Source organism: Balaenoptera ricei, chromosome 14 (assembly GCF_028023285.1).
Source record: "Balaenoptera ricei isolate mBalRic1 chromosome 14, mBalRic1.hap2, whole genome shotgun sequence".
NCBI lineage: Eukaryota > Metazoa > Chordata > Mammalia > Artiodactyla > Balaenopteridae > Balaenoptera > Balaenoptera ricei.
Window position 1 is genome coordinate 83,936,179 of NC_082652.1, and position 144,179 is coordinate 84,080,357.

At 33.0% G+C, this 144,179-nt stretch overlaps 1 protein-coding gene across 1 annotated transcript; it reads right to left on the reverse strand.

The window, feature by feature from the left end:
* Nucleotides 1–6,404: 6,404 nt before the first annotated feature.
* CDH19 (cadherin 19) lies at nucleotides 6,405–93,579 on the reverse strand. Its single transcript, XM_059894226.1, has 13 exons — nucleotides 93,492–93,579; nucleotides 84,792–84,843; nucleotides 65,821–66,120; nucleotides 62,311–62,605; nucleotides 55,626–55,745; nucleotides 52,609–52,773; nucleotides 50,702–50,883; nucleotides 49,694–49,947; nucleotides 35,622–35,743; nucleotides 30,697–30,818; nucleotides 12,308–12,422; nucleotides 10,016–10,267; nucleotides 6,405–7,311 (listed from the first exon to the last, which is right to left on the reverse strand). The coding sequence occupies exons 3-13, from the start codon at nucleotides 66,013–66,015 to the stop codon at nucleotides 6,821–6,823; spliced, it is 2,313 nt and encodes a 770-aa protein (XP_059750209.1). The 5' UTR covers nucleotides 66,016–66,120; nucleotides 84,792–84,843; nucleotides 93,492–93,579; the 3' UTR covers nucleotides 6,405–6,820.
* Between the last annotated feature and the right edge of the window lie 50,600 nt (nucleotides 93,580–144,179).

The following is a 144,179-nucleotide window of genomic DNA, read 5'->3' on the forward strand; positions in this document are numbered from 1 at the left end:
CCTTTGCAAAGCACAGAGGGGAGCTGAACTCAACACCGAATCTCACCTTAGCGCCAGCTGTCACCCTGGTCACAGTCTCTCACTCCACCTCCACTTGTTCCTCACCATAATTTTTCAAGCCAGGATGCAGATAGAGCATTTGTTAGGATTCCAGTCAGGGTTCATTATGCAGTACTCAACTTGGAGATGCTCAGTAGATGATTCTAGTGGATAAAATCTTTGATGTTTGTTATTTACTTATGGAGGATGAGTGAACACAAGTGTGAGAAATATGTAGGATTTTCACAGTTCACACTTTTTGCTAGTATGTCCTTTGGTACAGATTTCATTTTCAAGCATTTATATAAAAAAATAAAGTAACATGACTGTAGACTATTTTATAAAGCGGGAGAAATTTTTGCTCTTAAAAACTATGTTATTGGGACAAATTATTTTAACAATGTGTGATAATGGTAAGGTAGTATGAATAAATATACCATATGATTTATCAACTTCTAATTTTATTTATATAATCGCTAAAACTTAAAACATTTTCAATTGATCAGATGAAATTCCATGTAAGTTGAATTTGTCATGTGCAGGTATGTTTTAAGTTTTAAAGAGAGTTAAAATTAGTTAATTAGCTCTGCAGAGGAATAATGCAGAGGTCATCTGGGATAAGAAAGGAGTTTCTGAAAACTGAGGTGGCAGTATGAGCTGGATAATTGCCTAGAAGTTGCCTGAGCCCTAAGATTGGATAGAAGAAAAGGAGATGATAAAAATGTACTCATCAGAGAACATATGGCAATGGGTCCTTAATTTTTTGTTTTTAAAATGAGAAAGGACAGGGGAATGTAGATAGAAGCCAAAGTGCAGCTTTTCATTTTGTACCTTCAGAGTTGATGAGAACAGTCTGCTTTGTAATTTAATTTTAAATTCTTAACATAAAATTAGAACTGTGGGTATCAGACCTTAGATATTACAACTGGTATGAAAGCTTTCTCTTGGAACCATTAGCATGTTTACTTCACGTTTTCCATGTAGTTCTAATAAAGCATAGAAATAACTTCATTTCTCCATTAGTTACAAAAGTGAGCAAAACCAACCCTTTCTTTTTTGATAGTTTTTGTTTCTAAAATATATATACCTAGAAAAAGTTGCCGGCAAATGTTGTTACTACTTAACTTAGCAGGTCTTTTTCCAAATAAATGTCACAGAGGAGCGACTTTCAATCAGAACACCTCATACATAATGTATAACTTGAGCAATTAATTTTTTCCTTTGGTAATAACGGCACATTACCCTGGAAGGGTGAAGGTGGGCAGGCAGGAAGTAACAGCAAGCTAATTATTGTCCTGAATTAATTCATTTTCTTCTCTCCTTTTTTTTTTTTTGTATTATTAACCATAGTCAGCATACTGTACATTACATCCCCAGGATTTATTTATTTTATAACTGGAAGTTTGTACCTTTTAGCCATCTTTGCCCATTTCCACTTCATTTTCTTTTTGGCCATAATATTTCGAGAGTAAGGAGATGAGTCTATGAGCATTCCTAAAGTTAAACTTAATATAATTATAATAATTATTATTTTAAGAAGCACAACAGGTAAAAATGTCATGTTTCCTATACATTAAGCCCAGTTAATTATTTATATGTATTATTTCAGTTAATTCCTCCAATAGTATGGTGAGTTACATATCCTTAATATCCCTATTGTACAGATGAATCCCATATATCATCTCTATTCCCTTTCCTAGGACAAAATATTCTATAGATTTGTACCTCTATGTAATCACGAATATATGGTCGTTTCCATGTCCAGCCTTATTTCCAGCTGAGATAAACCACTTAGCACTGCAGAAGCCAAAAGAACATATCACATTTTAAATATTAAAATGAATAAGCACAAAGAAATAGCATGAAATATAGTTGTGTAAACTATTTTAACAGGCTTTCAAATGTCCTAAGAAAACTATAAATTATATTTACTTTTTATGTATTTTGCTAATGTTTTCTACTAGTAAGGTGAATTTTAAATTATTCAAACTATATGAAATGCCAAATTGATTTGATATGTTAATGTATCCACTTAATCAATTAGTTTGTAACTTGAAAGAAACATCATGAAAATGTTTCATTTTATTCAGTTTTTAAGAAACATTTGCTTTGATCTTTCTTATGCCCACTTTGGCCAAGGTGGTTGTCTCTCTCCCTGTTCACTTACTCTGCTACATCTGGACCTCTGGTTTCTGGGTGGGGATGGAAAGATGAGAGATAAAGGGCATATAATCAAGGCTGGCTCTATCATAATTTCACAGCCAAAGTCCTGTGTGATGGCAGGCATCTGACTGCTGGCACTCTATTCTGGAGCTCATGCATTGGGTATTTGGAGACATTTTACGGACCAGAGGTCCCTGTTTTTCCTTAGCCTGTGTGACACAGTCTTTGGATGACTGATTTAAGCTCCCTTTCAACTTCTACATTCTGTGCAAAATTCCTACACCTGGAACCACTTAACCTATGGGAAATTCATGCAGTTTTGCCTTGCCAAAGGCTAGGAACTGCATTTTGCCCAGTTTTAGCCCTCTCTGTTTCCCTGCCATTTCATATCAGGCAGCTTCCCATCCTTAGAGCTCTCTAGGAAAAAAAGACAGCAAGAAATACTAACATGTCTCAAGGATCTAATTTGTGATTGAGATGCTAGTCTCTAATGTAATCGTGAAATTACAGTTTCCTGGAAGAGGGGATAGATAGGAGAAAGGAGATAGTTGATAGATGGATATGTGGATGGAAGGATGCTTGGAGGGGTACATAGATATATAAGATAGACGTAATTGGATACGTAAAAGCCACATAATCCTCTTCTACATTTATTTCTAGCTTTTAATGTACTTGATATCTAATGCCTATTTATATCATATAAAAGAACATGAAGCTACCTTGTAGGTTTTGTGTAGCCCTGTGAGCTTAACAATGCATTTGTTACCAAATTGTATTCTAAAATGTGAAGCATAGAATCCTCATGCATCGCAAATGTTTTCCTATTCATCACACTTCATGGGAACTTATTCATATGAGACTTCTTCAGCAATCATCAAAGGACGTGTTTAGACTAAACAGTATAACATTATTACCTTTCCCCACAACAGGAAATGATATCAATAAGTATAAACAATTTAAAATACCAAATTCATATAATTTCTAGAAAGATTTTGAAAAATCTTATTGTAACCCAGAACTACCCAGTGCTAACCTGCTTTGAAGAATACATTAATTTCACATTAATATTCAACAATGTCAATATGGCTTTCATACAGGACCAAGTAAAATAGATTGGGATTCATTATTACATTCATTTAAGAAATATTTATTGGTCACATACTATGCGCTAGAAACAATTTTAGACAAGAACAAATGAAAAAGTCAGACAACCCCTTGCCCAATTAGGGTTTACATTCTAATAAAGGATAAAGGCAATAACAAGTAACATATATATAATGTACTTGTTACAAGGTAGCTGAGTGATTTGATGCAAAGAAAGGCAGAGCAAGGGACACAGTGGCAGAGAGTGGTCCTTTAGGCCTTTCTGAGGAAGTTGCAATTGATCACTGACTTGAATGAAGTGAGGGAATGAAAAATAGAAATGTTTGGAGGAAGATTGCTTCAGGCCTAGAGCATGGCATTAGAAGAGGTCAGAGCACACAGAGATAAGCAGACACAGCATAATATATGACCTTGTATGTCAGGTCAGAAAACTGATTTATATTTCAAATGTGCTGTGAAGCCCTTGGGATCACTCAGTGCTAGAAAAGAAAGTGATCTGTGCATTCCAGCAGAATAATGTCAGCTGTTACGATGTTGGGCTGTTATTTATTGAACTCTTGCGTTTTGTCTAGTACTACGTGTGCTTCCTGTTTTACTTATTCTTCACAACAATCGTGTGAAATAGGTAGACTGGACCTCGTTTTACCGATCACAACCTCAGATACGGAAAGATTAGTTCGATAAAGTTCACACAGTTATTTAAATAAAAGTGAACTAATTCAAACTCAGATCTGATAGGCTCAAGCTATGTGCTTAGTGAACAACTATTATTGCTAACATTTTCTGATCCCTATAAAGGATTTCAATATTTTCCTGTTTCAACCACTAGTAATTTAAGACTTACACATAAACCTGTAAGTTAATGAAGGATGCTATTTAAGTAGTGCAGGTATTAATGCGAAGCTGTGCTATTTCATAAATATCCTCGCACTGATTTACCTTTATTAAAATTTAGGAAAATGAGACCTTAATGTCATGTCTTTAGCTTAGGATACAGGTGTGTTCTTGCAACAGCTGTGTGACTAGAAAAAAAGGTTAAAATAGTTATTGAAATATTACCAAGTATAATTTCTAGAAAATTGCAACTTCTCTACTAGAATCAGATAGTATTTTCTTGATATAGTTTAAAAGGACACTTTCTAGACTAGCAAATAGGTATCCAGCCCTGAATCTCCTTTCCTATGTACCCTATGATTGACAATCCTATCATTAACTAAACCAGAATTTATTTTAACACATCTGCTTAGTGCCACTAGACTCAAACACTAAACTTAGTGATGCAGATACTGCATTTTTATAAGGTGTTCATCCAAGTTGATAAGTTGTTTATAAGGCTTTCATTCATGACTGAACTAACTGCAAGCCTCAGAAGACCCTATTTCTTTTTTTCTAATCTATTTTCCATGGATTGCTTCATCTGCTGTTTATCATACATTCCAGTTCTTCAACCAAGATTATGTAGCACTATTTTCTAAATACAGGGCACAGCCATTCATGGAATAATTCAGGAAAATTTCCCTAACTATACTCTTTCAATTTTTATGTCAATATGATAGCAATATAAATGTTCTCTCAACCCATACATTTTTTTACTTGCAAGTTTTTACACTTTTTGAATTTTCTTTTGTTTACTGTTCTTACTTTTCCCTAAGTAAATAATGATATGAATATACAAGGATTTACTACAGCTTATGTCCTCTCAACTACATTTAATATCTTCCTAAATTGTTGTATTTCAAGTTTGATTTTCTCAGGCTTTTGTAAAATGGTGATATCTCTGTTGCTGACATAATGGTACCTGATTGATACTGATGAAAAAATTCTCTTCTATTACATGGTATGGATGGTATTGTCTTAAAGTACAGAGAAAAAAAATATTGTAGCCATTCAACTACTCCAACTTTAGCTCAAAATTATTTGAAATACTTGATTAGAACATATATGGTCAATTTGGTTCAGCTCAGTTTCACATGCTATTAATAAAAAATGAACACATAAAGCTATTTTGAGGACACAGTATTCATTACTTTCTTTCTGTTCAACCTGTGAATTTTGAATTCCACTTTGATTTGGATAGAATAATAAGAATCATTCTTATAAGGTTGATTAAAATTAAAGTGTTTTATTATCTTACTATCTAATGTTACCTTAAAGCTTTATGTCCAGCAGCTTAGCATACTTCCTTCATAATGTTACAATAAAAGTAACTATTGCACCTAATTTTATATTCCATAATAAAAAAAATGACACAGAAGAATCAGTTATAGTCTAATCTCTTAATAAAAAAGGAAATGCTGAGAATTTTATCATGTTTTATTTTATGCATGTTAAGAGCAGGGCAGCTGATCATAACATTTAGGATGAATATTAACTCCAGTTTGAATCCAGTACTCCTTTCATGTATTTCTATTATTTTTAGTAGCAATAAAATTAAAAATCAAAAACTAAAACTAAAATTAAAAAATTTTCACACTTTCTACCATTTTCTTAAAGTTCAAATTTAATGTTGATATGTGTTCCATCATAGTATTGTGACATGATAAAGATGTATTTTGGATACATAAGAAAATAACATATGGAAATCTCCTAAACAAAGTCTATGCCCCTTTTTTTATATAAAGCTGTAATATCAAAGAGAATACAAATTTACACTATATCTTTGAGTAATTAACAGATACCAAGCATCTGTCTAAATTTGAAATCAGTTTTAAAATGTGGTCTTGATGACATTTTTAAAATATCAAACTAGAATGAATCATAGACTCTCAGTCGGAAGCTTGCTTATTCATAGAAAAGAAATCGTTTTTAAAAGATGGATATAACCACCGAGCTTTGTGACCACCTAGAGGGGTGGGATGGGGAGGGTGGGAGGGAGGGAGATGCAAGAGGGAAGAGAAATGGGAACATATTGTATATGTATAACTGATTCACTTTGTTATAAAGCAGAAGCTAACACACTATTGTAAGGCAATTATACTTCAATAAAGATGTTTAAAAAAAAAAAAAAAAAAAAAACAATAAAAAAAAAAAAAAAAAAAAAGATGGATATAACCACCGAGAGTCTCCTAGGTGTTCATCTCTGTAGAGCATCAGGAGCTTAACACACATAAACTCTTCACTCTAACTTTGTAAGATTTAAAAAATGGATAAATGAAATAATATTAAGACATTCTAGTTCAGGGCCCTTTTCACATTAAACTTTCAAAAATTTTGAGAATTTGTATTGGGTGGTATTGAAAACATGTCAGAGGAGTATTTCAGGGGCACGCTAGAGCTGGCCTGCATTGGCACCCGAGAGCTGACTGCAAGCTTCACTTCCCATACCTGCAGTCGGTGACCATGTACGGGTAGCTTGAAATAACCATGGGATACTTACCCCAAGAATATCAGAAAACATTAGAAATTGGGTCTTTTCCTTTTTCCAGAGAACCGGAGTATACAACTCTTTACCAAGAGACTACCAGTTTGCCCAACTACACATTAGCATTTTTAAAACTGTATTCATAAAAAAGCCCTAATTATTTGACTGCATAGCAGAACCAAACATGCATGCTAATCTTTTAAAGCGAGGTCCCAATTCATTAAGGTAATCATAGTTCTCATCCTGATCAAAGACTGCTGACCCTAAGGAGCTCAGGGATCCAGCTAAGGACCCCGTCCCCTCAAAAGCATAGGTCTGGAGGGAGTCAAAAGGAGGGGCACAGGGGTCAGTGTTAGCCTCTTCGAGCTTTTCTAGAATGAACTTCTTGAATACGGCACTATCTGGGCCAACCTGCAAAGACTGCCTGTACAGGCTCCGAATCTCTACCCTGGTGGTTCTCCGAGTCTTGCGTTCCCGCATGACCGTGCCGCCCTGCAGCTCCACTATGTCAAATGCCTCTGTATCTTCCTCTCCGCCACCTTCATCATCATATCTGAATATATTCTCTCTGAAGTCTTCACCTTTCTCAGGAAATAGAGTCTGTTTCCTTCTTTGTTTCAGACCTAGGTTCAAAAAAATAAACCCTGTCAAAGAGAGCACACAAGAACATTAATTAACACAAATACAATACAATATTATATATTATAAATACATATGCTTTATATTACCCATAATATCACTATTATACTATAAATATATAATATATAATAAATAGCATACATTAGTATGTTATCATATATTTATACTAAACACATTATTAAATATTGTATGTTACAATATTTTATATTATATATTATACATAAATATATAATGTACTATTTAATAAATATTATATGCCATAATATATAAGATATTGTGAAATATTGTTATTTATAATAAACTATATAATTCTTGTTTCTGTTACAAGCTCAAGACATAAGCTTCGATTTTCTGATTATAAGACAAAAAGATATATTTGCTATTGAAAATTTACTGAAGGGACTTGGAGAATGACAAGGAAGTATAACAATCTTTCTGGCTGATGGTTTAAAGTAGAAATACATCATAAAAATATAGTGAATTGTTTATGATGATCAATTTAAGATTAAAACTTTTATATTTTTCTTATATATTGAAAATAGAACAAAGCAGAATGAAGGAACATTTTCCAATCTATATGCATCTGCCAATCTCAGTAACCAATGATCCATGTTAGTGGAAGTTAAGCACACAGAACTGATTTGATTTTCACCATTGAGACAAATTCTGTGGCATAATTATTTTCTAAGTTAATATTTATTGACTACAGAGTATGTACCAGTCATTTTTCTGAAAGCTTTACATTTATTCATTGATTTGTTATGATACCCATATTTTACATGATTCTCTATTAAAGATAAGGAAACTGAAGTGCAGAGAGATTAAATCACATACCCAGAGTCACACAGCTAGGAAACAAAAAGCTGGCATTCAAAACCAGAAAGTTGGTTCAGAATCTGTGCTTTGTTATACCATATTAATTTCAGAAATTCCAAACCTATCAGGTTTTTGAATCATAACACTGGTATGTCCACATCGATCAATTATATAAGATAATTTTGGCATTGTGTAGAAATAGAACAATTTCAGAATGCTTTTTTAGATTTTTAAATTTTCAAGAAAAGTGCGTGTGTATATGTGTGTGTTTGTGTGTGTTTCATGGATAGCCAATCCTTACACAATCTTGGATCTTATGTAGCTGTTCAGCATTTCATCTATAAGAATTGAAACAAACAGGAAGTAATGTGATTAATATTATCACAAAGAGAAATACATTAGGCAATATTTTATATAAGTCTCACATTTAAATAAATTGAAATAGTGTTCTTGAAATAAGGCCATCGTGTTTGAATCCAGGCACTGTACTTTAATACAGCAGAGATATATGGTTGAAATAGAAAGGGATCTAATAAATAATTTTTCAATCTATGAAAATTGAAGAGCGTATTCATGAAACTTTCACAGGAAACTGCTGACTGCTGGTTTACCCTGATTTCCCACCTTCTCAGTATTACTTGTGCCCTTGACTGTGAGGCTGCCCTTGGTTTTTACTTGCAGGGTTTCGGGACTAGGTTTACTTCTGTACCAGTGAATAATTTACTACTTGCATCCGGCAAAGATTGTACTGTTTTTACTACTTCTTGCTTCTGATATCTAGCTACGTAGCTCTAAATTCAGTTTTATGATCAAAGATCATTAAAAATAATTTTGAAAAACTGAAGCTAGGTAGAAATGAAGGGTAACTTTGAATGGTAAAAGAGGAAAGCTTTGAGAAAGACGAGAAGAGTGAAGGCAAAGCAAATCCTGAAACATTTTGTATGACCCTTTGAGCAGTGAGTTTGGGATTCCAGAGTCCATGGCTGATACCATTGCTGTCAACACTCAGTAAAGTTGTGTTGGCTCTGATATGAAGTTATGAGGGAAAGCAAGAGAAGGGTTTAGATTATATATACTGGTATGTTAAAGAAAGGGAAAAAGTTATGCTAGATGCATGATTTGTAGTTGAAAGCCTGGCTAAAACATCTGGGGCCTCATTTGCCTCATCTGTAAAATGAGTATAACTCATCTCCTCGTGAAAACAACAGCAGCAACAAAAACAAACAAAAACAGGTGGAGCTATTTTACTATTTCTTCTGTGTTTAGCACTTTAAGTAAGACCCTCTCTTTTACATTTTTTCATCTTAACATTTACTTCCTCAGTGCTCCTAGGCTCCAGTGAGCTGCAGTATCAGGTTGGATAGAGGTGTGTTGTGGTTATGTAATCTTAGCGCTTCATTTACTAGCTGCATGACCCTTTGTAAGCCATATAACTCTTGGAATTTCACTTTCTTCATCTATACAATGAAGGTGATAATAGTTGCCACTTCTTAAGGTTATCCTGAGGATCAAACTGCATAATTTCTGTAAAGTACTTAGGACAGCCTCCTGGAGTATAATAAGCACTCAATGGAATCTCACCATTATTATTACTAATTTTTATATTACTACATATGTTGCAATGTGTGTGTGTTCAAAACACTCTTAAAAGGATGTGCACAGGTGTACTCATATAGTCAGAATTCAAGGATCATCGATTTTCAACCTGAAGTGCATGTTCACTCTATTTTTCATTCACTCCACTTGATTTTAGAATTGCAACACATTAAGAAGGGCAATTAAATGCAGACACACACACAAGCCCACACATACCATTATAATGGAATTAACTCTTTTCTATATTTATCAGGTTACTGTCAATAAATGAAGATATGCTCAGTTCACACAACTTACCACATATTATCATAATGCATATCAGAATAGCAATTATGACTTCTGTCTTGAATCCCATGGAAAGCATAAGATCCTTATTAATGCAGGCCTGTGTGCTACCACTGTCACCACAGGCACAGACATGTATGGTAAGGGTGTTTGTGCTTGTAAGTGATGGGATTCCATTGTCAGCAATTAGGATGGATACGTAGAAGACAGGCTCTTCTTGAAGGCTGAAACCAGTTCTATTCGTCAAAATTACAGCTGTGTTATCTAAAACAAAAATCCATGTGCATGATTTTTTCAATAATACAAAGGAAATTCATACCAGTTAAATGTACTAGAGGCAGCAGTGTAGAGATCAAATAAGTTCAAATAGGGAAGAGCAAATTTCTTATGAAAAAGACAAGAGATCAACTCAAAAAGTCATTATTGATTTTGACATTGCCTAAATCCCAATTTAAAAATTAGATAAAGTATATGAATCAGTTCCAAAATGTTTTTTGATAATTATACGGAATGTACATGTGGAACACAGAAAAGAAAACAGCATTTTAATTAGATATCAATAGTAAATAGGGGGTACTAGCATTATATTTATAATGACAGTATCAGTTTCATTTGGGTTAAATACTCATGACAGTGCTTTTTCTAATAGAAGCTCATTATTTTCACAGATACTATAAATACACAAGATTTTCAAGTCATCTCCCTATCACAGCAAGTGATCTCAAATAATGTATTTGCTAATAAGACAAAAGAATTAATTTTACTTGGTGTAAAAGATTCTATTAGAATGTTTCATTTCACTTTGACATTATTAGCCCATTTTCTACTTAAATTTCAGAGAATCATTAAACCTTGGTAGTACTGATTAATTCACCTAGACAGAACATTCAAAAAATTAACAAAAATAAACAATATATACTTCAACACATTTGAAATTGCTTTTCCCTCAATCCCAAAATATTCTAAATAGTCTTTTCCAGTGCAGCTTATTGTGTCTCAGTACTAGTATTTCCCCCCGACTTGACTTTGTTTTTTGGTATTGGCATTCCCTGAAATACTTTCTGTGGCAATCAAACAAATTTTAGAAGACACAAACAAATAAATGGAAACATATAAATGGAAGCCTTTGAAATAGGCAAATGCAAATAAATGGAAGTCTTTTGAAATGTATGCCTACTTATGACTTTTCCCAAATCACCTTTTAAAAACTAATTCTCCATCATGCTCTTGAAGTCTATAAAACTCCTGTGATTTTATTCACTAGGCAGGTTGAAGAGGTGAGAGAGTTTATATATTTTTGGTATGTATTTCATTAAATTACTTGTAACCGCAAACATTAAACCAAATCAATTATTCTCTTTATGTTTCAATATATTTATTTTGTCCCACTAACTTATTTTATATTTACATAAACAAATCTAACCTACAGCTTATTTTTTATATTGATATTTGCATTTTTTAAAAATCCTAAACCTATTTGAGTTTCTTTCACTGGGGAATTTGACAAAGGCAAAAGAGAAAATGTGTCTGCATTTATTCTCCCATAACAGATCCTCCCTTATATGGAGCTTAAACTTAGTTGTAAGGAAGGACAGCTGCAGGTGTTTGGTTATAGATGCTTGAGTAATGAATCCTATGGTGTTTCATATCTTTGAGATATGAAGCAAAATTAGAATAGAAATCCATGTAATGACAAAAAAAAATATTTTACTGAAGTGAAGGAAAAAAGAACAGAGTGGCTTTGTAAAAAGTTATTCCCCTTCTATGTGGAAGGAAAAGGAATTCTGTCCGTCCGTACCAAATCCTTTAGAACATTTTGTTCTCAGGCTGATATAATCATTTCGTTTTGAAGGAAAAAGAATAGTCTTAAACCAATTCCAAATACTTATAGCTCCTAATTAATGACTCCAAATATCTTTCAATCAATCAAGCTAACATGATTATATATCATTTTCTTCCCCAGACATAGGTTGAAGTTTGAGTTATGTGAAGACATGAAAGGAACCATGGTGTCAGAACTGCAATTATATTTGCAAGGTCATTCAGACTTTACAGGGGCCTATAGCCAATGATGACTTGAAAAAGTGCTTCTAATTTAAAGAAATCCAGTGGGAAATGGGGCTGATATTTCCAGGACACTACTTTGAATTTTGTTTCCCATTTCCATTGCCACTCCTTGCTTTATTTCTCAACATTATCATATTGCAGGTATAGTATAAAAAGTAATGCTACACATTTCCTTAAAATTAAACAAGATTCTCGAAGAAGAATGGATAGAAAGTTATTATGAGTGAATAGCATTACCTTGATTATCTATGATTGTAAAACTTGAGTTATTTTCTACCACAGATACATTAAAGTAAAAGTGGTGATCTTCTATGGATTCATCTCTATCTACTGCACTGATGGTCTGAATCACCTAGAAAAAAATAGGGATAAGTTTCTTTATATTATTATTCAAAAAAATGATCATTATCATTATTATATTCTTATTATTATTTTAAATTATTATTAGCTTTTACTAAAATTGCTTTACCAAAATCTTTATGGATATTGCAGAGGATATCTCAAACTGGTGGAGAATACGAAAATATTTTTTCAGGTTAAAAATATGTTTACTTGCTCCTTTCAAAAGAACATTTTAATATTACATAATAAATAAACTCTTGTTAACAGATGAGAAGATTTCCATAAGCTAAGTTCGTTAGAAAACATCCTCCCATCCTTCCTGCCTGGATTTCTCCCTTCCTTCCTTTTTTCCTTCTCCCTTTCTTATCTGAATACCAACCATTATGATTTGCTGAAGTTATATATTTCCTGCTTATATTGACAGCATAACTGTGGTAAGCTTATTGTCTTACTAGAGTATTTGCTAAAGTAATGAGTTTTTAAATTGATTTGAGGAAGTAATGCATTTAAAGCTTAGGGGCAATGTACATGATTTCCTTGACCCACAAAGATTATAGGAAAAGTGTTCCACGTCAAATAAATCCCTCTATCTCAGATCATAAAAAAGTGAAATAATGCAACTATGAACAAATCACAATTAGTTCTTTGCTTTCAAGACATGAAAGTGTCAGTCAAGTAGTTAATTATTGTCAAAAAAGAGATGTGCTGTCAAGATCAAATAATGAGATTGTGATTAATTCTGGAAATTAAAGTAAATTGACTATAGAAGTTATTGTTTTGAATTTTCTAGAATTAAAGTGCTTTTACCAATGTGTCAAACAAAAATATCCTTAGTTACAAGATGACAGACCCATAATTTATAATGTTACACTTCAAAGGGTATCTCCCCACATGCATGAAGAACCTTGTGAAACTAATGCAATTTGTACATTATTTCTCTACATTGATTTATCTTTTCCCTCATAACACATTCCTAATTAAATCATAATCATGTAGTGTTAATTAAATAATCTAATAAAAGAAAACATTTTTATTCAATCCATGCCTACAATAATAAATGTGCATCGTATGAGGATAATGATTTTATTTTGGGTTATTATAAGATTCTGTATAGCCAGGGCGAAGGGCAAGGGCTTGGAAGTCTGATACTCTGAATTCTGTCTTTACCACTTAATTTTCTAAGCTTAAAAACTGGAGATACCTTTTTTTTTTTTAACTTTTTAATTTTTTTGGCCGCATCACACGGCTTGCATGTGGGATCTTAGTTCCCTAACCAGGGATCGAACCCGTGCCCCCTGCACTGGAAGCACGGATTCTTAACCAGTGGACCGCCAGACGATTCACTTTGCTGTACACCTGAAACTAACACAACATTGTAAATCAACTATACTCCAATAACATTTTTTTTAAAAAAATGGAGATACTAATACTTAACTTTTAGGATTCATTTTTAGGATTCAATGTCTTAGCTTGTCAAAGTGCTTGTCATATAAGCAGTACACATTTTTATGTGTTTTCTTCGGGAAAACATTGTCTTGTTGGGATTTGCATAGGATGGTGTCCTGAATACTGTGAGTAATCTCGTTATATATATATTTGCTCAATTAAGATTGATAGCAAATTGTAAAAAAAATCACATTTATCTTGTTGGCATATGCAGCCTTGATTTTTAGACAAGAAATAATTTATCTTACTACCTGACTTTCTGTTTTAGACACATGCCTCTGACTAAATGTTGAAAATGTTTTCCTTTCCTGTATGAAGACTCAAGAACACTAGAGAGATTTTGACTTTGTATATATTTTTAAATACTTTTAAAACCAAACTACCCTATACATATGTATAGGTAAATGTAATATGTACAGGTTTCTCTGGCCCTTTTCAATGAACATACCTCCACTTATAAATTGCTTTGTAAACTGGGTTTCCATATGTTTTATTGGGTTCCACCACTTTACAAAACTAGGAACCCACAGACATAATAGAATCAGTCACATAGCGGGTATCATTAATTCTATTGAACCAACCTTGAACACGTATATTTTTCTTGAAAACGCAAATCTCTAAAAAGGGGTCAACATTAATATACCCTCAAATCTTGAGTGAGGATATTGATTTTTCATTTTAATATAACAATGGAAAGTTTTTCATTTTAATTTTAAAATAAAATTCTAAGAAAAATCCCTATTTGTTGCATTGGTTAGGTTTCTAAACTATATACTTATATCTACTTACCTGGAGCCTATCTCTGGCCTTATACATTTATGAGAGAAGCAAAGAAATCAAAATGCAAAGCTCATACAAAGAACAGCTGTGTTATGACAAATTCTGAAACTGTAGCTTTTTCCTTTCTCTTTGCTCTCTGGGCAGAATTTTGTCTAATTTCCCTCTGACACAATACATGTGATTTCCTGTCTATACTACTTTGAAGTCTACAATGGGAATATACTTTGTAAGCATAGAGAACCTAACAATAACCACCTTTCACTGAGAACTTACCTATTGGTCGGGGTTTGTTTTATATATTACCATAGCTGATCTTTGCAACAATCTTGTGGAATAAACCTTATCATTGTCTCAACTTTATATTTTCTTATATTAAGCTTCAAGTCAGTTATATATCTTAGGTAGGGAAAATTGCTGGGTCAGAATTTGAATGTAAGCTGATGCAACAGCTGGTGTGAAATATGAGTAATATATGTGCCCCCCAGAGCCTTTTTTCAACTTCATTTGGATATAATTGACAAATAAAATTGTAAGATATTTAAAGATAATCAAGGAAGATATATAATCATTTTCCTTCTATTAATTACCTTTCATTATGGCTTTTTTTTTTAAAGAAGCACCCATGGACCAGCTTACTAAAATGTCATTCCCAGATTAAACAGCCTGATTTTAAAAATCAGTCCAATACTCATTTCTCCACAAACTATAGGTATGGCCTTTGTTAAACATGCAATTTTTTGAAAGCTAGTCAATAAGCAAGTGTTATATACTGTGATTTGGAGCAAACAACTCAATTGAGTCTGTTTCCTTACCTCTAATGGCAGATATCAGTGAAACCTACTTCCAAGGTTAGTTGAGGAACACATTTTTGAATTATTATGAACTATAAATTGAATTATAAACTATAAATCAATACACAGGTACTGAGCATCAATTGATGTAAATTATTAATTCCTTGAAATGTGCTTAATAAATAATTTCTCTCAATGCAAGCTATATTAAACAAAAAGTAGGAGTTGCAGTAAATGAATATGTGGAAGGATTTTTAAAAATCTTATTGAAATTGCTTGCTTATCTAGTTACTCTAGGTATTTGTTCCTTATATCAAGCTATAAATGCAAATTCTTTCTCCTGTCAAGAAATTGTTGTCAACAAATATGAACAAGACTGTCACTTCTTATAGTACTTCCAAATCAGATTCCAAATCAGATCTGTTTGACAAAATAAATCTATAGAATTCAAAAAGGTTGTTGAACACCTGTTCAAAAGGTCAAAGTGCTAATTAATAAAATAATAGAGCCACAAGAAAATTGATGCTGTAGTCTGTTTTTTCTCTTTGTTTAGAATGTTTTTAGGGGAAAAATGTTGAGATGCTCACGATATTCTAATATTTTGGTCCTAGACAGAGGCAGAGCTACTCTGTTTTAAAAAAATAAGTTTTCACAAAATTTTATTAGATGTATTTAAAAGGCATAGATACTGCAATGTTTTGCCATTAACTTGTAGAAATTTAGGAGATGGAATCAACTGAACTTAATGACTGATTGGATATAAAGAATAAAAGCCTAGAAAGAATTAACGATAATATCCATTTGTCTTTCTTGCACGACTTGGTGAATTGTAGTAATTTTGCTGGGGACACTGTAAAAAAAAGGCGGGCTTGGGAACAAATCTGGTGTAACCATAGGACACTTGAGTAGGCATTTTCTCTAATTAGTTGGACATAGAGCTTAAAATACAAGAGAAAGTACTGGCATAAAGATCTAGAAGTCACTTGAATATGAACTGTATTTACGACATATTTGTGGAGGATAGCAGGAAGAGTGAGTCTGAAAAAAATGAAAAGTACAGGACACGAGAGAGGAAGGAAGATGAGGAGAAACCAGGGAGCACACTGTGGGATCACAGAAATTTAGGCAAAAGAATACTTTTACATGGGGACAATGTAAATGTCTTTACATTAGACAGTGTATTGGTATGAAAGAATCTAAAAATCACTGCTATTACACTTTACTTCTGGAAAAGAGATTTGGTATAAGTCAAGATAATGGGAATCATTAATTTGAAAAATAACTATTTACGCCAAACAGAAAAGACAAATTGCCCTAATGTCAGCTCATTTATTATATTCATATTTTGCAAACCAATGAAAAATTTTCTCCTTCCTCTCCTCCCCATCCTGGCCATTTACACATTAAGAACAGAAATAAAACTTCTGTTTACCCACATAGGTCATTAAGGAAATGTCTGATTTTCTCCAGAATACAGTGCAGCTATTCTGGTATTTTGATTTTCTGTAATGAATATTATTATCTACCCAAAGCAGATAGATATAGGAGACCTTTTCACTTGTCATTTTGTCCAGCTGTTTGAGCCTGTGGGAAATGGGATGGGAGTGATTTTCATAGTATGAGAAAACATATAAAATATTTCCCTTTTGATTTTTAATTCATTACATGTGAAAATCACAATATTCTGTATATATTGTGTCAAATAAACATTAAAATTAATTTCATCAGTTTCTCTTTGACATACTAAAATCTTTAATTGTGATAAGAGCACTTAACATGAGATCGACCCTCTTAACACATTTTTAAGTATCGTTAACTATAGAGACAATGTCTCACGCAGATTTCTAGAGCTTATTCACCCAGCTTAACGGAAACCTTATGCCTGTTGGATAGCAACCTCTCCTCTTTTTAAAATATTTTTAAATGTGGATTTAAGAAAATTTAAAATTCTATCATATTTATCTGTCAGTATTTTACTCGATAATCTTATCTTCTCAAATAAATTTTCTTCTTTTCAGTAACTCTGTTTTGTATGTATTTTATATATTATTGTGTGGACCTAAGCTTCAGAACACTATGCATTGATAGTGTGGAAAGCAGGAATTCCTTTCTCATTACTGTTTTAAATTATGCTACCATGTGTGTTTCAGTATTAAGTGAGATTTTGACTATTGATTTGAGTACGTTATTTCATTCTTACTATTTATGTGTGCATTTTGACTCATTTTATTTGTAATCCAAAATTTAAGTTTTTGTCAAAGGACTTCTTAGCATCAAATGAAAAGTTTACACATATTTTTACACTATGTGTATATTATATCACTATATCTAAGGAAAATATTAATAGGTTTTAAAATATTGTTTTGTTATTCTCCTAAAAATACTGAATATGTTTTCTCTTATGGATTGGGCTTTTGGTGACATATTTAAGAACTCTTTGCCTAGCCATAAAAGAGAATTTTTTCTCCTCTGCCTCTAAAAGTTTTGTTGCTTTAGGTTGACATTTAAATATATGATACATTTTGAAATAATCTTTGTATAAGGTGTGAGGTTAAGGTGGAGTTTTCCATTTCCTCCCTATGAATACCCATTTGCAACAGCAAAATTTGCTGAAAAGACTTGAGAATTTAAATGTATTTGTGTATCTTCTCCCCAATACTGCTCATATCATCCAGATTTTCAAATTATTAGAACACACAAATATCATATTATAAAATAGGGATTTAATTTTTACTCCTGTTTATCTAATTATCCTTTCTTTTTCTTGATTTGCATACTCAAAGGTATCATTTCATTGTCTTTCAAACAATAGTTTTGAAATAAAATAATTTGGTAAACAAATAAACAAATATTAACTTACAGAAAGAAAAATGACAAATGCAATTTATCGAATTATTGTTCCAGAGATTTTAAAAAACTTAATCTGTTTCAAACCAATCAAAATAAATCAAGAATCTGACCACAAAAACTCCAATAAAGAAAAAACCAGGGCTTCCCTGGTGGCACAGTGGTTAAGAATCCGCCTGCAGGGGACACAGGTTTGAGCCCTGGTCCGGGAAGATCCCACATGCCGTGGAGCAACTAAGCCCGTGCACCACAACTACTGAGCCTGCGAGGCACAACTACTGAGCCCATGTGCCACAACTACTGAAGCCTGCACGCCTAGAGCCCATGCTCCGCAGCAAGAGAAGCCACCACAATGAGAAGCCCGCTCAAGGAAGAGTAGCCCTCGCTTGCCGCAGCTAGAGAAAGCCTGCACACAGCAACGAAGACCCAACGCAGCCAAAAAGAAACAAATAAATTTATTAAAAAGAAAAAAAAACAACAACATCAATAATATGTTTATATTGGTTTTTGTAACTTTCAATTTTTATTTTATAAGTAATGGTTTCTTTTTTTTTTATAGTTCTTTTTTAAAATTAATTAATTAATTAATTAATTTATTTTGGCTGTGTTGGGTCTTCGTTTCTGTGTGAGGGCTTCCTCTAGTTGCGGCAAGCGGGGGCCACTCTTCATCCCGGGGCGCGGGCCTCTCACTATTGCGGCCTCTCTTGTTGCGGAGCACAGGCTCCAGACGCGCAGGCTCAGTAATTGTGGCTCACGGGCCTAGTTGCTCCGCGGCATGTGGGATCTTCCCAAACCAGGGCTCGAACCCGTGTCCCCTGCATTGGCAGGCAGACTCTCAACCACTGCGCCACCAGGGAAGCCCAGTAATGGTTTCTTTTAAGCATTGAATGAGAGACATTAACCTGCTTCCACCCTCATCTGCAAACACAGTGACAGTGTTGTTTCTATGCACTATCCAGTGCACACAGACGACTCATAGCTCATCAGAATCTCTTTAGAAGGTATGGGCCCCATGTTAAGAACTTGTAATGTATGACACTACTCTTAACTGTTTGTTGCTGTTAGTATTTACAAAATTACTTTGAATAAAGTTCAATTTTACCAATTTTCTCATTTAATAGTATTTTTAAAGTATTTTATCTTTACTAAACCCTTTTGTAGAGCAAAACTTGTATCATTCTTTTTCATATGAGGAGACTGGTATTCAGCATGGTTACATTATCGTTTAATTCAGTTAGTGTGGATGAGTTTAGTCAAGTTCTCTTGCTATTACGCCAGGCAATCTTTCTATTATTGCTGCTTAACTGTCGTTTTTGATGTTTCATTCCCACAGGAGGGGAAACATATTTGAATTACATAACTGATTTTTAGACAATAAAAAATACCAATCAGCCCATACCATGCCCCAAATTAACACTAGAAAACAAACGTTCATTGCAATCCTCTCTAAAGGACCACTTTGTCTCTCAAAAACATGAAACAAAACAAGATAGAACAAATAAAAAACAAAGGACAACAGGTAGAGAATAAAGGGAAGAAAAATTATTTTGCTATCCTTTCCATTTTTTCTCAAATGCTAAGAGAAGCAAATCCATCAAATTTACACAAATACACACAGTTATCATTGGAAAGCTGTGTACATGTATTGCTTAAGACTAAATTAAAAGTGTAGTAGACAATGCCACTCAAAAGAAAAAAAAAAAAAAACTAGAGAAGCCTGAGTTAATAAATACTTTTTTTTTGTTTTTTTGACTCTGTGGTCACTTTGATGCCAAGAATGATAATTAGCTGGAAAGAAAATGGCTTGTTGTTTAGTTTTCTGATGTTCTAGCACAGTTAAGCAATCTTCAGTATCTCAAAATAAATTCATCATTAACAAATTACCAATGTTTGTAAAACAATCAAATTCCGATTTGAAATAATCAAGAAAATATTGTATATATAATAGAACATGGTTTTAAGATATAGATATATTTGTTGAAATTTGTTTGGAAAATTTTTAATAATTTTAAAATGGGATACTTTTGCCCTTCCTACTTATTCATAGATCTGCACTGTAAAAAATGAACCAGCAAAGCTCATGGAAAATCTCATGAATTCTTATACACATAGTCACATTATAAGCTTTAAAAAACAAGTTTCACAATTCAAAGCATTTTCCCCTAATTGTTTTTGAACCCAAGTTTTAAAAATTTGATAATCTTGATGTCAAAATAAAGGTAAGGGAAAATGTTGCTTTTATAGGGTGACACTGATTGTTCTGGAATCTAATTGTTTCAAATTGTGCTACTTCAAGACTCATTAGTCTGGTTGTTCTAATAATCTAGGAGCTAATTAGAAAGACTGCTTTTCTTTTATTGGTTTTAAGCTGATTTATTAGGTAATTGGTATTCCAAAACATCTTTCATTTTGTTTGTTTTTCCTAAATTAAGTAAAATTATCTATATGATTAAATTATATTTTATACTCATTTTTATATACTCACTTGGTATTTCTATAGTCATAAGTAATTTACAAACATGTTTTCTATAAATCAATTTATTAAAAATGTTCACTTCCTATGAATATTAGTAGTAGATTCTATTATAAAAGACTATACAGTAGAATGTGGTTTTGATAAAAATAGATTAATTTATAGTAATACATATTATAGAAAATGATTTGGATAAACTTCAATAGGACCACTATATTCTAGGGAAAACATTCACATTGACAATCATTAACATGTCATCTGTAATGGATACAAAGTACCTGGATATTTATTTATTGACAAATTTATTCATAGTATTTCCAAAAGACAGTTACTACATCAGTATCAAGGAACCAGCTTTTAATAAGATGATTTCTTATCAATCAGCATGCCCTCTTATATGTTAATAACAGAAGCACTTTTTTTTTCAGTTTTTGCAAATAATTATTTTCCCTCTATCTTTTGCCTTTATTTTTAATTAAAATTTATTGATATACCAAAAATGTATAGGATTTGTGAATATATTTACTTGTAATGGAAAACATTTACTAAATTTGACACTGTTTTCAACCATTTTATTTTTTAAATAGAATTTGCTTCTTCATCCTTTGTCTTTTAAGTTTCTGAGAGTGTGTGATATGTAAAATTGATTTTTTATCTTTTGGGTATCATCACCTTATAATAGTTTTCATATTAATTCTATTACATTTAAGAATAGAGAGTCTTGTAACTAGTCCTAGGATTCAAGTCTCTATTAGACATTTAGATGAAGTATTTTGGTCAAAAAGCCCACATTATTTGCCATAGTTGTATACGTATATATGTACACACATTTATGGCAGAACTATCCCAACTAGTGCTGAAATATAAGTGGGATTATCTTTTGCAATTTGAAAAAAAAATTTTTACCTCTAAATATTTATAAATGTTCTAATTAAAGAGGACCTCTGAAAATTATCATACCTATCTTTCTCTAAAATATATTAATTGTACATAACTGAAGAAAAAAAAGAAACTTGCAAAGAAATAACAAAATGAGATGGAGTTTTTCTTACAGTGGTCTTCAATATTATTAAAAATAAGAGAGAGAGAGAAGAAAGCTAAGATAGTAGGGTAAGAGAAAGAGAGAGCAGGGTTTTCCTTGGTTTACATGGATAGATATCCCAATTTTATTTACTGATATTGCATCTACATTTTCTATAATTCTCCACTAAAAATATCACAGAATCTTGGAAAAATAACGGATTTGAGATCTTGAACAGGAAATATAAAATGAGCCTATGTATCAGTCTGGTTCCAATTGAGAGAGACAATAATTAAAATGAAGGAAGTTTAATATAAAGAGTTATTAAGCTATAATAGGGGAGTAACTATAAAGATGTAATGAGAACTCCAAAGGGTACTCTGAGGCTCAGTGAAATCATCTAAGGACAGACAAATGTGGAAGGGAGACAAGCTTCAGTTGTCCTTGGAGGAGGTGTGGTTGCAGCATCTTGCACGCAGGGCAAAGGAATTCACTGGGCTAGAACCAGTCCACATTCTCCAGGCAAACATGGATAATCCTCCAGGGTACAAGTGGGCTGGTGGTTGGAAATGCAGAGGGAGTTGGGAGACCACTGCAGGTGCAAGGCCTGGAGCACACAGTGACGACACTGGCAGGGATGTAAGACCTCCTCTGGCCTGGGCTGGAGTCCTACAGTCACCAAGGGAGTGTACATTTAGGACTTTGGGAACTGTGCTTGTGGCTAGGCAAAGCAATACATATATTTCCACACATCCAGTTAGCTGGTCAACCATGCAGCATGAGAAAGGGAAAAGCAAAAATGCTACACACATAGAACCAGGAAGAGGAGCCCTTTCCTCCTGCAATGTGCATTCAGTGCCCTTTATTGACAAGACTCAAGCTTGCACTCTCGATAAAAGATGCTCTAATGGGCCAATCCATTATCATAGTTTCACAGTGCCAGTTCTTTTTAAGCAGGTAGTGAAGGATGAATGTGCAGCTAGGAAGCAATAAATTGGTAAGTGGCAGAGCCTAGAACATATTGCTGTACCAAAAACGATGAAAGCAATCAAAGACTAATAGGTTGTGTCTAAAGTACACAGAAATGGATACAAATTCTGAAGATCTATTTTTCTTAACATCGCCCATTTATAAATCTGTGATGTAGATTGCTTACATTCTTTTCTTTTGTTTTTACTTGAGTGTATGTATGTGTACCCACGCAAGCGCACATATATTTATTTTTTAAACTAGCATGGCTCTAGGTTTTTTGAACATCAAAGAGGACTTCTCTTTGTGTGTGTGGTGTGGGGAAGGAGAATGTGTGGGAGAAAAAAGTGAACTTCACTTTGGGATTCTTAGTATAAACAAATTCACACCAAGTCTATTGTCCTTGGCACAAAGTCTCCCCTCAGATTTTACTAATAAGAAGTTTTATGTTTCTAACTCCAATATTTTCTAAATTACATATTCTCTATATTTTATTCTTCATTCTTTTAGCAATTAACTTTGGGAAACCTCAGGCTGAGAGGTGTATCGCAAAAGGTTCCTCTTTCTCATTACATTCCCTTTCTCATCTGCAATCGAAAGGTGAGATTCTTTCCTCTCTGCTTTCACCACCCAAATTTCCTGTTTGCCATCTGGGGAAGTACATGCTGTTTCTTCATCTTCTCTTGGCTTAAGCCAGAATTTACACTATGTGACATGTATAGTTCTCATTTTGTGTTTTGATGGTGTAGCCACTTCCTTATTTTATTGATCATTTATTCTTTATTTTTAATAAAAAAAAAATTTCCTCTGAAAAATTTTAAACAGAATGCTCTTAACAATATTTCACTTATCAGCACCATTTGGTTTTGTTGTCAAGATTATGATAAACAAGTAACTTTTACTACCCTTTGTAATATTTTTATGAAACTTATTTATATAGATATAAAACTTAAAATAATTATGGTTTCTACATGAAAACCATTCAGTTACAAAAGATATGCTTTATTATCTTTTAAAGCAAATATTTTTTGAGAGCTTAATCCATTAAGTTTTAACGTTCACACATTACTATCAAACTTTTAGGAATGAGTAAGAAATTAACAGCACTTCTGAAAGTTTGTATTGGTACTCTGGGAGGTATGTATTAATATTTGGTGCTTTGTTTTAATTGTACTTGAAGGAAGCCTACCCAGTAAATTTCAGACCAGAAATCTGAGTCTAAGTTAGTCTGATTCCACATGTAACATCTGAGGAAACATGGGAGAAACCGTGACAATCCAGGAGCCATGATAGCCCTAATGCCCATATTATTTTTTTCTTTTTCCATGTTATTAAAATAAGGTCATTGCCATGTGCTAGAAAGAAAGTACGTACGGTAACGTTGCATATGTTGGCAGAACTCAAATTGTCCGTCCATTGAATTGATTTCAATTCATAAATCATAGTGTATGCAGCAGTGCCACTGGGAATTTTTGGAATCCATTTGAATTTGAGTGGAAGAAGATTATAGGTAGCCATGCTATGTACCATTCTTTCAGGTACATATAGACCTGGGGAAAACTCCTAGGTTTGATAGTGACATCTATGAGCCCTCTAAGAACTATTTGATGATTTCTGGCCTTCCTCCTTAAAGGAAACTGATTGTAATATAGGGCTGATCAATGTGACTTATTCTGAATTTGAGCAGTACACATTCCGGGAAGGAGATGAGGATCAGTTGTATTGACCTTATTTTAATTTTTGTCCTTAAAATTATAAATGTAATTACTTATGAGTACAGAAAGAGAAAAACCTTTTTCCTATTTTTCTTTGGATTGAGCAAGTAATCTAAGGATAGCTAGTCTTTATGATTAGCAGGGCATAGTTAAAATTAGCATCATACTTGGAGATAGATACAAATGATAATTCCTGCTTAATCACTTATAAGCTATATGACGTTGAAAAAGTTACCTAAACTTTTTGAAGCATAATATACACATCTGTAAAATTATAAAAATATAGAATTTCATAGATTTTCAATGTTGGTTTACATTTAAACTCTTAGCAAGTCACAAGAGAACTCTATGCCACTGCATCCAATGGACATTTTTCTTCCACAGCAGAGTTTAACTCTCAGTATAGTTTTAGAGTTCATTGCACCAAAAATTAGTATTTGAGTTACTTTTTGAGCAGTTATACTTATTTCTAAACATTGGTATTTCATTTTTTTTTAATTCTTAGAAGTGTCCAAATAATAAAGAAGTATCAATTTATCTTTAAATAAATAAATTAACCCTATCTTCAATTACTGAATGGTCACACTGGATACTTTTATAAATCTAGGATACATTATAAGAACTTAGTGATATAATTCTTTTTATGCCTATTTCATCATCCTACAAATTTCATCAGTACTCATAAAGTTTTCTCAATGTGCTTTTTAAAACTTATATAAAACTTGTATGATGAATGGTCTAGAAGGTTGATGCAGCAATAAAATAAATTTTCCCATTGCATCATTCTCTTCTTTTTAAATGTATTGCTCAAAGTATTGCATCATCTTTCAAAAAAAATATAAAAGCAATGATACACTACCTTTTTAGTCTGATATTGTTTTTCATCAAAAACAGTAGAAAATTCAAATTTAAAATTTTACATCCATAATGACAAAGAAAATAAAATGGACAGAGGAAGATATTTCACAGTTCTTAGGTGAATTAGAAGATGAATACCAAAAGCAGAAACCAGCACTATAGACTCAAGAAGATGGTGAAATTGATCATGTAAGCAAAGCTTTAGACTGTGAGTCCTCAGATGAAGATAGAACACATGAATATTCTCAAAATCAAGAATCAATGAGCGAACAATATGATTCTAAGGATAAAAAGAAAATATAGTAATCATCCTTTTAGTCATTCAATAGGAAGGACTTCCTTACAGAATATTTTTTAATGAGAATCTGGGCTGTTCTGTTTTGCTAAAAATAAATGTGACAATGTTTTTTCATCTATTATAAAATGTTGGCAGCAAAATCTATTTGGTTTATCCTGAAAATTGGTGAAGACAGAATGTATCCAAATGTAACTGGAAGGAAAAGGATGCAGTAGAATATTTCTTTTTAAGTAGATTGATTATGCTATTTGCTTTTTATAAATTTAAAGATTAAATGCTCTGCAATCATGGAACAAAGAAGATAGCCATTCTCCAACAAAAATATGAGCTGTAAAAGATTTTTTAAAACTTCTCAAAGTATTATATATTGACAAATATGTATTTGCCATGTTTGCATTTTATTAACATTTGATCAGGAGGGCCATAACATTCCCCTCAGCTTGACTCAGTTTCAGACAAATTTCTTCCTGACTAGAGACTTCTGATGTACATTTTCTTAGAACAATTACACTAGAAAATTTCTAATCACAGATTCTTTCTCTGTCCCTTTGGAATAGAGATAAATCTTCTCCTAGCCTTTTCCCATTTTATAATGCCGGATGGTCTTTCTCAAGGACCTGGAAACCATTCCTCTGAAATGTAATCATCAAGAAAGACAGGGCCCCTATCTCCCAGTCACTATGGGAGATCGGGAGCCTAACTTCTACAAGAGTCAATCAGCAAACGTAGATGGTCTAATCTCATTGACCAACCTCTCCACTGATGTGCCCTCCAGGACGTTTTCACTAGCTCACACCAGTGCTTAAAAACTCTCCTGCTTTTGGTTTCAATGGATTTAAGTTCTCTCTCCCGTATTGCAATAGTCTTGACCTTTTGTAATAATCTTGAATAACATCTTCCTTGGCATCCTTAACAAGCGTCCGGTGCAATTTTGGTTTGCCACATTTTAATAAAGTTGTTTTGCACTGTCTCTTTATATAGCTGTGAATTGTTTATAAAATACATTTTTTTTTAAAGTAAATGATCAAATGGTGAACTGTGAGAGCTGTTTTTTCCCCTGAAATAGTGGGAATGGAGGCTATTGACACTTCTTCCTTCAAAAACTATCACCTCTATGCATGTCCACGTCAAAAATCTTTTTGTTTCCTTTTTACCTCACTGGTCACACCTACTTAGTATCTTTCTCAGGCTTCTCTTCCTTTACCAAATCCTTAAATATTGCTGTTCCCAAAGGCTCTGCCCTGTGTTTCATATTCTCATATGCCCTATGTTTCATATTCTCACTTTATAGGGCATTCTCATATGCCCTATATTTCATATTCTCACTTTATATTTTCTTCCTGGGTGACATCATATACTTTCTTACCTACAAATATTCTAGTAAGTCCCAAATTGTTGAATTCGAATGGACCTTTTCTTTTCTGCTTTTACCTGACCTGTAAGCAGTAAATTAAAAAGGTAATAACTCCCTCCTCCTTGGAGCACTTTCTTTATTTGGTTTCTAGGGTCCCACACTCTCCTGGTTTGCTCCTTGCAACTCCCAATACTTACTATGGAGTATCTGGGTCTCAGTCTTTAGATTTAGTCTTTTCTCTGTCTACTCTCTCTCCTCAAGGGATCTTATCACTCTCAAGGTTTTAAATATCACATATCGGCTAATAAATTCAAATGTATATCTACAGAGAATTGTAGAGAAAAATACCCTATCATTGTTTCGAGAAACATAGTCTTCATGCTCTGTTCATTTATTCAACTAATTATTATTATCAAGAATATCAAAATAAACTTGCTCATTTATCACAAATATAATCTAGAAAACATGTAAAACTAGAGACAACTTGTTTGACAAATGTATAAGATCTATTCAAACTAGGTATAGATAGGGAGCAAAATATGATGGTAAAATGCATGGATTCTGATGCCAGCACTTGGGATAAAATATCTCTGTTTTTTCTTAGGAAGTAACTTCTCTGGGCCTCAGTTTCTTCACCTGGAAAATGAGGCATGTAATATATTTTCCTCATATATTTCTTGAGAATTAAATGGGTTAATGCTATAGTGTTTGCTAGAATCATGTGTGGGACATTGTAAACATTATTTATTTGTTTAAAATTGGTTAGATTACTTATGGTAAATTTGAGTTCAGTTTTGCAATATAGTTAAAATTTAAACAGAATTAGATAAAGACATTTCAGAAAGGAGAGTTGGTATGAACAAAACTACAAAGTAGAAAGTGTTATCTATGTTTTAAAAAACAAGCAGTTCAGAGTATGAACAAGATTTTTTTTTTTTCAAATCAAGGTAGATAAAATTGTGACCAAATCAAAGACAGTGTTAAATATGAGTCCAGGGAGTTTTGCACTTTTATGTGCTGGTTTTGGAAAAGCCATTGAAGTTTTTTTTAACATTGAAGTCAGAAAACTGTGCTGTAGGAAATTTCATCTGCTCTGCCCTCTGCTATTATTTCCTCTGTACTTAATGTCCAAAGACTCTTATGATCATGCTTTCACTGTCAGTGAGCAGTGAGTAGAAAAAACAAACACTCATTTCTCAAAAAAGGTGATTATTCCGCTATATTATAAATGTACTGACTTCTGAGTTCTTGCTTAAGAGTTAGGGTCTGTGAAAAGAATGAAAGGTCCACTGAGTCAGTAAAGACATGAATGGATTCTAATGCAATAGTGAAGGGAGCTAGCTCCTACTAGGAATGTATATCTCCATCTTGCCACACGACACAAAAGTTGCAAAAGGTTATTATAAACATTTTAAACTATGATTGTTATTATAAACAACAATTGAGGAGTTAGGATAAAAGGTCCAGTGTAGTCATTGGACATAGGTAGCATTATTCTAGAAGCACTTATCACCATGGGCTAGAGCTCTGGGCTAAGTCTTTTATTGTGTAAATCATGTTGCATTTCCAAATCTTCTGCCCGACTCAGCCTGGTCAAGACCACGGAACATGCAATTTTGTTGGGTAAGTGGACTTACCACCCAGAACATTTACAGAAAGAAATGTATAGTGTATGAAGTAAATTAAGCCTATTTTTTTTAAGTTTGAGTCTACATTGTCCCATCAATGGGGTACTCTGAATACATTCATATTTACATAAAGTATGTAAAACAACATACCACACTAGTTTTATACTTTAAATTTGACATATATAACTATAAAATATAGTACTACTTATAATAATTGTAAAAATATAATTTACCTGATATATGTAAATATGTATAGTTTAGAAAATTGTAAGATAAATTGATTATTCCCCAAATTATGTGACTTTTAAGGAAACTGATTTACTACATTTAAAGTATCATTTATTAGATTTACATTAACTATTTAAGTGATTTTTTTTAAAAGTTGCCTATTTGTTGATGTGTCCAGGTAACCAGGTATGTTTGAAATGCTTGAGAAACTTAGATATATCAAATTTTTAGGCATAGATCTATTTGTAACACCAAGTTTAAAGAGATGTTTAAGCCCAGTGTTTATAGAAGCGATGGGTCCCAGTTCACTTGCATTCTGTTTTTGAATCTTTCTATCCTATATTGTATGTTCACAAGTTTCTAAATCAGTTTGCTTTTGGATCTAGAGGACAGTGTGCTGCATTGTGGAGAGTCTCTGACAGTTTTATGTTCACCTTTCACTTTATCAAAAACCCTGGGTACAAATCCATTTAAAATAGATATTTTAAGTTTAAATTCATTTGTATATTTCTAATCATTTTTTATCATTTTCAAAAATATTTAGGAAATACTTATAGGCAAGATTTGAGAATTCTTTCCAGAATAAAATGTATTCTAGCATAAACTTAGCTGAATAAATTTCACAAGACATTTTAAGACCCATTGATGATTTCCAATATTTTACAGCTGAATAATTCATAACAATTAAGGTATATTTATTTCTTAAGATATGCCTAAATTTTTACCATATTAGGAAATTGAAAATAAAGTATAATGTTGACTACTACTGTTTATTGGTAAAAAATTATAATTTTCACTTTTGTAAAATCCAAATTGTCTCCAACTAGCTTTATTGATAAATTCAAGCCTACTTAGAATAATTGCTTTTATAGTATATATACTTATTTGGTATTTTGAAAACTAGTTTATAAGTTTTTAAAATGTTTTATGACATTTAATAGGATACTTAAAAAAATGTAAAGTTATTGTGTACCGGAACTGAGACACTCAAAGAAGAATCTAATTTAAACTCTACATTTTACAAATGAAAAAAGGTAAGCTCCACGTGAGAAAATGTGTGAAAAAAATTGTGAAGTAATGATAATTTATTTCAAAATGAGTATGCTCTCATAAGTCTTTACATACTTAGTAACTCAATTTGAAATTGAGTTTCATTTGTGTTGATGTCTGATATATTTTATATATCATTTTATCTTTATCTTCATGATGAATGGAAAAATAAAAATTAATTAAAATTATTTATTCTATGGACTCACAAAAAATTTTTCTTTATTGAACTGACAAAGTACAAAGGATTTACTCTTGAATCCTGAGTGTTAGCAGATTTTTCAAACATTTGAGGAATTTGGAAGTAGAAAATGTGAAGTTTACATATTTTTTTAAAAGAAAGAGGGCTTCCCTGGTGGCGCAGTGGTTGAGAATCTGCCTGCCAATGCAGGGGACACGGGCTCGAGCCCTGGTCTGGGACGATCCCACATGCCGCGGAGCAGCTGGGCCCGTGAGCCACAATTACTGAGCCTGCGCGTCTGGAGCCTGTGCTCCGTCCGCAACAAGAGAGGCCGCAATAGTGAGAGGCCCGCGCACCGCGATGAAGAGTAGCCCCCGCTTGCCACAACTAGAGAAAGCCCTCACACAGAAGCGAAGACCCAACACAGCCATAAATAAATAAATATATAAAAATAAAAATAAAATGTTTAAAATAAAATAAAATAAAGAAATTTAAATTATACAGAATTTACAGCATTAAAGCATGGAATTAATATAGCTAAATAACGCTTGTTTTTATCATTTTAAAGTGGGAGGAATACATAGCAAAAGTTATTCTATATAATACAAGGCAATGTTTCGACGTCGGCAATTTATTATGGATTCTTACCTGACCAGAGACTGAATTTTCACAAACGTAAGTCTCATAGTATTCGGAGAACTCAGGAGCATGATCATTGATATTGAGAACCTGCACATACACAGGGACTGCAGAAATCTGTTCTATACTGTCTGCAAATTGAATAAACAGAATGAAAATAAAGAATGCTAATGCTGTCTTTAGGGGAAAAATGGTCATGAAAATTGCATTAGAGGCTACGTGGTACATTTTTATTTTACTTGAATAAAAGCTGAGGACAGGATAGCTATATAATTCATCTATTTATCAACAATACAGCCTAGAAAAAATGTTCTCAACACACTCAGCTCAACCAATATTAATCCAGTGCCTTGTATCTGCCATGGATTGTAGGAGCTGATAAGGAAAAGTAGTAAAAGTAAAGGAGATAGTCAAGTACATGAACACTTTTGTTTTTAAATCCAGGAACTATTGAACATATTTGTATTATCCCTGGCCTCTACTAACTGAATGCCAGTAGCACCCTCCACTCTAGTTGTGATGATCTAAATTGTCTTCAGACATGGTCAAATGTACTAGAAGGCAAAAATGCCTGCAGTTGAGACGTGTTGCTCTATCATAACTTTCACAAAGGCGCTCGCTCACCAGAAATGAGGAGAATGATGATTTAGTCCATGTGTTAAATATGAAACACAGAGCCAGTGATGGTGGAAGGGTGAAAAATAGTGGGATGTTAGCCTCTTCTAGAACCTAATCTGGCAATGGATGGTAAAGGCTAAACTACACCTATCTTTGACCCAGTTATTAGTTTGGGAAACCCATGCTACAGTCCAAGGCACCAATATATAAGAGTATGTGATCCAATTTATTTATTCCAGAATTGTTTGCATCCCAACCAAACAACTGGAAATAACCCAAAAGGGATTGGGGAAATAAATTACCACCAAACTATGAAATTGTGCATGCTTATTAAAAATGAATGCATCAATGTAACACATGTAGTAATATCATGAGTTTTAAAAATGTATTTTAATCTTGGTTCTCAATTTGACAAAAATGCTTACCACTGTTTGTCTCAGTTGGTTTTCTGTAAAATGGAAATGATACTAGTAACTAGCTTACAGAGCTGTTATAAAGATTAAATGAATTAATACATATGAAACATTTAGAAGATCACTTAACATATAAATAAGCAATAAACATTAAATACTATTATTTTATTTATCTACTAACCAGAAGTGATATACATGATGTTTTGTGAAGTGCTAAAAAACAATTTGCAGCATAAGGTATTGTATATTTGTATATCATTATTTTAAATCTTTCTTGTTTATTTTAAAAAGCCGTGGGAAGGTACATACATTGAAGAGTGGGGAGAGGGAGTTTCTTTTGTTTGTCTCAGTGTTTTTATTTATAATCTTACATGCTCTTTTTTCTAAAATCACAAAGCATTATATTTGCAATTGTAATTTGTAAGGGCAAATACAAATTTTTTAAAAAAAGAGGCTTAACTCTCCCTGTTGAAAACTAGGGAAAAGTCTTTCCTTCCTTCCTCTTCTTAGAGCATTTACTTTAGAAAAGCCTGTAAACTATTTTTCTATCTCTTTTAAATGTATGTAAACCTTTTAAAATTGAGATAAACCTCTTGCCAACTTTACAACCCAGGCCTGTCTTTCTCCAGTCCTGGGAGCCAGTTCCTTGAAATAAAACCACCAACGAAGATAGCACTTTTTTATCCCAGTTTCTGTGGGAGGGTAGGAGTCTAACTTCAGCAAAGGCCTTGACCCTAAGATGTAAAACTACCTCTTGTCATAAACGTATAAAAGTTTAGGTTTCAGTTAGCAAACAAACACAGATGGTCACTCCAACTACCTAGTGATTTTAGGATAAACTGTGTGGCACAGGGTGATGTGAAGTTCTCCTACTTTAAGGCCAGTAATGGTTTATCTTGAGAACACGTCTGCAGTGGGTTATATCTGCTCGGCTATGTAAAAGGCTGAGATTTCTTTCTGATTTGACAATTTCTTATCAATTTACTGTGATGCACATCAAATTCTGGTTTAATGATTTTTAATTATAAAACTGTTTCTCTCTATTTCACCTCGTGAAGAGGTTTTCCAGGTTGGGATAAAATTTTTGGTTGTAATTGTTTTTAACTAATAAATAACAGTGGCAATTATGATAGAAATTGCAGCTTTCAATTAATTAAAATTAAAATTTGCAAGTTTTATGGCATACAAAATAAACCCATGGCCTTTAGAAAATACATAAACCGTTAAGAATTATCATTTTGAGACTCTTCTCTAGTGTGTTACATTCAGGATAAAATTGATTAAGAAACATTAAATATGAAAAGATATTTCTAGATATTTCAAGATGAAATTATTCAAAACTTAAGTCTAACATTTTTTATGGTTTAAATATATATCACTATAGAACAACATTCTGCTTAAGTAAGTAAAATGGAAAAAGTATATCAGTTACAAATAAATTTAAGGAAAATTAGTAAAAAATTCATTTAAAAATTTTATCTGTTTTTCTGAAAAATCTATTTAAAATTAAGTTCAAATTAAACCTTTGGCATGACTATAAAAAGCATACACATATCTTCACAGCTTCATTTTAAAGTAGTTAGTCATTTTATTCACTTTGTTGGCATGCTGATAAATAGCTTGGTGCTTAATGTGGGCTGCTTTCCAGGAAAAAGACTAAGCACAGTGAACTTCATTTGCTGGGAAAACATATGTGAAAATGGAACATCTCTTTCCTGTAATCAGCATAATTGTTATGTCACAAGCTTCCAGGTAGTTAACACATGCAGCAAGTACTTTTTGTAACAATTTTATGTGAAGCCTTGCTTTCCACTGTTTAGGTGGTTTGTTTATATTACTATGTCTTAAGTGACTTAAATGGTCAATTAGTTTTGATATCAATATTATGGTAATGAGAAATTGGCACTTACAATTATTTTCTCCAAAACTGTTCTAAAATGAGTTTAATAATGTGGATTAAAAATGAATCAAGAGACAGAGGAAAAAATACATGAAAATTGGTTACTCAGTGTTACATAAGTTTTTTCTAAGCAGTTTCCCTTAAAATGAAACAAACATTTTCAAAAATATATCTTCAAAGATGAGTTAAATGATAATTAACTTTGTGGGTTTTTGAGAATATTTATCTGATTATATTTTATTTTGGAATTTTATTCCCCATCCTGTAACTTTTCAACTTAATGATAAAAATAACAATGGGAATATCAAATCTCTCTTTATCTAAAAGAATTTTTTTATTTTGAGGAAACTGATTTTACAGCACCAGAAGCATATCAGCATGAATTGTGTAATTGCTATACTCGATAACATTTCTAATCACTTATTTCTAGAACAGTGATTAACTTCTCAGTAATAAATTCCATGTAATATAAATATATTCAGTTTATATTCATTTTGCCTTTCACAGGCATTTTTTCCTTAGCCATATTTTTAATCTTCTTTTATTTATAATTTTGTTTTAATACAATATTTGTGTCTAACAATACAAATAACACATTTTAAAGACTCTGCTTTTTAATAACTTAAATTGTAGTACTTCTAATTTAACAGAAGTTTATGATATAGTCTTACAAAAAATTCCCCTTATATATAAAATAAGATTCCAGTGGCTAATTGTTTACATAAATTCATTAAAACATGCTCTTTTAATAGTTGAAGGCTACTTTACGTAGAAACACATTTTTCAAAGATGTCCAGTCTTCCTTTGAACTGATTTGAATTCTTTTCTCAGCAGTCTTGTAAGTAATGATATAAATAATTTGTTCTCAGAAATATCCAATGAATAAAAGTTTCTTGCTTTTAGACAAACATCTTTGTGTTTTCTGACACCAAAGGCCTTGGCGTTTCTTCTGTGCAGCAGGCATTTACTCCCCTGCAACATTTGCTCCCCATCATTTATCGTTTAGTTAAACAGAAAATTCAAAACCCAGACCCAGTCCTTCTGCAGTTTCCAAAGAGCTATTCAATGTATGACAAAAAATATGCAAGAGATGCTTTCTACTCCACCGTCTCATCAGCCTACTGTTCAATAAGGTGAGGAGTGAGATATATGTTCAAAGACTTTCAAAGAACAAGCCAAGAAAGTAAACATGATTAATAAAATTCTATGCAAAGTCAGTTTTGAAAGGATGCAATCTAAAACATTGAAAACTCACAAATTGAATCCTTTACTGTATTATATTTAAACCATTGACTAAGTAATAGGGAAGATTTTGATAATCCTTTCCATTGTGTTCTATCTATTCTTTTGAGCCTGAATGGATATGGTTGACCTAATTCTGACTGAGAATTCTGAAGACACACTCTAAGTGGTAAACTGGGATGATTTTATCTATGTTTTGCAACCTGAAAATGGAATCATCTGCCTATCTGTGAAAAAAAAACTGGTCACTACTGATTATTAAAGATGTGACTATCAGCACTGCTGACACAATGAGTTTAATTTGAACACATTTTGCTGGGCAACATTTTATATGCCCAGTTTGAAAAAACTTACAAAATTTATATTCAATTTTTAAAAATTGATTTAAAAATGCATTCATGAAAAATATGGTAAGAACATATAATTATATAATTAAAAGTTCTTAGAATTTCAATGTTTTTTTTGTTTATTTCTTGTGTTTTTCTGAATTTTCCATGATTTATTTCTTGCATTAAACATTATTTATTGCCATAATAAAAATGAAGATATTTAGTGGTAAGTATATAAATAAGCTGTAGTAGGAATGCACAGACATTCTGAATTTAAAATGATAAATTAAATACACATGTATGAACTGACATATAAAATACCATTTAATTCTAATTTCAGCAACACTTTAGCTTTTGTCTCTATGTTTAGAGATTACTGAATGGTTTAAAAAATATGGGGAACCAATATATGGTTCCCAAATGAGTACTTACATTTTTCTGTGGCTGTAACACTTAGGTTATACCAAGCACTAATCTCTCGATCAAGAGGGTTAGTTGTGAAGACTGTACCATTGTCATCAATACTGAACACTTTGCTTCTGGTAATAGAATACCTGCACACACACAAATAATTCCTTAATTTTATTATTTTCCCCATATAATACTCTTTAAAGAGTGTATAACACTCTTTTTAAGCAATAAGATATTATCAGATCCACACTCTACACAGCTAATACAATGCTGAACAATTTTCAGAAAGGTAAATTCTACATTTAAGATTCAGCTCAATGGAGACAGAAAAAAAAAAACAAAAACACACCAAAAACCTAAAACAGTTCTAGATTTCAATTGACACGTGTGAAATCTAGACACATGTCACTCATTCTCATTCCGAGAAGAGAATTTTCATAAGTGAATGACTTGGTTAAAAAGGAATGGCAAAATGTCTTTTGCAAAATGAAGAGAAGTACAAATAAATGGGGGTAAAAATTAAAACTTGTGAACCTTTTTTTTCCTTTGAAGCAATGTAAAACAAATTCTCAGTTTAGGCTGCCGAGTCTCCTTGCTACACCACATAGTTACTTTCTAAATCTGTGCATCATATTATAATTACTTGATTGCTGACATATGAGAAATGTTTGTTTTTGTTTGTTTAAAGGAAATAATTAGATAATATCTAATAAAAATAAAGTATATATTTATTACATATATTTATATAGGTATATATGTGTGTGTATACATATATAAGTATATACACATATCTCCTAAAAGTGAGGAAGTAAGGATAGTAGGTGTAATGTGCTATTATTAGATCATGAATGGAAAGAAGCCAGATAATAAAATTCTCTCAGGCAAAAGCCCAGAAAATAATCTCAAATTCCACAATGAAAGAAGACTTTGAAGTACTCAGCATGTCTTATCTGCTTGCAAATGATTAATAATAAAAATTAAAGAAGAGTAATAACTAGGGTTCAGTGATGCCTTCTCATTGCATATATATTCCTAAAGATTTTGATAAGACATCAATGAGGTTTGCCATAATTATGTGGCAAAAGATGAGAATATTTTAATCTTGAATTGACAGTTCTCTAAAAATATCACACTAATTTGTACGTTGGTGTTGAGGGGGAAATTAAAACAGAAACTACAAAGAATTAAGCTTTAAAAGAATTCAGTTTTAGCTCTACTCATTTTTAAACCTTTATAAGCAATTTGCTTACATATCCACAAGTGGTCACATTTCCTACTTAGATTTGTTGACAAAACGAAACAGTAGTTTAATATTTTATAGTAAGGGTACAGAATATCCTGTTTCTATAATACACCATTCCAAATAAAACCAACCAAAAGTTTGAGATTATTTCCTTATAAAAGTTTTAAAAAATTATGACCCTGAGTCATCAGTAACATTTTAAATAATAGTGAATACACACCATTTAAGAGAGGAAAGAAGTGTGTCATACATATTAGAAAGAGCTTGAACTAAAAAGCTTAAAATATAGTTTTAATCTGTGGTTTGCTTCACAGTTCCTTTTTAAAAGACTCTTCATTCCTCTTAAAATGCTGAGTGAATAGAATGTGGCTATGTAATGTTTTCTCACTGCTAAGAGCTCTTGACAGAATGATAGAAACAAATGATTCTTCCGTACATATAAGGATGCCTTTATATCGGGTTCTTAATCTTCGTACGCCTCTACTATTCCCACTTCCCAGAAGAAAAACGGAGGCACTTAATAGCCAAGCCCATATACAAAGCCTAGAGATTCCCGAGTAGGTGCAACTCCACCAGATCTTTCAAGAATTTTAAAGTACTTTTTTAATGCACAGGTGAAAGATGTTTAAAGACAGCCTCTTCCACTGGTGAAAGATATCTCTGTCATTCTTGAACTAAATACAAACCTGCTTCTGGCTCCTGAGCTGGGCTGTTTCTCGCAAACCTGATTACTCAGATTATTTGTCCTTTTATGTGAATATTGGTAGTTTCTTTCAAGGAATTTCAAGGAATTGGTCTGAATTCATAGGTGTAGAGTTGTTCATAGTATTTCCTTATAATATTGTTTAATATCTATGGGTTCAATAGTTATGTGCCCTCTTTCATTTCTGATAATGGTAATTTTTGTCTATTCTGTTCTTTCCCTCTTGGTTGTCTGGTTAGATTGATCACTTGTACCAGTGTTTTGGAAGAATCAGCTTTTCATTTCACTGTATTTCTCTATTTTCAATTTCACTGCTCCTGCTCTAATGTTTTTTACTTTCTTCTTTTTTTCTTTTTTTTTTTTTTTTTTGCTTGCTTGAATTTAACTTGCTCTTCTTTTTCTAACAGAAAAGACTATATTCTTTCTCATATTTATAAAATCTTATAAAATTTGACTACAGGTTTAGTTAGAAAGGAAAATTTAATAATGTCCAAAGAATGAATCATCCACAGTAGTGGCAAAAGAGTATATGCCCTATATCTGGAATCTAAACAATATGGTAATACAGAGAATGGGGATAAAATGAAAATCATAAGGAAAATTTCTTGTGAAGTTTCTCATAATTGTATGATGGAGTTTTTATTACAGACCATTTCTAAGCTCTAATTCCCAGTACATTAGGCTCCTTAAAGCAACTGTATCATCTCACTTTCAGGTCTACATACTGCATTCTTCCTTCATACCTGCCCCCAGCTTTCTTAAGCAGTTACCATATAGCTTATTATAGCAATTTATACCAAGGCAAACTTACTTCTCAAGTTTTTCTGCTCTTGACAATGACAAGAATATTTTGTTAAACCAGTTGATTTATCCCACCCAAGACTTGCTGGAAATGAGCCTAGGAATGTCTATGCTTCACAGAAACACCAGGTGATATTCACGAGGAAAAGCTGAGTAATATAAGTTATTGGAAGTAGGTATACTTTACCCTGCTTACTATGTGTTAATCTCTTTTTCCCAAGCAATGGAACATCCCTGAGGGGAAAATATACTGCATTATCATTCCCTTTCTTTTCTATATATCTTGCCATGGGGTGAATATTAAGGAAGAGATATTATCAAATTAAAACTCAAATTGAAATTATTTAGTATTTTCTGGATCTTTTGCTTCCAAAAAAAGGGGGAAACCTCCTGAAATGTGTTCTTGTGGTTTTTTAATATACATTTGATTTTGTTTCCATGATATATTTTGAACATTTGCTACATCAAACTATACCACATGGAAAGAAAACTGTGAACCTATTATTTAAACATAATATTATTTAAAAGGCACTCTAAATGAACGTCCATAAAAGACTTTGAAAGATATTCTTTCTGTAGGCTCTCACAAACTGTTTTTAAGAGTAATTAATTTTGTGGGTATTCCCTGGTGGTCCAGTGGTTAGGACTCCATACTCTCACTGTGGAGGGCCTGGGTTCAATCCCTAATTGGGAACTAAGATCCCACAAGCCAAGTGGTGTGGCAGAAAAAAATTTTTTTAATTTAAATAAATAAGTAAAGTTGACATAGTTGACATTTAAAAAAATAAAAGTAATTAATTTCAGTATAAAGATGAAATTATTAGCTAAAATATTTTTGGTAGAAAAAAATAAGTAACCACCAGTAGTGATACTATAAAACACAACCTCTGGAGAGCAACAGTCAGCTCTACGCACCACCAGTCCCCCCAATCAGGAAACTTGCACAAGCCTCTTAGATAGCCTCATCCACCAGAGGGCAGACAGCAGAAGCAAGAAGAACTACAGTCCTGCAGCCTGTGGAAAAAAACCACATTCAGAGAAAGATAGACAAGATGAAAAGGCAGAGGGCTATGTACCAGATGAAAGAACAAGATAAAAGCCCAGAAAAACAACTAAATGAAGTGGAGATAGGCAAACTTCCAGAAAAAGAATTCAGAATAATGATAGTGAAGATGATCCAGGACCTCGGAAAAAGAATGGAGGCAAAGATCGAGAAAATGCAAGAAATGTTTAACAAAGACCTAGAAGAATTAAAGAACAAACAAACAGAGATGAACAATACAATAACTGAAAAGAAAACTACACTAGAAGGAATCAAGAGCAGAATAACTGAGGCAGAAAAATGGATAAGTGACCTGGAAGACAGAAAGGTAGAATTCACTGCTGCAGAACAGAATAAAGAAAAAAATAATGAAAAGAAATGAAGACAGCCTAAGAGACCTCTGGGACAACATTAAATGCAACAACATTCGCATTATAGGGGTCCCAGAAGGAGAAGAGAGAGAGAAAGGACCAGAGAAAATATTTGAAGAGATTATAGTCAAAAACTTCCCTAACATGGGAAAGGAAATCGCCACCCAAGTCCAGGAAGCGCAGAGAGTCCCACACAGGATAAACCCAAAGAGAAACACACCAAGACACATAGTAATCAAATTGGAAAAAATTAAAGACAAAGAAAAATTATTGAAAGCAGCAAGGGAAAAATGACAAATAACATATAAGGGAACTCCCATAAGGTTAACAGCTGATTTCTCAGCAGAAACTCTACAAGCCAGAAGGGAGTGGCATGATATACTTAAAGTGATGAAAGGGAAGAACGTACAACCAAGATTACTCTACCCAGCAAGGATCTCATTCAGATTCGATGGAGAAATCAAAAGCTTTACAGACAAGCAAAAGCTAAGAGAATTCAGCACCACCAAACCAGCTTTACAACAATGATTAAAGGAACTTCTCTAGTCAGGAAACACAAGAGAAGGAAAAGATCTACAATAACAAACCCAAAACAATTAAGAAAATGGTAATAGGAACATACATCCATAATTACTTTAAATGTAAATGGATTAAATGCTCCAAACAAAGGACACAGACTGGCTGAATGGATACAAAAACAAGAGCTGTATATATACTGTCTACAAGAGACCCACTTCAGACCTAGGCACACATACAGACTGAAAGTGAGGAGATGGAAAAAGATATTCCATGCAAATGGAAATCAAAAGAAAGCTGGAGTAGCAATTCTCATATCAGACAAAATAGACTTTAAATTAAAGACTATTACAAGAGACAAAGAAGGACACTACATAATGATCAAGGGATCAATCCAAGAAGAAGATACAACAACTGTAAATATTTATGCACCCAACATAGGAGCACCTCAATACATAAGGCAAATACTAACATCCATAAAAGGGGAAATCGTCAGTAACACAATCATAGTAGGGGACTTTAACACCCCACTTTCAGCAATGGACAGATCATCCAAAATGAAAATAAATAAGGAAACACAAGCTTTAAATGATACATTAAACAACATGGACTTAATGGATAATTATAGGACATTCCATCCAAAAACAACAGAATACACATTCTTCTCAAGTGCTCATGGAAGATTCTCCAGGATAGATCATATCTTGGGTCACAAATCAAGTCTTGTTAAATTTAAGAAAATTGAAATCGTATCAAGTATCTTTTCCAACCACAACACTATGAGACAAGACATCAATTACAGGAAAAAATCTGTGAGAAATACAAACACATGGAGGCTAAACAACACACTACTTAATAAGCAAGAGATCACTGAAGAAATCAAAGAGGAAATCAAAAAATACCTAGAAACAAATAACAATGAAAACACAATGACACAAAACCTATGGAATGCAGCAAAAGCAGTTCTAAGAGGGAAGTTTATAGCAGTACAATTCTACCTTAAGAAACAAGAAACATCTCAAATAAACAACCTAACCTTACACCTAAAGCAATTAGAGAAAGAAGAACAAAAAACCCCAAAGTTAGCAGAAGGAAAGAAATCATAAAGATCAGATCAGAAACAAATGAAAAAGAAATGAAGGAAACAATAGCAAAGATCAATAAAACTAAAAGCTGGTACTTTGAGAAGATAAAAAAAATTGATAAACCATTAGCCAGACTCATCAAGAAAAAAAGGGAGAAGACTCAAATCAATAGAATTAGAAATGAAAAGGGAGAAGAAACAACTGACACTGCAAAAGTACAAAGGATCATGAGAGATTACTACAAGCAACTATATGCCAATAAAATGGACAACCTGGAAGAAATGGACAAATTCTTAGAAATGCACAACCTTCCAAGACTGAACCAGGAAGAAATAGAAAATATGAACAGACCAATCACAAGTAATGAAATTGAAACTGTGATTAAAAATCTTCCAACAAACAAAAGCCCAGGACCAGATGGCTTCACAGGCAAATTCTATCAAACATTTAGAGAAGAGCTAATGCCTATCCTTCTCAAACTCTTCCAAAACATAGCAGAGGGAGGAACACTCCCAAACTCATTCTATGAGGCCACCATCACTCTGATAACAAAACCAAAGATGTCACAAAGAAAGAAAACTACAGGCCAATATCACTGATGAACATAGATGCAAAAATCGTCAACAAAATACTAGCAAACAGAATCCAACAGCACATTAAAAGGATCATACACTATGATCAAGTGGGGTTTACCCCAGGAATGCAAGGATTCTTCAATATACTCAAATCAATCAACATGATTCACCATATTAACAAACTGAAGGAGAAAAACGATATGAACATCTGAATAGATGCAGAAAAAGCTTTTGACAAAATTCAGCACCGATGTGTGACAAAAACCCTCCAGAAAGTAGGCATAGAGGGAACTTTCCTCAACATAATAAAGGCCATACATGACAAACCCACAGCCAACAACGTCCTCAATAGTGAAAAACTGAAACCATTTCCACTAAGATCAGGAACAAGACAAGGCTGCCCACTCTCACCACTATTACTCAGCATAGTTTTGGAAGTTTTAGCCACAGCAATCAGAGAAGAAAAAGAAATAAAAGGAATCCAAAGTGGAAAAGAAGAAGTAAAGCTGTCACTGTTTGCAGATGACATGATACAATAAATAGACAATCCTAAAGATACTACTAGAGCTCCAGTAAAATACTAGAGCTAATCAATGAATTTGGTAAAGTAGCAGGATACAAAATTAATGCACAGAAATCACTTGCATTCCTATACACTAATGATGAAAAATCTGAAAGTGAAATTAAGAAAACACTCCCATTTACCACTGCAACAAAAAGAATAAAAGATCTAGGAATGAACCTACCTACCTAAGGAGACAAAAGACCTGTATGCAGAAAATTATAAGACATGGATGAAAGAAATTAAAGATGATACAAATAGATGGAGAGATATACCATGTTCTTGGATTGGAAGAATCAACATTGTGAAAATGACTCTACTACCCAAAGCAATCTACAGAATCAATGCAATCCCTATCAAACTACCACTGGCATTTTTCACAGAACTAGAACAAAAAATTTCACAATTTGTATGGAAACACAAAAGACCCCGAATAGCCAAAGCAATCTTGAGGAAGAAAAACAGAGCTGGAGGAATCAGCCTCCCTGGCTTCAGACTATACTATGAAGCTAGAGTAATCAAGACAGTATAGAACTGGCACAAAAACAGAGATATAGATCAATGGAACAGGATAGAAAGCCCACAGATAAACGCATGCAAATATGGTCACCTTATCTTTGATAAAGGAGGCAAGCATATACAGTGGAGAAAAGACAGCCTCTTCAATAAGTGGTGCTGGGAAAACTGGACAGTTACATGTAAAAGAATGAAATTAGAACACTCCCTAACACTATACACAAAAATAAACTCAAAATGGATTAAACACCTAAATGTAAGGCAGACACCATCAAACTCTTAGAGGAAAACATAGGAAGAACACTCTATGACATAAATCACAGTAAGATCCTTTTTGACCCAGCTCCTAGAGAAATGGAAATAAAAACAAAAATAAACAAATGGGACCTAAAGAAATTTAAAAGCTTTTGCACAGCAAAAGAAACCATAAACAAGACAAAAAGAAAACACTCAGAATGGGAGAAAATATTTGCAAATGAAGCAGCTGACAAAGGATTAATCTCCAAAACACACAGGCAACTCATACAGCTCAATATCAAAAAAACAAAAGACCCAATCCAAAAACAGGCAGAAGACCTAAATAGACATTTCTCCAAAGAAGACATACAGATTGCCAACAAACACGTGAAAGGATGCTCAACATCATTAATCATTAGAGAAATGCAAATCAAACCTACAATGAGATATCCTCTCATACCGGTCGGAATGGCCATCATCAAAATATCTACAAACGTTAAATGCTGGAGAGGGTGTGGAGAAAAGGGAACACTCTTGCACTGCTGGTGGGAATGTAAATTGATAGAGCCACTATGGAGAACAATATGGAGGTTGCTTAGAAAACTAAAAATAGAACTATCATATGACCCAGAAATCCCACTACTGGGCATATACCCTGAGAAAACCATAATTCAAAAAGAGTCATGTACCGAAATGTCCATTGCAGCTCTATTTACAATAGCCAGGACATGGAAGCAACCTAAGTTTCCATCAACAGATGAATGGATAAAGAAGATGTGGCACATATATACAATGGAATATTACTCAGCCATAAAAAGGAACAAAACTGAGTTATTTCTAGTGAGGTGGATGGACCTAGAGACTGTCATACAGAGTGAAGTAAGTCAGAAAAAGAAGAACAAATACCGTATGCTAACACATATATATGGAATCTAAAAAAACAAAGTAAAGAGAAAAAAAATGGCTAGAAGAACCTAGGGTCAAGACGGGAATAAAGATGCAGACCTACTAGACAATGGACTTGAGGATACGGGGTGGGGGAAGAGTAAGCTGGGACAAAGTGAGAGAGTGGCATGGACATGTATACACTACCAGACGTAAAATAGATAGCTAGTGGGAGGCAGCTGCATAGCACAGGGAGATCAGCTCGGTGCTTTGTGACCATCTAGAGCAGTGGGATAGGGAGTGTGGGAGGGAGGGAGATGCAAGAGAGAAGAGATATGGGGACATATGTATATGTGTGACTGATTCACTTTATTATACAGCAGAGGCTGACACTCTACTGTAAAGAAATTTTACTCCAATAAAGATGTTAAAATAAATAAATAAATAAATAAATAAATAAATAAATAAATAAATAAAATTGGTTACATAGAAAAAAACCCAAAAAACAAAAGAAAGCTGGAGTAGCAATGCTCATATCAGATAAAATAGACTTTAAAATAAAGAATGTTACAAGAGACAAGGAAGGACACTACATAATGATCAAGGGATCAATCCAAGAAGAAGATATAACAATTGTAAATATTTATGAACCCAACATAGGAGCAACTCAATACATAAGGCAGCTGCTAACAGCTATAAAAGAGGAAATCGAGAGTAACACAATACTAGTGGGGGACTTTAACACCTCACTTACACCAATGGACAGATCATTCAAAATGAAAATAAATAAGGAAACAGAAGCTTTAAATGACACAATAGATGAGATAGATTTAATTGATAATTATAGGACATTCCATCCAAGAACAGCAGATTACACTTTCTTCTCAAGTGCACACGGAACATTCTCCAGGATAGATCACATCTTGGGTCACAAATCAAGCCACAGTAAATTTAAGAAAACTGAAATCATATCAAGCATCTTTTCTGACCACAACGCTATGAGATTAGAAATGAATTACAGAGAAAAAAACGTGAAAAACACAAACACATGGAGGCTAAACAATACGCTACTAAATAACCAAGAGATCACTGAAGAAATCAAAGAGGAAATCAAAAAATACCTAGAGACAAATGACAATGAAAACACAACGATCCAAAATCTATGGGTTGCAGCAAAAGCAGTTCTAAGAGGGAAGTTTATAGCTTTACAAGCCTACCTCAAGAAATGAGAAAAGTCTCAAGTAAACAATCTAACCTTACACCTAAAGGAACTAGAGAAAGAAGAACAAACAAAACCCAAAGTTAGCAGAAGGACAGAAATCATAAAGATCAGAGCAGAAATAAATGAAATAGAAACAAAGAAAACAATAGCAAAGATCAATAAAACTAAAAGCTGGTTCTTTGAGAAGATAAACAAAATTGATAAACCATTAGCCAGACTCGTCAAGAAAAAGAGGGAGAGGACTCAAATCAATAAACTTAGACATGAAAAAGGAGAAGTTACAACAGGCACCACAGAAATACAAAGCATCTTAAGAGACTACTACAAGCAACTCTATGCCAATAAAATGGACAACATGGAAGAAATGGACAAATTCTTAGAAAGGTATAACCTTCCAAGAGTGAACCAGGAAGAAACAGAAAATATGAACAGACCAATCACAAGTAATGAAATTGAAACTGTGATTAAAAATCTTCCAACAAACAAAAGTCCAGGACCAGATGGCTTCACAGGTGAATTCTATCAAACATTTAGAGACGAGCTAACACCCATCCTTCTCAAACTCTTCCAAACAATTGCGGACGAAAGAACACTCCCAAACTCATTCTATGAGGCCACCATCACCCTGATACCAAAACAAGACAAAGATACTACAAAAAATGAAAATTACAGACCAATATCACTGATGAATATAGATGCAAAAATCCTCAACAAAATACTAGCAAACAGAATCCAACAACACATTGAAAGGATCATACACCATGGTCAAGTGGGATTTATCCCAGGGATGCAAGGATTCTTCAATATATGCAAATCAATCAATGTGATAAACCATAGTAACAAACTGAAGAATAAAAACCATATGATCATCTCAATAGATGCAGAAAAAGCTTTTGACAAAATTCAACACCAATTTATGATAAAAACTCTCCAGAAAGTGGGCATAGAGGGAACCTACCTCAACATAATAAAGGCCATATATGACAAACCCACAGCAAACGTCATTCTCAATGGTGAAAAACTGAAACCATTTCCTCTAAGATCAGGAACAAGACAAGGATGTCCACTCTCACCACTATTACTCAACATAGTTTTGGAAGTTCCAGCCATGGCAATCAGAGAAGAAAAAGAAATAAAAAGAATACAAATTGGAAAAGAAGAAGTAAAACTGTCACTGTTTGCAGATGACATGATACTATACATAGAGAATCCTAAAGATGCCACCAGAAAACTACTAGAGCTAATCAATGAATTTGGTAAAGTTGCAGGATACAAAATTAATGTACAGAAATCTCTTGCATTCCTACACACTAATGATGAAAAATCTGAAAGAGAAAATAAGGAAACACTCCCATTTACCATTGCAACAAAAAGAATAAAATACCTAGGAATAAACCTACCTAGGGAGACAAAAGACCTGTATGCAGAAAACTATAAGACACTGATGAAAGAAATTAAAGATGATACCAACAGATGGAGAGATATATCATGTTCTTGGATTGGAAGAATCAATATTGTGAAAATGACTATACTACCCAAAGCAATCTACAGATTCAATGTTATCCCTATCAATGGCAGTTTTATGGAACTAGAACAAAAAATCTTAAAATTTGTATGGAGACACAAAAGACCCCGAATAGCCAAAGCAGTCTTGAGGGAAAAAAACGGAACTGGAGGAATCAGACTCCCTAACTTCAGACTATACTACAAAGCTACAGTAATCAAGACAATATGGTACTGGCACAAAAACAGAAACATAGATCAGTGGAACAAGATAGAAAGCCCAGAGACATACCCACGCACCTATGGTCAACTAATCTATGACAAAGGAGGGAAGGAAATACACTGGAGAAAAGACAGTCTCTTCAATAAGTGTTGCTGGGAAAACTGGACAGCTACGTGTAAAAGAATGAAATTAGAACACTCCCTAACACCATACACAAAAATAAACTCAAAATGGATTAGAGATCTAAATGTAAGACCAGGCACTATAAAACTCTTAGAGGAAAACATAGGAAGAACACTCTTTGACATAAATCACAGCAAGGTCTTTTTTGATCCACCTCCTAGAGTAATGGAAATAAAAACAAAAATAAACAAATGGGACCTAATGAAACTTCAAAGCTTTTGCACAGCAAAGGAAACCATAAACAAGAGGAAAAGACAACCCTCAGAATGGGAGAAAATATTTGCAAATGAATCAACAGACAAAGGATTAATCTCTAAAATATATAAACAGCTCATGCAGCTCAATATTAAAAAAACAAACAACCCATTCCAAAAATGGGCAGAAGACCTAAATAGACATTTCTCCAAAGAAGACATACAGATGGCCAAGAAGCACATGAAAATCTGCTCAACATCACTAATTATTAGAGAAATGCAAATCAAAACTACAATGAGGTATCACCTCACACCAGTTAGAATGGGCATCATCAGAAAATCTACAAACAACAAATGCTGGAGAGGGGGTGGAGAAAAGGGAACCCTCTTGCACTGTTGGTGGGAATGTAAATTGATACAGCCACTATGGAGAACAGTAAGGAGGTTCCTTAAAAAATAAAAATAGAATTACCATATGACCCAGCAATCCCACTACTGGGCATATACCCAGAGAAAACCATAATTCAAAAAGACACATGCACCCTAATGTTCATTGCAGCACTATTTCCAATAGCCAGGTCATGGAAGCAACCTAAATGCCCTTCGACAGACGAATGGATAAAGAAGATGTGGCACATATATACAATGGAATATTACTCGACCATAAAAAGGAACGAAACTGGGTCATTTGTAGAGACGTGGATGGATGTAGAGACTGTCATAAAGAGTGAAGTAAGTCAGAAAGAGAAAAACAAATATCGTATATTAATGCATGTATGTGGAACCTAGAAAAACGGTACAGATGAACCGGTTTGCAGGGCAGAAATTGAGACACAGACGTAAAGAACAAACGTATGGACACCAAGGGGGGAAAGCCACGGGGGTTGGGGTTGGTGGTGTGCTGAACTGGGTGATTGGGATTGACATGTATACACTGATGTGTATAAAATTGATGACTAATAGGGACCTGCTGTATAAAAAAATAAATAAAATAAAATTTTTAAAAAAACACAACCTCTGTTAATATTTGGGTGTGCTCACTTATTTTTCTCATTTATTTTACATAATATTTTACTTGTAGTAAACATATGACTCTAATGATTTTGTATTATTTTTAAAGAATCATGCCATGTCTTTATGTTCATAAGCATCATTAGAAAGCATTCATCATTCATTGCCTTATTTACACCACTGAGATTAGATATTTAAATTGTTTCTACAATTTTATTATTATAAAGCATAATATAATGAAAGCTTTAATCATGAAAGCATTTTTAAAAATTATGTATTCTTTAGTATTGTCAGAAAAACAAACAGGTTAATATACTCTTTAAAATCTAAACAATTAATTTACTGACTTGTATATACACACACATATATATACTACATATATATTTATATTCATTATTAAATTTACTGCTAATAAATAGGAACTATATCTACATATTAGAAGGCAGCATTTTATGGTTAGGAATTACAGTGGAAAAGTGGGAGCATCGTCTGTCTCATTAATTTAAAGAAGCTCTTCTTTGTGTCAGTAGCCCTTCCAAAGAGCAAAGCAGTACTCAGCACCTTAATAAATATATGGAAGTTTGTGTAAGCCCCTGGACTGTAAAGTACAGAAAATGGATGAAGGGAAGGTGGTGGAAGGAAACATGTAACAGGTTTTGCTTTTATTTTTAACCATAACTATGATGCGAATACAAAAAAACAGAAAGAAAATATACTTCCTGAATATAACAGACTAATTTAATAGATGGTAAATATTGTTTAATTGCAACACAGAAATTTATTTCTAATTGATTGGACTTAGTTCATTTTTACTCTTTTAGCGGTACCCTATAAAAGCTTAGTTAATTTTTGAATATCATTTTAATTAAACAGTGTTTAGATGAACCACATTGTGATCAGCTTTGTTTCTGTTCTGATTTGGCATAACCAGGGGTTTCTTTTCCCTCACCTTCTTACCCCAATTAATAGAGAGTTGACTGCATCTAATTTTAGTTGGTGATTGCCTCTTTCTTGCACATGTTTTCAAGTGCTTATTTCACTGCATCTTAACCAATAGTGAGGCTTCCTGTTTCAACTTGTTTCAACTGTTGCAAATTTTATAAGTACCTTAGAGAGAAATACAGATCTAGATATATCCCTGTTACATTTATATGAAATTTTATTTTCAAGCTAATCTGTGTTCCCTCATTTACTAATGCAAAGCTGGCCTTCCAGACATACCTGATAGGAGATTTCCTCTGATCTGGATCTGTGGCAGAGACTGTGCCTACAAATGATCCGTACGGGCTTCCTTCAAAGATTTCAAATATGTAATACGGGAGGAGGAAAACAGGAGGTTCATCAACATCTTCCACCTGGATCTTGATGAAAGTGGTGGAAGCTTCAGTATGGTATTTCCTGAGCTGCTCATCAACTCGGCGGTTTTTAACTTTTGCTCTAATACGATAGTGGTTCTGGTGCTCAAAGTCTACTTTCTACAAAGAAATGCAGTGTACACAGAAAACTGGTATCAGTGACCCGAGGAATTACTTAGGAAAAAAAAAGTTTTTGTTGTTAATTTAAGTCTCAGTTGCTTTCCAGTTAGGTTTTACTATTTATGTTCTTGGATCCCTCTGATATTATCATTAAGTAGTTGCGTAGCAAATCCCTATGTGTATTTTGTTATTTACGTCTATTATAAAATGTTTTGGGTTAATAATTATATTTTTTATTTAGTATTAAAAGTGTACTTTTCTGAGTATAAATATCTTATGGAGTTGAGAATTAGTTTCCTGTTATTTAAGATAATTTCAAAAAGTTTCTCCTGTATATTAAAATCTTTTTAAAAAAACTACTCTACAATATAATTCAAAAGATCTCGGTAATAATTAACTCTCTCATCAATTATATTTGAAATATATGGATATAAAATATAAATAACTGAGCTTTTTTCTTTATTTTTTCAGAAGTATCTTGCATAAAACTGATAATTAGCTATTTGTATATTATTATTTGTAATTAATACTAAAATGTAGGTAATAATCATATATGTTAATATTCTAAAAAATGAAATATCTCAGAATTTTTTATAAAAGCACATATATCTTTTCTTTTGCTCCCTAAACTAAATCACAGGGTCTTATTTTACTTACTTAACAAAGCAAAAACTAACTGGTTACACAAAATATATATGTATTTCTGATTTGATTTTGCATTATTATGCAAAACAAATAATATTAATGCATCTACCTTTTTTAATATAATTATTCCTTCTTGGGTCTCATTATTAGTAATGACATCGAACGTTTTTGAATCATCTTCTATGCTGTAATCCATTTCTGCATTCTCTCCAATGTCATTATCATATGCCATGATTTTTCCAATCGACATCCCAACAGATGCAGATTCAGAGACAGTCAAGCGGTATAAACCTTTAAAAACAAAATTCAGGATATTTTGCACAGATAATTAACATAAAAAACTCCCAAATATAGCACCCTCCCTTTATTATGGGCTGTCGGAAAAACCATACCCACCCTTTTCACCAATTACTTATTCTAAATACCTCTCTCTCTTGCTCTCTCTCTCCCTTTATTTTTTTGCAATCTGAACATTTCCCTCATATCTTTTTGAGTACCTATTATTTTCTCTTAAATATATCTTAGGGAAGTCCTTTCACCAGTACATATAATTTCCAAATTTCTATTCATATGCATACCTTCTTAATATTCATAGGTTTATTTTTATTGTATCCTTCCACTGTGCCAAATTAAATTTAATAAAACGAGTTTTTCAATTTCACTCAAGCATTCTCTGATACCTAAAATAACCAATAAATATTGAGTTGGCCAAAAGGTTCGTTTGGGTTTTTCCGTAAGATGTTACAAAAAAACCTGAACGAACTTTTTGGCCAACCCAATATAAGTATGAATTAAAGACGGTAGAGTCCAAAAACAAATAGTTGAGTTCTAAGGGTAACAGTTTGACTTTGAGAATCTGAGCCTGGATTGCATTAATTCCATTCCATTAGTGGAAATGGAAAAGAAAGATATGGAATATTATGCAACCATAAAAAAGAATGAAATAATGCCATTTGCAGCAACATGGATGAACCTAGAGATTATCATGCTAACTGAAGTAACTCAGAAAGAGAAAGACAAATACCATATGATATCACTTACATGTGGAATTTAAAATGTGACACAAATGAACTTATCTATGAAACAGAAACAGACTCAGAGACATAGAGAACACAAGTCTGTTGTCAGGAGGATGGGGGTGGGGGAGGGATGGATTGGGAGTTTGAGGCTAGCTGATGCAAACTATTATATATAGAATGGATAAACAACAATGTCCTACTGAATAGTACAGGGAACTATATTCAATATCCTCTGATAAACCATAAAGGAAAAGAATATCAAAAATAATTATATATATGTATAACTCAATCACTTTGCTGTACAGTAGAAATTAACACAACACTGTAAATCGACTATATCTCAATAAAATAAATTTAAATAAAAAGAAAAAGAGAGATAAAGATGAAGTCAGATGACCCCATTGTTTTGGTCACAAGAAAATAATGGTAGTTATATTTGAAATACATAGATATAAATATAAATAACTAAGTTTTTTTCTCTTTACTTTTCAGAAGTAACTTGCATAAAACTTACAAAGAACTAGTCATTCATATATGATTTGTAATTTATGCTAAAATGTACAAAATAATCACATGTGTTAATATCCTAAAGAATAAATCTTTTTAGAATTAAAAAAAGGAGCATGTTCAGTATAATTTTTCTTTAAAGGGATTCTTGACTTCCTTAGGAGCATAGAGCAAGTCATTCCACAGACTGCTTTGTGAGATTTTCCTTTTTTTAAGTGGGAGAAATGTTACTTTAAAGTTGGTAATATTTTGCTGTTTTCAGGAAGTAACAGTTTAACTGTGCTACCGTGTCTCTTTCGTTGTGGGAAAATTAAAAGAACCGTTTATTTGATTGTACAAATTAAAAATTGCCAACAAGTTAATCTGGAGGAAAGAGTGACACTACCCTAAATCTGAAAGCAGATGCTTTAAACACTTTGCTAAATCAAGACTTAGTTTGTGCTATTTCCCATACTTTCAAAAATTATTTATTAGAATCCTTTTTACTTACTGCCTTTAAATATAGGCTTATTGTCATTAACATCAGAAAGTTTGATTAATACACTTGTTGTTGCAGACAGTGCTCCAGGCAGACCAATCATGTCTTTGGCTTGAATAATCACCCAATACTCATCTTGCAGTTCTCTATCCATTTTAGAAGATATTCTTATGACTCCTTTAAAGACATAATAAACTATAATTATTATTTCATTATTAACCATGGCATCTTCCTAGTTAATTTCTTAAGAATTCAAACATAAAATCATTCTTTTGACACATTTTGAACCACTACAATGTGCTAGATGCTGCCCTGGAGAAAAAAATACAACAATAATAAGTCAATCACCACCTCTGCCTAAAGTTTAGAGTGGTCATCACAATACTAATAGTAGTGGAATCTTAATAAAATACTATGTTAAGATAAACCACAGGGAGAGAAGAAGAATGTCTTATTTTTACCTCAACTTATTTTCTGCTTTCTTCCCTAACATAATATTAGGGCTCTACAATTAACTTTTCCCCTAAACTTAGAAGAAGTTAGTTTATTATGGATATATGTAAAACTATAATACCAAATGTATGCAAAAATATTGTGCACCTGTGATGTTAAATCTATTTTGAGTCATAATATATGAAGAAGAGCTGATTTTTGACTCACAGTTATTCATAATCCACCAACAGAGATATTCATATCCATATTGGACCATGGAAATGTTGTAATAAGTGTCCACTTTCTATAAAATTATTTAGTAAGAAGTTAATCATCACTGAAAAAAACCTAGGAAAAATTTAAGGTGGTAAATAGAAGAGCTGTAATCCTAAAGATCTGGGGAACACATAATACAAATATAAGAAGGAGAATGGCTAATCTTCAAATATGTCTGGGGAAAAAGTATTAATTAAAAAATTGTGATACCTGTAAAAAAATTTAAAAAAGGACAAATTGGACCACATTATGATGAGATTTTAATTGTGGACTGAAGTGTTTCACAATTATACTCTATTATATGAATCAGTATGGAAACCATGGAATATATGAAACAGACGCTCCTAATATCTCCCTGTGTGTGACTCAACAGAGAATTGTGTTTCCTATTAGCAAAGGAGAATAGTATTAGAGTTTTGGAATTATATATCCAAAGGTGTAGAGATTAGTCAGTGAGAGAGACGAACACAGAGGCCTTCACTTCCCATGTATGGAGGCTTCAATTAACTTTGCTGACTTTATTTTCAACACGTCTTCTTACCTTCAGAATGGATAAAGAATGTATATTCCTAGATCCTCTTACACCCTCGAAAACTTACCACTTCTGTGCTTTGGCTTCCAACTGTCTTGCTGCCGGCTCTACTGCTCCTCCATTAATGCAATTAATTGCTTTAGCTAATTTGCTCAATATGTTTAAGAAGTCAGTGAGCGCTGGAGGAAAAGACAGTGCTCAAAATGGTCGTGAAGATCCAGTGTCACCTAGCACACATCTACTACACCGATAGCCCATTTTCTATTCTCCTCCTCTGTGCTCTTTCACACTGGTGTCTAGTTAGTCTCAGAGCTTAAACGCTCTCCTTTCTCAGGAATTTCCTATACATTCTTCCCATAACCTAGAACGCCTTCCATGCTCTCCTCACCTTGGTCACGTGCTCAGCTCAGCCTTCTGGTTTCAGTGTATTCTGCCTTGGCCACACACTATGAAGGAGTTCTTACTTTCTTCTATTGAACCTTGTTTATTTCACTTCATAATATTCACAAACTTAATGTATTTATTAATATGCAAATGTTTAATATTTATTTGTAAGTTCCAAGAGAAAAGAGTCCCTGTTGCTTTCCTTTTATTATCATTTTTTTAATGTTGCAATGGTGTCCTGCTGTAAACCTAGTATACTGTATAATGCCTGTTGCATATTCAACCCTTCTCAACCAAAATTGTGTAAAGGAATTAAAACCTAATGTCTTAAGGCATCCACTGCATGTATTAAAATAACTTAAACCTGTACATTCAGAATAATAGAAACTAGGTATTATCCTGGGGAGAATTAAGAATATAGTCACTCAAATCATACTTTTCAGAATCTGATTCTCAAAAGAAACTTGATTGATAAAGGCTGACCTATTTAATACTTGCTAAATGAATGAATCAATAACAAATGCTTAAAGACCCAACACATGCTTTAATTTTTTAAAGCTTTTCATGTCATCAAGATGGAAATAATATTTGTCTCATTAACAATCACAGAATTTTATTGCTTTTGGAACTTGCCACATTCTTGGTTGGTTAGTCAGGTATTTTTTTTTCTCATCTTTAGAGACTGTAAGCTCATTTATATGGGTTTAATCTTTGTAGTGACGAAAGCAATCAATATTTGTTAAATGAATCAATGTCACATAATTCTTAACTGTTTAATAGATGTAAATAAATAAGAGCAATTTTAAAATTTATTTTATAAAGTATTCAATTGATTAACAGAAATTGGAGAAGTAAGGACAGAAAAAGCAAATGTTGTATTCATGTGAATCAAAAAGACATAAAATACAGAACTATTTTTTTTTAAGTTCCTACACCCAGCCATAAACTCAGCTTAATCTCATTCTGGCTGGGTGTACAGGTAGAACTCTGTGATTTTAATTTGCATTTCCATGGTGACTAATGAGGTTGAGCAATTTTAATATGCTTGCAGGCTTTTTGTTTGTCAATTTTTTGTCAATTGCTTGTAAATGTCTTTTCCCCATATATTTAGATTGGGTTGTCTGTAGTTCTGTAATTAATTTGTAATAATCCTTAAGTATGTTTTATATCCCATACACAAATCATTTGTGGTATGGATGTGAAAAATCCAATCTCCCAACCTTAGAAAAACCAGCTAAAAGATTAAAAATAATTAAATTTTTAAAATTTAATGAAAAAACATTACAACCCATTTATTTATTGAAACATCAGGTCTACTTTACAACATGTTTGCAGGCAGAGAACTTTTGCTCTGACGTTTGCCTTAGAATCATGTTGAATTGCACTTTGTTTCTTCCAGGAATACCTGTTGTTGGTTCAATGGAGAAATACGGTTGGCCTTGTCGTAAGCTGTACAGGAGACGAGCATTATTGCCACTTGAAGGATCATCAGCATCACTTGCTGTCACCTGGATGACAAATGTTCCTGAAGAGAAAATACATAGTTACAAGAAATTAAGCCGATGGTCTTTTTGAAAAACGGATTCCAGTTCTGTAAGGTATTCTTTCTTTAGCAAGCAAGATGATGATAAGCAATAAAAGACTAGTCCTCCCTGTTCTGAATTATAAAACAAGTATCTTTCTGTATAGACAAGAAAATATAACCTTATACAAAACAACCCTAATTTCCATATACCGTATAGAGTTTTAAATATGTGAATCCATGATCTAATGAAATATAACTATTAAACAACCCATTACAATACGTAACTAAGGATCATTTAAAGATGCGTTATTAGCAGAGGAATCAAAGGGAAATTAGAAACCGTTTCCTTCAAAAAACTATGTTGTGACCTGTACCTCAAAAAATTACAGAATATTAGTAAAATATTCATAAAGATTATTGAAATGATCTCGACATAGTGTCAAGCTGAAGATGAGCATAATTATTTGGCTGGCTTCATCCCCTTCTGTAAAATGCCTACTTTCTTTAAAGAATTTTTTTTAAGTGCAGAACAAAATCTACCAGATTGATAAGGTAAGTATTCTCATTAAAATTCAGTAACAATCAATAAAACTCATGGGAGATAAGTATTTGTATGTTTAAAATTAATGGTAAAATTAAAAATATTTCTTTAATGAGCTTTTAAATTATTTTTATGTAAACATGTAATCTAGCATTATGGGTCTTGTTGGAAATCCACATCTTTTGAAACACTATGTTCTATGTCAATAAGAATGGCAACACAAATGGCACTAAATCAAATAGGCTTGTGATTTTATGTGAAATTAGCATTATGAAGTTTTTCATTACAACCTAATTTTATAAACTGACACATTCTAATATGAAGCCATTCTATGCTTCATTAATAAAAATGTTGAAACTTTTACTGTGGTCCTCAATTGCATGTATTGATAGTATTTGCTGTTTTGTTTTAGAATTGTTATGTTAGTTATTTAACACTTGTTTTATACTGTTCTCCACTCAACATGTAGACACTCATTAGTTTCATGTGTTTTAAATACATTCCTGCCATTTGAGACAACATGGATGGACCTTGAGGGCATTATGCTAGGTCAAAGGCAGAGTATGCAATGAATTATATGAGGAATCGAAAAAAAAAAAAAAAAGCAGAACTTACAGAGACAGTGGATTGCTGGTTACCAGGGTCTGGGTTGTAGGGGAATTGGGCTGTTTGTCAAAGGGTACAAACTTACAGTTAGAATATGAATAAGTTTTGGGGAGTTTATGTACCTTATAGTGATTATAGTCAGCAATACTGTATTATATACTTCAAAGTTGCTAAGAGACTAGATCTGAAATGTTTTCACCATGGAAATGATAATCATGTGACATGATGGAAATGATAGCTAAGGCTATAGTGGTAACCACATTGCAATATATAGATGTATGAAATCAGCACATTGTACACCTTAAACTTACACAATATTATATGTCAATTATATCACAATAATACAAATAATAAATAAATGAATAGATACATCCCTGTAGGAATCGTAAAGAATTATTCCAACAAAAGGCTTCTTAGAGACCATTTCTATCAGTTTGTAATAGGCAAGTCTTGTTCTTTTAACTACGCTTCTATGCACTCATCCATTTCCTTCCCCTACATTTCCTCATGATGTCTCCATTCCATTTATTTCTATAAGGGTTTCCTGTCTCTAGTTTGCAGAACTAGACCACCTGTATTTGGCTTCAGGAACAATAGTCAAAATCATTGTACTGTTAGTTGTTGACCAAGAGAAATTCTTAGTATTAAAACTTTAGATTTCTTAACTTAGTACTGTACAAATGAGAATCAGGAAGACCAAGAAAATGCACTGACTCATAGACCACCCCATACTTCATTTCTAGAGACGAGCTATGGAGTTAGGTTATTTTTCCCAGTTCAGTTTATTTTAAAGCACATTTTAATCGATGGTTCATTTACTTCTAACCCAAACATACCTCTTCAATGTCCTAATATGTCATGACCTTTTTCTCTACTAAATGGAAAACTTAATGTAATATATTAATGTCACAAAAAATAATTTCTTTGTGTGTGGGGTAAATCCAAAAAAGTCAAACTCAGAAAATTTAGTGGATAAAAATATGATATTATAAATATTCAGAATAACTCTCTCCTGTGAATTTGTTAGGGAGCTCAATTTCTAGGAAAATAATTATTGTTCTCCCTTATAAGACTCACTGCACTTTTAAAATAAAAGTAGCAATCGTATGGAACTGGCATAATTCTACAATGTTTCAATGTTTCAAACACTGCTTGATGATGAACCATTGATGACTAAACAGTGATTCACTTTTTATGTTTGTGAGTGAGTGAGTGTGTGTGTGCATGCGTGTGTGTGTGTGAAATCATGTGTCTGTGAATCTTACTGTAAACTAACCACGGAAAAAAGAAATGTAAAATAAATTAAGATGATACAAATATGCAGCAGAATTTCCAAAAAATTCATTGCATAAAGTCTTGCTTTATTCTTACTCATAATTTGTAAATGTCGTCTATAAAATTCAGAAGGATTTTAGTAATGTTCAATTCTTACATCACTCTGATTATCTGATTTTATTTTCTTCAGTTGTTTCAGTCTTTCCTTTTTTCCTGTTTCAGTTTTATTGACAATTCATTAAATACAGATTAAGCAACTTTAAACCCTCTAAATATTTTCTAAATGGTTTTTCTAAAAAAGTCAATAGAGAGATATACTTTCCTAATCTGTAATTTAAATACTGTAGAAATCTTCAAAATATAGTCAAACGTAAATAAATAGTAATAATAAATAAACATCAAAGCAATTAAGAAATACAAAAATATTTGATAATATTTTGTATATTTATGTTTTCCATGAGGACTTGTGTAAGAGGAATTGTTCATTCACTCGCAGTTAGGTATGCTATACTATAGTGCATACAAAGTTGACAAAATCACTATGAGGCCAATAATGTGTCTTTCATGGAAATAATCAATAATTGTTTCATAGTCCCCCCTTCCTTGTGTTACCAGTTAAATACAGGCAACGGACACTTAGTTGTTGAGTATCATCTTTAATGTGCATTACTGACTCGATCAATGTATGAAGCATGGTACATGTCACATATATAATCTAACCGGTCTAGTCTCTCTTTATTCATTTTACTGTGCTCTCACTAAAACTGACAAAGTTGGGTTTATTACATTAATGGATAAAAATTAAATTCTCTCTAAATTAGATTAGAAATAAATGTATTTCTAAAGGATAAATGGTCTATATGTACATTAATGAAAGATATCTTATGCAGACTATTTTAAACTGAAATATATCATCAGAAGGATATTCTTCATATGTATTTACATTATTTAATAGGTTTCTTAGCTTAACTGTGTTTTATCATATAGTGTACTGGGTTATAACTAGCCCTCTTTCAGATTTAACCATGTCTTAAAACAACTTTATTCACTGCCCACATGTCTCACACACTTTTTCTCACACACCATGAAAGAAGCTGCGAGTAAAAAAAGTAGATGTCTACCAAATTATATCTGGCTTGTTGTAATGCAGGTACTAATAAAATTAAAAAAAAATTAAAAATCAGGGACAAATACTTCTAGGACAAGATGCCAGAAAAAAAAAAAAAATAGGGTTTAGTGGGGCTGTCATAGGTAGAACTGGAAATCTGATTGCCCTACTTTAGAACACCGGTGACAATGCAAAATGATCACAATGATTATGTGTAAAGGGAAGGGCCAATAACCCAGAATGAATATGTGTATACTGAATCCTCTCACCCTTAACTCCTATTATTCCACCTTAAGACACCATCCTGTAATTAGAATTGAGTAACTGATGGCAACTCTTAAAAATTTAAATTGACTGGATTCATGAAATTGAATTAGCAAGGAATGTAGACCAGAGAGTGGGAAAAGCCTTCTCTTGGTGACTGAAGGATCCAAAGGTCATTGTGAGTCTCTGAGTTGAGTCAGCATAGCGTGATCACAGATGGACAAACTATTTGGAAATGCAAAGAGCCAATGATTGGACTCTTGCAGTCTGAAGATCTCTTAAATCAGTTGGTATCTACCCTGTTAAGTGAACAAAAGTTTAATTCTAAAAAATTATTATCTCAGAATCAGATTTTAATAAAAGTAATTTCTTAGTTTACTTGTCCCGATAATAAACTTACAACATAATATGTTGTAATATATCAATTCTGCATTCTATCCATTACATTGATAGTTGATATTGTTTGCCTATATTACCCTTGAGAGATTTTCTTCAAACATGCAAAATTTAAATCAGTTGTGTCTTTCTAGATAGCTTTCTAGACTCTTAAAGTTAGTTTTTGCAAAGGACTTTATAAAAATAAATTTAAGACGATATTTGACTATGCCCACTTTATCAGACATATCATATTGCAAAAACTTATTTTATATAGGTGATGCAGCATGTAAACTTGTACCAAATGCTTGAGAAAAAAAAATCACATTGATTTTATTCAATCTCAAAGCAGCTTCCACACAGTTGCAGGATCTCTTCTTGTGCAACGTCTCTCCTCGTGTCTTTCTTTTCTTACATGACTGACCAATCTCATTGATTCTAATTCAGCAGTCAACTAAGTTCTAACAGTTCAGTCACCCTGTATGTTTGCCTTTTCTCTACCTAAATTCTCTACCAAGGGGATCTCATCCTTTGTCATGTCCTCCATGCCAGCAATATGCCAATAACTCCAATATTGATATATGCAATTCTCCTCACCCTGCAATGGAAATTTTTTTTCCCAGAACATGGCATGGCTGGCCTCTTTGTATCATTTCCTTCAAATGTCACTTCCTAAATGTCCCCGCTTCCTCCAGTCAATTAATCATCATCATACTTTACCCATACTTAACACTTTTTAATAACATACAATGTCAAATATTACCTGGCTTATTTAAAATAGTTATTTACTGTTCGTGTGCTATAACTAAAATATAAGTTCCATACTAGCCATTACTTCATATATTTCCTTTACAACTGAATCCCCAGTCTTACAAAAAGTTCCTAGAACATGTGAGGACCATAACATATGCTAGTTGAAGAAGAAGGAGGAAGAGGAGGAGAGAAAGGAGGAGGAGGAGGAGAAGAATGGAAAGGGGAAAAAGAAATATCACTGCCGGGCTTCCCTGTGGCGCAGTGGTTAAGAATCGCCTGCCAGTGCAGGGGACACGGGTTCAAGCCCTGGTCCGGGAAGATCCCACATGCCACGGAGCAACTAAGCCCGTGTGCCACAACTACTGAGCCTGTGCTCTAGAGCCCACAAGCCACAACTACTGAGGCTGTGTGCCACAACTACGGAAGCCCGTGCGCCTAGAGCCCATGCTCCGCAACGAGAAAAGCCACCGCAATGAGAAACCTGCACACCCCAGTGAAGAATGGTCCCCGCTTGTCACAGCTAGAGAAAGCCTGTGCACAGCAAAGAAGACTCAGTGCAGCCAAAAATAAATAAATAAATAAATTTATTTTAAAAAAGAAGAAATATATCACTGCCTAACTATCAAATAGGACAATATTAATGTGTCAATTATATCTAAGGACAGTTGGTCTTGATACATGCTACACAGCTAAATTTGTTTAGGCTGTTGTTAAAAACCTATGTTCTGAATACATGTAGAAATAGGTCTTTAAATTGTTACCTGGAATGTTAAAAAAAATGAAGAATCAGGAAAATATATAATGGAATATACATTTTTAGACTTCCTGGCTAATGAATCAAATGTTTAGGTAAGGCAGTTTTAAAGCACATTAGCATAATTTAAAAATGACAATTATTAAATCACATTGAGGTTTATCATACTTAAGTAAATTTTGTTAATTAAATTTTACTATCTGTTGTATTATTAAACTTTTCTGACAAAGAATGAGTGGACAAATTTTGTATAACCATACCATAATTTTCCCCCTATTGGAAAGATATGTCTGATTTCCAAGGCAGTCAATTATTACATCTCATGGAAAGCATTCTTTTCTACAAGTATTATATTTAAAATATTTATTAAAGTGACATTGGGTTTGAAAAGAACTTAAAAATGGATATGGCTAAACAGAGGTCTTCAACCATCTTGTTTTGTTTTTAGTTTTCATGTTCTGTTGTTTGGATGCATCTAGGATTCTAGTCTTATAAATTGTTTCTCCTATTTTTATGTGTGACTCTTTCAGGATGATCTTATGTATTTTTTGAGATACAAAAGAATAGTTTGTTTTGGAAAGTAAATTCTTTTATTGAAGAAACCAATAAGTGAACAAGCTAAAGAATTTTATGTATACTCAAATAAACTTTTCTTTCTATTGAAGACTGAAATTATACTTTAACAAGACAAGTTACTTAATATATAGTATGATTATTTACAAGATTTTAATCATTAGTCTAATTTTTCAAATATTTTACTTAACACATTTGCAGAAGGAAGTACCCATGTAGAACGGTAAATAATTCACTTCCAAAACATATGCTCGAAATTTTAAATCTGTTTTCATTGTTAATAGGTACATCTTTGACGTAAATTAATATGCAATACCTTCTGGAGACATCTCTGGTACAATGGCCTCATAAGGTTCATCTAGGAATTTTGGTTCATTGTCATTGATATCCGACACTCTGATGACAAACTCAGACTCAGGTTCCATAGCCCTTCCAGTAGTGATGTCTATTACCTGGGCTCTTAGAGTGTAGAGGGACCGTTCCTCTCTATCAAGCTTCTGTACAGCATATATGTCACCTGTTCTTTCATCAATGACAAAAATACTTCCAGCTCCAGCTCCCAAAAGCTTGTACTGGAAAGAGTTGTTCCCATTGTCTAAATCAGATCTTAGCTGCAAGTGCAAAGAGAGATAATTTACTTTCCAAACATGTTAAGACAAATTTTAATCATTGCATCTTCATGTCTGTTAATTATTCCCTAAGTTAAGAATTCCATATAATTCCCATATTATATTAAGTGAGGTAAAATGTTAAGTTTAAGATTAAAATCTATCACCAGGCAGAGAAGTCTTTGAATTTTCAACGTAAAGCGCTATCAAATTTCATTACTCTAAACAGATGATTCTAATTAGAAACTATAATGATTGAAAAACAAAGCCCCTTTTATACATTATGCACAGAAAAGTTGGTTCGTGTTTACTCTATATGATTACACTTTTAGTCACTAAAACCATACTCTCAAATATTTATATTAGATCAGGGCCTAGAGACAGAGAGCTAATGATCTAAAATAAATTTAAAAAGTGATGTTCTATCTCTAGGCTAAAAACACATAGAAAACATGGAAATATTAGTAAGAAAATTAGGGAGCATGTTGAGAAGATGATAATAATCTCAATCATCCATAAAATCTACAAATTGCTTTATATTAGTTTTCTCAATTAATCCTCAAGCATTCATTGTAAAATACACATTATTTATATAATAAATTCTTTCAATAGAGAAGGAAAGTGAGACTGAAAATTTTAAAAACTTTCACAGAGTCACATGGTTTTGGGGTAGAATTATGATTTACACCAAAAGGCCTGTTTGATCTCAGATCCTCCCTTGCAAACCAGTACGTAACATGGTCTTTTAGTCCTTGAGTTTTAGCCAAATTAGCTCTAACTCTTCCTTTCCAACATAGGTCACTCAGTTCTCAAATGTACTTCTTTTGTCCTCACTATTTTATTTATTTAAGAGCAAAGTAAATTTGTTCATTATTCATAGTGTGAATGGAATTTTGAATTTTATATATAAAAAAGATGTTATGATATAGGTAACATTGTATGATTTTTCATATCTAACTTATTTTTACATAAAGAAAGGAAGCATTAGAGAATAATCTCTTAATCATTGTGAATCCATGGTTTTCTTGATTCACCATTTACGAATATTCCCTTCTTCAAAGTAAGAGCTTCTCTGAAAATTTACAAAGTTAGCCAAAATATACAACCTTAATTCCATAATTTTTCTGATAGCTCAAAGTACAATATATTATTCTGGACTAATTAATAATTTTTCTATATGATTGTTGAGAATATCTAAAGATATCTAATACAACGAATTTTAATAATTTTAATAATGTGTTGAACATCACTGCTCTACAATGAAAGAACCAAATTGGAGATAATAAAAAGATAATAAAAGAGTTACAGCTTTTAAAATTTGAAAGTCCTTCATTACTCGTAAAAGTGAAATCCCCATGCCCCAGTGATAAGAAATTGTGGAAAACAAATGTATTCTCCAATAAGTATACCAAATGAAAGCAATGCATAGCCCCTGGTTTCCAAATATTATTCCAATGTAGTTTGAAAATTTGAATGTTAGAATGAAGACTAGTCAAATTCAGTCATGAATAAATGTATTTCAAGTATATTCATGTTAATTTTCATCGATCAGTGAGCTTGATCTTTTTAAGGACCCATATTTAATTAAAAAAAAGTTGAACATCTTCCTCTTGTTGTCACAAAATGCATAAGTTCAACACATTTCAATTTTGTGGATTCTAGTGTTATAAAATTTTCTGTACTTCCATTCAAAAATTTTTTTCAATTACAAAGTTACTATCAATTTGGCAAATCAATATGACTAAATTTTTACCTAATTGTGCTTTCCAAATTTAATCTCTTTTAACAAACAGATCAAAAAGAAAGTTATTTTGGACACATCAACTACATTTTATTTTTACCAGCTCTGTTATTACAAGCATGTAAGTATTCATTATTACTCTCTTTTAAACCAGTTACCTGTATGTGGTTTAAGCTTAATGAGGTTGTTTAGAGGAAAAAATATCTGTTAGAATATTTTCATAAATATTTTTACAGAATGAAAAAGAAGCAAAACAAACCGCTATATGAAAGGAGGAAATGGGAGATATGTGTAGGGAGCAGAAAATGTGAGTTATTCAGTGACTGGTCCCTGTTCTGACTGCACTGATGCACTTCCCTGTAGAGCCTTACCACTAACATTTGCCTGCCAATAGTAGCATTCTCCTTATTCAGTGGTGGGAGAGCCTATGGGGGTCTGTGGAGTCCACTGTAAATATGGCTAGAGACTCAGGTAACTAGCAGACACTTAACAACGGACCTCACACCGTTCTGCCTGTGCTTTACCTGGAGTCATCTTAGAAAATAAAAAGGGATGAGAAATATTACTTATAGCAGGCAGGCACGCGCGCATGCATACACACACACACACACACACGATTGAAATCTGTTTGCCTAAAACCCTAATCTAAGCCTTTGGTTGAATGTACTCATTTATTTGGCTGATGGGACAGATGAACTCATGGAATCCAGATAACACACTAACACTGCAGCTCTCCTAAAAGGGCTAGAAAAAGAGAGTTAATAAATTTTGAGTGCTTCACCCTTTGGGCCCAATTAAATTTTAGTGTCAGTTAATTAGTGGTTAAACTTATTTCAGTTCATTCATCCAGAGAAAGAGCCTTACAGAGAAGGACATGATATTATAACTACCTCTGTTTGAAGAAAATCAAATAATAATAAAACCCAAAAACATAAATAGGAAATGTTTTGTCTCATTAAGGAAATTTTCTTAAAATGTATTCTTATAAGAAAATGAAATAATTATTTGTTTTACTTCAACTTCACTAATCAAATGAAGTGTGTAGGCTCTTGAAGCTACATAACTGTAAAAGGATTTGGTATTAATCTGCTTCATTAAAAATTAATGAGGGGTAAATCAACACCTACTTAGCATAATGGAAAATCAGGCTAAATACCGTTGGTAAACATTACTGTTCTCCGTGTGGTGGCTTTGATCCATTACCAAAAATAACACCATCACATTTCCAGATGTTGATAAATGCTGCAATTTTGTATGAGGTTAAAGTGAAATTTAAAAACCAGAGCTTTCCCTCTTCTTCAAGTTTTTGCGACTATCTTAGGTGCTTGCAAATATAACAATCAATTATGCTGGTGTTTGAAGCTTTCTAATGGTTCCACTAAGAAAAACGGAGAATTCATCAAATACCAAAGCCTCCTTCACTCTTTCGATCAGATTTACAAGGTTATTTCCTGTAGCACTTTCAGAAAATCAGTACCTGGCCAATGTGATGTCTAGTCTTATTCATTTCTTCTGGTACAAAAAACTGGTTCCACATCCAGCCCCGCCTCACTCTCAAATGAGATCCCGCTGGGTGCTTAACTTCCTCTGTTTTAGAGTTTTCTGTTGCTATAAGGCAAGGCAATAGGAGAGGAATTCCCAACGTAAAAGGCAGCAATAAGCAGAAATTCATTCTGATCTTGATTCCAACTGGTACTCTTCAGAGGAACAGTATGTTGCAAACAAAAATCTTATGTTCCCTTGTAATATTTTTAACTCTTAGGTATCTTTCATATTCCTAGAGAACAAAAAACAAAACAAAATTCTCGACATTTAAAAAATAACATTTTCTCACGTAATTGTTAAAAACAGGATACAACTTTTGCATCTGTAAAAATGGAACAGAAATATACACTCATCTTCCAGTTAAGCTACTTAATTATGTTTTGTAACTCAACAATAATTTGAATGGTACAATTACAAATTTCTGCTCAGTCACTGTAGTCATAAATTTGCCTGAAGGTTGAAAAGTTGCTCTAGCAATCTCCTTGATTGATAACTGACACTGAGATATTTTAAAAAATTTAACCTGCTTACTTCTTCCTTTCTATCTCAGTAAAATTCAAACTATCCAATTAAATCAACCATCAAGCCAGGGAAAAATTTGACATTTTTCCTCTTTTTTCAATAGATACGCTTTGTCATCCACTTTCCCATGTTATGGTATTTTACATAGCTAATTAAATAGACGAAATGAAAATTCAGCTTAAAACCTGGGGGATTTAAACATTTACACTGATTTATACTGTTATAAAACATCATGTGAATAGAAATCCTGTTAAGATATTTTTATATTGCAAAAGATATGAAAGAATGTTTTTCATCTTAACAAAGAAATAAAGCTATTTTAAAATAATAAATGAAAAATTACAGTGCTTGGGTAAAATGGCTGAATGTTTATAATACATAAAATGTAGATGAAAGGTATCTTTTAGTATTTAAATATTAAGACAAAAAACTCAAGCTACTGACTTTTCCATTTAAAATTTTCCATTTACCTGATATTGATCATACCAGCTCTCCATGAAATGATTGGTAATTCTCACCCTTATATGAAACTGAATAACTTTGCAATTTCCACATCTATATAGCGCCTCCGTATAACCAAATTGGATTTGTTTGTTTGGGATTAATGAAGAAAAATAATTTTGTCCAATCTACAATGCCATAATCAGCAGAAAAGTCATAGAATCTCTTTCTGTTAGGAGTTTTTCATATGACCTTGTTTTGAATTTTCTCCACATATTTTTGATTGTCCCTGACAGGTTTTTTTAGGTCTTTGGCTCTTGTTAGGAAGAGTTGTTAAAAACACCTAATTAAGAAAGAACACATTGTCATAAACGGGGATCCTGCAGTCCCTCTGTAATTCCTTCAAGCAGATGTATTCTTTGTTATAAGTTTACTTAATGAAAGTCATGAAGTAATTCAGCTGAGGTGAAAATTAAAGATGAATTTCACCCTTATGTTAAATATTTGAAATTCTTATGTCTGTTGCTTAGAAATAGCTAAAATATATATTTTGATAGCTAGTGAATAATGAAAACATTTGAAACAAGTACAGTTTTCTTCATGAGAAGATATTTTGTATACATTTGTAAAACTATCACTAACAGTGATATGAATTATGCTTAAAATGTTGGGTAAATAACATCTATGTTAACTTTATATTACGGTATCTTCATACATCTAAACAGAGAGAGAATAGTATAATGAACACCTATATACCATTACTTAGGTTCAAAATTATCAAAACATGGTCAGTCTTGTTTAATCTATATACATATCCACTTCCTGATATTAAAACAAATTTCAAATGTCGTTATCATTTTAACCATTCATTACACACACACACACGCACACAAACACACTTGGGCACAAATGCTATAGGACGTTTTTAAAGATCAAAATTGAATACTAAAAATTAAGAGTAAGTCTTCAATATAATCAAATATCCAACCAATGCTCAAATTAAAATTCTTTAAACATCTTTGAGTCAATATTCAGCTATGTCCACAATGCAGTTTGTTGAGACATTCGTTAAGTCTCAGTTAATCCACAAGATTCATGACTCTAAATTTAATTTTTCTTTCCATTTATGTCTTGAACAAACAAGGTCATTGATCCTATAGAGTTTCCCACATTATGGATTTTTCTGACTGCATGCCCATAGTGTGGTTTAATATAGTTCTTTATTCCCTTTAAATTAGTAGAGTCTTGATTAGATGCAATTTAAAATATTTGTCAACAATACTCATAGCTGATGCTGTATATTTCATATTCCATGATATCTGGAGGCACAAAATACTTAGTTTTGTCATGTTTTGTTTCCTGTCCTGAAGTTGTTGTTCTTGTTCCTAAGATTCATTAGTAGATTCATGTACTGTCATTTGAATCATTTATTATGAATTTCCTAGTCACCCTTTCTTTTAAAGTTTTACCAGTTATTGATGACAATTGTCTAAATCAAATATTTCAGTGACCATATGATGAAACACAGCAGAAAAAGAAAAACTCAAAAAATGAAACTCCTAGAATTGAATGATATAATATCTGAAATCCAAAATGGTTTTATCAAAAGATTGAACATTACAGAAGAAAATGTCATTGGTTTAAAGATTGTTTTATGGAAATGATTCAAATTAAAGTAGAAAGATAACATAGACAGTAGAAAAAATAATTTTTAAAAATAGAGAGAATTTCAATAATTATGGGACAATCTCAAATAGTATAACATATATATATAACTGAAGTCCCAAAAAGAAAGAAGAGAAAATAATAGTGGCCAATGGTTTTTCAAATGTGCAGAACAATATCCCACCCAAAAAGACACTCAACAAACACTAAGCAAGAATAAAACAAAACAAACAAAAATCATGTTATTGTAAAATTACTAAAAATAAAATATAAAGAGAAAATATTAAAAACTCACCAGAGAAAAAAGGGAAATAATAAGAATATCCATTAAATGTTCATCAGAAATAATGTAAGACTGATGGCAATAGAATGACATACATAAAGTTCTGAGACAAAAACTTTTAACATGTAATTACATATCCTTCAAAACAAGAGTAATATAAAGCAAATCAGAAGAATTAATCAACAGCACAGTTGCACTATAAAAATATTAAGTAGAAACTCTTCAGAATGAAGGACATATGAACCAATATAAAGTAATGAATTTAGAAGGCAATATTAAATATATAGATAAATATAAAAGGCTATTTTTGTTTTGATTAATATTTTGAAAATAATTCACTATTTATAAATTAATAACAATATTATGGGATATATAACATGTAGAATATAATGGCGCAAATAACGGGATGTGGGAAATTAAACTATCTGGTGGTCAACTTCTTACATTATAGATAAAGTGATATAGCAAGTATTCAAGTAGACTGCTGTGAGAAGTGAAGGATGCACATCAAAATCACTAGAGCAATCACTGAAAACAAACAAAGGGCCATATTAAGTGACTAAGAAAGGGAAAATAAGATTCTAAAAATTACCTTTTATTAGTACAATAATAAACAGGAGAATAAGGGGAAAGAAGTGAACTCAAGAGTGTATAGCAAATTTAACCAAATGAATCATTGCATTAAAAAGAGATTAATAAAACACAACAAATAATATGCACTGTTTGTCAGTTTTGGATTTTAAAACTTAACCCAACTATGTACTAAAGAAATAATTTAATTATAAATACACAGATAGGTTGTAAGGACAAGGATGAGAAAAGATATACCATAAAATAATAATTGTAAGTTAGCTGAAATGCTGTATTAATATCTCAGAAACAAGACCTCAAGACAAGAAGTATTACCTGACATAACAAGTGCATTTATAAAGATAAAAAAGTAAATTAATCAAAAAGGCCTAACAGTCCTATGTGACTGAAGTTAATACCAGAGCTTTAGAATACATGAAACAAATATCAACAGTGCTAAGGAGAAGTAGACAGTTATAATCGTGGAGTAGGTAACACTGGTTTCCTCTATTGAAACACCAATAGGACAAAAAAAATCACTGACGTATAAAAAATGTTAAAAGTACCATCAATCAACATAAAATAATTAAGACTATAGATTGCTGCACCAAATGGAATATAGTTTCTTTTCATGCACTGCTGGTGGGAATGGAACCCGGCACAACCATTGTAGAAAACAGATGCGCAGTTTGTTTAAAACTTAAACATACGCTGACCGTATGATACAGTCATTCTGTTCTCAGATATTTGCCCCAGAGAAATAAAATTATTTGTCCATACAAAGATGTTTACAAGAATGTTTAAAGCAACTTTATTTATAATAGCCAAAACTGGATACAAATCAAATACCCACCAACAAGTTAATGTATTAACAAAGTGTGGTATGTCCATGTGGTGTAATAATGCTCAGTAGTAAAAAGAAATGAACTATTGATGCACAAAGTAACATCTCCAATAGTTATGCTGAGTGAAAGAAGCTTGACAAAAAATAATTCAGATTGCATGTTTCCATTTATATATAATTCTAGAAAATTCAAAACTATTACAGGGACAGAAAACAGATAAGTTCTTGAGAGAGAATAGAGATGGAGAGGAATAGGAAGAAGGTACTACCAAGGGTCACAAGAGAAAATTTGGGGGTGATGGCTATGCTCATTATCTTGATTGTGATGATGGTCTTACAGAAGTAAAAATATGTCCAAAAAATGAAACCAAAATAACCAAACAAATCCAAATTGTTAACCTTTCTATGGATTTTCTACCCACCTTGTGATCTGTGGAACAGCAGCATGTTATTAAAAATGCTGAGTCTTGAGCTACTCCAGATATACTGACACTGAGTCTGCATTTATCACACTATGTGTGAGATCGTATACACAATGAATTTTAAATAGCATTTGTCTATCAAAAAACTGATATAGTTTCTTCATGTCAGTAGTTTGAGAAAAAAAGTGAAGGGTTTTAAAGAAGATATTATAGTAGATTAAAAGATGTTTAAGACACAAGAACAAGTGTAAAACGGAGACATTATCTAGATCTTGATTTGTATAAGCCTATTTTTATCTTAACATTTTTATGAATCTGTATTATTTAATATAAGTTGGTTATTAGATGATAAAGAGAAAATATTGCTAATTTTGTTAGTTATAAAAGTTTCTTTGTGGTCATACTGGTAATTAATATCCTTGAAATTGGCTAATAAGTATTTGCACAGCTATTTTTTTATTCTTCACTTGTGTTTAAAACACATATATTGGGGCTTCCCTGGTGGCGCAGTGGTTGAGAGTCTGCCTGCTAACGCAGGGGACACGGGTTCGCGCCCTGGTCTGGGAAGATCCCACATGCCGCGGAGCAACTAGGCCCGTGAGCCACAACTACTGAGCCTGCGCGTCTGGAGCCTGTGCTCCGTCCGCAACAAGAGAGGCCACAATCATGAGAGGCCCGCACACCGCGATGAAGAGTGGCCCCTGCTTGCCGCAACTACAGAAAGCCCTAGCACAGAAACGAAGACCCAACATAGCAATCAATCAATCAATCAATTAATCTTAAAAAAATGTATATATATATATATTCAACAACAACAAAAATAAAAATGATTTATTTTGCATTTTTTAAATCACTATGATGGACCAAAATTATTAAATATTTTAGTACCAGCCATTGATGAAAATATACAGAAAATAGAACTCCTACACAATGTTAATGAAGTTGAAAATTTGGACAATCATTGTGGAGATAATTTGTCCAAATTTAGTATATTTAGAAGTTAGCTTAATCTATAAACTAAGAGCTTCTTTTTTACTGCTTTACACCTAGAAAAATTTGTCCACTTAGAGGCAAAGATCAATTGGATTAACTAGAAAAAATGTATTAAAAAAAAGTTCAAATTAGGGCACCATATGATACAAGATAAAAATGTTTCAAAGTTGTAAGGTGATGCCATATGAGACTATTCTCATAAATTGATTTTGTAAAATAAGCCTAGGAAAAGAAAAACAACACACAAAATTTATTATGGTAATTAACATGATAGGAGAAAGAGAAACTGGTTTAAAGTTTGAAGTTGAGAAGCGTCTGTCACATTTTCCTCCCTCTAAAGCAATCTAAAGGTGTCAAATCATAATATTCATTAAACCTGGGTGATTTTTCTACCATATGTTATTTTTTTTCAGTTTAAGTGTATGATTGAAATATTTAAAGTTAAACTATCACTATTTCATATTCCTATATCATAACAAAACAGATACGAATACCCTTTCATTTGAACCTCAATATAAAAATAGAGGAATGAAACGGTGGCAGTAAGCATGCCCGAATGATGAACTATTGTGACTTCGTTTACACTCTTGTATATTCCAAATATTCTATAATGGTCATACATTTCAGGGGAAGGGAAAAACGTTTCAAATAATAGTCCACTTCTGATTGAAGAGTGTTGACAGCTGTCAGCAGTGCCAGTCTGAGAAATATTCAGGGCTGAGTTCAGGCTAATAAGGAAAACTGTTATCAGTTAGTATGTCTGAAATGGGCCCTAGAGAAATCGCCAGTGACCTACATCTGCAATCTTGGTTATATTTTACAGTCAGGTGAATACGTGGATACGAATCTGCATAATATTTCAATATGAAAAAAATGCGCTAACACTGTCTCATGTTAGTGTGTTTGGATATCATATCATTGCCAGTATCTAGGCATATTTGTAAATATTAAATAAAATGTAGATTATAGTATATTTCAAACTACATGATGTATAAAAATAAAATGGCATGGATACTAACACAATATTACATAATAAAATAATTATAATAATATCTGAGTAACATTACTGTAAGCATCAACATATTATATCCAAGTAGAATCACATGATTTTAGTATAGAAAAGTATATTTCATGTAATACTTTACATTCACATATGAAGAAATGTCTATTCAGAAATTTTAAGTGACCTGCATAGTACCAAATAGAGGTAGGAATGGAAATCTAATTTTAAGGGCATGGAGTGTACAATATACATTGTGCTTTACTGAATGGAAGAAAGAAAATGCATAGATATCTAACACTGTGCATGATATCTGTCACTGATAGTTCACATTATTGAAGTTGAATAAAGATCTATAAATTGCATATTAACATTTGGACCAGTCTTGAAACTAGACATAATAAAATGTTTTCTATTATCTCCTTTTGGACCATCATTTTCCCTCTTACTCTAAAGATTCTTGGGGTCACAAAAAAAAAAAAAAGGAAAGAATAAGTCAGAATGATGGATTTGGTGGCTGTGTGTGGGGAGATAAAAGTTGGAGCTGGGGAAATGTGGATGGGATAAATATAGAAACTTAATCCTATTTGTGATCTCAAAAATCAAGGGAAACTTGGCAGTCTCTTAGAGTGACATTATAAATAAAGGCTTTTAAATGGCTTTCTCAGAACTGCTAATAAGAATATAACAAGAAATGAGTGGATATAGCTTGCAGGTATAAGTGAGAAGGAAGAAAGACAATTTTTGAACCAAAAATTATAATTAACCATGTGCTAGTTCTTTATTAATAGATCTAGAATGTTAAAGACCTTTTCTTTGTCCCATTTATAAACTCTCATTAGACTTACATTTTGAGTATTTATTGTGGAATTAAAAGTGTATGCCACACATGAAGCAATATAGTGTCAGAACACCTGTATGAGAATCTCCTAAGCCCTCTTTGAACTTACAGCCTTCCCCATTCACTATGTGTGTAGTGTCCTAAAATATGGAGTCGTTCCATTCCTGGTCTGGCTGTTGTGAACTCTGTTCTGGAGTAGTGGGGAGGGCTGTGGATTAATGAGCCCCATATTTGGAGTGCTATGTGTTGACAAGATTGAACCTGACCATGCAAAATATTCTAGAATGAGAAGAGACAGATTCCAGTTGATGAAATACACACTGGCAAAATCTCATTTTTAAAAGTCTCATATTCTACCTTTTATTCCCCTTCCACAAGCTACCAAACTATGATTTATTCTTATAATTTCAAGGCTAAATCTTGGTATGCTTCTGTGCTGAAGATTTGCCTAAACTCCTTTTGGACTATATTCCTCACTACATGTTGCCAATGCAATTAATATGTATAGAACTTAATTATGTCTTTACTATTTTTGTAACCTAATTTTAATTTAGCCATTGCATGTCCATAGGCTATTTCTCACACTTATTTTCTTGTGTGACTGCTGTGAAAATACTTTCTTTTTTTGAAATCTTTTTCTCTTAATGTTCTTGTGAAAATATATAACATGGACATATAAAACAGTGCTTTAATTCTAACACTTCAAAAGGTATTCTAATATATTATTTCTGGAGGTAAACCAATATGTATTTGTCTATATTTTTCTATCATTGCATAATTTTAAAACACTGGAAAATCACTGAATACCCTATATACCATTTGGAGAAGATATACAAAATTGCTCTCAGAGTTGACAAAGAAACAATTGAATAAAAACAAATTTCAAAATTCATGTTAACATAATGTTATTCAGCCATTATGTTGCTGTAAATGTTGTGCTGTAAAGTCATTTAATGAAACAGAAATATGCTGCAACACTTTGTTAGGTGAAATAAAGAAATTAAATACACAGAAAATGATTCCATTAATTTGACAATAAGTGTAGACAAATTCAGAGAAGAAAGCCTGGAAGACTATGCCCTCAAATGCAGATAGAAATCATCTGTGAATTGAGGAATTATAAATGTAGTAAAATTAATATGTATTTCTATTTTTTAGTTTTAATATTTATTTCATTAATACATATATACACAGAGTTTTATAATGAATTATATAACTATTTTACATAGATTAAGGTTATGTAGCACCGTAATGAAGATCAAGAGTTTACTATTTCCTGACTGAGGTTATTCTCCCAAATATGTTGAAATGAAATGTTCTAAAGGCTGCTTGACGGAGTGAAGAGCGCCACCTGTGGGGCAAGGATGACTATTACTAGACCAGCCCTACCAACCAATAGCTGTGTGACTTTGGGCAATTGGCTTAACCTCTGGGTGCCTCAGTTTTGTCACATGAAAAATGAGGATGATAATAGGGCCTATCCCTTCAGGTTGTTATCTTGATTATATGAGTTGATGTACCCAGAATATTATCTGACACATAGCATGTGCTATGTATTTTATTTATTTATTTTATTTTAAAAAATTTTTTCCATGACATTAAAATTTTATTCTTTTTTTAAACTTTTTATTTTATATTGGAGTATAGTTGATTAACAATGTTGTGATAATTTCAGGTGTACTGCAAAGTGATTCAGTTATACATATATATATTTTTTTCAAATTATTTTCCCATTTAGGTTGTTACATAATATTGAGCAGAGTTCCCTGTGCTATATGTGTTATGTAAGTATTTTAAACTAGCTCTATAAGAATAGTTACCTATACCTGGGTAGTAAAGATCTAATGATTTCTTTATTTCTAAACTTTGAAGTAGTCAGCTACTGTGATTTCTGCAAACTTCATGCACATATAAAAATTTTATATATGACTATTGCAAACATAGTGTAGGATACATTGTCCCTAATGTATGTGTTCTGCATGTATTTTCAAAGGATTTGAATGTCATTATATTTTTTCCAAGCATGCTAAGTGACTATGACAAATAAACATTGTCATGCTTGAAGAAATATGTGATATTGCATGGACATATACAGGCTGAAAATGATCCCAGTGTGACTCAAAACAATTATGTTTTCAAAGAAGACTAATCATGACTTAAGGGATGAAAAATATTATAATCTATGCACTTACACAGTTTGCAACTGAATCTAATTAGAAACTGTCTTTTCTATGACCTCTTCTTGGTTACATACAGATAATTATTCAATCTGTGAAAACTTATAAAAATGTAATGTATTCTGAAAGGCTTGTGGAAGGCTGAAACTAGGCTAAACTAAGCCAGCTTCTCATAGAGAAAAGCAGATGGCAATTAATATAATGTCTTTGTCTTCAGAAAACCATTGAGTAGGCTTGGCCAAAATAATATATCAAAAGACACATTTTGCAATGCTCAGGAAGTTCCAAAGCTCAAAAAAAAAAAATTCTGAAAATCATGGTTTCTAAAATACTACTTAAAAAATAAGATAAAATGTTTCTCTATATCAATTTAAAGAAGCATGTCTAACTTCTTATATTGGGATCTCAATGTTTGAAGAAAGCAAATTTTACAAAACCTCAGTGTGAAACTAATAGTAAAATGAGACTCTTGGGGCTGTGAGTGGTAATATTATCACAGAGGAAGTAGTTAGAGATTATTTTCCTTTTTCTATTTTAATTTGACTAATTATTTGTGAAAGAAAAAGAAAATGAATGCCTCTTAACAGCCCCCCTTATTCCATAAGCATCTTTATAATTCTTTATAGAGTAGTAACATAGGTGGTTGGGGGAAGGTTTTGGACTGCACCTTGAAGTTTACTTTTTCTATGTTGTAGACCCTGCCTCAACATTCATTTCAAAAAGAGGTACTCTATATTTGTGTGAATCTATTTAAAACCTTCTCTACTTACTTAAATGCAGAAGCAATAGAAAAATGTTAAGTTCTCAAACTGTTCTAGCTGAAATATCTTGCAGACTCTGTATCACCTACATTTCCCATCTCAATGTCTACCTTCATATTTCATTTGTACTTATTTTTATTTTAAACATTAGTTAATATGATGTTAGTTTTCAATGAAATAATTTGAATTTTCTAATCAGGGCTAAAAAAGCATCTGCAATTCCAGGACTTTGAAATGGTTGTTCTGTTTCTCCCATCTATTGTGACAATTTATTGCCCACTTGAAGGTTCTACTGCATCCCAGCACTCAGATTAATTACGGTGCCCAGAAAGGGATAATATGAGTAAGAGCAGCAATGAATAATATGGAAACGGAATTGACAAAACTTGATGGCTAATGGGATTTCAAGAGAGATTTCCTGTGTAGGGGATGTCAAAGGTAGGTTTGGAAATACTGAGGTTGAGATACCTGCAAAAATTACAGGCGAAGATTCCAAGTGGGCACTTGGTGATTCCAGACTCAGCAAAACCTGTAATTGTTATCATGGTATCTTCCCTTCCACCCCACTGCTCTAAGAAAAGCCTAGCTTTAATTCTGTAGGATTTCATTAACTATCTCTAACTTCTGGATAATTAGTAAGCTGAAATGACCGTGACTGGGATATGAAATAAGAGAGTAAAAAAGCAACTAAAATCTTTCGACCACTATGGTAGACATATCATGGTTTACCAATAACCCTACTACAACTGGGCAGGGTTATGAGATTAATTTTGTTAATGAAATATAAGTAAAAGTTATATGCCTATTTTTTCAGAACAGAAGCAGTAAAAGAACTGTGAATAATTCTTTTGTCTTTACCTTTCTTTTTTTAGACAACCAGATGCTGTAGTTATGAAATGGTGGAGTCTCAATCAAGCTTGAGTCACTGAGGGACTGCATCCCCACTGACTCTTAAGTGTTTGTGGTATGAGATTGCTGAGAACTTGGTTCATAGCCTAGCACCCTGATAAAATCACCAAATTTATTCTTGACACCATGGTAGGTCCTCCATGTATTTTCCTGTTAATCTTCCTTGTAATTCAAGGAGATACTAATTATTAACTTCCACTTAAAAAGAGAAGAAAGATCAAAGTGAGCTTATATAAACTAATGAGAGAAAGGGGATCACAAAGCCCAGCTATAGAAAATAGCTGGAATAAAGACTTGTCAGAGTAATAGAAGAGATAAAAATGCCTAACTTGAAAGAATACAAGAAGTCGAATAGGGTCAGAGTTGGGGAGAAATATGATGTGCCCAAGGACAAGTACATTTGCATATTAACTTCAAAAACATTATTTCAAACAGCTGCCCAAGTTAAGTATTCTCAAGTTAAGATATGAAGCATAGGTTAATAGGCTACAAATCTCCGTAGCCTGTATAATTCAGTTAATTTTTTCTTGTGTATATGTCAAGTCTTGGTTTCTCTAGTTCAATCCAGTCCTGATTTTTCTGGGATATTTTCTCCACAATATTAGGTACTGAATTATTTCTTCTGCCATTTCTGCAGTATTTTTAAAGCAAATGGTTAAAATCTTTTATCTTGAATTTTATTTTTCTTTGTGATTTCCCCATTTGTTGGGTACATTCAATTTTGGGTACATTTCTCAAGCATTTAATACCAGGATATTTTACATGCATGTCAACAATCTATGAAATACTAAAATCAGTTTTGGATACGACACTAAAAATAAAAACTTGAAAGAAATCTTCAGTTCATCAGAGTTATAATGAACAACTTTTAAAATTAAGGTTAGCTGGGATAATGAATTTCCTGGAAAATAACCGATTTTAATCCTTTTTTTCCCCCCTCTGAGGGGCATAACCTATTTCTTTTCTTTCTCAGGTAATTAGTTAAGGTATTAATTTTTTTGTTTGGAGTTATGCTTGAATATAGATAGATAGACATTCAATCTGGTAGCATTCCCATGACTTGAGGTGGCAAGCATAAAATATTTTTATGTTAGCTGTTTTTAGTCTGTAGTGTTATTTAACATTTAAAACAACAGCACGTAATAGTTGGAATAAAGAAAAGTAGATGTTAAATTTTTACTGTAAATAAAGAAATGCTTTACTGTTGATTTTACTTTATGTATGATTACAAAGATGAAAGGTAATTGAGAGTAGTATATACCAAAAGAAATATACATCTAAAGGTAAGTCTACATTCACACATACATAAAATAGTAGTGGCAGGTCTAAAATTTTCAAAAAGCAAGTGCACAAATACATGAACTATTCTCAAATATATATTTTATATCAAGTCCCAACACTCAATCAATATGAACAATCTGTTATACACACACACACACTGAAACAATGTATATATTTTGTTTTATTGTTGAAAACAATGTGTATATAATTTATTGTTTATGTTATATATAATGTTTATATGTAATTAAAGTGCTTATATGTAATTAAACATTTTATACACAGAAACATATTAAAAACAATTGGAATTCCATCCAAAATGCAGTGATTACTTATTAGTCTACTTTGATAAGTATTTTTACTTAAGCACACTGAGTGTTATAAAACTTTTCAAATATTAACCTTTTATTATATTTTGTTATTTTAAATAGTTAAAAAATCATAGATATACCTGAATCTTCAAACCACATGTATCTTCCTCCCTTTCCATCAAAATGATAACTATTATCTTGAATATGAAGAGATTTATTTCTATAGATTAAAAAAAACTTACTCTATAGATGTTTACAAATAAAATATATTCAGCGTTCAAAAATATGCATGAATAATATATTATGTAGAGTTTTGCTATTGAATATTTAATCAATGACTTAGACCTATCTATATTGATATATGTAGACCTAGTCCATTAATTTCAACTGATTTGGATTATATTGATATATGAAGAAATCTCAATTATATATCCATTGCATACTGAGGGAGCTGTGAGTTGTTTTCTCTTCATTCATTTACCATCAGTGTTTAATAAAATGCTTTGTACCTGTTACCTTGCATCCATGTTCGTGAATTTCTCCAGAAAAAAACACCAAGAAGTTAAATTTATTAATTATAAGGTCATTTTAAATTTTTATTCACTAGGTATTTTCAAATGCATTTCCCAATTATGTGTAGCTCTATTTCAGCTAGTAATGTCTAAGTGTTCTAGTTTGCCAATATCATTATTTATATGTAATTATAAATATCATGCAATTTTGTTAACACGTGAATTAGGAAGTTAAATGTTATGATTTTAAAATTTAATTTCTATATCCCTAATTAGTGAAACTAAACATTTTTTTCATAATAATCATTAAGTCCTTTTTTTCCCTCTGTGAATGACCTCATTTATTTATTTGTTTATTTATTTATTTTTAAAATTTATTTTCGGCTGTGTTGGGTCTTCGTTGCTGCACGTGGGCTTTCTCTAGTTGCGGCGAGCTGGGGTTACTCTTTGTTGTGGTGTGCGTGCTTCTCACTGCGGTGGCTTCTCTTGTTCTGGAGCACAGGCTCTAGGCACACGGGCTTCAGTAGTTGTGGCACGAGGGTTCAGTAGTTGTGGCTCGCGGGCTCTAGAGCGCAGGCTCAGTAGTTGTGGCGCAAGGGCTTAGTTGCTCCGCAGCATGTGGGATCTTCCCAGACCAGGCCTTGAGCCTGTGTCCCCTGCTTTGGCAGGTGGATTCTTAACCACTGCGCCAGCAGGGACGTCCCGACCTCATTTATTTTTGCTAATTTTTAATTGCTTGTCTTTTTCTAACTGATTTTTAGGCATTATTTACAGAAGCTAAAAAAATTTTTTAAATTGCTGGTGAGGCACATACATTTAAAATTTCTTCCAGTTTAGGGATGTTTTTCACTTTCTTTATGGTGCCTTTTCTCATGCAGAAAATTTTAGAATTTTTAAAAGAGTCTAAATTATCAGGTTTTCATTTCTATGCTATTTTAAAGAAATCCTTTCCTACTCAAACATTGTAAACATTTTCTACTCTATGTTTCTGAAAAAATTTCCTATTTTGTGTCTCACACTTAGTACTTTTCATAAATTCACATGGAAATTTTTATTTCTGTTTTATTTGAGTTAAGGAATCAACTTTACCTTTGATCATATAAATGGTAATTCTCAGAAGATTATTTTGGATAACCCATAATTTCCTAATAAATTTATAATGTCACATTTGTTATGGACTAAGTTAAAGGCTCTCTTTTCTGTGTAGACTAATGACACTGTTTTAAATATTATATTTATATGTATTACTATATTATATCTATCTAGATCTACTAGTACTAGTATTTTTTTCTTCAAATGGTTCTTTAGCATTTTGTATACATTTTAAAATTAGCTTCTAAAGTTATATGAAAAAATCTGAATATGTGGTTGAAATTTCCTTGATTTTATAGATTCATTAAGGAAAAGTTTGTCTCTATCTTTACCATGTTGAATATTTTCTCCATTTTTAAGCATCTCATCATTTATTCAGGTTTTTAAAAATATTTCAATATGGTTTTTCTTTTATATTTTTCCATTACGACTTTGACCATTTATATGATAGTCATTCCTTAATACTTTAGAGTTTCTTTTGCCATTTAGATTACACCAATTTAACATTTAAACTTTTTTGACTGATGATATTTTTCTTCTTTTGAATCTAGCATAGTTTTTGAACTCTCCTATTAGTTTTAATTGTTCTTTTGTTCAGTATGAGTAATAATAATTCTATTTCTTCCTTTCTAACCACACTTCCTCTGAGCACTAACCCAACTCCTGAATCATAACCTCCTAATGATTACCTTACTGATGGATTCAATTCAGCTTATTTGGTTCAAGAAGAATGAGTAGAATTATTATGAATGGACACTTGTATGTTCAGTCCTATAGATTTCCACTTCCAATTTCAATCCCAGAGCCTGTAACCACATGCTTAAGTTGAGTGCAGGAGAGGAAAATTTAAAAAATTAGGGCCACACCGGATGCAATGGGCAGCAGACAAAGGCTCATCTATTTCAACAATGCCAAATAACCAATAATTTAAAAGTATGTAACATGCATGCGTACACACAGACACAAAATTCCAAAATTCTCACTTTTTTCCCCATCTTCACATGGGAAAGCTGTTAGTGCTTAAACATTAAGTGGCTATATATTGTCGAGTTTGTTATATATATCTTAGTAGGCTAAATAAGTTACTTTCCATTTCTACTTTTCAAAGAAATTTTGTTATGAATATGCATCTTTTTAAAATTGAGATTATGAATTGAGATTACCACATGGTTTCTTTCTTTTAGTCTGATTTGATAATTCGCAGAATAAATAGATTCAGTAATATTGAGGCATTCTTGCATCGCTAATATATGCAAACAACTTTGTATATATATGTCTATATATACAATATATATAGAAAGTAATATGTAATGTAAATATGTATTATATAAAATATTATACATGACAATATGTTGTAGTGTAGGTAGTATAAATATTTTATATGGAATATACATTAAAATATATATAACATATAGGATATATAGCATATGATATTTTCCAGGTAATATCATATGCAAAATTATTCTACTATTTCTTCTCTAGACAGTCCTGGTTGGGTATTGGAATATCTTATCTATATAAATTGAGGAAATCTCGTGATTTGGATCACTATCTTAGGTTGTTTGAGAGTGGACTTGTTAATTGGTCCCAAGTAGACACTCTCTTTACAATTCATTGGCTTTAATTGATTTTTCATTTTTATGACTAGAACTAATCAAAGTTGCATTATGCACACACACACACAAATTGTGTCTAAACAAATAGAACATTGTGTTTATTTCCAGGCTCCAGCTGTGTGTGTGTGTGTGTGTGTGTGTGTGTGTGTGTGTATGGAATTTATACAGGGTGAAAACTAAAGTGTAATTCATGCAGATAAACCACTGAAATATTGATTAGAAAATATAACATATATTCCAGGTTTCCTTTATTATCTAATCTTAATGAATTCACAGCTTTCAGATAGTATATAACTAACAAAGAATGATTTTCAATGCTAAGAAAAACTAAAAGACAAATTTAGAAAAGTAAAAATTTTAAACAACAATTGATGAATAAGTTACACTTTTGAAGATTTCATGAACCATGAAATAAATCATAGCAGTTTTACAAAACCATCAGTTAACATATATTTTGAGCCAAAAATTCCACAATCTTAGAATCATGCAAAGTTATTGTTTTAGGCATTTTTCACCTAAAACATTGTTTTGCATGATTATAAAACATTATCAGTTAATTATTTTCATCACATAAATAATATCTGTCGAATTGAACATATATATTACTATAAAGACAAGACAAAGGAAAAAAAATATTTTTCTTCTTATGAACAATATATTCTACTCTCTGAAGAATTTGTTACAGTTATTTATTTTGTCCTCAATTTCCATTATAAAGATATTATTTTGGTTTTCACTTGTTGAAAATCTTTTTAGCCACTTCTTATTATAGTATTGTAAATAAAGACACAGTTGTACTCTATTTGACAATTTTTGCTGATGTTGTATTAGTAGCTCAATAAAGCCTAGTCAAATATATCCAAAAAGTGTTCCTTTCTCCAATTATCAATTGTTTTCAGTACATCTTCTTTACAACTACAATATCTATAAATTTATTCTACCATCAAAAGCAATACTTAGTAAGCACCACTGCTAAATGGTGTGGAAAATATGATTCTGTTATTGAAAAAGGCATAATATAAAAATGATTTTTTAAAGACCCAAATCATAGTGAATGAAAAAAAGTTTAAAGTCATATACCCTGTATTTTGCTTGTGTGTGTATGTCTGTGTGTGTATGTGTGTGTATAGAATCAATGCAAAATTTTAAAATTCATAAAATAGTATCACAGAATCATATAGTATCAGATTCAGAGGAACTGGGTGAAATATTAAAAGCATTTCAGCAAAAACACATTTTTGACAATAGTAGTAATAATTATTAGTTTAAACTCTGAACACGTGACAATACTGTTATTATTTTATGTTGGAGCTGATTACATTTTTTCTACTTTAAAATTTTTACTATGTATGAAGAGAATCCCTTGATCCTTAAATGTATAAAGTAAACAGTAACTTGGTTAGTTCCATCCCTCTATTTGTGGGAAATGATTTACACATCTTATTCTACTCTGGATAAATTGTAGATTTTCCACTCCATAGCTTCTGATTCACCAGTTAGGTATTTTTAACAAGCACTATAGGTGATTCTAAGGCAAATAGTCTGAGGACACTACCATCATCATTATCATTATCATTATCATCACCATCATCATCATCATCATCATCTTGTCTAACAAGTATTGAGGGCTTACTCCATGATTATAACTATACAAAGAGTATGCCATTTTTTAATTAATTTGTCTTACAACAATTCTATGGTATATTTTCTTTTAATGTTGCTATTCTATAAATGCAGACAATGAACATAGGTAGGTTAACTAGCTTTGCTTAGCCATGTAATAATTGGTGGGATTGGCGTTAAATCCAGAGAGCTTGTTTCTTTCTGAGTGGGTACATTTAACCAATGTGGTTGCAGGATTCTGGAATATGGATGCTATTTTGGAAATGAAATATGTGTGCAGATATTGGCCAAGGTTTATTTTTAGAGCAGTGGTTTCTGAACTTTCATATTTTATACTCCTATCAGAAAAAAATGCTGAAGGTGGACTCCAATATTTGTTGTATATTTATATACTAATCATTTACTTCTACAACTTTTACCACTATATAGATATTTTATAAATCATACTGAAAATTGAAATGCAAGAGAATGAGATATAACATCAATACAAATAGAATTTCTTATATTTTCCCACAGCTCAGTTGATGGTCTTGTGTATGCCCTATGTTACATAAACACCCATTTGGAGACTGTTCTGCAAGGTAGGGGAGCACCACATGGCCATGTTGGATGTTCCAAATCCACAGCCCCCACTTTATCCTGCTTCCCTTCTCTTCAAGAGAATAATCTGCTCTAGTTCTCAGACTGACTTTTACCGTAAAGCCCTGATAATGTAGTAGTAACTTTCTGGTTGCCAAATGATATCTAGAATGGATGGTTATTATAAATAATAAAGGTTCAGAATACATAATAGTAGATAAAGGTATGACATGAAGTAAAGAATTAAATCAAATAAACCATATAATATCCATCTGGTTCTTTTTCTTAATTATATTACTTATTTAAGTCTTCATTTAATATTAAATTAATGCTAACTATTAAGGAAAATCTGTATAAAATGTGAAGATTTGTACATATATAGATACAAGAGTTGCATGGTACTAATCAGGGTGCTTAAACACTCTCAGATTGAGTTTCTCCAATTGCAAAATGAGATAACATACCTGACTTCTATGTATGTTGAGATAAGTCATTTAAAAAGAACTGGAACTGCATCTGGAACATATTAAATGTGCAATAAAAGTAGTTATTATTATGCCATAAACATGGCATAATAGATTTCTTTGTAACCCTCTTTGTAACATCACAGACTTCTTTGTAACCCTCTAGTTAATCCATCCTTAGGGTGCATAAGAGAATCACTAGTAAGTCCCCATTACCACAGGAATAAAAAAATCAAAGGAGTAACTGTCAACATTAATGTTGTTTAAATCATGGTGGAAAGAACTCCTTTCAAGACAGGGCAACAAAAAATAGGAAATATTTGCTGCAGACTGTATACAAATGATATCACGTTTATACACCCAAAGCTAATATATGCAGTTTCTATTATGTGAAAAGTCAGGTTTTGAAGTAGAAACGTACTATAAATAGTGACAAGACCTAAGACACTTTAGAGATAAAATCAGAAGGCTAAAACCATCACCTTATAGTGCCATTGTCACATCTAAATACAGATTTAGAAAAGTTGATTCCATGAACTTGTAAACTGAAATCTATCTACTTGCCTATCAACTTTGTTTAATAAAGAAATATATATCCTCAAGTACAAAGCTGTAATGATAGTTGGGGATATCTAAATCAATCACCTGAGTCATTGCCAAAAAAAATCTAGTGAAGTCCAATTTAATGACTAGTTTTTTAAAAGGTGGAGGGTGGTTAAAAGATAAATTTGAGAAAATCTCTTAGGAAGTAGAATAACAATGCATAGATCTAGAAACTTAGATAGAAAAGATCAGGAAATTAGAGGGTTAATTCAAAAGGCACAGCATCCACAAGTAAATCTCAAAGAAAATGGAGGGGAAATACTATTACAGGATAAATGTCCATCTACTGTCTTCACGGTCTCTCATTCAGTCTACAGAAAAATGCAGTCTGGCTTTTCCCGCCAATACTACTGTACAGTGCAACCAATCCATTGAGGTCAAAAGGGATCCCCTTTATTTCTTTCTATACATTTAATAAATACTTTTACTTATTTTTTTAAAATTAACTTCACAGTGGCATGGCACATTGTTGCCTGCACCATAACCACACATCCTTTTCAAAAATCTCCCTTTTTTGGTTTGCAAAAGTCCATACATGTTTTTGGTTCTCTTTTGTCTGAGGAATCTCTATTTCATTTTACTGTCCTATTTCTTAAATTATGGAGTTCCATTCTTAAGGAATTTTTTGTCCATTCTCCTGGTTTTACAGCTTCAATTAATATTTATATCCTGAAGCATCACAAAGCACTCTCAATAGTCCATATATATCACTTTCCTGATCTACAAACCTATTTTCCAAGAGGCATTTCAATGTCCATGTCTCACACAGAAATAATTTTCTTTTATCCCCCATTCCACATCATCACTATGTTGTTTCTTTCACTGAATGAAACCAGGTTCCACTCAGAAGCTCTCAGGTGAATAAAAATTCTCCTTAAATGTTTTCTTCACTTTACCTCTCATATATATTCAGGCTTCATCTATGGTCAATTCTACCTCTTAAGTCTTTCAGAGATATGCACTAATCTCTTACAACCTCTAAATTCCTAATCCACAATTTCTTGTTATTAGTTGCTTCTCATACCAGCAAAATAAATTGGAATGATATTTTGAAATTAGAAAATATCTTTCAGGAGTGTTAAAGATTTCAGACCATTTAATCTACTAAACTCAGGCCTGAAACTCTATCCTACAGGAATAAACTGACATTTAGAAAATTCTGGTGCAATGCATTTGTTTATTGTGTAAAAAATTTGGAAACCTAATTGTTGAAGCTAGTTGAGTAATTTTTGACATCTACGCTCAGTCAAATGTTTAAAGAGGTTGGACAGAATTATGACAATGACAGTGCATAGTTTTGTAGTGGAAAAACTATATGCTATCAGGAAAGTAGAGTTTGATAGTGAGTTGTATTTAATTAGAAAAATCAGTATTAACAAATGAGCATGAAAAATAGATATCTTTCCTAAAGTGTCACTAAAAGAGACCATAACAATATCAGCAAAAATTTACCTATCACCAGCACTAATATGCACCCTAAGTGTCCAGATTTTGTTTCTTATACCATTCATTAATTAAAAACAAAAACTGGTGCATCTTGATGAATAGCTCAAGAGAAGTTTTACAAGTGATTCTCAAGAATTAGAAAAGAGTGGATTGAAGAGTGACTAAAGGTCAAGAATTGAGTCCCAAGAGTAGATGTGTCTCTCAGAGTAGTTGCAAATAGAGGGAAAGCAGAGATATGTCTCTGCCCTAGGGGGCTTAGAGTTAATGAAGAATTTTTTAAGATAGAAATTACAGTGTTTGAGAGCCCATTGTAGGACAATTAAATGAGCAATAATAAGCAAAGATGCTGCAAAGAAAAAAATAAACCAAGCACCAAAGTAACCACTCAATAAATTCTGTTTATTATTAAGAACGATAATACATAAGTAAATAATAATAATGTAATTACTACTGTTTCTCTATGCTTCGCTATGACTTTAGAGTTAAAAAATAAATTCAGGAACTTCAAATAATCTCTCAGAATATTCCATGTGTTAAGTTAATACTTACTCAAATCAACTTCAAAACTGAAAAAAAAAAGTTTATAAAGAGCTTACTATTACAGTATTTACTCACAAAAAGTTGGATTAAAATTATAAGAAATTTTGGGTCCTAATATGGAACGTACATTTCAAAGGACATGTTTTTAAAGGAAGTGAGAATATATCACTATTTTAGTACAAAATATTTTAAAACAAACACGCCTTCGAGATAAGTAATAGATGTTTTAAAATATATAAAACAGTAAATGTACCTCCAAGAGATGGGATGGGTTAAAAATATATAGACTTAAGGAAGGAAAATCATCATGAATATAGCTCATTTGAGACACAAAATTGAGTTAAAAAGTAAGATAGGATATCTTACTTAAATTTTTTATTCCTTTGTAATTGATACCAGGGAGGATAAAGATGCTTTCTTTTAGTGCTTAATGTAGAAGCATTCAGTATAACTTTATTTTTTTAAGATTTTTTTTATGTGGACTATTTTTAAAGTCTTTATTGAATTTGTTACAATATTGCTTGTGTTTTGGTTTTTTGGCTGCAAGACATGTGGGATCTTAGCTCCCCAACCAGGGATTGAACCCACACCCCCTACATTGGAAGGCACAGTCTTAACCACTGGACTGCCAGGGAAGTCCCTCATTCAGTATAATCTTAATGTAGAAGCTGAATGACTGAATTATTGAGGGAATAAATGTCTCTGTTTTTCCTAAAACTTTAAGTTATGTGGAATATGAGACACTCCAACTTGTCAACGGGTAGGGAGAGTTCATATATTCTGTGGAAAGGGATGATGTTCTCACATGAAATAACTCCTTACCTAATTTTTTAAAAAATCTGGCAACCCTTATAATTATTTTGTTTTGTAATATGTAGAAAGAAGCTAATTAATATCTTACTAAGAATTGTAATATTTAACTTCTATACATATAGCCTTAAACATGTATTGCTTGTCCTTTTTTCCCTACAAAACAAAAGCTTAGTGGTATCATTAAAATACAATGTCACATACCTCATGAAGATTATTCTTATGAGTTAAGAACTGTGTGTTTTAAACGTTGGTTTAAAAAATTCCTATGTATATATGTAATATACATATATGCACACGTGTATACACACACAATGACAGCACTGTTTCATACCTTTAAAACAATTTAAATTTGCAGCAACATGGATGGACTTGGAGCACATTATGCTAAGTGAAATAAGTCAGGCAGAGAAAGACAATTACTGTATGATATCACTTATATGTGAAACCTAAAAAATATACACAACTAGTGAAATTAACAAAAAAGAAGCAGACTCACAGATATAGAGAACAAACTAGTAGTTACCACTGGGGAGAGGGAAGGGGGGAGGGAAAATATAGGGGCAGGAGATTAAAAGGTACAAACTGTTAGGCATAAAATAAGCTCTAAGGATATATTGTACAACATGGAGAATATAGCCAATATTTTATAATAACTATAAATGGAGTATAACCTTTAAAAGTTGTGAATCGCTATATTGTACACCTGTAACTTATGTAATATTGCACAGAAACTATACTTTAATTTAAAAAACCAGTTTAAATTTCATGTAAGTGACTTTATTAAATCTACACTCTAACATGGCACAGTATTTTAACAAATAATTTGTGTGGGCTTAAAATTATTAAATGAGTATATATGTAAATTTAAAATTTGACCATAGATAAATATATAGACACACATATGTGTGTATATGTATATATGTGTATGCATGTATAGAAACACATATGCTTATTTATTATTAACCAATAACTTTGGAGTCAAATTCTGATATGCCTATAGAATTGGCATAGTCAGTAGACACTGGTTAAGGACAGAAAATAACCAAAGAGAAACCGATGCTTTAAAAAGCCACAAGACAAAAGTCCAAATTAGAAGAAGGGGATTTACATGCAATTAAAAAATTACAGTGTGGCCCTTTTATTTTTCATCTGACACTTTGGGGAAAGAGTCATATTTTGCTTTACTAATTCAAGAGCAACTCCAAGAACTGTCAAGAAGTATTTGCTTAATGACAAAAAATACCATTAAAATTTCAAACAGAAGATTCATCCCTATCTTTTTCTTTTTATCTTTTTTAGTGTTCTAGTTATATTTTATATCTGTGTCTGAATTTGGTGGTATTATCTCTTTATCAAAGGAGGTCATACAAATACCATATGATATCACTTATATGTGGCATCTAAAATATGACACAAATGAACTTATCTACAAAACAGAAACAGACTCAGAGATATAGAGAGCAGACTTGTTGCCAAGGGGGAGGATTGGTGGGGGAGGGATGGATTGGGAATTTGGGATTAGCAGATGCAAACTATTATATAGAGAATGGCTAAACAACAAGGTCCTACTGTATAGCACAGAGAACTATATTCAATATCCTGTGATAAACCATAAAGGAAAATAATATGAAAAAGAGTGAATCACTTGGCTGTACAGTAGAAATTAATGCAACATTGTAAATCAACTATACTTCAATAAAATAAATTTTTTTATAAAAGGAGGTCATAGATACTCCAATTGAGATTTTTAAAAATAAAAGATGGCAAACTCTCAAAAACAATTTAGCTTTAATCCAATTTAAAGGCAGAAAAATGGTGGCATTTTCCGTTCCCATGATTTATATATAATTTTCTCATTTCCACAGGAACGACATTTCTAAATTTTGCACTTAGAGAAAATTACCTAGGTTATTTTTAGCCATAACTAATGTGCCAAAATTACTCCCACTTTAATATATTATCCTGCTAATTTACAAAATTCATTTATCATGTAAGTTCTTAGAAGGAAGGAACAGATAAAATGTAAATGTACTGATATTGTATGTTGATAAGTCACTGTTCTATAATAACATTTCAAACTTGACTTCATATGCCAAAGCAGAGTCCCTGAAAAATTATGTTTTGCTTTAAGACATTTTTTGATGATTCTGAATGTCTTTTATTGAGTACTAATTAATGTGACAAATTTCTGACAAAAACATTTCTACTTTACTAATTCTAGAGGCGTTTTTAATGTGAGACAAGAATTGTCTTACTGAATCACATCAGAATATTCAAGAGGGCATGCAACATTTCAAAAAGAAATTGATTTGCTGTAAGTTGTGAAAAGGTGGGTTTTAGAGCATTTTAGCTGAATCCTTTTAATTGAGTGGTGGCAACAAAACTCTCTAGTGGTATAGGTCTTTAAAAAAAGGGTCAAACATGTTTCTGGTCACTATGGAAAAAGTAGCTCATTCATTTCTCAAATTTGTGAGCTGTCACCAGCACGGCAAGAAAGAAAGGATTCATATGCTTTATTAAGTTCCCTATTTGTTTATGCTTCATCCTTCATCTGTTATGCCAAAGCAAAGATACAGGTATTCGAAGATCGTGGTTATCAAAGAAAGTCATCATGACAACAAAATATAAAAGTTCCATTTTCCCATATTCATCAGCATTGTTCTCAAATATTAGGTCAGTAGCAATAAATCCCAATCTAAATAAAGGTATATGAAAAGATCAATATGTTCTTTTAAACTGTGTAATACATTTATTCCTATTGCATTAGTACTCAATAACATGTTAAATACTATACTATAACACTTTAAATATAACATAATATTTAAAGGGTACATGTTAAGAGCATGACTGGCAAAAAATTTACTACCAATTTATATTTAGTTACTGATTATTATTTATCAAATTATATGTACTACATTATGACATATTTCTGAAAGATGGGTCAGGTTTCTTAAGAATGCATGGGAGGAATTTGTGCACATCATTTTAAAACATCTTCAACTTATGATAATTTAATTGAATTATTTTTTAAAATTTCCTGGAGATAAGTACCTTAGAAATATTTCAAAGGGGGAAACAAAATAAAACAAAAAATATACTTAGGGGGCTTCCCTGGTAGCGCAGTGGTTGAGAATCTGCCTGCTAATGCAGGGGACACGGGTTCGAGCCCTGGTCTGGGAAGATCCCACATGCCGCGGAGCAACTAGGCCCGTGTGCCACAACTACTGAGCCTGTGCGTCTGAAGCCTGTGCTCCGCAACAAGAGAGGCCGCGATAATGAGAGGCCCGTGCACCGCGATGAAGAGTGGCCCCCACTTGCCACAACTAGAGGAAGCCCTCGCACAGAAACGAAGACCCAACACAGCTAAAAATAAAAAAATAAATAAATTAATTAATTAAAGGGCTTCCCTTTAAAAAAAAAAATTTGAATAGGGACATAAAATGAGAAAAAAAGTACACATTCGTATCTCAAAAAAATATATATATATATATATACTTAGGTAATATATGCTTTAAGACTTCTACAAATTGTGTGAAAGCGTGTGTGTGTTTAAGCATAAAAGGGCACAAGTAAAGAAAATACTAAAATTGAAACCATAGTCCTTCCCTGGAGGTCCGGTGGTTAAGACTCTGTGCTTCCACTGCAGGGGGCACGGGTTCGATCCCTGGTTGGGGAACTAAGATCCCACAAGCCATGCAGTGCAGCCAAAAAAAAAAAAAAAAAAAAAAAAAAAAAAAATTGAAAACGTAGAAGGAAGATATAATTTACAGAATAATCTGATTCATTTCAGTCAGTGTTAAACACTGTTTGGTAAAGTAGAAAACACATATAAAGAATAAGAGGTCAGATGATTTCTAGATTTCACAAACTGGCTATTTTAAAAGATTAAAAAATTCTAGACTTCTAATTTTGTAATGTTTATTCCTTTTTGGAAATATTTTTACTGGTTACAAAACTTGGTAAACAGAAATGTTCAGATTATATTGAAATTTAAATATTTTCAAATTAAAAATTATAAGAATATATATTTGCATGCTAGTGATATTTAGACATTTAAAGTATTTAGAATTTGAAATAAACAATATTATATAAATGTATATTATTTTATTACATTACTTCATATTGCAAATATATCCAAAATATAAATATATATTAATATATAAATTTTTATATATTATATATTATAATTATATAAAGTTGCAAATATTTTAAATAAATAATGTTTTCTCTCCAGGTATATTAATTAAAAAATAAACTTATAGAGCTAAACTATAAATTTATATAATCTAAAGAAAAATTTGCCATTCTATTTATGTATCTTTGTTGTTAACCTCTTCAGGTGTTATTTCATATGCTAGTTACTGATTTACTAAATCCCTTTGGCAAATTTGCCTTGAAATATTTTATTAAAATTAGTAACCCTATTAAAATTAGTAACCCTATTAAAATTATTTGTAATGAATTAGAATTGAAACAATAATAAATGCCTTTCACAGTTTGCATTGCTTAATTTATAGTTTTGTGTATTTCATATTTGATGAATTAGCCTTCTTATTTCATATAATAGATATAATAGATTACAAATTAATATGTGTACATGTAATAGATATAAGAGATTACAAATTAATATGTGTTTGTATTCATAATATGCTCAATAGTTTACTTTTTTTAGTAGTATTTTTGTAACATTCTTAATTACTTAAGCTTTTTCACGCTAAGAAATTTTGAAAGTCAATAGAAAGTTTGATAGCCAAAAAAACCCGGCAAAGAGGAAGAAAATAAAATAATTATATGCCAACTTTAATAATAGATTGTCCCTCAGAGAAACATATAGTTTTATTCAGATACGTGAAAAGCTCCATACTGAATATCATTTACTAAGAAATAAATAATTCATTATTTTAAAAATATTTACTCTATAAATAAATATTTTTCTCATATCTTTAAGGTTGATAACTTTATTGCTCATAGCATCTGACAGTAGAGAGGTAACTACAAAAAAACTTAAGAAACAAAATCCTGGAGAAAGAAAAAGATGCAGTAATGCTACATTACTCCCAAGAAACTTGTTTTAAATTTTCTAGATATAAGCAACTTTTATTTTCCTCAATCTGAATTGTAGAGATGGCAAATTGATTTTTGTTTTAGAAAATGTTCAATGCACATGTCAAGTTTTAAAATTTTTAGAAATTTTTCCTTATGAAGTGCAAATTAGCAGAGTTTTTCAAGTACTTTTTGGCCCTATTTTCATTAAGTTAATTTATATAATCAATACATGCCTGATTATCACATTCTTACCTGTGTGTCTTCATGTTCAATAAGCTCTGCAGAAACAAATTCAAAATTCACATGAAACACATGAGGAATAGTAGGAGAGTTTGTCCCGATTTTGTTTCACAGGCTTCTCATCAAACCTTATATGTGCCACATTGCTCTGAGTTACAGACGCTTGTGCTTTTAGTACCAAGACCCTCAGTATGTCACTGCTTACTGAATGCTATTTTGGGTTCTCTGAGTAGAGCCATGAACACTGAGCCTTTGTGCGAAATATCATAAGGGCACTCTGATGTCCGTTCATAGTCTGGGATTAAAATGCAGACAGCTCCAGCAAGAAGCATGAGCTGATTTTTTTCGCCCTTTTTCCTAACAACAACCAAAAAGAAAATAAAGTACTTATTGGCTTGAGGTGATAAGGAGGGAATTCAACTTATGTAAGAGAATTCTGCAAGTGGAAAGGACATGCCCTCTACTTGGGGATTAGCTGATGAAACAAATGATCAATTTAAAACGGGCACAGAAGTTACTACAAAGAGAAAAGCTTTTTAACTGTGAGTCTATGCCTTCTGGCTGCTCCTTGATTCAGTCTTTCTATTCAGGAATAAAGTAAAATACAGAAAGAGAGGGCAATGTCTAAATTATAATCCTCTTCTTTTCCTTGGTTTATGCATTACCTAAATATAGTTATTGTATTAAATGAATAATTAGAATTTTTTATAGTTATTATTTATTATGAAATACATAATATTATACTCCATACTGTTTACTCAAGCTGTTTTTAGTTAAAAATCATCTTTTAACCAAATCAGAGAGAGGTTAAAAAAATGTGAACAGTGTCTAACACTATGATTGATGTATATAAAATTTAATAATTTTATGGTTTACATATGCAATTATTGTGAGGAGACAGCTTCAAATTTCAGAAATATACTTGAGTCCTGCAATATCAGGAGTATATACATGTTCATTGTATTTTTTATCATAACAGTGGAAGGAAAGTAGGAAAAAGAATACAACCAACGTTAGTGAGAACTAAATAGATTACGTGACGTCTGATTCATGCTTACTCCATTTTTCAATTCATAAAAACCAAATTTCATTTGTTACCATTTGCTAAATAAATAGATGTTAGATACCTCTGTACCATGCGGCAAAACCAAACAAGAATAAGTTAAATAAGTTTTTCCCCACGAGCTATTTTTTAAATTTTAACTGTGGTAAGAACACTTAACATGAGAGTTACCCTCTTGACAAATTGTAAAGTGCGTAGTACAGTCTTGTAAACTAGCAGCACAACATTGTACAGCAGATCTCTAGAACTTTCTCATCTTGTATAACGGAAACTTCATACCCATTGAACAACGGCTCCCCATTCCCACCTGCCCCCAGGCCCCATCAACTGCCATTCTACCCTCTGCTTCTGAGTTTGACAAATTAGGACACCTCATATAGGTGGACTCATGCAATATATCCTTCTGTGAATGCCTCATTTCACTTGCATAATGTCCTCTAGATTCATCCATGTTCTAGTGTTTGGGTAAGAACATAACATTTTATGGGGTATTGTTTTCTGCCTTGATACAGTATCCAGATCCACTCTGAACTGCAATTACACTTTTTCAACCTGATAGCCTGGTTCCACAAGATGTCCTGAGGGCTTATCTTAAGGCCAAAGAGAACAAGTGTGGATCAGCATTTTCTACACTAAAAGGACAATCAGGACTGCAGAAAATCCACTGAGACAGTATTCAACTTTCTAAAGAAGGTACAGTTTGAAACTATATATTTTATGTAGAATACCATTAACAGCAATTCTTGATTTCATTAAGGGAAGATCTGTCATAAAACACCTATGTAAAGTGACCAACTAGATTTGATTTTAATATAGCACAAAGTACTATAAATTACGAAAAAATGCTTGTCCTCCCTGGGGGACAGATAGGCTGGAATCCAGCAAGTCTCCACAGGTATGCCAAAACCAAGAATGTAGACTTGGCTGGATTAATGGGACTCAAATAAGCTCAAATAAGCTTAGTCATCAAATAAGCTTAGGGATTACTTCTGGTGCATTTTCTTCATATCAGGAGAAAAGCCTTTTTCAGGAGTGGGAGGGAAAAGAAGTAGTGCACAGAACATGACTGTATAAGAATGGAGAGTCTCAGAATTAAGTACAGCACTATCCACAGGAGAGCCAAAGCCATTACACTACGGGTTATTGGAGGTCTCCATACCATAGAACAAACGTAAGGGAGGGTGGACAATTCCTGTGACACAGACGCGGTTTCATAACTACACAGAAACATTCTAGTAAACAATCGTCAGCTTTCACATGCAATCTGGGGGAATTCTACAAATGTCATCTGCCAGCAGGCTGATGAAAAGAGCATGAAGTTTTAGAAGCGTTCAAGCCAGGATTGAATTGAGTCAATCTAAATAGAGATTTAAATTAAAATGTTACAATTCATCGATGCTCTGATGAGCCATCAGTTTCTTTTTTAAAAGAAGATAATTAAGGAATGTAAATCCATTGACTAGCTGCAGCCTGGACCAGCTAATGAAGTTCAGATCTAACAGCAGGCAGAGGACAAAAGCCAAATGTTATTCAAGTTCTGACCCATCCCTTGAGATAAAACTTCATTCAGAAAGTTTAGGTCTACCTCCAGTCACAGCATAGATGATCAAGGTGACTTTAATTAGATATAAAGGCTCTAATCAACTGTGGTCTGGATGGTAGAATTTAAGGTCTACAACCTGATCATCACAGTCCTGGAGCATACTATTATTTATTATTTATTATAATAATATATTAGTATTATAATAAAATTATATTCATGAATGGTTTTGGAAAGACTCATAATGTATTAAGATAGAAATAATTGAAAAATGTATTAACTGTATGTCACACTACCCATTAGGATTCTTTTGGCTGCCATAGAAACAACAATAGAAGTTAAAGTTTAAAAAAATGGATTAAACCTTGGAGAAATGTGGAACATACATAGAAAAATGAAGTAGGCTTAGGGTTAGTTGGATCCAGTGGTTTCACACTGCAATCAGTTTTCTAGGTCTGTTTGCTCTCCTCTGGTGCTTAAGAATAAGTAATTTTTTCCCCAAGAGTGTCCAAACACTCCACTTTTACCTTATTGGCTAATATAATCATTTGTCCATATCTGAACAAATTATGCCAAAGAGAAAAGCTTAGAACCATTAAGCCATTCCTGCACCTGGGAGTAAGAACTACCTGGTAAATAGATTAATGTCACCAAATCAAGGTTAGATTGTTGAATCTAGTTGGCAATCAACAGTATTCACCATAGACATGTATGTAAAATAGCTTTTTAAAAAGCTGAAAATAAAAATAATTTTTGCTGTGAATGACTTTTAGATGGTATTCTTTTCTAATGGTCCAATTTAATGTATTTTCTTTTCTTTTCTTTTTTTTAAATTGTGAGCATATATCACAATGATAAATAGAAGATAAAATAAAATGAATAATAATAAAAATGACAATAAAACACTAGTTAATCCATATATTTCAAACAATGGCAGAATCCTTTTTTGTTAAACTCAGAAAACTTGGCTCCTAGTAAAGAAACATTCTATTGAATATGGCAACATTTTGTAGGGTTTTAGAAGATTTACCTTTTGAAGTCTAGTTGCAGTAGCCATTGATTTGCTCTAATTAAAATGTATCTGTTCATATATCTATATTTTCTTCTTTTATTTGCTGTTTTGTTTTGTTATTTTTTTATTTTCTGTGGGCAGAACTTACTCTGGAGCTCTGCATCTAAGGAATAATTTTGTTTGGTTAAACTACACAAACCCCATGATACAGGAAATTGACATTGAATAATACATAAATAACAAAAGTCCCATTCTTAAAAAATGTATTTTAGTAACTGGTAATACATAAACAATTTATAATAATGGAATTCAGAAGTACAACCCCAGAAAGGTAGAATTATCCCTCTTGATCCCTGGCTCTTCAGCTACCTATCTATCCATCTGTCTACCTATCAGTCATCTATCATTTTTCCTTTTGCAAGACATTGTGTTCAAGGTTATAGTTACATAAAGACAAATAAGACTCTAACCAACCATCTCTTGAAAATGTAAACCACACATCATTTTTAAGCATAAAACAAGATGCTTAACAAAATGAAATTAAAAAAAAAAGAAAATCCAATAAAATCACTTTGGAAGAGAGGAATGTTAACCTCCACTGACTTTGTGATGAGATGTGAAATACCTGTTATTTAATCAAGAGCTGATCATGAGAGAATTTTAGAACATAACAGCTGTTTGCAGACTGAACTGTACTGTACAACATGTCCTGACTATTGTTTAAGTTCCCTGAAATATAATGGTACCTCTAAGACATTTCTGCATTTTATGAAAGATTTTGCATATATCTATATAAAGAAAAATCCTGTTTAAGTGGCATATATTTAAATTAATGAAAATTAGTCACTGGAAACTAGTAGTGTTTTAGTATTAATTAAAGGACAATCTTTCTCCACATCAGGATCTGCAAACTAAGAAGCCAATTGCCAAATACACCCAGCTTTCTGTTTTTATAAACAAAAAAAGTTTTATTGAAACACAATCATTCTCATTTATTTACATATTGTCTAAATTGTCTGTGGCTGTTTTCACGCTCTAAGGGCAGAGTTGAGTAGTTGCAACAGAGACTCTTGACCTATAAAATCTAAGCTATTTACCCTGGGACTTCCCTGGTGGCGCAGTGGTTGGGAATCTGCCTGCCAATGCAGGGGACACGGGTTCGATCCCTGGTCTGGGAAGATCCCACATGCCGGAGCAACTAAGCTCGTGGGCCACAGCTACTGAGCCTACGTGCCACAACTACCGAAGCCTGTGCACCTAGAGCCAGTGCTCCGCAACAAGAGAGGCCACCACAATGAGAAGCCTGCGCACTGCAAAGAAGAGTAGACCCCGCTCGGCGCAACGAGAGAAAGCCCGTGTGCAGCAATGAAGACCCAATGCAGCCAAAAATAAATAAATTTCAAAAATATAAAAATAAATAAAATAAAATATTTACCCTGGCCATTTACAGGAAAAGTTTACCAACTTCTGATTTATATTCATGTGGTGTAGTGATTTTTAGTTCATATTTATAGCATAGTTTACTTAAAAATTAAATTACATGCATTTGATCAATAGATAAATAAGCACACATAAATATACAAAAATCTACACAGCAGCAATCATCTTGTTCTACATTATCTTGCCTGTCGGTGGGTCAATGAATTAATATGGTTGGATAAAATGTTAGCTTTTTTAAAGATAGCTTAAATATTTTATATTTACCTAAAATATATACATTCAGGTTAATTTTATACATATATTTTGCCCTAGGGTGCCATGGCATTTTCTTTGAGATATTATCCTCGGAATGAGTCTCTGCATATTTTTCTATAAAACACATTCAACACATGTCTATGTTTTCCAGTTTGTTTAAGAATAAAGAAGGAATTTAAAGAAACATGTGAAGGCATACAGTTTAATAAACTATTTTTAAGGGATGTTTTAGGTTATCAGTGAATTATGGTAGAAAGTACACATAGTTCCCATATTCCCCCTGCCCCACACATGCAGAGCCTCTTCTACTGTCAACATCCCCCATCAAAGTGGAACATTTGTTATAACTGATGAACCTACAGGGATACATAATTATCACCCAAAGTCCATAGTTTACATTAAGATTTACTATTGGTGCTGTACATTCTATGAATCTGGACAAATGTTTGGACATGTATCCACCGTTACAGATACAGAGTAATTTCATGGCCCTAAAAATCCTCTGTATTCTGCCTATTCATTCTACCCTCCCCGTTAACTCCTGGCAACTACTGATCTTTTTTATTGTCTCTATAGTTTTACCTAAAGTTTTACAAAATGTCATATATTTGGTATCATACAGTATGTAGCCTTTTCAGATTGGCTTCTTTTCCTTACAATAGGGATTTAAGTTTCCTCTATGTTTTCTTCATGGCTTGATAACTCACTTGTTTAATCCCTGAATAATATTCTACAGTTTATCCTTTCACCTACTGAAGGATATCTTGATTGCTTCCAAGTGTTAGCAATTATGAATAAAGCTGTCATAAACATCCGTGTACAGGCTTTTGTGTGGATATAAATGTTTCCTATTTGGTTTCAATGATTTTTTTCCTATCTATTTTAAAAAATGCTTTTATTCATACCCTTCAATAGCTTTTAAAACATCTTACTTTTAATAAGCATTTCTAGAACATATATCTTAGATTTAATAGAAAAATAATGGCTTCTACTTTTCAGACATATTTCATTTGTTATATTTTGTAAATCTATGTTTTCAATAATTAGAAAACCTCATATAAATAGTTTTGCAAACTAACATAGCTGGCTTTTTGGAAGAATATATCTGCATGGTTGGGAGAAAAAGTGTGCTCATAATCAGAGAGTATTACGGCAGGTTCAGAGTGTTGTTTTGCAGAAGAAATGGAAAGCTTCAGTTATTTCATTTTATGGTACATATGGAACGGCTGTGCTATGATAGAAACTATTTAATACTCACTGCATTTCTGCCAAGTAGTTGTTGGCCCGCTTTACATTTGAGTAAATGTGAGACAAATAGCAAAGCAAGGTCCTGAAGAGTCAGAGGATTTTTTATGCCAAAGCCTATATTATACTCACTATAACACACTCCCTCTTTACTGAAGAAAACATACAATTTTTAAAAGAAACACTTCTCTTAAAAACATGATGGGCAATCTAATTTAGTAGTATTATAGTAGCCACCACTTGTAAAGCAATAAAACTAAGCATATAAGCACTTAAACTATGTCCTTTCTTCCTTAATTGATTCCTTTTTTGTCCTTCCCAAGAAATTTTTGAGCATCTACTGTTTCTCAGGCCCCTGTCTTAGTGTTGGAGGTACACTCAGGAATGTTCCAGAAAAAAAGTCTCTATCTAGATGAAGTTCATGTCCTAGTTTAGGGCATAGTGAATAGACAAGGTAAATTAGTAAAATATATAGTATATTAGATAAACAAAAGTGTTAAGTAGAAAAATAGAGGAGGTAAGGGGGGTAGTTAGTATTGCCACGGGGTAGGAAGCACAAAATTTTATACAGAAGATTCAGAGAAGGTCCAACTGAGAAGATAGTGGGTAAATACATGACTAAGATGAGGGAGTGAGCCCTGAAGTTATCAAGCTGAAGAACAGCTTAGGTCACACAAAACTATTAGGCAAAAATGCTCAAGGAACATCACGGCATCCTTCATGGCTGGAGTGCAGAGAGGTAGAAAGCAGAAGATGATGATAATGTGTGTATGTGTGTGTGTGTGTGTGTGTGTGTGAGACTTGTGCACATGGGGGCAGATTTTATAAGGTCTTGCTGACAACTTTACGTTATTTGGCTTTTACAAGGAGTGAGTTGGGAAGAATTGGACAGTTTTAAATGAAAGACAATGTCATCTTATTTACATTTTAAAGAACCAATCTAGTTTATGTGTTGAGATTACAATGTCAGGGGTCATGATGGAAAAAAGGGTATGACATGTTAAGAGCTGTTGTAAAAATCAGATCTGTTTTCTGGATTATAGCAAACTTATGAAGCAGGTAATAATTGATCAGGCAACTCTGGTTGTAAGGAAAAGAGATTCATTGTAGTTATATTCAAATAGACTTTCACGGAAACAAAAGGAGACGAGCCATGGCAGGGTTATAATAGATCTGGTGATGGCAGTGGTGGGAGTTCATAGTTTTCACTTTAGTTCTCCAGAAATGACTTGGCTACTTTCTCTGTGTTCCTTTTCCAATTAATATCAAATTACGTTATTAATCTCCTCTCTCTGTGTATGGCTTTCTTTCACTCAGAGTTTCTGTTTATTTATAATTTATCTTATTTATGGCTGATTGTCAACACAAATTCTTAGTGACAGATTTTCAACTTCTACTAGTAAATGCCTATTCTCTTCCTGTTGAAACTTCTAAGGGGACAATAGCCAGGTCATGGAAGCACCTAAATGTTCATTGACAGACAAAAGGATAAAGAAGATGTGGTACATATATATAATGGAATATTACTCAGCCATAAAAAGGAATGAAACTGGGTCATTTGTAGAGACGTGGATGGACCTAGAGACTGTCATACAGAGTGAAGTAAGTCAGAAAGAGAAAAACAAATACCATATATTAACGCATATATGTGGAATCTAGAAAAATGGTGCAGATGAACTGGTTTGCAAGGCAGAAATAGAGACACAGCTGTAGAGAACAAACGTATGGACACCAAGGGGGGAAAGTGGCGGGGGGTGGTGGTGGGATAAATTGGGAGATTGGGATTGACGTATATACACTAATATGTATAAAATAGATAACTAATAAGAGCCTGCTGTATAAAAATAAATAAATTAAATTAAATTAAAAAAAAAAAACTTCTAAGGGGACAAAGTAGTCTATGTACATCAGCAATGATCCTATACTCCCTTACTTTTTGGATTCACAACCTCTGTCCAGTTTCTACGGCAAAGGAAGTAGATGGTGTTGGACGCAACAAATGGTAATTCTCCAGGGCATCCCTTCCAGCAGCAGTAGGATAAAGGATGCTGTGACTCTTTCGGGTGATATGGAGTTGTCAGGCATCATGATATATGCTGGTTGCTATTATTTTCATCCTCATATAAGGCGTGAGGAAACTAAAGTTCAGAGAATGCCATGCAGTTAGAATGTTTTGCAGCCAGATCTCAAGCTTCTGTCGTCTGATGCCAGAAATGACACAGTTTCCAGTCTCTCACACTGTCTACATTTAGGAATGCAAGCGAACATACAGCATTCATTCTTTCACAGAATGTTTACTGAGTGTTACTATGTATGATGTACTGGGCTAGAAATAGACAAAAACAAACAAATCAAAATTCCCACTACTGCCTTTCCCTACAGGAATCATGGCATCTATTAAAGAGCTCTGCATTGTACCAAATGTCTTAATGAATTTTAAACCTTTAACACATACACATTCACATGCTTTAAGTAGCTTATGTACAAACAATAACAAAATTGGACACACACATATATTATAGCTTTATATTCTATATATATTCCAATTTTAGAATTTATAATTGTTATTTGCAGGAGACTTTGCCCAACCATTAATTCTTGGGTTAAGTTACTGGAAGCCTAACACTTGAAACCTCCTTATATTTATATACTACATAATATAAGCCTATAGATATGGAAGATATAGACTAATATTTATTTTACCTCAACTACTCTTGCACGTTCCTCCCATACAATTATTTTAATTAATCCTCATAACAGCCTCAGTAGGTAGATGGTTTTCCCATGTCAGGGTTGAATAGACTATAGGCCAGAGAGGTCAAGTAACTTCTTCAAATTGTACAGAGAGTAAATGATAGAATAAGAATTCAAGCTCATGAAGTACAATACCAGGTCCTGTAATCTTGACTACTACATTTGGGGACTTTGTAGAGGGTGATTAAGGAGTGAGAAATGTGCTTGAGTTGACAAGAGTGAGTGGACGACACAGGTGGTTTGCTTTCAAATGATCCTCTTTACTAAATTATCAGATAGAAGATAAATCTGTATACAGATACTAGTAATATATGTGAATTGTGGAATAATAACAAAATGATAATAAATAGGCACTTTTTTAAACATCTTTATTGGAGTATAATTGCTTTACAATGGTGTGTTAGTTTCTGCTTTATAACAAAGTGAATCAGCTATACATGTTCTATATTTTTTTATCTGCATTCTATCATGACACTATCAAAGAATGAGAGTGTCAGATTGAGACAGAAATGAAAGATGTCATGACAAACAAACAAACAAAAAATATTGTAAGTATATTTTGCATTAAAATGTAAAAAGAAGGGACCATATGCTAACGTAAGACTTTTCAATATGGCAATAGCAAATATTAATATATATAATGTTTTTCTCTGCCCAAAGCATGCTTCCTATAAACTGATTTTATTCATTTAACAATTTATATGATCTATCTTATATTTGTTTTTATGATTGAATGAAGACATATGGAGGAAATGTATGTTTATTTTACCTTAAGTTATATTTGTAAAGTTCTTGCATTATTCACACAATACAATTTGGCAAGACTAATATAGAAAAAAAAAATGAATTAAATGTTTTCTTGTAAAGCCCCAAAGAAATTCTTACAGATATGTATGTTAATCTCTCAATACTTTGTTTTCTTAGTGATGGTGGATTTTCTCTGTTAGGATGATTAGCCCCACAGATTCATCCTTATTGGGATAATAATGGATGCTTTTATCCAAGATACCAGAGGATTATCTAACATACATTACATTTAGGTCTAACATACATTTAGGTCACACTGTGTATACTGAAGCATTTTATGGTGAATAAAGCAACCATTTTGATCTATGCTAGCATTGTTTGGAATCAACAATAGCTAATGAGAAGTCAAGAAAAGAGTCACCTATCATATGTTTGCTGATGATATGCATAATGTATTGGTTTCCACCTTCCAAGGGGCAGATGGCAAGATGGGATTAGATGTGCAATAGTTTATTGGGGGAAGTGCCTGGGAATGATGAACATGAAGAATCAGAAGTAACTAAGGAAAACATTCAGACCACAATGCAAGCCTGATGCCTGTGAAAAGGAAGTGGAAAGGAAGGGGGATGGAATAGGAGAGATTTAAGACTACAGCACTATTCTGATAAATTTTTGGTTGAGCTCATGGGCAGTCTTTGACTCAAAACATCCTTTGAAATAGAGTTTCATAGAAATAGGCCTGTACTAGTAGCTGTCATGGTCAATCATTGGCTGGGAGCAGCCTCAGGGAATCACGAATGTGGCGCTAACATGGTGGTGGATCCAGAGTCTAGAGGGGTATTAGCGGGGGCTGCCACTCAACCATGCTCCTCACAGCAGAGGATCATATGGAAATGTTCATGGCTATCACAATTACCATACTGAAGTGGTTTGCAGAAAGACTTTTTTTCCCCCTATTACAAATGTATAGAGACTCACAAACTCAATATCAAATGCCAAATATTATTTTTGGTAGATGTTTGTAAAATCAAGTCACCTACTTGATCACCATCTGACTAATTATATGGATAGCATGGACTAAAATAGGGTAACCAGGAAGCGTTCCCATCATTTTCTATTTTACATGTATCTTCATCTGAAAGCTCCTCCAGGAGAGCGGGACACCCCCACCATTATTGTCTTTATTCTGCTGCTACTGATCATCACTTTCCATCCAAAACTCTATTTATTGTGTCAACTGGATTGACACTCCTTTTCTGCTGAAGCATGAGAGAAATAGGCAGTAAAGGCTGTTTCCTCATAAGCCTGCTTTAAGACTAAGATAAAAGATGCATACGCTATGAATATGTCTTTACTTAAAGGAAAATTTTACTATGGAATTAAAATTTTGAAATGATAAAGAATCTAAAAATCTTGAAATTTTCCTTGAATCTTAGAAAGACAAACACTTAGACTTTCCTAAATAGGCCATCATATGCTTCTTTCACTTCTGATGCAGCTCCGTTATTTCCAAGTTTTTGCCTGTGCTGCAATTTATTTATTGTCATTTTGTTTGATAGTGAGAATTGTCAAAAGCATTTCTCTACAGTCAATGGTACTTTTATCAACTTAACTTACACTTCATATTAAAATGATTACAGTGAACTTCAGAAAGGTATACAAACCAAAGTTTCTGCATATGAGAATGAATGTCTTAAATCATTAGTTTAGATGTTTGCACCTGAACTGTGCAAGTAAATAAGAAGCACTTGACTTAGTTGGAATGAAATTGCTCTAGTGGCATTTAGGATATCCAATAAACAATGAAAAGTATGAAAGCTTATAAGACATGATAAAGGCAGTTCTGTGTAACAAGCTATGACACTGCTCTTTATAAGGCTGGCATCGGACCTTGTGTGCATTCCCAGTGGGAAACATTATAGGACAATCCAACATAATGCGCTCTCAGGCTAACATTATGGGCTTGTTTTCCTGTATTTCCATATTAACATTACAGGGAATGTGAATATCCAAAACCAAATATAAAATCATTCTCCAGAACATTACTTCAAAGGTATGGAGAAGAAAATAAATAACTGTAGCACATTTTTCATTCATGTTCAAATACAACTGATGGTTAGTTTATACAAACACTGAAATTTGAGATATAATTACGTATATATGAGTGAATTTATGTAATGTTACTGGATCTCAACTTCATTCCCACATAACCATTATAAAAATATACTAAATCCAAGGGCATCTGAAGAGTTTTTAATGTTAAATATCTGGTCAATTCAAATATCATTTGGCATAGGATGTTACTGGAGAAACATATAAAATCATTTTAATTAAAAGGCTGGTAGTCTCTGATAAACTAAATTTAACTTCATTGCTCATAACTGTTTTGATGTGTCTTAGTAAGTTTTTGCTTTCACTATATATTATAAATAATAAATTCAGTTCCGAGGAAGCAACTTACTTGTAGAGACTGATTTATGTTCGAACACTTTCTTTTTTCCATTTCAATACATCTTTTAGAAATCCCAAGAAGAACGTTCTCATGTTAAGGAAATCTGTAGCAAAAGTATTTCTAACCTAAACCAATGAATAGTAGTTGTTTTCTTCACCGATAAATTGATAGCTGATGCAAGCTGTATTTTTTTCTTCTGTACTCTCTTGGGAGGTATTTTTGCAACAAGATAACAATTGCTTCACTGATTGCTTCTCACTGGGAAGCACACTTAAATGGGAAATGCACTATCTAGGTAGTTTCTCTGAGTAAAAACAACTTTGTCACCGGGGGAAAGAAGTATGCAAAATGTATTACTTCAACATTTTTTTCAAAGTTGCACTGGCATGCAGAGGATCAGGAACGCTGGTTTGTATTTGAGTCCACGGTGCACTATGGTTTGCCTCTTTTTATAACAAAAATTTCCCCTCACTATGACTATATCTTCCTTAACATGGACTACAAAAATGGGTCCTATGTTAACAGTTTATTCTACATGTAATTATAATTAAAGAGGTAAGTTTTGGATAAAAAATCATTATTAGACTATGACTAATGCCTAAATTAATTAACATGGTTATGTTGGATAAAAATATGCACTGTTTTCCTGTGTTAAGTGGATAATTTTCTGTAAATGGTTGTATCTGTCAGGATAGACTAACTCAGGCTGTGGTTTAAAAAAACTGTAAAATCTTAGTGGCTTAAAAAAATAAATGATTCTTTCTCTGAAACCTACATTTTATAGAAGGTAGCTGGGACTCCACTTCGTGTATATTTGCTCCAGAACTCAAGTTATCAGGGCAGACACTATATTGAATTGATGCATGTTGTCAGGGTCTGATAATGAAAGACTGATGGTTCTTTAAATTTCCACCTGGACCTGACAAATGTCACTTCTGCTCATGTTTTATGGGCCTTCGATGGAGCGGGGCAGTGAAATCATAATAGGTTCCTAGAAGGAGAGCCAGCAGTGTAAGAGGGACTACCACGGGGCATCTATTTGTCCAAATATTGGGTTCCTCTCCTTACCACATGCAGACACACTCATTCAGTCCTCTGGGGAACAATGCAAAAGTCCCATCCAGTTATTATGTTCCAGCCCACCTTCCAAAAATTCTGAGTGATATCTATTTTTTTTTTTTTTATCATGTCCAAATGTGATTCCTCTTGGTCTAGAGACCTACGTATTAGAAAGACAAGTTTTCTCAAAACTCAAACAATGTGCAATGATAGAATAGGTACAGAGCCCACAATATGCTCTTGAATTTGGAAAGAATACAAAACACACAGAGCAGTGACCGATAGGTAGCAGTTCTGAACTCTCCCAGGAAAGCACGGCAAGAGCCCTTACCCCAGCATGGGAAACACTCCAGGGTTAGGTCTTAACTCTGCGCCCTAGGAAGAAATAGCCAATTAATTTTGCTCTGTAAATTTTGACATCACATTCTGGCAGTTTCTTTTTATCCTTTATTCTCCCTGACCATGTCTGAATTAGATTGGAGAATATATCCTTACCAGGGCTAAGCAGCTTTCTCAGCCCATTTCCTGACTCTAGACACCTGGAGACCAAAGGGACCCTTTAAGTCTTAAGCAGTCACAAGTTATGCTGGTTTGAGAGTGGTGGTGGTGGATATTTTGGCATTACAACTTTCTCAAAAACCAAGCTGGCCTCTGCTTTATTTGATTCTAGTTAGATCCACATGTCAATAGGTACATTCACAGTACTTTCTTAAATTTACTTCCTGAATTTGCTGTGTATCTTTATTTTTTTCATTCCAACTCCAACCATGATGGATGTATGTGAAAGGCAGAATTCTAAAAAGAGTTCTTTCAGAGAATGATTAAAATTGAACACATATTAAAATAGTTGTATTGGGTGACATCAAATCACTTTCTACAAACGGGCGGTTAAAAAGATGACTTTGCCTATTACCAGAAACCAATACAATAGTCTGAAGATTACTTAGATTTTTCCAAATGCTGCCAAGGAGATGAAATTTTCACTAACCAGGAAGGCTGGATTGTTCATCTTGTTTGTATTTTTATTAATATTGCCATCACTGTTGTTTCAGGTTGTATAATAAAATAACTTTTTAGTACAGGATTTTCAGCAGCTAGCTATTTGATCTTAAACCAGAGATTTACAGTTTTGGATTTCAATATTTATCTTTAACACTATTGTTGTCAATTATAATAAAAATTGGAAAGTTAGAGAATTTCTTACCATGTTTTTCACATAAGAACTCTAATATAATTGTAAATCAAGCCAGCTGCTGAAGGGCTATAACACAAATACATGAGAATAAGCATGGTGAAAATATTGATCACAAAAAACATATTTATTTAAATATGTTTTCATCATTTGTTTAATTTCATTACGTTGTTTTAGGTTTGACCAAGTTGTGAGTTTAAGCTTGGTAGTTAACTTATTTGACTCACTAAAATCCTATATCTAGATGCTTTCTAATGATTAAATAGGACACAAATGTATTTAAAAGATTTAGACTGCTCTCTATTTAAAAAAGAAAAAGAAAGAAGTTCAAAGAGAATTTTTTTTAATGTTGAAAAAATGTCCAAAAAAGGTCAACTGAATTGTAACAATAGTATAGTAATGATCAGATGAAATAGTAGAGAAGTCTTCCCTCCTTTTCAAAATTCAGCAAAAAAGTTTTGAAGAAATAACTTATTTCGGTATTGACTATTAGAATTTGCCTGTGAAATTATATGGTACTAGAATTTTTGTTCCTGGAAGTAAACTAAGAATTAAACTTCTGTAATAGAAATAGCACTATACCAATTATTCATTTTTTTTCTTCAGTTGATTTTTATAGTTTGTGTTATTCAAGGATTTCTTTCTTTTCAAACTAAGTATTTACTACCATACATTTTCATAATATTTCTTTAGTGTCAAAGACCAATATGATATTCACTAAACATAATACCCTCTGGGTCCATCCATATTTTTGCAAATGGAAAAATTTTCATTTTTTTTTATAGCTGAGTAGTATCCCATTGTATATCTATATATATCTATATATCACATCTTCTTTATCCATTCATCTGTTGATAGACACTTAGGTTACTTCCATATTTTGGCTATTGGAAGTAATGCTTCTATGAATATTGGGGTGCATATAAGTCAGACAAAGAAAGACAAATACTGTATGTTTTCACTTATATGGGAAATCTAAAAATTAAAACGAATGAATGTAACAAAACAGAAACAGACTCATAGATACAGAGAACAAACTAGTGGTTACCAGTGGGGAGAGGGCTAGGAAGTGGGGCAAGAGAGGGGAATGGTCTTGAGAGGTATAAACCACTAGGTATAAAATAAATAAGATGCAAGGATGTAATGTACAACACAAGGAATAGAGCCAACTTATTTTATAATAACATTAAATGGAGTATAATCTGTAAAAATATCAAATCTCTATTTTGCACACCTGAAACTAATATAACACTGTAAATCAACTATACTTCAAGTAAAATACTTTAAAAAAAGATCAGTATTTACTTCAGAAGCCTAAAATAAATTCATAAATTAATGGATATTAAAAGCATTTATTAAACTGTAAATTCCATGCAAACAGTAGTTATCTTAGTCACTTAGTATCATACATCTAACTGACTGGAAACTTAGAGTTATTTGCTGTAAGCCAGGGTTCTCAAACTTGGCACCATTGTCATTTGGAACTGGATTATTTTCTGTTGTGAGGGCTGTCCTGGGCATTATTGTCAAATGCCTACCAGTGCCTCGGGCCACTACCTCAGGCGCCTTCGCACCCTCTCTTCCCCAGTTGTGAAAACCAGAATGTCTCCAAACACTGCAAATGTCCTCTGCAGGACAGAATCACTGCTGGTTAAGAGCCATTGCTCCAGGCTGAAGGATGAGATGTAACATCTCACTCATGAGGAAGTCTATGCATTATTTCTTAATTAGATAAGAAATTGTATCATTAGTCCATTTAATCCAGCTTCTTAAATAAACAAAAAAGTTTACCATAAAAGCTAATTTATCTTTCAAATGCTCTGTTTACAAAGAGATTCACATTCTAAATTTAAGTGGCTTTGAACATGAAGATTTTATAAAAAGAATTACATTTGTGTATCATGCTAGGGATAAGATGGTTACTTTTTTTTAAAAAAGACTAGGAGTTAAATATTTGAACAATTAGCACTATTCTCTTTGCCCTTAGGTTGAACTTTAAACATGCATGCCTGTACAATATTTTAATAGACTATTTTTAAGAATAAGATGGAATGTTTAATGGAAGATAAACAATTGAGGAGTATAATCAAGAAATAAAAAACAGGATACTAAAAATAATATAGAAAAGTATACTCTAAATTTATGCAACTAAAACAAAGACATAAGTCTCCCAAAGGGGTCATTCATATGCAAATTGATACAGACATATTAGAGTGTGAATATGGAATTAAGATTCATATAAACAACACATAACATAAAATACTGGACACCATTTATTGATATTCCATGTTATAAAAAGTTAAGAGGTTTAGAAATGTATAGTTCTGGACTATCTCTTGTTGCTTTATTTACCAATTTAATTTAGATACATGAAATATACTGAAAATTTAAATGCATATATTGTGTGCAATACGAAGAAGGAAATAATATTATTCAAAACTTAAATGTATGTATTCATATATTTCAGAAAGCAAATGAGAATGAATTAACCTAAAATGAACATGAAAGAATTGGAAATAAATATACATTGAAAAGCAGGTTTTAAAGATAAATTACTTTCCGGATAATATTTTGTGTTTCCTATCCAAAGAATGATATGTCTTGCTCTTGGATAGGTTTGTCCCAATTTTATGACTGGAGGGTCTCATACATCTCTAGCTAAGGACCAATAAGAGTATATGTGAGTGGAAACTACCTGATGCCAGAGAAATAGTCATCCACAAGGAGCACAGGATTCACAAGGGCCAGGAATATATTGTGTCCCAGCAGTCAAAGTGGAAAACTTGTAATTCATGGGACATGGGTTTAGTACCCAGAAAGGTATTATCTCACAATGACTATTTAGCCCTTTACTAAAAGCTTCTTTGGTAACATCTAAAAAACCTAAAGCCAGCACTGATTTGCTTTAGCCATACCCTCCAGAGCTTGATCCTCCATACCTGACCAACAACTCAAAACTAGGACCTAGGGTCTACCACCTAGGGTCTTCTGAGATACATTGTATTTCTACCTGTGTCACTCTATTTTCTGACAACACCCTATGCCATTCAATCATTTCTTTTTTTCTGCCCAGTCCTGGTTGGCTTATGTGGTTCAGCTGACACTTTCCTTCACCCCTGCATCATCATGGAGCTCTCCTTGGTGCTCAAAGAGACATCAGCACAAAAGTCTCTATCTGTAAATGGTAGATTTCCCTTGGTTAAGTGTCAAAAGAAATGCTGAAGCTGAGACAGCACAACCTGAGCACAAAACTAAAACTTGGTCATCACAAAATAGGAGCCCAAGGATTGTTCATGTCCACAGCACCCATGATCCAGCAAAAACCTTACATCCTCAAAAACAGTCATCCATGGTGGTACTACATGGATTAATGGCAGAGGAGTGCTGAATTAACTATCTGCTTTCTCATATTAAGACTTCAGAATAAATAATGACAAGCGAAAACCTACAACATCAAAAGGAACATTAGGGGCCACAATGACACGAACTTCATCACAGCAGAGTCACTGAGAGGTACAGCTTTAAGCAACATCACTCATACCTGAAATCGGTCTCCTGTTGCCATTTATTCATTGCCATTTTTGGAACTCCTTGAAGTCTGAAGTTGAGTTAGGAAGGATTACCTTGGAGGCCAAGACTGAAATTTCTGATGAGAGAAATAGTGTAATCCCAAGGTCACACACCTCAATCCTGAGCAGGAAATCTAAGCAAGGATTTTGCTGCTTAATCACTAGGGGAATCAGGGACACACTAATGACCCCTCGTGAGAACTACAATACATTCACTCTTGTCCTTGGGATATTTTAATGTAAATATTCCATTACAAACTCTCTTTATTGAGCTTAGACTAGACCTATGTTTAAGCTAACAAAGACCTACTAAATTTCTGAGTTGCAATATATTAGGGATTCCTAATGTGTGTGCTATTTAAACTCTGACCAGCAGAGAATCTTAGCAGTCCTACAGTAATAGCAAGGAAACCTGTTATTGTTGGGATTGAAAGCCCAAGGGACAAGTGGTCACTTTGTCTTTTTCTTACGAAAGTATAGAGATATTCTAACACACTGAGAAAACTTTATTAATTAATGTTCCTTGTTCTTTCTCCTACTTTTTTAATTATCAAAATTTAATAAAACTTCATTTTATGAAGTTATCATCTAAGTGCAAATGAATTGTGATGAGTTACAGAAGACATAAATATACTCAAAATGACAGTACACTCACAGTTTTGCTCTGTATTCTTCCTCTATTATGGTAGCTTAGTGGTGATGGCTTATTTTCAGTAGTGTAAAATGGATGAATTCAATGTGACCTTCCCTACTCCATGTGTTCAGAAAATATGATATGCTCTGGGGAATTAATGACATATCATCACGATTACCCTAGCAAGCCCATCATTGCTGTAATTTGTACAAACCATAAACTGTTGTGGGAAGGATACTGAAATTAAATTGACATTGAATGAAAGTTAAAATTGCAGCCCCCCTCACATACACATATTTGGCTTTCTTCATTTTAATAAGGCGTTACAAAGAGGCTTTCTGATTGATAGATGTTTGGTATTTACGATCATCTAAAACAGACAAAATTTACAGAAAACCCAATGAAAGTGGTTTTACTAACTTTTCATAACTTATATTTACTGATGCACATGTAGAAATTTTTGTGTTGGTGGTAACTAAACTGGCATTATGTCAGCTCACTGCATACCATTTGTTTGTAAACTTTGCTGGGGATGATATAAACCAGGCTGCGTATTTGTTCTTTAATTCCATTAATCTTAGTAGTTTGGAGATATTAGATATTGATAATGTGTTTACATGCAGATGTTATGTCTAGAGATTATATTTAGTTACTATTATTTGATTCTTTTATTTCTATTTAATTTTGCTTCAAAATGCAATTGAAGGATAGCAATATTACTAATACCTCTCTTATTAAAAATGCAGGCAATGATTACTTTAGTCTAATGCAACATGGGCTGTGATGGGAGTAGCTCTTCTGATAACACTGTAGAAGCCAAATAAACATATCAGATAGAAGCAAACGTGATGGAAGGCATCTAGGACTTAAGGGATCACGATTCTGGAGAAAAGGTAAGCTGACTGAGGTGAGCTCACCAGCATTTTGTACACCTCTTTTTTTCAAGGCATTCCCTAATACTTGGCATAAAAGGAGAGAGTCCGAAAAGCCAGTCAGGCGGTGATTTCCAAGGGGGCAGAGAAACTGACAGAGCTTTCAGCAATCTCACAACCTATGGTGACAAACCCTAGAGTTGATGGATTCCAAGACAAGTAAGTCTTGAAAGGGCAAGAACATGGAGAGGAGAGAGGTTCAGAAAATTTATCTTGAGGTTTGACATCTTTGAGGCATCTGAGATTCTTAAGTTGTGTAGGGAGGGAAGCTAAAAAGCCAAGAAGAAAAGCCACTGAAAAATCATCAGAGAATTATAGTTAACTTCATTAGTGCTGAAAAAAATAAAATTTGAATCCAGAACCTTCTGGGGAAGATGGACACTGATAATTATCCCAGATTCTCGGTTGATACTCTGAAAGGGCTCTCACTTTGGAGTAATGTGACTCAGAGGTATGGTTATATATACAAAGACTGCATAGTAGGCTGGAATAAATTAAATCCCAGAGTAAATTGACAAGATTTGTCCCCTGTTAGGGTTCTGGACCCAATTCCAACATGTGTTAGAGGGTTCTCCCCACACCACCAAGTAATTCTTTGGACACCAGCTGGGTGTTCTACAATTCAACTCAATTCTGACACTATCTACCTAGAAATAGCACCAGAATCCACAGGTTAAGGGTTCAGCCCCACAAGACCAGCAGTCTGAGTCCAAAGGCCTGTGAACCAGGCGAGCCAGTGGTATAAATTCTAGTCCAAGGGCAGGAGAAGACCGGTGTCCCAGCTCCAAAGGCAGGTAGAAAGAAAAAATGGTGAATTCCTCCTTTCTCTGCCTTTTGTTCCATTCAGACTCTCAATGAATTGGATGATGCCCACCCTTATTGGGGAGGGCCATCTACTTTACTGAATCCACAGATTCAAATGCTAAGCTCATCCAAAAACACCCCCAATAAACATACCTAGAAATAATATTTAATCTAGGCACTCCATGGCACAGTCAAGTTGACACAAAGAATTAACCTATCAACAACTTTTTGTTGTTGTTGTTAGAATTTAAAACAACTTCTTAAACAACAAGGTCTTACTGTATAGTTCAGAGAACTATATTCAAGATCCTATGACAAACCATAGTGGGAAAGAATATTAAAAAAGAATATAACTATATGTATAACTGAATCTCTTTGCTGTACAGCAGAAATTAACATAACATTGTAAATCAACTATACTCCAATACAACATAAATTAAAAAACTTCTTAATTTCTTAATTGTGGGGTTACCTAACTTCCTATACTCAAATGTTTTCGTGCCATTGCTTATTTTTTAGTATGCTATCTAATTATTCTATGACTTAAAAAAATAATCTATGTATGATATTAAATGATAAATTTGCATGCTGAGGGTATGAAGGAGGAAAAAAATTTTCCTTTGAAGGGGTTCAGAACAAGCCTCCCCAGAATGTGCCACTTTGGCATGTGGATTATTTTAAGCTGAAGACAATCAAAGCCCAAAAGACTCAGAAAGAGATTTCTATTTCCCCCTTAACTTCCTAAAATAATTTAGAAGGGATGCCTGGCTCAGAGAGAGAGCTATTACTAGAGATAACTTTTTATCTGAATGACCTATCTGTCTGGCAGGGCAAACATCTAATAATTAAACATTTGCTCTTCTAATTGCCTTGTAAATTATCCTCCACCCGTTTGAAGCCCCAGGCCCCTATCCCAATCCTTAGCTCAGAATATAAGATTCACCTGCACAACTTGGCCTTTGGGTCTCAAATCTTTGGGACTCCCATGCATTCATAATTAAATTTGTTTTTCTCTTATTTATCTGTCTTATGTCAATTTAATTATTAGACCAGCCAAAGAACCCAGAAGGGTAGAGAAGTTTTTCTTCCTCTACACCCTCTAAGCTTGTAGGTTTTTGGCTGAGACACCCCTGTAAAAAAAAGACAGATTAACAGAAAAACAAACAAAAGTTTTATAACATGTATACCTTCTATATATGTGAGAGATAGACAGGAAAACTGAGTAACTCTCTGAGAGGGCCCACACCATCACCTTAAACATCATCTTCCTCTAAAGACAAAAGAAAGATATTGGAGGTCTGGGAGCCGCTTACGGGAGGTTAACAGGAAAGCACAGTAAGTAGGATATGGTTGTTATGAAGATTTAAGTCACTATCACCTCCATTGATCAGAGTTTCTAGAGATTTGGTCACCCCTCTCTGGTTATGGTAAGGGAGACACCTGTACAAATGGAGATTTCCCTTGCACGTGTAAATACCTCTTACAAAAGGGTAACTTCTACTCAGTTTTCAGAGCTTCTCCTGTGTCTGCTGTCTTTTAAAAACAACCAGCTTAAGACAATCGTTATGCCAAGCATGCTTATTTCAGGGTGAAAAATTCTGCTCCCCTTCACGTGTGAGATGCATTGAAATTGCATTTGTATCAGAAATTCATTACAAGAGAATATGTAGCAAAATACTTATTGCATATAAGTATGGAAAATATTTGTTATGTTTCAGTAACAATGGCAACATTGTGTATATTTTGTCAAAGAAGGGAGAAAGCTGCTCTCTGTTTCCAATCTTTTTTTTTTATACCACTTTCCTGATATCTAAATTTAGCAAATGTTTACCTTGATGTAATTATATTTCCAATACCTCACAAATTAAAAAAATACTAAAAGTTTACTCAAACTGAAGGCTGTTTAAATAAATGAAATAAAAAATCTCATACTAGAGATTTATGTTCTTACTAATTTAGTGAAAAAAAAATTGCATGATAAAAATTTTAGAAAAATAAAACTTTAAAATGAGACTAGTCAAGTGTAGGGGAGCAAAATTTGTCACCCCAAAATGCGTCTCTTTGGCATGAGAATTACTTTATATGGATTATTTTTAAGAAAGAGCAGACACAGGAAGTCTTTCTTCTTACCTTCCCTTTAACTACCTAAAAGAATTTAGATGAAGGGCCAGTTTAGGAAGGGCATTATCACTAGAGATATCTGCAAAGAATGTGGGCTGGATGGGGTGGGGGGAACTCAGAAGGGCTTGGAGACCAGTGTACACTCGGTGTCCCATTGTCTCTGCATGGTTCAGCAAACATTTGTTTACCAAACATTTGTTTTCCCATCTCCATGTGAATTGCCTCCCTTCCCTTTGAAGTCCCAAACTCCTACCCCTTCTCCTTCTTTCCATCGGCACATAAGCCTCAATTGCCGAACCTGTCCGGGAGCTCATATTCCTATGGAGCGCTGTACATATGTATTTAAACTGTTTTTTTTCTCCTGTTAATCTGTCTCACATCAATTTAATTCTTAGATCAGACAGAAGAACCCAGAAGGGTAGAGAAAAAATGTTTTTCCTTTCCCAACACAAGTTATTATGGCATGTTAATATGTTTGACATGACTGGGTGATTTGTAAACTGTTTTTGTAAATTGTAATTGTTCTGTTTTTGTTTTTAATAAATGCAATGGGATGCTTCTCACTGCTATTTAAGTAACATTATTGCTGTTGGTTGCATAAAAATATGGTTCAAACTTACGCAACTACATAAGAAATGGTAAGTAGATGGAAATTTAAATTTGCATGTAATTTTCCAAAACTTTATTCTTTTCTAAATCATCAGGCTCATATCTAAATTAAAAATATGCTTGTCATGGAGTTGATCCACACTCACAGAGATACATTTAAAAAATCCAAGTAACACTTTCTTCAAGTTATAGTTCATACTACATTCAATATCTTGTAATAACCTATAATGGAAAATAATCTGAAAAAGAAATATATATATATATATATATATCTGAATCACTTTGTTGTACACTGAAATGTATTGATAAATCAACTATACTTCATGAAAAAAAAAAAAGGGGGAAAAAAAAAGGTATAGTTCATATACTTCAACTTTTCTCCAGCACTACTAGTTTCTCTGCTCAGAGGCGAATTAATGTGGGAAGGAGACATGGAGAAACATGATGATCCATTCTTCAAGGGATATTAAAACATAACCATGACAGACAAAAATACATTCCAGTCTCCTCAGATTTCTACAGGCAGATGATTCTTAACTGGCAAAATATTAATGGATTTCAATTCTGCTAAAGTTAACAGCAATATCAAGAAAAACTAAAGATAAATTTATCATCAGACCTGACCTAGTTCTCCAGAGAACTTTTTTCAAGTTAGATTTTAAAGAAAAACTACATAATGTGACCCAAACCCTGACACCAGTTATCTGGGTTTTTTTTTTAAGTGTTATGTTTTTGTTTTTAATATTCTGTATAGAATGATAACCTATGCCCATGTCAGTAAGATTATTTGCACTTCCAAAACAGAATAATGCCAGGTGAAGTGACATAAACCAGTAAGTGGTAATTTATTTTATTACCTAAATTTTAAATACTTTAAACTTCTGAAGAGTTTGTCTTGTTTAGAACATTTCAAATCAAACTGGAAAAGACCTACAAAATTATGGGGCCTATTTTTTGGAACTGATGGCCAGATGAAAGAATTTTAAACATATTTAAGCGATATTTATAATCATATTTATCTAAGTCAGTGTGGTTTTGGTGAGTTGAATGACTAACATTATTTATGAGTGACTCCCCAACTCTTTACTCAGAGCCTTAAAAACCACCTTGTGATTTGAGACAATTTGAACCCCAGCTTCCTCTTTAATTTCTGTTCGTGTAACCCTAAGAGGACTCAGGTTTTATATTTCTTCTCTTGTACTCTTAGTGCCATTCTATCTCTGTACATTCACGACCTTATCCCTTTGTTTGTCAACCCCCATTTCCTCTATCCCTTCTATAACCTATTAATAAAGCTGTTCAGCATCAGCAAAATGCCTTCTATCCAAACTCACCTGCCAAACTCCCACTTGGTTTAAGTCTAATTCTATGCCAAGTTTCTATAAATGTCCGAACAAATTGGGAGAAAACATCTTCAAAGATGCTGATTGATCTCATTACATTTTCATGATTATAATCCCCAGGAGGCTATTCCTGATACCCACTAATCACACCTTATTTCTAGGTATATACTCTCTCACTCTCCTTTCTCTTCAAATATTCAAAACCTCTTCCCCTTGGGTGTTGTTGATCTCAGTTTTATTGCTCTAAGTACTGCATATGCTGAAGATTCCAGCATTTTTATGTCTAGACTGAACTTCTCCCTTGATATCAAAATATTATATACAACCAGCTAATTGACCTTTCTAGGTGGACGTCAAAAAGGCATGTCAAATATCACACTTCAGTAACTGAGCCTTTCATCACACCCAACTGTTCTTCCCACAGTCTTCCCTATCTCAATTAATGGCAACTTCTTTCTCCAATTGTTTAGGCCAAAAGGTTCAAGTCATCCATGTTTCCTCTCAGTTTCTTAAACACCTAATTCATTGTGTCAGTGAGTCTGTTTCCGTTACCTTCAATATACAGCTTGAATCTGATCATTTTTCTTTATACTATAAACCAATGTATATACTCCAGAAAACCCCTACATATGTAACAAGACACAGACATGCCAAAAATCATCAGATCTTAATAGAAACTCTGTAAGTAATATTCCTGCAGTATATACGGATATTAATATACGTACATCGACATAAATGCAACTCTTCTGAATAGAAGATTAATACATTTGTTAATTCATTCAAAATATACTTACTGAGCTCAAACTCTGTATCAAGCAAAATTCTAGATATCTCAAATACATCATTAAACAAAACAAAAATGCTTGCATTAGTGGTAACATATTCTGGTAAGAAGGCACAGAAACTTTTAAAAATAAACATAATTAATATATTACTGATGTGGTATGTTAGTTATAAAAGCAATGAAAAATGGAAAAGAAATGGTAAATAAGAAGTGGGGAGAGAAACAATGGAATATTTTGTAGCAGGGAACAAAAGCTACCTTTCACATATTAATGTTGCTGAATCTTAGATATTTAATAGTAAGTTGAAAAAGCAAGATGCAGTAAGTTCAATATGTTATAATAAAAAGTATATTTATCATGGATAAAATATTTGTTGTAAAACTATTAGGAAAACATGGAATGAAAATAATTGTGGTAAGCAAGAGAATTAGAAGGGACTCCCAGTGAATATCAGTAATATACTTTCTTAATTTGTGTGGTAAACTAATGAATTTTCATTTTATTATTGGTTTCAGAAATTTAAAAAAAAACACGAATCTGTTGCATGTATCAAATATTCTGTCTTTTAAAAAATAAAAGAAAAATGTTCGTAATAGTTTGCGTAGTTTTATGTCAGCTCCTAGTGCATTATTGCACACATTCTTAAAAGGAAAAAAAGAAAAAAAATCTGAAAATATATAACTAAGTTATCGAGAGTCCTTACATTTTCTGGGTGAATGGTAGGTTACCTCGAGTTGACAAAAATTTTGTCAAGATGTATTTCTTTTTAATAATAAATTAAGAAATTTTGCAAATACAAAGAAATAATATGAATTTGAAAAGAAAGATATATAACTTCATAATTAGAAGAAAATTCTGAAGAGACTCTTGATGGCTTTAGAAAAAAATATTGAGTGGTACTAGATTCTTAGACGCATGATGATTATTCAAAGTGGAACCTCAAGTCTCCACTGGGTTCCTACTACCAGTGGAGAATAAACTCCAAATTCCTTTTCAAACTCTGCAAAGACGGTAGAGATCTGGTGCTTGCCTCAGTCACAGCCTCTGCTCCCACCGTGCTCCCTCTCACCTCACTGGTCAGTCTGGCCCCATTCCTTGCCTCCTTGCTGCTACTAAAACACCAAGCATGTTTCTACCTCAGAGCCTTTGCATTTGGAATGTCCTTTTTCTGTGTATTCGCATGGCTTAGTGTCTCCATTGTCCCCAGTCTTTTCTCAAGAGTCAACTTCCTGATTGTCATGGTTGCTACAAAAGCAGGAAACATAAAAAAAAAAACAACACTATAAAAGCTGTCCTCTAAATATAAAGTGTTTGATACTGGAAGTGTAAATTGGTACCATTTCATGGGAATGATTTGACAATATCTGTCACATTCACAGAGCAATTTTTGCAACAAGCAAATACGTGTTCACGATTTCCGTTGCAGCATTGTTTGTGTTAGCAAAAAAACCTGGAACAAAGTACCTGCAAATAAGGCTATGGATGGAATAGGGAATAACTGAATATTTGGGTAGGCCTATGGATATTCCATGTCTGCAATGCACAGAATGAAGAATTTTCTACTGCCCTGCACAAAATGTATAATGTCCCACAGGCCATATATGATGATAATTTTTTGAGTCTTGAATTTTACTCCATTTTGTATACAAAGACAAATTTTTTGCATGATTTTAACCATGCAAATATATACTTTTCAGAAATACAAATCCTGTGTAAACTGCAAGATGATAATTTATTCTATTTAGAATATTTTCAAAAAATTTTAAACATTTTGCAGAGATGTGTCACAATGACAATGCTGCAGGTTTTATTATTGCAAAAACAGCATGCTTATTTTCATCTATATTTGTACTGATATTTACACTGAGTTTAAGTACTGGTGCAAAGTGATTATATGTTTTCTAGTATGGTCATAGTTGAATACTTTCATATTGAAAGCCATATTATTTTATTATAATTAACTTTTCTTTTATTTCTCCTTTTTGTAGTTACTATTAGGACACCTTATTGACCCCTTTCAATTTTTGCACATGTTTTGAAAGATTATTTTATCAGTAAATTCTGTTGCAGGATACAAAATATTGTTGCAAAAATTTTGTTTAAATAGTTGAACATCATAGAGAGGAGAAGTATTTCTCTTATCCTTTGCTGTTCAAATGTCAATGTTTATTAGTTGGACCAACAGCATTGGCATTCACTTGGAATCTTGTTAGAAATGCATAATCCAGGGGCAGATCCATCCAATCAGTACAGATGTTAAATCTGTATTTAACATCTGCTGTGCATTCATATTCACACTGGTGTTTGAGAAGCACTGTTTTAATCCATCTATTCCCTCTACTTTTCCACTGCTAATAGTTTAGTCCTTTACATTTTTTTAAGGGTTCTGCAAGAGTTTAAGTGCTTTCTACTGATGTTTCCCTCTATCCACTCTTCAAAGAGTAGAAATGATTCTTTTGTTAAAAGAAAAGCTCTAATTTGTCCGATCCGTTCAATGGCACCTGGGTATTCTTAGGAAAACACTCTCAGCCTGACCATACATGACCCTTCCTCTTACCAAGAGGCCATGTGAGACCTAGTCTCAGCACACCTCAGCCAACTCATTGTGGACAAATTTGAATTGCTGTGAATACAAGTCTGAGGCTTTTCTGTTTATCCACGTTCTATGCTGTTCCTTATTTCACAGTCTGTGCAAGCACTATTCACTTCATTTCAAAAGTTCTTTTCCATCCCCTGACCCAGTTCCCTCAATTTTGCTAGTCCTTACTTTTCCTTCGAATATGAACTCAGATACATCTTCCTCAAGAAAAGCTTTCTTTAAACATTAATATTCATTGTTTGGTATTTTGTTTTAAAAGTTGATATGTTCTAAATTATATTATTTTTTACTGAAAGATCAAATATACTAATAGATAATGGCCAGACCATATACGTGATAAAAGGTCAACCCACAATCTCTGCAGCAATCGGTCAGGAAGCCGAACATCATTGGCAGTGATCTACCCAGAAGGTTAGAACTTGGTCAGTGACAGATAGCTTGCCTGATGTTTACCTCTGCTTCCAACTCAGGACCAACCAGAGAAAGCCAGATATGCTCCCTCAGCCAATTACAGAGAATGCCTCTAATTAGCCCACCTACGGTTCCCCACATCTTCCAATCAGAGCATACCTGGAGGCTTCCCTCGATTTTACTATAAAGTTTATTCACTTCCCTGCCTGCCTTTGATTCTCTACCAAAGGCAAATGATGGTGGCTGACTTTCTCGCTATAGCAAGCTCAGAATGAATAGCCTTTATTTTTTTCTCATTTGGATCAGCTTTGTTTACTTCCACATTACTAACTTAATGATTTGAAAAATTTTTCTTTATCTTGGGTGAAATTCATATAGTGTGGTAGAAATAATAAAAGGAGTAAAAGGAGATTCTATTATTCTCTGTGTTTTTCTCTCAAAACTGAGAGTTCTCAGTCCAGAATTAGATTATCTCCCTTTAAGTACCAAATAAATTTTTGGTGTATGTGGCCAGAGCACAGACACATTGACATAATACTATATAAGAGCATTTAAGAATTAAGGAAAGTATCTTTTGTTCTCACCCTTCCAGCATTTTAAAAATCTGTCCATTTTTAAAAATACTTTGCTTTGTTGTATATAGCTGGTTTGCTGAATACCAATAAACACAAGACTATTTCTAACCTGAGAGGCAATCATTTCTAGGAAATTAATTTCAAAATAGTATGCTACTGCATTGTATTTGTGTGCAAGCCGTTTTCATAGAAAACTGTATCCTCATACATTTGACAGAGTTAAATAAAGCAATTATGGAATGCAATAACAGAAGTAGAAAGAAAAAGCTATGGTTTTAGATGGAATTTGAAACGGCAGCTCTGATGATGCAGAAAGATAGAGAAAGCCTGTTCCAGGTGTTAGTCACTGCTACAGAGACGACGGGGAGGGATATTTTGCGTGAAGTGACACGTGAGAGATAAATGGACTCCATGTATTTTGGACATATCAATTTTGATTATGCAATTTCAAGCTATGAACCTAAAATTGGGAGAAAAAGCAACTTCTTTTATCTGAAAATATAGTTTGATTTGGAGTTAGATTCAATTGATATTTATTGAGAACCTGCTAAGTGCTAGATAACATTCTGGAGTTTTAGATATATTGTTATTATGAGATGCTAGAGAATCCCTACTCAAAAGTTCATGGAAAAAAATAGCTATGGATGAATGCAAACTCAAGATGCCCAAGAGCACAGCATTAATTATAATTATGTTTATCAAGTAATAATTTTATTTCTAGATTTGAGAATAGAATATATTTTTTATATTTACTGTAAACATTTACCTTATACAGGAAAGTATGAAGAATACAGTGCTAATAACCCCAAATCCCAGCACTCATAAATAACTACTATAAATATTTATATAAAGACTTGCAGATTTTGTCTATGCATTTATACACCAATTATATGTGTGTATATCATATTGATAAGTACATATGAATGTATTCCCAAATGGGAATGTAATATGAGAAATTTAAATATTTTCAAATGTTATCAGTGTACCTCTTTGAGATAACACAAAATTCAGAATCTCCCATTTGAAATCAGGGATATGAGTTTAAATGATTTGTTGGCACTCAACAATTCTGTGGAGTAACCATGAGTAACCAGAAGAACTAATCTCATTCAAGAGTCCCACTCCCACAGCTGGAGCCCCACGTGCCTGGTTCCACCTCCAAGGAACCTTGATGGTCAATACCCTCCAAGAAGATAATCCTCTTTTCCCTTTCCCTCAGGATTAAAGCGAATACCCACAGCTCCCTGGCTGTGCTGAGAGCCTCAGTAATCCACAGAGGCTAATGGTTTTGAAGGAGGGGTCCTGTGACCTCAAATTTGTATAAGAACTTTTTTTTTTTTTTCCCATCAGGCTTACTTTACAGCTGATGCCAGGGTTGTCATGGCTTCCCTGTGTGATGTACCTAATCCTTCTCTACCCTTATTAGAATATATTCCTTAGTGTCATGACTTCAAGAATAAGATATAACTCTCCCCTTTTAACCCAATCTTAATAATGCCATCATCTCAGCTTAAATCAAATCCCATGTCTTCCATGGAGGCTCCTGACTGTCTCAACATTTTCTCTAATTCCTCTGAACCACTGTGAAATTATCCCCTTTACCTCTTACACCAGGACATGTACACAAATATCTTTGTAAAACAATTGCTCTAATTAGCACCTAACGCCTAGAAGTCAGGCCTTATATTTTATGTTTGTTTATCTAAGCATCCAGCAGAGTTTCTTGAATAGTACTGTACCGTTCAGGATATCCTTTGCTAGTGATTGAAAGCCAACTAGGACTAGATTAAGTAATTTGGTTTTTCATAAGGGAAGGACAGAGGTGAAGTTAGCCTTATTTGGGGAATCAAAGTTAGAACTCTCTTTCTAATGTCTGTTTCCGTGGGCATTGGTCCGTTTTCTTTTGTGCGGGTAGGTTTATGTGTATTTTTGTGTAAATGAGTGTATGAGAGGGTTAGCGAATATTATCACAAACAACTCCCATGCTAACCTTACAAGCTCATTGCAAGAAAGTTAAAAATGACTTTTTAAAGCAGGAAAGTCAAGCCAGAAAATTCTAGAAAAGGAATGCAACTCTTTATTGAGTGGTGATGGATTTATTTCAGTGGTGATGGGTAGGATTTATTTCAGTGGTGATGGGTAGGGAGAGGTGTTATTATTAGCCTGTCCAATGTCATGTGCCTACCTTGTAATCATAATGATAGGCCTATGATTCACATCTTCCAACAAAACCACGCATTTGTTTAGAGTAAAAATGGTTGCCAAAATGCAGTATTGAATTATGTTCTGACTGTATATTAATGCCTTATCCATGTTGATTATAAAACTCTATTAGTAAATATTAATAGATGATTCTAACTTTTCATACAATAAAAGTACATTACAACAAAACCTTCTGAGATGGGAGTGAAAGCCTTTATACATTGGTGGTAATTTCCTTCATCATTGTTCTGCAATGGGAGAGATTTCCACATGTGTGTTTGTTTAGAGAAAGTCCTCAAATCATAAAAATACTTCTGCCTTCAGGAAAGAAAAGAAAAGATGGCAGTAAAACATTCAAGGGCAATGAGAAACAAGCTTTTTTTTTTTTTTTTAATTAGGTAAAATAAAACATGGTAATTGTTAAGTGTAGATTATCTGGGGAATATTTTTCCTACTAAAAATAGAGAAAAACATTTTCAGTATTTACTGATTATCTGACAGAAGTTTTCCCTATCATATTTTTAATTGTAAATTACTTGACAATTAGATGCATTATCTCAATCTTATCCACAAATAAAGTATCCCCCTGTGTAAAACTACTATTGTCATAGAAACTAAACACATTATTTTAAAATTTTTAAAAGTTTTGGCATTAATTGTGTACATTGATACTAACAAATTCTGTGAGAAAGGTAGCATGGTTATTAACATTCTCATTTTTCATATGAAGAAATTTTGACCAGAGACTTTAAACAATGTGTTCAAGAGTATATGCTTAGTGGTTTTTATAGAATCCAAAGCTCACTGTTCATTCCACTACCCAGGATTTTGTGTATGAACAGCTAATTTCCATCACATTATTTACCTGTACCTATGCCTTCTTGTATGTACATAATTAATAAGAAAAAAATCCTGAATTAGACAGTTCTTAGACACATAAAATGGTACAGTTTTCAGTTTTGAGTGATTATACTTTTACAAGTATCCTCATCTTTTTTTTAGAACTCAGGAATCAGTGTTAATGGTTGATTTTTCTGTACTTCACCAGAGCAGGTTGAAGCAGAAGAAACTCCTGTGTGTTTGTCAGTGTTATGCAGGTATAATCCCACGTATCAGCTATTTTTACTGCTCATGTTCCATATTCACTCTCTGTTTTTCAGTTAACTGAGAGGTAAAGGACTATAAGGAGAGAGGGAAGGGGAATAATGGTTAATATTTTCTAGTCAGAATTTTCATTTTAGGATTTCTATTTGAGTTAAATAGCACCTGGAGAGTAAGGCAGGCAATAAATAAATGTACTCTTTCTAAATGAAAGATCTTCTGCCATCTCCCAAATGCTTCCTTACCATAATGACCTATGTCATTTAAAAAATTACCCAGGATACTATCAAGTGAAATTACTCTCCTGAGTATTTGTATAAACCTATGCATGACATTATGTGTAAACAGCCCTAAAGATCTACGTCATATCTCCAAATATAGTTATTAAGTTCTAATAAATTTATTGTAGTGAGTCAGTTCTTTTCCTCTGGTTCTCTTGTTCCCAGCAGAACTGATTGTTCATGGGAAAGAAAAAGGAGGGAAATAGTAAAATCATAACTAATATATGGATATTCTCTTTATAAAAGCAAACGTTAGGGCTACTGGAAGTGGGTCATTTTTGTTGCAGTTAGTGAAACCTGGAACAGCAAGGCCTCTGACGGGAGAGGATGATTCGAGTAATTATCTCCTCAGAGTCAAGTTAATGGATAAATTTAAAATACAGGGTGATGAACACCAGGTGCTCAATCAACACCTAGTACTGCCAAAGCCCGAAGACCAGGGAATGGGGAACAGTCACTCCCTTAATGCTGTGGTGTTTGTGCAGATGAGTCAGGAAGAATAGACTAGTCCAAACCAGAGCCTATAAGAAACAGCATAGGGTTACTTTATTTCAGCTGATCTTCCCTTATTGCTAGAATGATTAACATATTTGGGTCTAGAAACCTCTATCTGCTGTTAAATTGGAAGGACTCTCATAGTTCATGATTGCATTCCAAAGAGGCAATGTGGGCTCTGGGTATGGACATTTAGGTGTGGTCCATCAAACATGCCTTAAGAGAAATCAAGAAATGGTGTAACACTGTGTAATTTTTCATAAGTAATTATATATATATAACATTTACAGCCAGTGAAACCTTTATAAAATCTACAAAATTAATAGTACAAATCCAGTTAATGGTCTGAGATTGCTAATCTAATTCATTGAAATACAACAATATATTTTCCAATAAAAATTTTTAGAGCATCTGATGTGCTCCAGGTGCTTTCTCAAATATATCACATTGAATGTTCACATGATAGGAAATATTAATCCTGTTTTAAAGATGAGAAAATGAGTATCAAAGAGGTCAAACAAGTTACACACTAGCATAAGGAAAAACCCTGGCCATTGAGAACTGCTTTTGCTTCTGCCCCTGTCCTGAGAGAGCCCTGTCACCCCATCATGCTGTCCTGTACATGGCTTAGTTTTTTACAGGGATAGTTCTGGACAAACTAAAGAATATGCTTCTGGATCCTGTGGGGTACACTGACTAAGTGAGTTAACATTTATAAACACATTATCAATGATCAGAAATGAGGGATACCAACAAGTATAACTGCATTTTCCAGAGGCTTTTGGTGTCTTTATTTAGAGCTTAATTCTTAAATATCTGTTTTTCTCAAAGAAATCTTAAATAGAGCAAGTTACTGTAGAAAAAATTAAAATCACATTATAAAATTACTAAAAATCTCAAGAAAAACTAAGATATACTTGCATCTTCTGACATTTTGGGGAAAAGAAATTAAGGAGGAGATAAACAGAAACTGTGACCAGCTTAATTATAAGGACGTATGCTGTGCCAGCAGAGTTGTTTTATTGGTACAGTGACCCTTGAATAAGTGTCACATTTCTTACTGATTTTAAATTTTAGCATCCCCAGCTCTGTTAGGTGAATAGTGAATAACTAGAATTCTAAAATTATTTTAGATATTTATCTGAATTTTCAAAACTTATTATGTGCTGCTTGGATGACAAAGTTGTTAAACAGAATAGTTAATTGCTTTTTTTCTATCGTTCCCTACTTTCCCTGAGAAAACAAAATGCTTTTCCCTCAATAAAGGATGGTATTTCTATCCTCCAACTACACTTTTACAAAAGAAAACAAAGACACCTTCTGTAGGAACAGTCCTTGGAAACAAAAATCCTCCTTTTACAGCAAAAAAACAACCATTTGAAAATTTGGGGAATATAAACTTCATTAAAAATAGAAAATGAGTTGCATGGAACCCTGTGAACCTGTAGAAAATCAGTTTAAAAAAATGTGATTTAAATGCTCAGACATGTAAATCCTGTACTAGTTGATCGACTTTATCGCCAGTTTATACTCTTATCAACGGCAGCAGGTATCTGACTATATTCACTTTGATTTACTCTACAGAGACTTCTTCAGATTTAAACCTCTTTGACCAAGACAAATGGAGTGACAAATGCAATAAATTAGATACGCATTATACAAGCAGAGACATTTTAGCCCTGTAGTTACTGAAAAATAAAAGGCCAAGGAAAACAAAACCTCAGACCTATTCTTCATCTTTACTAAAAGGAGATGCCAAAGACCCAGTTGGGGAGAATGCAATTTTGAAGAAGTAGCAGTCATTACACAGGAGATGCCTCTGTGGCTGTGGATGATACGGGTTCATTTTCTCCTCTCCTTTCTATTTCCTTCTGCCTCCCCCCCACCCCACTAGACAGCTTGGAGAACTCTGGCAGATGTTGCCCTTCCAGGGTAGTGCCAAGCAGCCATCTCTCTTCTGCTGTGACAGCTTCCACAGGAGGGAAGCTGCCTGTCCCACTTCGTTCAGTATGTTTGTGAATATTTGATTTTCACAGAAGACAAAAGAGGGTAAGAGCTCTGGGATTCAATAGAAGGTCAGAACGGCAATCTTTCTGCCTGGTCCAGCTTTCTTTTATACTCTGACATCTGGCACCCATTACCAGAACAAATTAGAGCAATTCCAAGCAGCAGCAGAGGAGGAGGACTTCCTGTTCTCAGGCGGCACAGTTATCAACGTGAACACAGGAACTGAGGCTCAAAACAATGCAGCCTTAGAAATAGATTTGCGGCAATTGCTTTGCTGACTTAAAGCACAGCTCGTGGTAAGTGTAATTAAGAAGAAGATGTATTCTATCACAGAGTCGCAGTTATATTGATGAGCTTCTGCTAAATTTTCATGTTATTATAATACATGAAATCCAGCTATGTGGAATCCCACTGTCAAAAGCTAAACATTATATTATCAACTTTTGTTTATCAAGAGAGAAGACGATCATCAGAAATAGTATAAAACCCAAGAATTTAACTGTGCTCTTAGAATGCTACGGTGTTTTTATGTAGGTCATTCATAAAATTCATCGTTTAATAGGTCTTTCTTCTATTTAATTATTCCCATTTTCTTTATTACACATATTGGCTGTCTTCCCAAAATACCCCTTGGATTTTTCATGACTAAAAATTCAATGGGAGTAGCTAAACTCCTTTAATATTTGTTTTTCCTCTTTGGAAATAATTTTCAGCATCCTTTAAAAAAATTCTTATTTATTCCAAAAAAAAAAAAAAAAAAACTCTTCTAGGGAATTGCTACAGATGAAAGCAGCAAGCAACACTATTCAAATAGAATATAGAAATTAAATTTCTGGGTAACTCACTCAATGACCATGCTAGGTTTTCATCTAATATTTTGTGATATTAAATATACAAATCACAGGGCTAAGTCACTAAATGGTGGCTTAGGATGGCATACTGTCTCATAAAATAATTTTGTGATTTATTTTAAAAATGTTTAAAATAAAATAAATTTATAGTCATGAGGGTGTATTTGAATTATATTTTAAATCACAAGAAGAGGTGTTATTCTAATCAGTGGACAGAATGAAATATATTCTCAGAGCTTTAATTTTTCATTATTGATTATATATATTTAAGATATATTTATACATATTCATATATGTATAAATACATAAACACATGTATACATATTCCTCATTTATTATCACAATTTCTACTTCTTTTCTATACAGCTTTCTTCTCTCTCTGCCTCATAATAGATTTATTTACATTATCATTTATATAAACTTCTGACATCAGAGGTTTTTTTCCTATATATATTTGTGTTCTATATAGTAGGATGGGAATTTATTAAATACTAAATAACAAATTCTCTCTTTTCTACTCAAACATACAGTTATTAAATTTACATGTAGGAAGCTAAATGCTGACACTTTACCTGTACTTAAGTGAAAGCCTGATGTCAAGAGGCAGAAAAACAATTTGGTGACTTACCAAAAATTGTTCTCTTAGTTTTTATTTATTGATTGTTTTTTTTAATGCAGCGTCGTCAATTTGTTGGCTTAACAGAGAGGGATACCTACACAATAGAGGAATGATACACTGTCCAGCTGCTCTATTTGTTGTGAATCTTATGGGCAGTTGTCCTGGACAGCTAGGACATGGGTGTATAGTGATTGAGTGGCTGAGGTTTTGACTGTTCTGCATTGTCTCCTAGAGTCTATTTGTTTCTGGTAATTAAAAAATACCATTTTGTCTCTTTTTGTTGTTATTTATATCTGTCTATTAAATGTTTGACTAGTTGGGTCTATGATAGCAGTAAGATGGAAAAATCCTCTTGTATCCTTTTATAATTTCTCTACATAATCCACAAAGAAAATGAAAACTTAATCTCTCAAAATAAGAAATATATTCAGTTATTTAAACAGGAAATTCATATTCTAAAGTGGAAAAATGATCAGATGTTTCTATTCATTTTTCAAATATTTCATATAATAATGTTTTCTCATTACATGAAGTTTAGATTATTTTGTCCAGTTAAAACAATTTAGATTTTATCTAAATCTACTGTGGACTTTATTAATTTGTAGTAGATCAATGTTAAAATTCATGTGTTGAAACAAATCTTTAAATGTGAAATATAATATGTTTAATTTTTATTGTTATTTTACCATATAACTGCATGCATAACATTATTTACACATATCCTTATGTCAGAGATTCACACATTATACAAATGTGTCTATAGATCATAAATTCAATTTCAAAGAATTTAAGGAAAGCATGATATTATTTTAATTCTTTAAGTTGCCAAGAAATTAAAGCTTATAATTAACCATAAAGGTCTGACCGATATTCAATTTTAGAGGAACAATTTTTTAAAAATTGATAAAACAATCATGAGATATTACTAAATCATGTTATTGAAATAAGCAATGATTTCACTTTGAGTGTATGAGAAATACAATTGGAAAGCTCTTGAGCCACTAATAACAGCAAAAGCTAATTTGTGAGAATTCCCATGTTACACCTTTAAAATCTCATATAGTTCCCAATTATCAATGCAGTGATAATACATACAAGATCAAAGAAAGTGACACCTTTAATAGACTTTTGCTGTTAGTAATGTAATTAAATATTTCTTCTTGGCTCAATTTTTTCAAATATGGAAAAATATACATGCTTTCAGAACACTGATTCTGAATAAATTATTTTAAATAAAATTATATTGAATGCCAAATGGTTGGGTTACACTCACAGTCTTACTATGCTTTGGGGGGACAGTAGGGTGAGTATATGTCCCCTTTACCGCAGGATACCTGGAATATAAGTACAGCTCTCCCAAGATCTTCATGCTTCCCCAGGAACTACTATTAAGTAAAAGAGAAGGAAGGCTGGGACTCTGATAGCCATGTCAAACTTTTTCATCAAATGCTTGTCCTTCAGTAACATCTAGGGCTGTACCACAGTCTATAGATTTCCACTTGGCAGAGCCATCTATAATTTCCAAAGTCTGATGAATCAGTTCAAGAGCCAGAAAATTAAAGAGAAGGGTCAGAGGATTTCAGAACTTGAGATGGTTCAACTTGATCACTGTCATTCAGGGCATTTGGTCAAACCCATCAAAGAAGCATTCATTTATCCTCTGGACACAGTATCAAAAACTCCAACTATTCCTTCATTTGTTTTTCACTTCTTTTTTCAGGGCACTTTCTGACTTGCAACCCCTTCTATTTTCTGATGCAACTCAACATCATCAATTCCTTTTCACTGATGGCAAGAATCTACAGCCCTGTCTGTAGAAGGGCATGGTATGGCATTTTCAGTGTCAGCACAGTTAGTAGCAGTCATTCTCTCAGGCCACTCACAAGTGTGCACAGGGCAGGATGTGTGCAACACATCCTAACTAACAAGGAACCACTTCCAATTCTCCTTGCAAGTCCCGACTGCCTTTCTAAGAATTTCTGTGACATTAGTTAAAATAATGAGTGTCCAACTTGCAGTTTCCTCATATGCAAGAATAGGATTGCAAGAGGAAGGAGTCAAAGGCTCATTCCCACTTTTTTGTTTTCCCCTGTTTGAGAACTAATGCTTTGTTTGCCAGTGGTGTGACTTTCCCAAGTTTTCTCATCATTTACTAACCTTCTTCTGTGTCATCTGGCTTATGCAAAATCAAGAGAACTCTAGAGCCTTACACTCCGCAGAGCACAGCAAGTTTACTTTGAGATCGTGAAACCAAAGGCTAGTGATACTTCCATTTTGGGAGCCAGAAAAAGAGGAATATTGTAAACTCTGTAACCTGTCTCTAGGCAAAGAGAAAGCTCAGGATCTTGGAGAACATTAAGGAAATGTCCTTATGTCCCTCACTGCTTTTTGCTTTGTTTTGTTTTATTTATTGTTAAAATTTTAAAATATTTTTTAATTGAAGTATAATTGACCTACAACACTATGTTAGTTCCAGGTGCACGACACAGTGATTCAATATTTCTATACATTAAAAAATGTTCACCATGCTAAGGCTAGTTACCATCTGTCACCATACAAAATGTGAAAATATGATTGACTATATTTCTCATGCTATACATTTCATCCCCATGACTCATTTATTTCGTAACTAAAAGTTTGTACCTATTAATGTCCCTCACCTATTTCATCCCCAACCTCACACCTTCTGTTTTATTTTTAACCAAGGTATAATTGACATGCAATAAACTGTTTATATTTAAAATGTACAATGTATACACACACACACACACACACATGCACAGACAAGGGTGAACGATACCACAATCAAGGTAATGGATGTATCATCAGTCACTTGCAAGTTTTCTTTTGCCCTAAATGTAATCCCTCTCAGTAGCTCTCAATTCCCAGGCACAAACAAGCAAAAATTTACTTTATTTCACTTCAGGTTATTTTTGTATTTCTTAGAATTTTATATGACTAAAATTGCATTAGATTTATTTTTGGGGGGGTGGGGAACAATTAGCTTCTTTCACTCAGAATAATTTTTGAGATACATACATTTGGTTGCATCTATCAATAGTTCATATTGCTGTGTAGTATTACATTTTATGGATTTGTAGAACTATTCACCTATTGACAGGTATTTGTGTTGTTTCCAGTTTTGGTTACTACAAATAAAGTTGCTATGAATATTTGTCTACAACTCCTTGTAGAGATGTGCGTTTATTTTTTTAGAGCAGTTTTTGGTTCATAGCAAAATTGAGAGGAAGGTACATAGATTTCCCATATAAACCCTCCCCATACACATGTACAGCCTCTCCTATTATCAACATCCCTCATCAGAGTGGTATATTAGTTACAATTGATGCATTGGTACATCATAATCACCCAAAGTCCACAGCTTACCTTAGGGTTCACTCAGGGTGTTGTGCAGTCTATGGATTTTGACAAATATACAATGACATATATATCCAACATTATTATTTCATACACTGTAGTTTCACTGCCCTAAATATCCTCTGTGCTCCTCCAATTCATTCCAACCTCTCCCCTAACCCCTTGAAAGTGCTGATCTTTTTACTGTCTCCATAGTTTTGTCTCTTTTAGAATGCCATATAATTGGAATCATACAATATGTAGCCTTTTCAAATTGGCTGCTTTCAGTGAGTAATATGCATTTAAGTTTTCTCCATCTCCTTTCATGGTATGATTGCTCATGTATTTGTAGCACTGAATAACATTCCATTGTCTGTAGGTACAGAACATGTGCTTTTTATCTCTTTGGGTAAATAGCTAGAGGGTAATGGCTAGACCACATGGTAGGTATATGTTTAACACTTTAAGAAAGTGGGAAACTATTTTCCAAAATGGTTTTACCATTTTACATTCCTATGAGCAGTGTATTAGCTTTCCATGTGACCCATATCTTCATAAACAATTGCTAGCCAATCATTTTAATTGTAGATATTCAAATAGATGTGTAAGCATCTCTGAGATATTTTCAGTCTCAATATGGTAGATTATACTGAATTAAATTTAAGACTGTTAAATCAATCTTGCATTCTGGAAATAAGCCATATTTGGTCATCATGTATTATACTTTTAACATATTACTGGATTTGATTTGCTAAAATGTGTCAAGAATTTCCAAACCCACTAAATTAAATAGGGATTTTAAAATATTTTCAAGACCACACTTTCATTTCTTTCTTTCCTAGGTTTTTGTATCTTTTAATTACAGTGTACCTATATATTTTAACATCATTACCATTACCATTATGTAATTAATAGGTATTCATAATTTTTATTTGAATGGCTACATGCCTACTTTACGACTGATAATTTTATTATTAAAGTTAATACTACAAAAATAATATTCATAATAATTTTCCTCTTTTGAACAATTTTCATGTTATTAACTACTCTACAAAAAGAAAAGACTATTTTTAAAACTCCATGCATGTTCCTATATTTATATTCTAAAACACTCTATAATTTTATAAAATTGTAAAAGAGACATCAATACGGGGTATAATAATTTTTGTATTAAACATAACTGCTTAGTTAATAGAACAGATAAATGGAACTTCATCTTGATTATATTTTAATATCTTGAAATATTTTTGAGTCAAAATTATTTTAAATCCTCAGTATCATTTCTAATTTTTCCTTAGTAAACTAAGTAATTTTTTTCCCTATATATTCACTAGTCTTTTTTTTTTTCTTGTTAGTTATAAGCTTATTGAAAAATGAATATATTTGAGATTTTTCCTCTGTTTTGTCATTGCTACTCTTATGGAAAAATTAGAGGAAAAATAGGACTTTTATTTTTATAGACCCAGATTTATTTGTTCTATTTTTAAAAACTTTCTTGTATTTATCTCAATTTTAGAATTTTTTTTTTTCTGAGTACTTATATTCAGCTTTATGTTTGGCCATGTTATCATTTTGTGGTAATGGATGTCATATTTTTATGTTAATTAATTCATCTGCTCTTTATTTTATAATATGCTGAAGGGTTTGTACTAAATCTATCATTTCCCTAATTTTAACCAAACATCTCAAACCTGTTTACTGAATAACCCTTCTTTATCTTAATAATTTCATCTTACCCCTCCTTGTCATAGTGAATTTTTCTATATAATAGTGTTTTTCAGGGCTACTTTGTCCCAACTTTCCATCTGTTTTGTCCTCTGCTAGTAACAGATGGTTTTAATTACTGTTTCATTACAATTTTCACTTTGAAATGCTGATAAATATCTACCACTGGGAACAAAGGAAAAAATAACTAGATAATGAAAAAAAAATATTCAGAAAACACACAAAAAATAGAGTCCATTTTTGGGTAGCCATGCATACAACTTGAGAACTTGTCTAATTTGATTTATTATAATCCATTGTTTCTATTTACCTTCATCATGTAGCACTGAATGTGGACATAATATGACAACATACAGGATGGGAGTTTTTTTGTTTATTTTAAGGGGAAAACCCTTCTGACTCTTTAATATCTTTAATCTCTCTTTCTTTTACTTTCTCTGTTGTAGCATGCACTAGATATTTCTGTCACCCTCATGTGACTGGTAATGACTAAGAAGTGATACTATTTAGTACTAAGATAGATTTAGGCTGAAACAGGTAAATAAATACAAGTTTTGACCTGAGATTAAACTGACATTATTATCTTTTTCCAGGTGTGATGTCTCATTAAAACAAAGAATAAAAATAACTCTATATCCTTCTTCTACTTACTAACATATCAAATATGATGATTTAATCTCTATTTAGATATATAGCTACATCTAAACTATATGTGTAAATATCTAATATAAATGCAGGCATACAACTTGTTATAACAAGATATCTATTCTACATATTAGTACATCAATACATGTAGTACAGACACACATGGACACACACAGTATAAGGTCTTACTGTGCAGAATACCAACAGTGACTGCTTTCATAGACAGAATGCAGATTTCGTCAAACTAAACTCTCAACAAATCTTTTTACTTTCCTTTGATTCACATATTATGAAAGATATTGATTATAAAATTTTAAGGTCTGGCTTTCGAACTGCTTATAGTTAATTAAGAACAAGTAAAGCATTTCTTTTCCTTCTTAAGAAGGAAGCATGATCTAAGGAAGAGTTAGTGAAATATTAAAATCTATTACATTTGTGTGTTTGATCCAGTGCAGAATGATATTATATTGTACAATAACAATGGTACACAGCAGTATTTTCTATTATATAATAAATTTTTAAAATATTTTATGTTATCATTTTGAAGAAATTTAAGCTACTTCAAGAGCAGAACTTCATTTTTTAAACTTATTTTTATTTTTTATTCATTTATTTTTAAACTTTTTATTTTACATTGGAGTATAGTTGATTAACAATGTTGTGTTAGTTTCAGGTGTACAGCAGAATGATTCAGTTATACATATACATGTATCCATTCTTTTCCCATTTAGGTTGTTACAAAATATTGAGCAAAGTTCCTTGTGCTATACAGTAGGTCCTTGCTGGTTATCCATTTTAAATATGGCAGTGTGTACATGTCAATCCCAAACTCCCTAATTACCCCTCCCCTTCCCCTTGTAACCATAAGTTCATTCTCTAAGTCTGTGAGTCTGTTTCTGTTTTGTAAATAAGTTCATTTGTATCATTTTTTTAGATTCCGCATATAAGCGATACCATATGATAGTTCTCTTTCTCTGTCTGACATACTTCATTCAGTATGATGAATTCAAAATGAGCAAATTTGTATTTCAACTCTTCCCAATAAATTTATAGAAAGATTGTAAACTAATAAAGGTTTTGGTCTCAGGAGCAGAGTGCTTTCTGTGGCCTCTGTGTGAAAATCAACCCAACTGGAATGTGGGTGTGCGATAAGCAGACGAGCCCTCACAGTTTTGTCAGTGTATTAGCATTTATCTAAAAGAGGCAGACAGGGAGTAGGGAAAAGGTTGGTACCTAGAGAATGATGGAGTAGGAAGCCTGGTACATCTTACTGGAACTCTCCCTGGAATAACAATTTAAAAATCAATCATTTAAAATCTCTGGAAATTGTCCTAATGGCATACAGCAAATAAGGAAGCATTCATTGAAGAAAATCTCCAAAGTCCATGCTAAGAACAGTGAGAATCTGTGGCATTTGAGTCACAGATGCTGCTTCACCACCCTCACACCGCACTGATGCTGCTAGAGCTCTCCCCAGAACACTGCCCTCTGGGCACATGAAAACCTGGAAGATGTGGGCAGGGGGAGCGTGGTCCTTTGCCCCACAGTGTCCGCTCCGGGGCTATGTTTTTACTCAGAGAAAGGCAGGCTGCTAGTGTTTTTCATCCCCCTGAGCTCTGTGTTGTAGACACTCTAGGCAGGTGTGGCCAAGACCAGGTCTCCCTTTAACCTCCTAGCCCCACTGAAAGGATGGAACCTGTACATCCAGAGGACAGGTTGCAATTATCTCAGGATTAACCCCTCCTCTACCTCTGGGCAAGGGCAGGGGGAAAGGCAGGACTGGAGGACTAAGACCTCTGCAGCTCTGCCTGAGGGGACTATTTGCACAGAGTATGAAGAACTTTTTGCTTAATAGTGTTGTTGACAAAACAGAGACCACTGTGGAGAGCAATTAGGAGGTTAGTAGCCCCATGATACACGCTAAGGCTACTAGCACCTTAAGTTTAATAGAAACAGAGAAAATGACAGCAAAGAATTACCCTCCTATGAGCATGGACAACTCTGGGGGTTTGCAGGGCTGTATGTGCTAGGTTCCAACCACTCAAGAGCAATCAGAGACAAATGTGGGACACATATGAAAGCACTCCTCAAGCATCCCTTCATAGTTCACTTCTATGTATTAATAATAAATATTCCAAAAATGGAGTTAAAATTTTCCACTTAATAATAGTATCAAAAAGAATAAAATACTCAGTTATAAATTTAACAAAAGAATTGCTTGTCTACTGAAAACTATAACTTGCCAAAAGATAGTAAAGAAAACTTAGTAAGTGGAATGACAGCCATAATTAAGGTGAAAAGATTTAACATTGTTAAAATGGCAATATTCTCCATGCTGATCTATAGATTCAACACAATACCTATCAAAATCCTAGCTGGACTTTTTTGTTGTTTTTTTGTTTGTTTGTTTGTTTTTTGCAGAAATACAAACTGATCCTAAAATTCATCCAAAAATGCAAAGACCCAGAATAGTTAAAACATTCCTGGAAAGAAGAACATAGTTGGACAACTCATGTCTATTTCCAAGTTTACTACAGACATACATTAATCAAGACTGTGTGATACTGGCATAAAGATAAATGCATAGACAATGGAATAAAATTGAGAGTTCAGAAATAAACCCTTATATTTATGGCCAGCCAACTGACTTTTGGCAAGCTTGCTGAACAGTTCAACATGGGGGGAAAACAGTCTTTTGAAGAAATGGTGCTGAGACAACTGGATATTCACGTGTAAAAGAACAAAGAGAGAGCCCTAACACCCTATATAAAAATTCTTTCAAAATAGATAAAAGGTCTCAATGTAAGAGCTAAAATGATAAAACTAAAGAAGAAAATATAACAATAAATATCTGTGATTTAGGGTAAGCAATTGTTTCTTAGATACAATCCCAAAAGCACAAACAACAAAAGGAAAAGTTTTCAAAACTCAAAATTTTGTGTTTCAAAGGACACCGTCAAGAAAGTGAAAAGAGGGGGCTTCCCTGGTGGCGCAGTGGTTGAGAATCTGCCTGCCAATGCAGGGGACATGGGTTCGAGCCCTGGTCTGGGAAGATCCCACATGCCGCAGAGCGGCTGGGCCCGTGAGCCACAATTACTGAGCCTGCGCGTCTGGAGCCTGTGCTCCGCAACGGGAGAGGTCGCGATGGTGAGAAGCCCGCGCACCGCGATGAGAAGTGGCCCCCACTTGCCACAACTAGAGACAGCCCTCGCGCAGAAACGAAGACCCAACACAGCCAAAAATAAAAATAAATTAATTAATTAATTAAAAAAAAAAAAAAAAGAAAGTGAGAAGACAATCCACAGAATGGTGAAAATATTTGCAAATAACATATCTGAAAAGGGACTTGTTTCCAGAAGACATTAAAAAAAAAAAAAGAACTTTAACAGTTCAATAATAACGACACCCAGTTAAAGAAACTGGCAAAGAATTTGAATAGACATTTCTCCAAATAAGATATGCGAATAGCCAGCAAACACATTAAAGGATACTCAACATTGTTAGTCATTAGAGACGTACAAATCAAAACCACAGTGAGATATTACTTCACACCCTCCAGGACGGTGTCAGTAGAAAAGACAGAGGATAGCAAATGTATGTGGAGAAACTGGGACGCTTTTACACTGCTGGTGGAAATGTAAAATGGCGCAACTGCTTTGGGAAATAATCAGTTTCTCAAAAATTGATAGGATTACTGATAGGGTTAAACATAGGGTTACCACATGACCCAGCAATTCCACATTGAGGAATATATCCAAAAGAAGACATATGTCCATACAAAAACTTGTATAGGCATGATAATAGTACCATCTCTCATAATAGTAAACTGAGGAATAAATAAAATGTGACATTTCCATTCAACGGAATATTCATCTACAGTAAAAATGAATGAAACACAACATGGAGGAACCTTGAAAACATTATGCTACATGAGAGAAGCAAGTCACATAAGACCACTTATCATATGGTTACATTTATATAAAATGTTCTGAATAGGCAGATCTATAGAGCTTAGTGGTCATCTTGGACTGGGGCTGGGATAATAGGGAAGGGAGGACTTACTCTAACGGGTATAGAAAAAATTCTGAATTTATATTTTGATGATGGTTGCACAACGCTGTGAATTTACAAAGAAAAACAAAAACAAAAAGCACACACACACACAAAAACTTTGAATTGTCACTTTAAATAGGTTACTTCTGCAGTGCTTGGAGCATAGCTCAATAAAGCTGTTATTAAAAGAACATTATTAGCTGCTTTCAATCTTTAACCAAAAGTCTTCTTTTAAAAATTAAAAGAGTAAATGGAAAAAGATATACCAGAAAAAAAATTTAATTTTTAAGTTAATATTTCCAATCCTGATTTCCAATTATTTTTTAAAAAGAAGTCCAGAAAATAAATTTTAGATTAGTGTAAATCACAATATAATATAATCCACATTAATAATATAATTACCATGCATGAGAAGGAAAATAAAAGTTTATACAAATCATTAGTTAAATTATTTACAGGCATTAATTAGAAGTTTTAACTGTCTTCTAGAAATTTGGTATGATACAAGCATAATATTTTGGACAAATCATTAAAACTCTCTTTCCATTTTATTGATTAATATTTCCCTGAAATATATTAGACATGCCCCAATAAAACAGCAGTGAACTAGCAGACAAATTGCAGCTGCTTTAAAGATTCATATTTTCATGCAAATTTTTTATATTTCAATATAAAATGTAAAAAATAAAAAAGAACTAGATATATAGATCAGCTTCCTAAGTGCTGTGAAGAGCATTCATATGAGAGAGTCAGAGACTCAGATGAAAATGTCTCTCTTGCAGCTAATGCCCTGAGGTTTAGTTCTTAGAATAAAACAACTTTTACATTATATTACATTCGGTGGCTTACTATGCCAAATGAATCATAACAAAGGAAGCATATTTCTTTTGCAGGTAAAATAATATATTTTAAAAAAATTTTGTCAAATGTAAAATAAATGTATCGATTTGTCCTATTAACTTTTCTGGAAAAGTTTATAAATATTATTGATATATACAAAAATGAGTTTGCTGTTTCCCAACTAAAAGAGTTTGTCTAATATTTGAAATTCCTTTATTCCCAAATACACCTCTCTTCTCAGTGCAGCAGGATGTGTTGAACTATCACTGGCAAATAAAACTCTGTAACATTCTCCCAATTCTGGCGGGATCCCTATTTCTCTGACCAGCTATACATCAAAGCAGTTAGATCTATAATTATCTTAACTATAAGAAATGCTCTATTTACTTTGTCTTATCCCTTTGAAAGAACAAAACAGTGAACTGTTGGTCAGGCTCTGATATCTCCTTCAATATTCTGTGTGCAAAAAAATAAAAACAATAAAAGAATGAATAATAGCAAATGCTACTTCTCAATGTGCATGTGGTAGCTTGAGAAAAATAAATGGCTTATTTATTAACTTTTTCACGTCATAGAATTCTAGATTACTCGAGCAGGTGAAACTGATTTTAATGCCTATGATTCACATTATGTTTGTAACAGTTAGTACATCAATATTTATGGTCAATGATGTGTTTTCTTTCTTTTACTAACCTCTTAGTCTTCCCAACACCTCACAGAGAAAATGTTTAATGAATAAATGAGTTAATAGATGGCTTGATGTTTCATATATCTGAGGTCCCCAAATTGCTACTGAAGAAGTTATAGACTGTCTACTTTGGTGGGTGGAGAGTTGCTACACTTTGGAACAGAATATGAGTACAGTGAGTGCACCGGGGTACCAGAGATAGATCAAAATATTTTTCAAGTGAATATCAATTGCTGCAGGTGGTATTATAAGCGCCACTGAAAGATATTAAACTTACTGTCTTTTGTTTTCCCTGGCATCCCATTATTGTTCATAAGCTAAAGAGAAATATAGTAGTAAGCCATATTAAAGGACAGAATTGAGGGTTAACATGGAGATGATAAAAGATGAGAAAAGACAAAATGTCTTTTGAGAGGCATATTTCTGAAGTGCAATAAAGAACAGTATATTATAATGTCAAGTCTGTGGGTTTTAAAATATATATGTATATTTATAATTATATTTTAATTTCACGTTAAGGATACTAGCATTTCTACTATTAAATAAATTCCTGAAAAATTCTCTTATACTGAAAAATAGAGAACTAACCGTGGCAATAGGATCAGGCAGCTGATTCCATGCTCTCGTGCACACTGAGCACCTCAATGCCTTCCTCCTGTAGTGTATTCCGACGTACACCATTTCCATTTCCTTATGGAGAACTTTTGGGCACTGCATTCCTTGTTAGAGTGTTTCTCTAACATTACCCAAGGCACAGATTATTTTATGTCTTTCAGTCTTAGGAGCAATTTCAATTAATGATCAATTCAACAGTTCAATAACTGTTTCTTAAACAGCATGGATCACACCTCTGTGCTTTACAGCACAGATCACTTTGCTCCTTCATTGCCCCCACTTACGGGAGAAAGTTGAATGTCTTGAGCAAGATGTCGAAGCAATATTATGGTCATAGTTCTCAAAATAAAAGCAACAATGAAATATAAATTTAAGTTTAGTAAATTCAAGAGCAGTTTTTTGAAAAGAAAAAGCAGAGGCACTTATTCTTTCGATGATTTCCTGAAATATTAATATCTATTTAATGGCACACTTTTTCTTTCTTTTTTTTTTTTAGCCAACACTTGTTTTATAAACAACTTATTTTCTAAAAAAAATATTTAAAATACAAATTTTCAATTAACATTCCTATCTGTTTATATTTGCTATTCTCAACTACATAAAAAATTAAATATTAAGCAAATAAATAGTATTGCTAACATATTTAACAACAAATATTAATAATCTGTGCAGATATTTATTCAGGCCAACCCCAGTTTATCCTGCATCTCTCTGCTTTTGATGGATGCTGTTCATGTCTGTAGATTTCCGGTAACAAACAGATTTTTAGTTTTCATACATTACACCTCTCCACTGCCAGTCTTTGATGGATGATATGGTAAAGAATTGGCGCTATGTTTTAAATCCTGAACAGTAACGCAATTAATGACATAAGATTCAGTTGCTTTTCCCTTCAATGACACTATTGTCCCTAATATTTTTTGATTCCTCATATTGCTTTCTTCTCTGGTTCGCCACTGTAGTGCCAGCACATCTTAAAGATTGACTAAGAAAGCATACAATGCTCTTTGGACTGAGCTATCCAGGATCTGTATCCAAAGTTAATAAACAAGCAAAGGGCAAGCTTCTCCACTTATTTTATAGCATGGCTCCGACATTGCCTTATTTGTCAGCATATTTTCAGAAACTTAGGAGCTTACATAAAATGATGGCTCCAAATTAATTCTAAATTTACACCACCCTTAATATTTCCATAGAATAATATTTTCCATAACTGCTGAAAACTTCAATTTTATATGTGCTATTTTCCAAGTTTATTAGAATTCTTTTTCCCTACATTTCAAGTAATGAAATTTTTAGATTGAATTAAAATTATTTTGATTACATATTCATCAGATATTTCTTGAGTATAATACTTTTGCCCAGTACTGAAGTAGCTATAAGGTAGGATTGAAAACAAAGGAAATGTAAAATTGAAAAAGTTCCTATGGCTTGGAAGCAGGGAGAGGAGTAACACATAAACAAATATAAAGTATAAGAAAGCCTAAGTAATTGAAAGGCAAAAGAAGACACAACCACTTTTAGTAAGCAGGGACACCTTCTTTGAACCATGTGAAAAAACAATGACAAATATTTATATAGATGATTCATTTATTCTTTGAGATTCTGTAATTTTTCTTAGAAATTCTCTTTGGTAATTCAACTTGGCAACCCTAGCTTTATAGTGAACAAAAAATTTCTATGAAATTTCTATGAAAAGGAAAATTATCAACATAATAGAACTAGCTTCCATGTTTCTCCAACTTCTTAGACTGACTTAATGCTCTTCATACTCAATATTATCTACAGTCCTGTGTCTATTTTATATCTATCTACATCTGTATCTATATTCTATGTCTAATCCTAAACTTATATCTATCACTATGTCTTTATCTATATCTATGTCTACATCTGTAGTCTTATATACACATTTATTGTTTCCCTAATTAAAATGTTATTTATTGTGGCTGGTTTCATATAGCCAGTGCCTAAAATTTTGTCCCTAGAATCTAGTAAGCATGCAATAAATGAATGAAATATTAAGCACGGAGTGATATTTAATCACACTTCACTTATTTCAGCAATGTATGTTTGTCAGTCA

Bases quoted from the DNA above. Each gene is read 5' to 3' on its own strand.
- CDH19 (XM_059894226.1), bottom strand. From the start codon at position 66,015: ATGAATTTCTGCTTATTGCTGCCTTTTACGTTGGGAATTCCTCTCCTA. The intron at 52,774-55,625 runs GTATTCCTGGAA...ATGTCTTTAAAG, and splicing joins CTCCATTGAACCAACAACAG to GAGTCATAAGAATATCTTCT. The intron at 49,948-50,701 runs GTAGATGCATTA...ATTTCTTTGTAG, and splicing joins GAATAATTATATTAAAAAAG to AAAGTAGACTTTGAGCACCA.